The 132,498-nt window shown below is 42.4% G+C and overlaps 2 protein-coding genes and 2 long non-coding RNA genes across 5 annotated transcripts in view; 2 read left to right on the top strand and 2 right to left on the bottom strand.

The window, feature by feature from the left end:
• The window catches only part of LOC105924473 (prolyl 3-hydroxylase 1-like), a 25,008-nt gene extending 10,237 nt beyond the window's left edge, over window positions 1–14,771 (top strand). Inside the window, exons 3-8 of the mRNA XM_036129834.1 lie at window positions 5,394–5,546; window positions 5,626–5,815; window positions 5,939–6,070; window positions 7,213–7,352; window positions 13,934–14,023; window positions 14,122–14,771. Of these exons, the coding sequence (XP_035985727.1) occupies window positions 5,394–5,546; window positions 5,626–5,815; window positions 5,939–6,070; window positions 7,213–7,352; window positions 13,934–14,023; window positions 14,122–14,178 (762 nt within the window). The 3' untranslated portion in view covers window positions 14,179–14,771. The remainder of the gene's footprint in view (window positions 1–5,393; window positions 5,547–5,625; window positions 5,816–5,938; window positions 6,071–7,212; window positions 7,353–13,933; window positions 14,024–14,121) is intronic.
• Window positions 14,772–54,087: 39,316 nt separating this feature from the next.
• Window positions 54,088–60,972, top strand: LOC110366910. The gene is made up of 2 exons (XR_004928653.1): window positions 54,088–55,416; window positions 58,283–60,972. It is a non-coding gene; the product is annotated as an uncharacterized LOC110366910 (long non-coding RNA).
• A 13,754-nt stretch (window positions 60,973–74,726) lies between these two features.
• On the bottom strand, window positions 74,727–77,463 carry LOC118559113. 2 transcript variants are annotated; one of them, XR_004928651.1, is made up of 6 exons: window positions 76,973–77,463; window positions 76,834–76,888; window positions 76,646–76,743; window positions 76,432–76,550; window positions 76,190–76,323; window positions 74,727–74,746 (listed from the first exon to the last, which is right to left on the bottom strand). It is a non-coding gene; the product is annotated as an uncharacterized LOC118559113 (long non-coding RNA). The 2 variants fall into 2 exon arrangements; XR_004928652.1 differs by having other exon boundaries at window positions 74,729–74,743.
• Window positions 77,464–89,184: 11,721 nt separating this feature from the next.
• On the bottom strand, window positions 89,185–112,266 carry LOC105922687 (prolyl 3-hydroxylase 1). The gene is made up of 5 exons (XM_012858617.3): window positions 112,053–112,266; window positions 106,042–106,159; window positions 105,895–105,970; window positions 89,988–90,128; window positions 89,185–89,870 (listed from the first exon to the last, which is right to left on the bottom strand). The coding sequence occupies exons 1-5, from the start codon at window positions 112,249–112,251 to the stop codon at window positions 89,427–89,429; spliced, it is 978 nt and encodes a 325-aa protein (XP_012714071.3). The 5' UTR covers window positions 112,252–112,266; the 3' UTR covers window positions 89,185–89,426.
• Window positions 112,267–132,498: the final 20,232 nt, after the last annotated feature.

Genomic DNA, 132,498 nt, shown 5'->3' with positions numbered 1-132,498 from the left:
TCAGATGAAACGACAACAAAGTCGATCATTGAACTGCAGCCTAGGGTATCCTGGTGCCAAGGGCACATGTGGACACCTTTATGCTTGAACATGGTGTTTGTGATGGACAATCCACCCTTTTTGGCAACCCTCGAACATGCTGGGTGACACCAGCGGTGAGGGAAGCCGTCAAGCTGAAGAAGAAGTCCTATCGGGCTTTATTGACCTGTGGGACTCCGGCAGCAGCTGATGTGTACCGACAGTCGAAGCGGCAGGTGGCTCTGCTGGTCACCAAGGCAAAAACTCGGGCGTGGGAAGAGTTCGGAGAGGCCATGGAGAAAGACTTCCGTATGGCTTCGAAGCGATTCTGGTCCACTATCCCGCGTCTCAGGAGGGGGAAGCAGTGTGGTACCAACACTGTTTATAGTGGGGGTGGTGTGCTGCTGACCTCGACTCGGGACGTCGGGCGGTGGAATACTTCGAAGACCTCCTTAATCCCACCGACACGTCTTCCATTGCGGAAGCAGAGACTGGGGACTCTGGGTTGGGTTCTCCCATCTCTGGTGCTGATGTTGCCGAGGTTGTTAAAAAGCTCCTCGGTGGCAAGGTTCCGGGGTGGATGAGATTCGCCCTGAGTACCTTAAGGCTCTAGATGTTGTGGGGCTGTGTTGGTTCCCACGGCTCTGCAGCATTGCGTGGACATCGGGGCAGTTCCCCTGGATTGGCAGACTGGGGTGGTGGTCCCCCTATTTAAAAAGGGGGACTGGAGGGTGTGTTCCAACTATAAAGGAATCACACTCTTAAGCCTCCCTGGTAAGGTCTATTCAGGGGTTCTGGAAAGGAGGGTCCATCGGATAGTTGAATCTCGGATTCTGGAAGAGCAGTGTGATTTTCGTCCTGGCCGTGGAACACTGGACCAGCTCTACACCCTCAGCAGGATTCTGGAAGGGGCATGGGAGTTTGCCCAACCAGTCTACATGTGCTTTGTGGATCTGGAGAAGGCATTCGACCGTGTCCCCAGAGGGATCCTGTGGGGGGTACTCCGGGAGTATGGAGTACCGGGCCCTTTAATAGGGGCTGTCAGGTCTTTGTACGACCAGTGGCAGAGTCTGGTCCGCATTGCTGGCAGTAAGTCGGACTGGTTTCCGGTGAGAGTTGGACTCCGCCAAGGTTGCCCTCTGTCACCGATTCTGTTCATAACTTTTATGGACAGAATTTCTAGGCGCAGCCAAGGTGTTAAGGGGATCCGTTTTGGTGGCCTTAGGATTGCGTCTCTGCTATTTGCGGTCCTATTGGCTTCATAAGGGCATGATCTATAGCTGTAACTAGAGCGGTTTACAGCCGAGTGCGAAGCGGCCAGGAGGAAAATCAGTGCCTCCATATCCGAGACCATGGTCTTGAACCGGAAAAGGGTAGAGTGCCTCCTCTGGGTTGGGGAGGATGTGCTGCCCCTATTGGAGGAGTTCAAGTATCTTGGGATCTTGTTCACGAATAAGGGGAAGATGTAGTGGGAGATCGACAGGCGGATTGGTGCGGCGTCTGCTGTGATGCGGGCTCTGTACCGATCCGTTGTGGTGAAGAGAGAGCTATGCAAAAAGGCGAAGCTCTCGATTTACCGGTCGATCTATGTTCCTACCCTCATCTATGGCCACGAACTTTGGGTCGTGACCAAAAGAACGAGATCCCGGATACAAGCGGCTGAAATGAGTTTTCTCCATAGTGTGTCTGGGCTCTCCCTTAGAGATAGGGTGAGGAGCTCAGTCATCCGGGGAGGACTCAAGAGTAGAGCCGCTGCTCCTCCACGTCGAAAGGAGCCAGTTGAGGTGGCTCAAGCATCTGGTTAGGATGCCTCCTGGTCGCCTCCCTGGTGAGGTGTTACGGGCACGTCCCACCGGGAGGAGGCCCAGGGTAAGACCCAGGACACGCTGGAGGGACTATGTCTCCCGGCTGGCCTGGGAACGGCTTGGGACTCCCCTGGAGGAGCTGGCCCAAGTGGCTGGGGAGAGGGACGTCTGGGCCTCCCTACTGAAGCTGCTACCCCCGCGACCCGACCCCGGATAAGCTGAAGAAAACGGACGGACCGACGGATAGACAAGACAGAAGTTGTAATCTTTGGACCAGAGTCCTCAAAAAATAAACTTCTTATCCAATCACTTAATCTGGATGGCATTAACTTGGCCCCTGGTAATAAAGTAAAAAACCTTGGTGTTATTTTCGACCAAGACATGTAATTTCCCTTATTAAACAGGTTTCCAGTGTTTCCTTTTTTCACCTCACGAATATCGCCAAAATTAGAAACATCCTGTCCAGGGGTGATGCTGAAAAACTAGTCCATTGCATTTGTTACTTCAAGGTTGGACTATTGTAATTATTTACTATCAGGAAGTCTTCAGCTGATCCAAAATGCTGCAGCAAGAGTTCTGATGAAAATCAACAAGAGGGATCATATTTCTCCAGTTTTAGCTTACCTTCATTGGCTTCCTGTTAAATGAGGAATAGAATTTAAAATTCTTCTTCTAACATATATAAAGCCCTTAATCAAGCTTCATCATTTATCAGAGCTCTGATTACCCCGTATCTTCCTATCAGAGCACTTCGCTCTCTGGCTGCAGGTCTGTTGGTGGTTCCTAGAGTCTCTAAAAGTAGAATGGGAGGCAGATCCTTTAGCTATTAGGCTCCTCTCCTGTGGAACCAACTCCCATGTTTTGGTCCGTGAGGCAGACACCCTGTCTACGTTTAAGACTAATATTAAAACTTTAATTTTTGACAAAGCTTCTAGTTAGAATGGTTCATGTTACCCTGAGCTACCTCTATAGTTATGCTGTTATAGGCTTAGGCTATTGGAGGACATCAGGGCCTATTTTTCTCACTCTGTTGATTTCTAATGTTCTCCAGTCAGTTTTGCATTGCATTGCATTGAAATGTCTGTTGTCATTTCAACTTTTAACTTTTTGCTCTCTCTCTCTTTTTCTTCATAGTAGGTACACCTGGTCTGACGTTCTGTTAACTGTGACATCATCCAGGGAAGACAGATCACCCGCTATTACCATCTAATGTAGAACAGATTACTGGATCAATGTGTGCTTCTGTGCTTTTTTGTCTGTCTTGTTGTGTCTCTGCTCTGTCTTCTGTAACCCCCAGTCGGTCGAGGCAGATGACCGTTCATACTGAGCCTGGATCTGCTGGAGGTTTTCCTTCCCGTTAATGGGGAGTTTTTCTTTCTGCTGTCCCTCCATGCTTGCTCAGTATGAGGGATTGCTGTAAAGCTATGGACAATGCTGCAGGAGGGAATGCTGCTTGTAGAGACTTTGATGCAATCAACTGGTTCCCTTATATAGGAAATTTCTTTTGACCAATCTGTATAATTTGACCCAATCTGTATAATCTGATTGATTTTGACTTTGTAAAGTGCCCTGAGAGGATATGTTTTATGATTTGGCCCTATATAAATAAAATTTAATTGAATTGAATTTGAATGCACTGAACTATTTAGTTATTATAGCTATAATTTTAAAGTTTTCATTAAAAAATGTGAAAATTAGCACAATACTCAGCAAGTTATAGTTGAATAAAATTGATTCTGCACTTGGTCGACACATCAGAGCTGAGCTGTCGACCACCCCTAGATGGCGCTCCCAAATCTTCTGTGCGGTCGATGCGGGGTCTACTCTTTATATTATGTCTATGCTTCTTCTCCTTTCTGTTATGGTTTTCTGCAGTGCCTGAGCTGAACTATAGTTTACATTTTGGAACATCTTTTTGGTGAAAACATGCAACACCAGTTCGTGATCAGGTTCAGAAATGTGAAGGGGCTCTGAACCCTCATGGTGAAAAAGGGATAAAAGTTTAATTTTGAAAAGTATAACAATTTACATAAAAACCCTCTGTGTCAGGCATCTATGCAGCATCCTCTGTAGTAGTGATGGGTCGATGATGCGTCATGAAGCGTTTCGACACATTGCCAAACTGTATTGATACTGTGCCGATACTGTGTCACTGAATACTGACACCTGCTGGACCTTAAAAATCCCTACAGGCAACCTGGTTGACAGAGTTAACTGACACTGATTTGATGACCAAGTATACACAATACAATTTAAATCACTGTATGTTGCATTGTATTATTTTATATTTTCATTTGAATTAAACATATATATTTTTTTTAGATACAGTCAATAAATTATGTGAACGAGGATGCTTGTGGACTGGCTTTTTTTTACACATTTTTTGCTGCCATGTCGTTTCAATGACCCCCCCCCCCCACACACACACACACACACACACACACACACACACTCCCTCTTTTGTGTTGAATGAGTGACGTGTGAGAAAACAGCTTTAATTCTCCATCACATAACTTTCATATCGCGCATGCATTGACTTTTTCAACAATTCTCTCTTGCGGTTTTCAATAGCAACGGCATTGTTTCTTATGGTTTAATATTGTCCATATGCCTTCTCTAAAGATTTCTAATTCTACTCGTAGGACATGCGTACTTCCAACCTTATTTCCTGTCATTGCCATGGTGAATCACGTTATTTGCGTTCCAGTGACCGGGCTTGTTTTCATGCTCATGCTCATGCTCACGTTCAATGGTTGATCGGGCGCTGTGTTTAGTTACCTGACTGATATCATCTGTTCTGAAATCGGAAATGCTGAGTATGACAAAGAGAGGAAGAACTACTCAGAGTAGCAGCTTTCTACTAAGGGTAGATCAGCCGTTTTTTCTGAAAGACGCACAGCGCAACCCGCCCAACCATAAAGGCATCTGCCCAACTCGCTGGAGCTCACAAAGTGAGACTGTGGTACACCATCACACCAGAGTTGCAAAATGGTTAAAAAATTAACCATTAACCGTTATTTTGTTTACAGTTCAGCTTGGATTTTATTTACTGTGCAGCATAGCTTTGCTGTGCGCGCTGCTGTGCACGAATACACACGCGTGCAGCTTAGAGGGAACAGAAACAGTTTGGCGCGTCAGTCAGTTCGAAACAGTTACTGTATCGGTCACGTGACTTTCCCGTGTCAATACGCGCATCGACACAGGTTTTGCTCTATGAGCTTGACACATGTGCCGACGCATCGGTGTTGCCAGACCCATCACTACTCTGTAGCAATTCTGTCTGCTTGCCTTCACTCCCTATTTTAATTAATTCAGTGATACCAGCTGTGTGTTCTGTTGGTGATGTTTAAGATGATACTGTTCCTTGCAAACAGAATAATTTTCATTTCCATGTATGTCAGTATGTTGACATAAAAATTTTACTTTTACACAGACGAATGCTGGGATGGCTAGCAGTGCTTTATCTTCTTTGTAAACTGACTTAATTTCACAATTTCATGAAAAAGCTTGGTTCTTTTCAAAATCTCCTTATCCTGAAAAGATTTCTGAAAATGTTTAGTGTCTTTACAGATTGACAAACTGGACAAGGCAGTAGCAGCTGCCCACACTTTCTTCCAAGCCAATCCTGACCACATGGAGATGAAGCAGAACTTGGAGTACTATAGGATGATGGCAAACGTAGAGGAGGAGAACTTCAAAGATCTCGAAATAAAGCCACATATGGTGAGGACTAGTATCCTTTCTGCTGAACTTAGCAGTTTGAGCTGCTTTGTTAAATCACCCATTCATGTACTTTGCTCAGGCTGAGTTTCTGATGGGAAAGAGGTTCTATAGTGATGACACTTTCGGATTGGCAGCTAAACATTTCGAGAAGGCCTTGGATGAGTACTTTACTGCCAACAAGGAGTGCAGAGCTCTGTGTGAGGGAAGGTACCGCTTTGATGGATATACTTATATGGAGTACAGTGCAGACCTGTTCCAGGCCATGACAGGTGAGGCAGCACTGCCATTGTAAAAATTCATAGAAAGGGACACTCTGGGATCAAATGTATACACTACAGCAATGTATCATGTAGTTCATGTAAATGCAAGTTTTTATTGTTTATGTGTGTCAGATCACTACATGCAGCTACTGAACTGCAAGCAGCATTGCTCTGTGGAACTGGCCTCTGCTGCTGGCAGAGATAGTCCTCTTCAGGACTTCCTGCCATCTCACTTCAACTACCTGCAGTTCTCCTACTATAACAGTAAGTTTATAAACCTATTTCTGTTCATAACATGCTCCCAATGTGCCATTGTAAAATAAAGGGATGTCTTCCCTTTTACCTATCTGTACATGCATGTTCGCCATTGTTGTATGATTTCGCTTGATGTATGATTTTGTCAATAGGTGAATTAGTAGATGAAATCTGCTGATTTTCCCTGTCCATGTAAAGGCATTCACACAATCAGTATGGTGTGAATAAGTGTTTGTCCCTTCCTGATTTCTTATTTTTACAGCATGTTTCTCACTTGATGTTTCAGAATATCAAACAAATTTAAATATTAGTCAGATAGAACAAAAGTAAACACAAAATCCAGTTTTTAAATTAAGGTTTTTATTATTAGGGGAGGAAAAAAATCCCCAAAGCTACATGCTTATGTGTAATAAAGTGATTGCCCCCTACACCTAATAATTAGTTGGGCCGCCCTTACCTGTGCTCTTGGGGTAATTTTGTTTGGCCGGCCACTCCTGAGAATGTTCACCACTGTGCCATACTTTCGCCATTTGTGGATTATCACTCACTGTGGTTCACTGGAGTTTTTAAGCTTTAGAAATGGCTTTGTAACCCTTTGCAGACTAATGGATCTGAGTTACTTACTTTCTGATTTGTTCTTGATTTTCTTTGGGTCTCAGCATGATGTCTCGCTTTTAAAGATCTTTTAGTAGTCTTCACTTTGTCAGGCAGGTCTTGTTTAAGTGATTTCTTGATTGAGAACAGGTGTGGCAATAATCAGACCTGATTAATCGATGACACCACCTTAACCCTGTCCAACCAAATTCAAGCATCAGGTTTTTGTAATGGATGACTTCTCTTAGTAAACCGATTTATGAAAAAAGGTGAGTAAGTCTTCTGGAAGTGTTGATGTTTGTTGAAATGTTTCGTCTCTTCTCCAAGACACTACTTCAATCTTAGGAGTCTCTTGGAGAAGAGATATGACGTCCATATTTTTTTCGTTTTTTATCCGTATGCTAGAGATGCATCAGGACATAAAAAGCTTTATGTTTTACTAGCAACTGTTTAAGTCAAAATGTTTGAAATGCAAATTAAAAAAAACTTGAAGTACACTGACTTGGCAGTAAATAATGTTACTTCTCACCCTTTTCCTTTTGGCTCACCTTTTGCAGGTGAAAGGTATGAGCAGGCCATAGAATGTGCTAAGAGCTACCTGTTGTTCCACCCTAAGGATGAGATGATGACCCAGAATCTGAACTATTATGCTGCTGTAATGGGCAAGGATGAGGCAGCAACAATATCAGCCAGACAGGTAGTGCTACATTATTTTCAATATTGCCTTTTATTAGGAGTGTCTTGCTGCAAATGCAACAATTTTCAGCTGTATTACCAATGATGAACAGTAAAACAACTTTTGCAATATATGCTGAGCTTGATGGGGTTCTTTCCAAAAATCATGTGGTTTAAACACCATATGTAGGACTCCAAAATGAAGTAAAAAGACATAGTGGGCATGTCGAAGTCCAAAGGTGGTGATGTTTTTTTTTTTTCATGATCCCAAAAACAAAGTTCAGAGTAAGTTGGGGAAAAAAACTAAGCACAAAACAGTACAAATACAAAAATTACCCTATACACTATATACAACTGTTTCACAAAAGTGTTTGCTAGAGTTCTTAGCAGTCAAGCCTAAAACTAACGCAGGAGGAACTAAGGCTCTTCCTATAAACCCTTAGCTCCACCCTCTATTTAAGACATCTGAAACCAAATAATTAACAATCCATTTTATCCCATAGAAAAACACACAAGAATCTAAAATAAAAGGAATACATTTTTATCTCCAGCTTTCCTTTCCAAACACCTGTTTTCAACCAAAACATGTATATTTGAAAGGGTTACATTCTTCTGTTATGAATTAAAATATATTAAACTTTTTCACAATCTTTTTATTTCCCTAAAGGGACAGTGTGTCACTAACCTGGCTGTTCATTAGCAAAAATCAAGTATAAATACATATTCTGTCAAATTCTAATAACAATCGCTTCAAAAATGGAAGCATTCTCATAGCTTAGAATAAGTAATTTTATAAATACATTGGAAGACACCATTTTTGATTACTGTAGCCATAAGGGGACAAACTTGTCAGCCTTATGCGTTTTACCTATATGTCTTCTATATGAAGATGTGCTGTTAGTGGAAGAGTATAAAATAAGCAAATATGACCGTAGATCATTTTTTATTTTCCAGTTGCTGTTGAAATTGAGAACCATTCCTTCTCTTTGCCCAGCAAAAGGGGAACAGAAAGTGACCAAGAAAAAAAAAAATACAATAACCAGAAAATAACGAGAGAAAGAAGCCTGTATGCTCCCTCCCGTGGCTAGTTTTGCCTAGGAACCCCGCAACGTCCTTTGCCGGTACTAATAATAACCCTTAGGGTATCCCACAATTCTTTGCGTGACATAATGTATCAGCACAGCCCCTTTACAGAAATCAACAAAAATGTCTGGAAAGAAGAGATAGCACACTCTGTAGTTTTTTTTCGGAAGGCTGTATGCCCGGATTTGACTCGCATCATCCACGTGTGTTTCCATTACGTAATGATGTCGGACTTAAAGTTCAAATAGAAAGGAGTGCGTCTACAGCAGTTTTATCGTGTGTGATGGTAGATTATTGTTTTTTTCTCTATGTGGCTAGTCGAAAACGCGATAAAAATGCTCCAAGTAATAAAAATCACGAGAATTTTACAGTATGCTGGGCGCCTCCAGCGATGCGCGAGTCCAGCAAGAGCAGTCACGTGACGAAACCACAGCCATGACGTCATTGTAGTCAAACATCCTCGAGCGTGTCGAGAACCACTACTTCCCACATTGTTAAGCACTCTGAAAGGATCGTTAAAAAGTCATTACAATGGTCTATTGTACTGCTGCCAATTGTAAGAATGGCTTTGGATCGGGGAAAGGAATGTTTAATTGTCCGACGGACCCGGTCTTGCGTCAATTTTGGATCTGGAAAGTGAATAGAGTAGACAAAAATCAACCGGACAATCTGTGGCATCCAAGCCGGATCATTTCACGGAAGATTCTTTTATTGTCAATCGTGCTCACGCAGCATCAGTTGGATTCAATGTTCCAAAGTTGCAGCTTAAGCCAGATGTCATACCTACCCTGAATATGGGGCACCTTGAGCCCACGGGCACGGTGTAAAAACGTCGAACGTCAGCCTATGAAAAACGTCAGCGAGTTGAGGTAAGATAATCAGTTGCTTATTGATGTAAATTAAGAAATAACGCAGCATCAGACTCATTAATTTTTGTAATTTAATTTATATTTAATAAGACCTAGCTATGCCTATAATATAGCATACATGTAGGTCTCCTCATGCAGGCCCATGTTATTTTAAATATATAAAAATTAAAGCAGCCTTTGACTCGAAATCTTTAAGCTGAAAATTGACTGAATTAATAAAAAAATAAATAGCTAAACATCCCCTGCCCCTACCTACAACTTTGCCTTATTAATTGTATGAAGTCTAGTCTACATGCCCATAGGATTTATTATAGTATAGGCCTAGATATTTAGGGGAGGTAGACCTTCAAGGACAGCCTACAATATTTTTAGGATTTCTTTTTTTTTTTTTTTTTTTTTTTTCTTTTTTTTTTTCCCAGTGTCCTGTCTAGCAATGTGGCAATAAAAATTGATATCTTAATGCCAAATAGAGCTTGACAGATTTTACTTTCACAAGTGGAGCAAACAGCTTTCGCCATAATGCTCCGCTTGATTTGTGCGTGTAAATAGCTTTATTGTGATTCCTGCAGGGAGAATTTCAAATTATATGGACACTACAATGGGAAAGTAGGAGAGTAAAAGAAAAACAAGAAGAGAAAAAAAAGAGAAAGAAGAGGTGAAAGAAAGAAGAGATAAAAGGAAGAGAATGATAAAACTTCCTCTGTCTGCTCCATCACCTGGAAAGAGACACAAAAAGAACAGCACAACCAACAGACATAAAGCAACAGATACAATCGTGTAACACCTTGATACCATTGCTAAATCATATGTATTATTATTTAAGCTGACATGTGTAATGTGATACCTAAAAAAAAAAAGGTAAAAGAAAGTAAATAAATTATAGCCTTTCTGTATATAAGTGAACATTTAATACCTGGGACCCAGCACCTGTGGGAGATTGTGAGAGTGCACTAGTTTAGGTGAAAATTATCCAGAAGGAAATGGCTTGATAGTGATTGTGGAGAACCGAAGACCCACCTTCCCCGAGCACAGAGGCAGGGGTCAGGGGACCCATAACCCCGGACTCCCAAAGGGGCCCCCAAAGCAGTGCGTCCGAGAGGGGCCCTCACAGGAAATGTACAACCCCCCCCTGAGGAAAGAGGAGAGACGACCCCGAGGAAATCCCCCAGCCACCGCAATGCCGACGCCCCCAAGAGCCGCGGGGACGAGCCCGTGGGCTCCGCCGGCAGCCGGCCCCGCTGAAGTGGTCCTGGCCATGGGCCCTGGGGGCCAGAGGCCCCAGGGGTGCCCCGCCCCCGCGGCAGGGGCCCCGGCCGCCCCCCGGGGGGCCAGGCCCCGCGAAGCCACCGCCGGGAATGGGCCGGCGCCCACCCGGGAACCCGCCCCAAACCCGAGGACCGTCAACGCGCCAGAGGGTCAAGGCGCCCGCCAACGCAGCGGAGGAGGGCAGGACATGGGGGGATGGGCTCCGCACCTAGCGGAGACTTGAGATGATCTTGGGAGAGGGAGCGGACCGAACCCAAACCTGGAAAGAAAAAAAAAAAAAAAACACTTATTCACACCATCCCTCCCTTGTGCCCCACTCGCCACACACAGACACCAAAAAAATAAATAAATAAATAAATAAATAAAATAAAAAATAAATTTAAAAAAAGGACGCTTTACACACATTCTCACATAGCATTCACATCCAAAAAACCCAAGTGGGGGGGGTCACCACAATTCAACAATACGACTGCCTGTGCCCGACCCCCGGCCCCGCCCCCGGACCAGGCGCCCCCCGGACCAGGCCCCCCAAAGAGGGGGGGCCGACACGTACGGCCGACACGTACGGTCCATCCGACCAGAGCCCCCCATCACCCACTATATACCTAATAGACCCCCTCCCACCCCGACCTTACCCTAGCCACCCCTGCCCCCCATCCCTTCCTGGGGAGAGCAGAGGCGTCAGCCCCAGATCCGGTAAGCCGCCGGCCAGCCGTAACAGCCCCCCGCCAAGGATTTCTTGGATTTAGGATTTCTATTATACTGTATCACTATAGGCCTATAATATTTCAGGCTGGAGGGTAGGGCACATATTTTATTTATTTTTTTAATCCACTGTAATCTCTTCCATTACATATGTTTCAGACAGTTAGCTGTGCTCTACAAGTCGTCGGTTGACTAGCATCATCATCATCGCTACTACCCCCCTCTCCACTTCCCTCAGTGTTGTCCCGGAATTCACGCCTAACTATAAAACAGTGGGTCACGTGACTGAATGAGGAATTTAGCGTCGCCTGCTATCTTAGTGAATTATTTTATGCTATAAACAACGAACTGCTGGATTTTTTTAATGTTTTTCACTTGTGATGTATTTAATTTTGTACATACTATAAAAATGAGAAACTATAAGTATGTGGTTTTCTATTTGAACTTTAAAGACTGTCTGAATTTAGCACAGCAGTCATGAGCTCCTTTCCCCCACATGGTAGAATTCTTACTCTATCTATTGTTGACCCGATGAAAGTTCAAGGAACAGGAGCAGGAGCTAGAAGCTATTATTTAGGGTATTCGGATGGAGCCAAAGAATGGAGTCTAAAAGAAATATTCGTTACAGAGGGTGAAAGGGAGGAAATCAGGATTACAAATAAAGCATTGTTCTGATTTTTATAAAGTACAAAACCAATACGTGGAATATAGTAAGTGAAGGGTATAGATACATGTTCATGTACAGTAGGTGGTGATACACACCACTGTTTGCAATTTGAATAAGAACAATGATTTTGCTGTGTTTTTAGAAATGAAGATGTCAAAGAAATAGGCACATAACTGCCGCCTGAAAAGGATCAAGATGTGCCAGATGTGGTGCTGATCATAAATTCAAATAATGTTCAGATGATGTGCAGGAAATATGCTGTAACTGGTGGTAAGCACAGAGTGACATATGCAGAAGTCAAGAAAAGGGCGGTAGAAAGTCAGGAATAGGGTGATAGATATTCAATAAGTTAAAACAATCAATAACCTATCCGTAGGCAGTGAACAGGGTTGGAGATTAGAATGGAACATTTTATAAACCAGCATAAGTTTGGACAGGTATTCACAGGTAGGCCTGTGAATACCTGTATTACAATAGTTGTAATACAATATATTACAACTATTATATTGTAATATATAATAGTTGAAGTTTGGAGTGAAGATGTAAAAATGTATTTTCTAAACAGACCTGCAACTTTTTTTATGTTCCCTCTTCGAGATCTTATGAGAAATTTGACTGAGTGGAACTATGTGCATGTTGGCTCACTGCAGTTTATGCAGAGACCCATTTTTTAAAGAATGTTATGTTATGTTTTCCTCTTTTTTCGTGCACTGAATCTGACTTAATGGTCTAGGCCAGGGGTCGGCAACCTGCGGCTCTTTGCTGCATCTGATGCGGCTCAGCTGTTGAAAACAATTATGTCACAGAGCTGTGTACCTCATGCAGGCAGTCGTCGATGCTGGCTGACGAACACTCCTCACCAGTTGGTGGCAGTAATGTACACTGAAAAGATGTTTGCCAACTGCCAATAAACTCAAGAAGAAGAAATAATGCTTGCGAGTGGCTGCAGAGCGAAATAAGCGGAGAAGGCGGCATTTTCAGATGCTGTTTTTTTTGTAGTAAATTCTACAAATGACAAGGGGACCAGGGTGACACGGTACCTAAAATAACATGGAGTCATTGATGAGGGTAAAGAGAGCTAAACAGCAGGGTAAGAGTCGTTTCTATATATGACGTTTGTTAATTTTCAAAGTGAGGAAAAGCGAACTGCGCTTGGTTTGAGGCTGTGAGCGGAGTCCTGCGCGGCTGAAGTCGAGCTTCAGGTGCCGCCTGAACGTCTGATAGCTCGTCTAATGCAGCTGTTAGCTTGTTAATGACAGGAGCTCGTTTATGTGCGTAACTTTCCCGGATGTGATTAAAATGTGTTCAGATTAAGAGAAAAGTATTCCGAAAGTACCGTTTATATGGGATGAAAATCAAATAATCCAACCATGACGTGCGTTTACTCGCACCAAGCTTTATTCAAAATAAAAACTCTGACATTAGCAGAGTTGATGATTTCCATAAAACAATAGAAGTTTTGTACTTCTACAAAAAAAAGAGGCAAAGATGCGTTGGTTCTGCTCCCGGTCCATTGTGTCACAAAAAAATGTGTTATATGCAGTGTGATTTAATTTAAAATTTCAAAAGGGTTTTATGGCTCCTAGTGTTTTCTAACGGGTCCAAATGGCTCTTTGAGTGGTAAAGGTTGCCGACCCCTGGTCTAGGCTAAGGGATTTTTTTATTTTTTTTTGCCCTGACTACATTGAAAGAGGGGTATAGTTAAGAAATGATTTTAGCTGATGTAGAATTTTGTTTTAAAGGAGTATTTATGATGGTGAAGTTGGTGTTTTTCCTAATTGGATCTGGTTTGATAACATTTGCAGTTATAAAACCCAGGCATCCCTCTGTTAAGGTTCACACCCTTATAGAGGGGTGATAAGATGATTGTTTGAGAAACAAGCAATAACCGACCCCCCCACCCCGCAATCCCACCTGAGATAGCCTTGCTCCCCTGTTGCCCCCACAAATCAAAAAGCCTGGCTCCGCCACTGATCACAAGCTATCATTTTCTATGTCTGATCTGTAACACAGGTGGTGAAACAACACATCCAGCAGTCTATACTGGAGAAGGAGCTGCTGTACTTTGGATATGAAGCTTTTGGAATCGCCTTTGTAGACCCAGTGAGAAAAAAAGCAATTTTCATAAATTTTCTTATCATTTGTTGTTGGGATATACTTATGTGCCCTATAACATGCAAGCTTATTATTTTCACTGTAAGGACACTTGGACTCCAGAGGATGTCATGCCGAAGACGCTGAGAAACAAACACAAGTAACATTTATAGCACTTCTGCAAACGTACCTATACTGTGTACTGTTGTTTTTTAGATTTGAAACTAATAAGGTTATTGTCGAAACTAATAGGGTTGATATTTTTTAGTTTGCATGAGCTTGTCTGTCAGATGGTAGCATCTGAGCAATATGTTGTGTAGAGTGGCAGAGCAAAAATTCAGAAATGTATGGAAATCTCATGTACATATGCAATTCATTTAGACTTTAAATGTGGAGTTTTAAAAAACAAATATGTAAAATTATCAACACCAATATGCCTGTCGGGCTGCACATCAAGGACCCCCCCCCCAACCCCCACCTCACCCCCAAATGAGTGTAGTGTGAGAATACAGCTTTATAGCTCAGTCAAATAACAGTCACTTCACCACACATGCATTGACTTTTTCAGCTATTATCCGCTGCTAACTTGCTATTTTCAACAGCATTGTTTCCTTTTGTTAAATATGGTTTAATATTCTCTGTATGCCTTAATTAAAGATTTTTTATTCCACTTGCGGGAAATGCGCACCAAAAAAGGCTTCTTTTTCCTGCCATTGCCATGGTGAATTAGCCTCGTGAGACCATCCTGATCTCGCGAGCTTTCAAGGTTTCACTCGCAGATCAGTCTGGCTACTCTCCGTTAAAGAAAATTTGGAGCCGTTCACCAAACGAACGTCCAATCAGCGTTGGCTTTGAGGCGGGTTGAGGTGTGACGCAACGGGAAGCGCGTCAGTTCAGTCTAAAGAACATGGCGGCTTCAGCCGATGAAACTAGCGTTAGCGCGGCTATAGAGCAAGTTTTATCAGAATTACAGAGTATTTCTTTGCTGAGCTAACGAGCCTTTACCTGCAGCAGCAAGAGCAGCTTGGCTTGTGGTTGTGTTTTCGTCGTCGCTCGTAACAGAGTGACGACGAATCTAATTGGTTCATTTGGCCCGTCTATCACCAACATAGGCCAATCAGCTAACCAGTATTTTCGCCCCTTCCCAAAATTACTTCAACGGAAGGTTTCCAGATGGATATGCGGAGCAAATCTATCTGGTGGAGTCAGGTTAATGGTGAATCACGTTATCTGCATTCCATTAATGAGGGCTTCTTTCATGTTCATGCTTAACTTGGGGTTGATTTGACACTGAGGTTAGTTACCACATTGATATTACCTGTTCTGAGACTGAAAACTCTGAGTGTGACAGGGTGCTTTCTACTCAGGGTGGATTGGTGATTCTTTCTAAAAAGTGGCACAGGTGATTGTATCTTTGTTTAATTTGTTTTAATTTTCCCACCACAACTACAATTGAGTGAACACAAGTTCTCGGGTCTGTTGCTCTGCATGCACAACCCTTCCCTTGCATATGTGGCCTATGAAACATTTCTTGCAGGTTGTATCAAAATCTGGCTGTCAGATGGAGGTATAAGGCAGGATGGGGAGGGAAGGACAACGGCCTAAACCATTCACATTAAAACCTTCAGGTTGACCTAGGAGTTCCATGCTGCTCTCATCTCTGCTTCACTAAGCCATTGTAAGCTTGTTTTAGCTTGCTATTCTGGTTTTCATAAACAAAGTAACACACACCAACTGATTAGCAATTAATTTAATTTATATAGGGCCAACTCAAAACATGTCATCTCAACCACTTGAAGTCAATTAAATAAAGACAGATACAGATAAACTGATGAAAAACCTTTCTATCTAAGCAAACCCAGCAGATTACATTGAGTCATTGACTTGGAGAATTTGCTCCACCTGGTTAAGCATGTTGCAACAGTATAAATGTACTTGAATTGTGCATCGTTGACTTTACAGCAATCCGCCTTACCTACTATAGATATATTGACACTGGAACAGGCTCAATGTTAACGGCCACGCGCCACAGCTGACTGGGTGTTTGCTTTTAGCTATAGCCAGAAGCTCTGCACTAGTGGGGTGGAATTCTAAACAATAACTGGCTTCCTAGAGTTATTGAATAAGGAAACGGTGTAGTGATGAAGTTCCAACACTTTATTGAGAAACAAAGCAGAGGTCACATAGATGGAAAGTAATCGCACCCCACGGTTCCGCTGCAGTCTGCGTCTGCCTGTTTCTGCCCCTCCTCCCTTTTGGCTCTCCCTAATACTCGATTGTGGCCTTGGTATGAGACAAAACAAAGACAGTCTATCCTAGACAATTCTGGAAAACGTCAAAGCGGCTGGTCATTGATAAGAAGGTGTTTAATTGTTCAAACACAGCTTTTTCAATAATCCTACGGATAAAGGGGAGGTTTGAGATGGGCCTGTAGTTCTGGAGTAGTAGTTTGTCTAAATTGTTCTGTTTCAGTAGTGGTTTGATAATTGCTGTTTTTAGGGACTGGGGGAAAACACCTGACAGAAGGGACGCTATGACAGGCAAAACTTTCTTAAAGAAAACTGGGTAGAACATCAAGGCAGCCGGGGGAAATTAAGATAAAAAGAAACTAAGGGACTATGTACACACAAAGGAAGCAAAAGGACAAATAAAATTGTTCAAAACCATCATCAGAATGATTCAGTGAATCCTGGTTCACTGCAGATCTAAGTTAGAAAACCAAAGTTCATCTTAAAGAACATGGAATGAGGTTAAATTAGCTTAACTAATTCAGAACAATATTTGGTGTTTCAACCCATTCACAATGCAAATCTGAGTTACATAAAACATTAATTGTTCGAGGACATAACATTTAAAGAATGATTTGCTAAGAGGAAATCAGCAGCCTTTAAGAGACTTGATCTTACTAATGCAATTATTTCTCCGGAAAATGATTTAGGCTCTAATTGGTAATTTAGGATTAAACCATCGACCGGAAATGACGTGTTGGAGCACTTACTGTGGGCTGTAGCTTGGGTTTAATGCTAATGTTACACAAACACCATTAAATTGACATTAATGTTCCATATTAATGCTGTAATAACACTTATAGCACTATCGAACGATGGCAGAACAAAATGAAAACAAGCATTATGTTTAAAAATGAACCATAGTTGTTTTTACTGTAGCCGTAAGTTATCCGGAAGCTACTAGTGACTAATGCTAGTAGAGATTCGGTGCTAATTTAAAAGACTTAAGTTCTGTTTGGTAGCAATGAGCAGACCAGACAACACAAACATTAATATTTCATCGGTGTATAAAACCCTTATGGAAATAAAGGTTGTTATAACCGTAAAGAACTTACTCAAACACATCAGCAAAACTTGGTTTCCAGAATGCTAGCGGGGCTAGTGTGTTAGCTCGGTCAAGTTTTAAAAACATAGTGAAAACACATTAAGTAAGCCACTTTACTTGCCTTGCCTAACTCTGCCTAATCTTTGCTTCTATTTGAGTTTGGTTGATTTTGGGCATCCAGTTTGAAGATTTTGGGCCAGGGTGAAGGCTGGTTATCTGATGTTGTATGTTGTGTGTAACTTTATTGCAATTTAATTCAAATTAGGTTCTAATTTCCATGACCTTTGTTATGATGGTTGTGTTGTAACTGCAACAGATGTTTTTTTGTTTTGCGTCAACCCGGTTGGGTCACTGAAAGGGGTGCGCGGCTAAAAACGTTTGGGAACCGCTATTTTAAATATTAAAATATTTTAGATGTTACAAGAACATTTTGAAAATTAATGAACTAAAATAAAATACATTTTAATTAAATACTCATGAATTATTTTCAAAAAATGAGCCGCATTAGAGGGATCTAATGCGGAGCCGCAGGTTGCCAACCCCTGGTATAGACGGATTCTTTTCTCCGCCGTCTGGTTACATAGAAGATAGGCTGCAGACTTAGTTCCATTCTCAGTTCAGAACGTTTGTGGGTATTCAAACCCCATGTGGGCCCATGGCTTGTCTCCCCGGTGTGAGCCACTCGTCACGAGGGTTCACAGGCAAAGAGAGGAGAGTATTCTCCCAATACTGCTAAGCAGTTGGCAAAATAGAGCGATTGTAGTGTGGCCAGGGCAATTTATACAATGCCCCCCTGCTGTGAGAACAGTCACTTGGGAGGAGTGACTGCAACAGTCTCTTACATTTATTGTGGCCTTAGAATCTGATCTTAAATTATTTTCCTATTGGCACAACATCTCCCCTCAAATCTGATAATGGAGATCCAATTCTCCGTTTTTGGAACCAATGTTTTCTTCAGCCATGATCTGGACTGTAAAGAGTCACTGGGCTCATGTGGACGAGAAGACAGTTCATTCAAACTTCAATTCATTTAGAAGCTTGTCTCTGGGAGGGATTGAGGTATGTTTGGCAGAGAACTGACCCTAAGTACCGTTTTTTTCGGACTATAAGGAACACTTAAAATCCTTAAATTTTCTCAAAAATTTATGGTGCGCCTTATAATCTTGTGCGTCTTATATATGCTTAAAATTGTGCTTACTGACCCATTTTAGGTGGTACAATTTGCTCAAAAATCTTTAAAAATGTATAAGTACAACTTTGGTAAGCAAGAAAGCCGCTCCACTCAATGGACATTCGGAGCATTACGGTACACTGTCACTACCTGATCAGACCCCTCCGCGCCCGGAGCAGATGCTAGCAATAATAAACCTAGTAAGTTAATTCAATATGAAAGTTATGTTTATTTTGGCCTTATGTTAGAAACAGGGCAGTGCACTCATACTCCTCTGTCCTGACAGAGACGGATAGCTCTCCCTCTCAGGAGAGAGCGGTGTTAAGGAAGACACACAACAGACACTTTGCAAAGCGCTGCAAAGCAGCATACGTGCGTCCTACGCTCAGGTTAGCTTTTCATTTTAATCAGTCAACAAATGTACACCAGAAGCATAACGCTATGTTACGGCTAGATCAGATTCTTATTTCAGACGCGTATATGCTCCTGTATGGCAGGAAATGAACCGGAAAACTTCCTGTTCACTTCTGAAAGTGTCCCAAAACAAGAGTAAAAAACAAAGCGCCATGGATGATGTAATTGTGACAAGCTAACAAGCTAACAAACTGAATTATGCGATTTCTAATCAGATATGGTAAAGTCACAGACCTTTAGCAGATCAAAACATAGTATATATTACTGATAATTAATACCTTACCCATATATTACTGATAATTTGTCTTTCTTTAATTACTTACCCATGTGTAGTTGTTTGGGGGACTGATTTCCCTGGTGAGATGTAGACTCGCTAACATCAGGAGTTTTGAGCTCCTCGATCTCAGCTTCAGCTTCCTCCATCCTCACCACTATCTACAGAGGAACAATAGGGTAGTTCATTGTTATTGTTTTGATGCGGGTTTTTCGTGCATGCGCGCTGGACTGGTAGGCAAAAGGCGAACACAATGGCGGACGCAAACAGAGAAACCGACGAGTTCTCCACGTATTTTTCTTCTTTAGATAACATATCACAAGATCGTTTTAAGAGTAAGTTTATGGATGATGGTATCAGATTGCCAGATCCACACAGCAAAAGCCTGAAGGGACGGAGCGAGTCTGTGAAATGCTGGCCAAGTGTTCTGTACCACAACATATACAGCTGCCTTATAAACATGCAGGCCAGTACACACGAGAGAGCACGAAAGCCCCTGAAACCACTGGACGGCTACAATTATTTTTATATCTGGACATAGGCACCAGCAACCCCCGTGACGCCATGAGGGATTAAGCGGGTCAGAAAATGGATGGATGGATGGATGTTCAGACATGTTTGTGTAACAGCAGAAAGCAGCGTCGGACACAGACAGCGCCTCAGCAGAGACGAAGACCCGCCCGGTAGGTTAAAAAAACATTGTTCACTACGGATTATTTTGGTGTTTTTCTCTTGTTAAAATGGGTGGGGGTGTCGGCGACGTTGCAGCGTAAACACAGACGTACTAGCGCGCATGAACAGGGGCGTAATGCAGCCGCTGTCGGGTGAACATTATTGCACACTGATTGCACAAAGAAAACTAAAATGATGCAGCGGGCTGCTGCTGCAGCGCATCGACTCCGCTTCTCCCGGCCCCGTCTAGCAATCGCCACCTCCCCTCCCCAGCTATTTAAGTAGAACAATGACCAGTGCAAAATTAAGTTGTATTTACCGGAGATGAAGTGTAGACTGCAAATTCTGTCGTGGTATGATGGCTCCCACAGTCCATTGGGATTGTCTGCCTGTGCTCTTTTTATTGAAATTATCCATTTCTTTCTTCGTCCTTCAGTAAACGACAGAAACGTACATCGGACGATTTGGAATACCTCTGTGTGCAACCGGGAGCACAACGAGTCGTAGGCATTGTTTAGATTCCAAAAATAAACTAACTAAAAGTACGCTCTAAATCACCCATTTTGTCATGTAGTAGACGAGAACAGTACTGTTTTTTGCCTACCCGCGGGACCCGGATGTAGCGCTGACGTCACGCGTGAACTGGTCTATAAGTACTCATGTACTTATCTTCATTCAGACTGTTACAACACATTTTTTTATAAGATATGATGGACAGAAGGACACCTTGTATACAGCGTCCGCGCTGGATCCTCGCTTTAAGGCCTTTCCATTCCTGTCTGCAAAATTACACCTTCTCCAGGCTGCAGGCTGAGGCTGCCACTGCTGCACGTGATGTATTTAGAAATGTTTTTATTTAATAAGAATGTTTTCACTGATGATTAAAAGATTGGATTAGAAAGAACATTACTTAAGTTAAGAATTCAATTATGTTTAATCTTATTTTTTTCCTGTCCAATTCAACAGCAAGATAATGATGCCAATGATGCCGATAAAGAAGCTGAGGATACTTTGCCCAAGAAGCCCAATAAATCCAGCACCTTGGAGTCTCTCCTTGGCAGAGTCTATTCAACAACAGTAAAGGATCACCGGCTAAAAACTACAGCAATAATGGCTGAAGATGAAGTCAGAAGATACAAAGCTGAAAATCCTGCTGGGCTGAATGAGAACCCTTTGATCTGGTGGTAGTCAAATGAAAGGGAGTATCCACTGTTGGGTCGCCTTGCAAAGCATTATCTTTGTGTCCAATGCAGGAACCAGTATTGCATTGGAGAGGGTATTTTCAACAGCTGGTGACATCATCACTGCAAAAAGGAGCTGCCTAAACACAGATCATGTCAATGAACTCATTTTCATTCACAAGAATCTCACAATTAGTGAGAAGTGAAAAGAAACACGATAATTTGACTTGGCAGTTTAATTTACTTTGTGTTTATTTGCCAGTATTTTTTTGGCCCTTAAAAGAGATAATGCCTTTATGCAAATTGCAGAGATGGAATGTTGTAGTTAAAGTTTAGTTTCACTTGCAATACTTTTAATTATACAAATTTGCACTTCTGAGACTTGACAGTTTTATTTACATCCCAAGTTTAAACTGTCCGGTTTACAAGTGCGTACTTTGTGTTTAATGTGAAGGGGGGAAAAAATAAAATACATGTGTATTTTGCAATCACAGATGAGCCACTATTATTAATGTAAGAGCAGATGGAATCGAACTTAATCAAAATTAATTGATTCTGAGCTGTATGAATCAAAATCAAATAGATTCAGGACTTTGGCCAAAATACCCAGCCCTACTACTTTGTAGGATTCCAGAAATGTGTTCTAGTTTAATCAGAAATGTTCCTACATATTTTGATCTTATTTTGAAAAGCTAAGCTGAGAAAAAGGAAGTGTTTGCATGCCTAAGCACAGACATCATAATCGTAGACGCCCTGGGTGAGAGGCGTGCAGAGAGAGCGGCCATCTTAGGTCAGACCAAGCTGCAGTCAGACAGAATACAAGTAAATTCAGGAAAATGTACCTTTATGTTTTCAGACACTCTGAATCTGGTGAATTCTCCCCCGATTTCCAGATAAATCAACTGACTGAAAACGTCACCCTTTTAGGGGCTATATGGGACCAATTAATTGAATGAAATTACTGTCTAACTTAATAAATAATTTTGATTTTGTATTGACAGTTAGCAAACTTCCAGAGCTACATGCCAGGAAGCCCGACTTTTACTCCGCTTATGGGTGCGCAAATAAAAGGACACTACAAACCACATCCCGGGGAATTACCTTCCATAAGTAAGATTTTATGATAGATGATCCTCATGCTTTACAGTTACAATTTTTCCAGCATAAACACAATACGGGCTAATGGGTAGCAGGGATGGAAGTAGAGAAAAGTACATTAAACACCAAAATCAAACAAAATGGTCCTAAATTACTGGATAGACATGATTTATAGGTGGTTGGGGGGGGGGGGGGGGGGGGGTAAACTATATTCTGGTTTTGCTATGATTTTGTAATGTATTAGATTCTAAGATACGTTATTAGGTTTTTTGTTGATTTTTTTTCCCCCCAGATCGCGGTTTGTATTATATCATTTTTAAATGCTGTTATGAGCATTTTGCTCTCACTTGTCTGTATATAGTTTGGCTCCTATGTAGATAAGTGCTGTTGTCTGTAGATCGGTGTCTGTGTATATAGCCTATATATATAGCCTATAGCCTATATATATATAGCCTATAGCCTATATAGATATAGCCTATAGCATATATATATATATATATATATATATATATATATATATATATATATATATATATATATATATATATATTGTCAGGGTTCTCTGTGTTGTCCTGCTCTAACTCTACTCCTCAGGTGTGTCTAGTTGGCTGAGGGGGCGTGGCCCACACCTGCGGCTCGTTCCAGGCGACTTCCTCTGGCTTCTTAAGCAGAGCACTGACAGATGGAAGACGCCAGAGCCTTAACCAGTCGTGGTACGATGTGGCCTCCGACCCAACTCCTGGAGCCCTGCATTGGGACCTGGAGGACAGGATCAACCAGGCCCAACTATTAGACCCGGACCCAGGTACAGGCCCAGCGGGACTTAAGTACGTTCCCCAGTCTGTTCGCCCTGAGGTTCTAAGTTGGTGCCACGATGCTAAGTTTTCCGCCCATCCGGGTATTTATAGAACCCAGTCTCAGGTGCCCCGGCGCTTCTGGTGGCCATCATGGACCAAGGATGTGAGAGAATATGTCCCAGCCTGTCCCCCAAAATAAGCCCTCTACTCAGCCACCTTCCGGTTTGTTAAATCCTCTCCCCATCCCCAAACGTCCATGGTCCCACATAGCTATTGATTTCGTTACAGGCCTCCCTTTGTCCCAAGGCATGTCAACTATTTTGACAGTTGTGGACCGGTTCTCAAAGTCATGTCATCTCATCCCCATCCGAAAATTACCCAACGCCCTCCAGAAAGCCCAGCTCCTCATAACGCATGTTTTCAAACTCCACGGCATCCCAGTTGACATCCTCTCTGACCGGGGCCCTCAGTTCATCTCCCAGGTCTGGCGGCACTTTTGCTCTGCTCTGGGTGCCTGCTACACCCTCACCTCCAGATACCATCCTCAGACCAATGGCCAAACTGAACGAATGAACCAACAACTAGAGACCACCCTCCGCTGCCTCACTTCATCTTCACCTTCAGACTGGAATAAGTTTTTGCCCTGGGTAGAATATGCCCTAAACTCACACATCACTTCAGCCACTGGACGTTCGCCTTTTGAAGTAGCCTTAGGATATCAATCTCCACTCCTACCCACGGATGAACTCAGGATCCCCTTCACCTCCGTCTGGAGCAGCAGGAAGCGGCTGCTGCTCCAGACAGCAGCTGCTGCTGCTGCTTCTCGGCCCATGTAGCGATCGCCACCTCCCCTCCGCCGCTATTTAAGTAGAACAATGACTAGAGCAGAATTAAGTTGTATTTACCGGAGATGAAGTGTAGACTTCAAATTCTGTCGTAGTATGATGGCTCCCCCAGTCCATTGGGAGTATCTGCCTGCGCTCTTTTCATTGAAAATATCTATTTCTTTCATCGTCCTTCCTCCTTCGGTAAACGACAGAAAACGTACATCCCATGATTTGGAATGCCTCTCTGTGCAACCGGGAGCACAACAAGTCGTAGGCATTGTTTAGATTCCAAAAATATACGAACTAAAAGTACGCTCTAAATCACCCGTTTTGTCATGTAGCAGACGAGAACAGTACTGTTTTTTGCCTACCCGTGGGACCCGGATGTAGCACTGACGTCACGCGTGAACTACCCTATTGCAAGTACGGTATTTCCCCTACAGACCACCAGGGCGGCCGAGAAAACATTTGTTCGACCTGAAATGACTCATTTAATCATCCAAAACGGTATGGAACAAATTAATTAACTGAAAAATGTTGCATAGTATGCCTTTAAATCGGATGCTTCAAGCAGATCTAGAATAGATTTTTGACTAGGAACAGATGATATTCTCAAGCTAACATCAGACTGTAATATGTCTCCAACTCATCTTACTGATCACTGCAGAATTGAATTATTAGTTACTCCTCTTCCTGAAAGTCTTAGACACAGAGGGTACTGGAAATTCAATGCAAAAATATGAGTTGTATTGCAACAAAATCAAAAAACTAGTAAAAAAGATTCTGTTAGACAATTCAATAATAACCTACACCTACCAAAATGGGAATTCTTAAAATATAAGATAAGGGCTCACTCAATCTCTTTTAGCCAAAACCTAAAAAGAAACAATGACATGGAAGAAGTAAGGTTAGTTAAAGAGTTAAACCTACTATTTCTTAAACATACGTTGACTGATGCTGATAAAAAATAACCTCCTGACTCAAGAAGCTAAATTAGACAGCATCTACGAAACAAAGGCCCGAGGAGCTTTCGTCAGATCCAGAGCTACAATAAGTGAGGAAGGGGAAAAAAACAGTTAATACTTTTGCAGACTGGAAAAGAGGAGACAAGTTAAAAAATACATTCAATCACTTTATTATTAACAACAATGAATCTATGGACCAAACTCTTATTGCAAAAGAAATTAGTAACTTTTATCAAAACCTTTATTGCTCTTCTTTTTCACCCCAAGAATGCAACCTTCTGCTAAACCAAGTGAAAGACTTCAAGAAATGTTGCGATTTTTCAAGAAAAATTGCCACAAAGATATTATCGAGGAACTAGACAACACCATTTTATGCTTGAAACTTGATAAATCCCTCAGCCCTGATGGCCTTACCGCCAATTTCTATAGACATTTCTGGGATTATCTCAGAGAATTTATATTCCAGGTTTTTAAAGAGATCCTATGTAACGATTCACTTGCCACAGCATGAAGCAGGGCGTTATCACCCTTATACCCAAACCAGGGAGAGACAACAAGATTCTAGACAACTACCGTCCGATCACGCTTCTAAACTGTGATTATAAACTGTTAACGTATATCTATACAAATAGATTAAAGACTGGTCTTAAGGATGCTATTTCTGAAACACAGACTGGTTTTATGTCCAAAAGATCTATACATAATAACATCAGACAGGTGCAAGATTTACTTGAATATAGTGAACTGATTGAGGATAAAGGATTCATCCTTTTCCTAGACTTTTATAAAGCCTTTGATATGTTGGAGCATCAGTTTCTTTTCAGTTTGCACTTGTTCGGATTCCGGGCAAACTTCTGTATAATAATAAAAAGCTTTTACAATGGTACCACAAGTTCAGTTGCACTGCCACACGGTACGTTTCCACGTTTCACCATTAATAGGGGAGTAAAACAGGGCTGTAATATTTCCCTGTTTCTCTTCATCTTGGCTGTTGAAGTATTGAGTATTTTCATAACAAATTCAAATAATACCTAAATTGAAAGTTTTTGTTGACCAAATTATAATCAGTCAACTAGCTGACAACACTACAATTTCTTTGAAGAATCTAGACCAAACCCCTAAAGTACTTGAGTTAATTAATACTTTCTCCAAAGCATCTGGGTTAACCTTAAACCTGCAGAAGTGTGAACTGATGGCGATTCATGACTCTGATCTGATGGAAGCTTATAGTATCCCTATTAAATCTTCAGTTACATATCTGAAGATTTAAACCAAAGGATTTTTAAGAAAATTGGAGGCTTAGATTTTGTTCTTAGATGTGACTTTAATATTGACAGACTTCCTGTTATCTGCCTTTCATAAGCAGATTTTGTTGTGTTGGAAACTTGTGTACACACACAACTTTACTCCTCACCAAACGCCCATCTAGAACAACATATATGCGTTACACAGAAACAAGTCTTTGTATTTGGTTCACTGGATGGAAAAAGGTATTTGTTCCATAAAACATCTTCTTAATGACAATGGAGATTGGCTGTCTTATGACAAATTTTGCTTATTATATAATTTGGATTGCACTCGCACTCAGTTTAACACAGTAATGAACTCTATCCCAACTGCAGTCAAAAATCTGGTTCAAAATATAAACACTCAGTTAGCTAACCTTCAGTTACCCGCTCTTCAACTGTTTGGAGTTAACCTTTTGGACCAAAGTAACTCTAACAAACGAATGCATCAACGTCTAACTAATTCTATATTTCCTACCAGACCAAATAAAAACTCCATTTTAATTTTTTTTCTGAATCAGAGGGTAATAAGTAGAGAACTGCTTACCTTAAATACCCTCTATGTCCTAAACCTAAAGAAGTTAATTTAAAAATTCTTAATGACATTTTTACATCCAGAGAACTATTAACGCAAAGATTCAACTTTGATACCAACACCTGTACCTTTTGTGACAACGACTTTGAAACAACAGATCATCTCTTCTTCCATTGTGTGCATACTGGTACATTTTGGAGAAACTTTCAGGACTGGATCTCAACAAACTTTTCCTATATCATCCCTTTAAAAGAGAAAATTGAATATTTGGAACCACCTACAGAGACAGAAGAACCGACCTCATTCTTTTTTTTTTTTTTTTCTCTTCCCAGTGTCCTGTCTAGCAATGTGGCAATAAGAATTGATATCTTAATGCCAAATAGAGCTCGACAGATTTTACTTTCACAAGTGGAGCAAACAGCTTTCGCCATAATGCTCCGCTTGATTTGTGCGTGTAAATACCTTTATTGTGATTCCTGCAGGGAGAATTTCAAATTATATGGACACTACAATGGGAAAGTAGGAGAGTAAAAGAAAAACAAGAAGAGAAAAAAAAAAGAAAGAAGAGGTGAAAGAAAGAAGAGATAAAAGGAAGAGAATGATAAAACGTCCTCTGTCTGCTCCATCACCTGGAAAGAGACACAAAAAGAACAGCACAACCAACAGACATAAAGCAACAGATACAATCGTGTAACACCTTGATACCATTGCTAAATCATATGTATTATTATTTAAGCTGACATGTGTAATGTGATACCTAAAAAAGAAAGTAAAAGAAAGTAAATAAATAAATTATAGCCTTTATGTATATAAGTGAACATTTAATACCTGGGACCCAGCACCTGTGGGAGTTTGTGAGAGTGCACTAGTTTAGGTGAAAATTTATCCAGAAGGAAATAGTTCGATAGTGATTGTGGAGAACCGAAGACCCACCTTCCCCGAGCACAGAGGCAGGAGTCAGGGGACCCGTAACCCCGGACTCCCAAAGGGGCCCCCAAAGCAGTGCGCCCGAGAGGGGCCTTCACAGGAAATCTGCAACCCCCCCCCCCCCCGAGGAAAGAGGAGAGACGACCCCGAGGAAATCCCCCAGCCACAGCAATGCCGACGCCCCCAAGAGCCGCGGGGACGAGCCCGTGGGCTGCGCCGGCAGCCGGCCGCGCTGAAGTGGTCCTGGCCATGGGCCCCAGGGGCGCCCCGCCCCCGCGGCAGGGGCCCCGGCCGCCCCCCGGGGGGCCAGGCCCCGCGAAGCCACCACCGGGAATGGGCCGGCGCCCACCCGGGAATCCGCCCCAAACCCGAGGACCGTCAACGCGCCAGAGGGCCAAGGCGCCTGCCAATGCAGCGGAGGAGGGCAGGACGTGGGGGGATGGGCTCCGCACCTATCGGAGACTTGAGATGATCTTGGGAGAGGGAGCGGACCGGACCCGAACCTTGGAAAAAAAAAAAAAAAAAACTCATTCACACCATCCCTCCCTTGTGCCCCACTCGCCACACACAGACACACACAAAAAAAAAAAAGGGGACGCTGTACCCACATTCCCACATAGCATTCACATCCAAAAATCCCAAGTGGGGGGGTCACCACAATTCAACAATACGACTGCCTGTGCCCGACCCCCGGCCCCGCCCCCGGACCAGACCCCCCAAAGAGGGGGGGCCGACACGACTCGTACGGGCCACCCGACCAGAGCCCCCCCTCACCCACTATATACCTAATAAACCCCCTCCCACCCCGACCTTACCCTAGCCACCCCTGCCCCCAACCCCTTCCTGGGGAGAGCAGAGGCGTCAGCCCCAGACCCGGTAAGCCGCTGGCTAGCCGCAGCAGCCCCCCGCCAAGACCCCGGACCCAGTGGCCCGCACCTCCTCCAGGCCCCAGACTCCGTGCCGCGATCGGAGATCGGGAGTGTGCAAAAGAAGCGTTTGTTCTAAAAGAAGAACCGACCTCATTCTTAATAACCTGCTGATGAAATTCTTCATCAACTCCTGTAAATGGAGTAATAGAAAACCTGTCTTTTCAGCCTTTAAAAACCTTCTAGTGGACAACCTCTTCAAAACCCTAAAACTGATAAAAAAAACAAGCATGGAATACAGCTCCCGAACGCCTATATTGACCTAAATCTTTTTTTAGAACCAATGCCCCATTGTTGTTGTTTTTTTGTTTGTTATTTGTCTTTTCTGTTAGCTTTTATTGTTTCTGATTTATTGTTATCTTCTAATATGTGTGCCTTAAGATTGTAAGATTTCATTTCTTTATATTTGTACATGCCACGTGATATTGTACATTTGTTCAAATCTTGAATAAAAAATAAAAAAAATAAAAAACTGACACTGAAAATAAAAGCAGAAATTGATGCTATATAACAAAAAAACTGAACTGACTTAAAATATTTAAATGATACAATGAATAAACAAATACATTCAAAATCAGAAAAAAAAGACATATATACGTAGACGCCCCATTGGACGCACCCGGCCACTAGGCCGACGTGCCTATAGGGCAGCCATCTTGGATCAGACCACAGATCAGACAGCTGTTGTTAGAATGAATAGGAGGCAGCTCAGATCTCATTTTAATCATAGGTTCACAATGCTCGTGACCTTTCAGTTAGATTACACATTTATTCAGAAACAAAACAATTCAAACTGAAGTCAAGCTGGATAAAATTTCATAGACTATTCATCACAATCTCTTTTATCATAAATTGACTCCAACAGGATAGCTTCCTACTTCAGGTAAAGTTACAAATGGCACTTTCAACTGTACAAAAAACACATACTCATCAGTGACCATCTGCCACTTTTTAAGAGTATGTGATGACAACAGCACTGATCTACATAGGAGCAAAACTATAAACAGACAAGTGACAGCAGAGGTACCAATAAATTTATATCATTTAAAAATGATACATTTAATACAAACCGCAATGTGGAAAAAAAATCAACAAAATAATGCATCTTAGAATCAAAGAGATTACAAAATTATAGCAAAAAGAAAAATATTCTATATTATTTTCTTCCCATGAATCATGTCTGTCCAGTGATTTAAGACCATTTTGTTTGTGTTTTACACGTCTGAAAAACACAAACACAAAACACTTTGAACGTTTTAGACATGTCTGTCTAAATTATTTATTATTATTAAATAATTATTATTTATTCATCAACTCAATTGATGTATAAATAATCCAGTGTCATAAATAATTGGCTCCACCCACTTCCGGCCCCGCCCACGTTTAATTATTAATTTTATTATTATTATTTAATTATTATTTTAAATATTATTATTATAATCATTGTCAATAATTATTGTAATTTTAATTTATGTCTAATTAATTAATTCCTTTATACACATCCAACCTTGATGCTTGACTGTATTTTGTAAGGGTTTAGTTTTGACTTGGCTTTTGTTTACTATTAGTTTTCAGTTTTTCCTCTTTGTTAGGGTTTCAGTTATGATTTAACTTTATTTTCTGTTAGTTTTCAAGCAACACCAGAACCACAACACGGCAGAGGAGCTCCTCCTTCCCCTCACTTAGATTTCCCTTCACTTCCTCTGCAGTCAGTCACACCTGTTGATCATTAATCAGTCAGACTCATTTCACCTGCTAGCCTCGCTACTTAAGCCTCCCTCTGTTGTCACTCCTCCTTATCTTATAGACCTTTTAAAATTCCAGTCTGTGTTGAGAAGTCTACGTTCAAATAATCAACTACTACTGACAGTTCCTCGGACTCGACTTAAGAGGAAAGGAGATTGGGCTTTCTCTGTTGTTGCTCCAATTCTGTGGAACAATTTACCTCTTCAAATTAAATCTGCCCACAGCCTGGATCATTTTAAATCGCTTCTTAAAACTTATTTTTATTCTTTGGCTTTTATTTGAAGCAGTGTTTCCCATTTTGTTTTGTTGATTGTTGTTGTCTTTCTTGTAAAGCACTTTGGTGCAGTTTTATACCTGTGTTTAAAGTGCTATATAAATAAATTTGACATTGACTCCTCTGCCGGATCGTCATCAGACTACAGTCACTCCTCGCCTGTCTGCCTGGTTTGCTCATGCTAGCAGTTTGTTTCTTACCTCAGTTTAACCTTGTTAGTCTCTGCCTGTTGCTGGATCTAACCTGTCTCCCCTCTGAACCTCAGGAGGAGCTACTAATCCTGTTGTGACTCTAACCTGCAAGTATTCACCCTGCCTTGCTGCTAATTCTGCTGTGGTTCTGGCCTACAAGTACTCACCCTGCTGTTCTGCTAATTCTGCTGCAATTCTGGCCTGTTCAATTCAATTCAATTCAATTTTATTTATATAGCGCCAAATCATGAAACATGTCATCTCAAGGCACTTTACAAAATCAAGTTCAATCATATTATACAGATTGGGTCAGATTATACAGATTGGTCAAAAATGTCCTATATAAGGAAACCAGTTGATTGCATCAAAGTCCCGACAAGCAGCATTCACTCCTGGGGAACCGTAGAGCAACAGGGAGAGTTGTCTGCATTGTACATGGCTTTGCTGCAATCCCTTTTTCTAGAGCAAGCATGAAGCGACAGTGGGAAGAAAAACTCCCCATTAACGGGAAAGAAAACCTCCGGCAGAACCGGGCTCAGTATGAACGGTCATCTGCCTCGACCGACTGGGGTTACAGAAGACAGAGCAGAGACACAACAAGAGAGACAAAAAAGCACAGAAGCACACATTGATCCAGTAATCTGTTCTACATTAGATGGTAGTAGCGGGTGAGCCGTCTTCTCTGGATGATGTCACAGTTAACAGAACGCCAGACCAGGTGTACCTACTATGAAAATGAAAGAAAGAACAGAAAGTTAAAGCAGAAATGACAACACATAATGCATAATTGAAGAACAGTAGAACTCTATAGAGTGAGAAAATTAGGTCCTGATATCCTTCAGTAGCCTAAGCCTATAGCAGTAAAACTATAAAGGTAGCTCAGACTAACATGAGCCACTCTAGTTATAAGCTTTGTCAAAAAGGAAAGTTTTAAGATTAGTCTTAAAACTAGACAGGGTGTCTGCCTCACGGACCAAAACTGGGAGTTGGTTCCACAGGAGAGGAGCCTGATAGCTAAAGGATCTGCCTCCCATTCTACTTTTAGAGACTCTAGGAACCACCAGCAGACCTGCAGTCTGAGAGCGAAGTGCTCTGTTAGGAACATACGGGGTAATCAGAGCTCTGATATACAGTCAGGTCCATAAATATTGGGACATCAACACAATTCTAATCTTTTTGGCTGTATACACCACCACAATGGATTTGAAATGAAACAAACAAGATGTGCTTTATCTGCAGACTTTCAGCTTTAATTTGAGGGTTTTTACATCCAAATCAGATGAACGGTGTAGGAATTACAACTGTGTGTATATGTGACTGCCACTTTTTAAGGGACCAAAAGTAATGGGACAATCTGCTGCTCAGCTGTTCCATGGCCCTCATATTCCCTCATTATCCCATTTACAAGGAGCAGATAAAAGGTCCAGGGTTCATTTCAAGTCTGCTATTTGCATTTGGAATCTGTTGCTGTCAACTCTCAATATGAGATCTAAAGAGCTGTCGCTATCAGTGAAGCAAGCCATCATTAGGCTGAAAAATCAAAACAAACCCATCAGAGAGATAGCTAAAACATTAGGTGTGGCCAAATCAAGTGTTTGGAACATTCTTAAGAAGAAAAAACGCACTGGTGAACTCAGCAACACCAAAAGACCCGGAAGACCACGGAAAACCACTGTGGTGGATGACCGAAGAATTCTTTCCCTGGTGAAGAAAACACCCTTCACAACAGTTGGCCAGATCAAGAACACTCTCCAGGAGGTAGGTGTATGTGTGTCAAAGTCAACAATCACGAGAAGACTTCACCAGAGTGAATACAGAGGGTTTACCACAAGATGTAAACCATTGGTGAGCCTCAAAAACCAGAATGCCAGATTAGAGTTTGCCAAACAACATCTAAAAAAGCCTTCACAGTTCTGGAACAACATCCTTTGGGCGGATGAGACCAATATCAACTTGTACCAGAGTGATGGAAAGAGAAGAGTGTGGAGAAGGAAAGGAACTGCTCGTGATCCAAAGCATACCACTTCATCAGTGAAGCATGGTGGTGGTAGAGTCATGGCGTGGGCATGTATGGCTGCCAATGGAACTGGTTCTCTTGTATTTATTGATGATGCGACTGTTGACAAAAGCAGCAGGAGGAATTCTGAAGTGTTTCGGGCAATATTATCCGCTCATATTCAGCCAAATGCTTCAGAACTCATTGGACGGCGCTTCACAGTGCAGATGGACAATGACCCAAAGCATACTGCGAAAGCAACCAAAGAGTTTTGTAAGGGAAAGAAGTGGAATGTTATGCAATGGCCAAGTAAATCACCTGACCTGAATCCGATTGAGCATGCATTTCACTTGCTAAAGACAAAACTGAAGGGAAAATGCCCCAAGAACAAGCAGGAACTGAAGACCGTTGCAGTAGAGGCCTGGCAGAGCATCACCAGGGATGAAACCCAGCGTCTGGTGATGTCTATGCCTTCCAGACTTCAGGCTGTAATTGACTTCAAAGGATTTGCAACCATGTATTAAAAAGTGAAAGTTTGATTTATGATTATTAATCTGTCCCATTACTTTTGGTCCCTTAAAAAGTGGCAGTCACATATACACACTGTTGTAATTCCTACACCGTTCATCTGATTTGGATGTAAATACCCTTACCCTCAAATTAAAGCTGAAAGTCTGCAGATAAAGCACATCTTGTTTGTTTCATTTCAAATCCATTGTGGTGGTGTTTAGAGCCAAAAAGATTAGAATTGTGTTGATGTCCCAATATTTATGGACCTGACTGTATGTTGGAGCTTGATTATTAAGGGCTTTATACGTTAGAAGAAGAATTTTAAATTCTATTCTTGATTTAACAGGGAGCCAATGAAGGGAAGCTAAAATTGGAGAAATATGATCCCGCTTGTTGATTTTCATCAGAACTCTTGCTGCAGCATTTTGAATCAGCTGAAGGCTTTGAACTGCATTTTGTGGACTACAAGTATTCACTCTGCTGTTCTGCTAATCCTGCTGTGGTTCTGGCTTTCAAGTATTCACCTTGCCTTACAGCTAATTCTGCTGTTGCTCTGTCCAAGAACTCACTCTGCCGTGTTGATGGTCCCACTTGCAAGTCCCTGTCTCCGTTCAGCTCCAGCCAGAACTTTATCTCCGGGCTGTCAGCTCCTGCTCTCATCTACACTCATGTTCCAGTTCAGTCCTGCATCTCTGGTTTCTTCATCCACCATTTATTACCTTTCAATAAACTCTCAATTTTAGCTCTGTGTGTGTGGTTCTGGGTTCATTGAAGACCAATCATGACATATTTTAATTAATGTTAAGCATTTATTTATGTCTGTTCATTAACTTTATGCATGAAAGGTGATAGGTGCTTACTCTAACTTTTCATTGCTCAGCATCAATCCTACATTCACAAGGCTGGAAAGTTCTTGTTGTCCTTCCCGAGTATGGAGCAAGCACTTACTGGATTGCCAGTTCATCAAGAGCTCGTGACGCAGAGCCTATATTCACCGCTACTGTGAGTCTGAGTGAGGGTCTCAGATAGAACAAACACTAAACACGCAAAAAGCAAACTAATTAGCTTGCAAAAACATGGGGAGCAATTGGGGGTGAAGGGTCTTGCTCAGGGACCCAGAATGGAAGCTTGTGGGAGTTGAACTCAGAACCTCTGGGACTGAAGCTCTGTGCTCTAACCACTAGGCCACCACTCCCCTTTACACCACACACATATACATATATACACGCATATACACACACACATACAGCACAGTGTATTAAATAGATTATTGCACATTAGTTATTGCCTAAAGTTATAACAGTTGTGGTTATATAGAACAGATTGCTGGATCAATGTGTGCTTCTGTGCTTTTTTGCCTGTCTTGTTGTGTCTCTGCTCTGTCTTCTGTAACCCCAGTCGGTCGAGGCAGATGACCGTTCGAACTGAGCCCGGTTCTGCTGGAGGTTTTTCCTTCCTGTTAATGGGGAGGTTTTTTTCCACTGTTGCTTTATGCTTGCTCAGTATGAGGGATTGTTGCAAAGCCACGGACAATGCAGACGTATTACAGGTGCTTGTCAAGACTTTTATGCAATCAACTGGTTCCCTAATATAGGATTAAAGATTAAAAACTTCTTTCTTTTAAAGGCCAGCTAAAGATATTTTATGCTTCCAATTATGGATGACTGTGTATGAATGGTTTGGTAAAATGCTGCCATCTAGCGTTAAAAATTAGAACTGTTTTTATGACAAAATGACATCTGAATGATGAAACGTCTGATGAAAAATTAATGACTTTCTGTAGGCTGTACACACCATTGGTCCAAGAGGCTTTTTTGTAGGGCCTGAGAAGTTACATGTGCTTACCGAGTTTCATGATTCTCGGACAAAGCATGGCTTGGGGCTTACTGATTTAATGCATTTTTAATGGTTTTCCACAAACTTTATTTTTGCGGTGCGATAACGAAGGCAAATATTTCTTCAAACTTTTGATAACTTTTAACCCCCAATGTCTTAAGTCCACGCTGAAAAAATTTGAAAGTGATAGCTTAAAATCCCTAGGAGGAGAACGTAAAAGTAGGAGGCAAAAACCGGCAATAATAATATTAATATTATTATTAATTAATATTATTAATATTATTAATAATAATAATAATAATAATAATAATAATAATAAGAATAAGAATAATAATAATAATAATAATAATAATAATAAAATCTGCAGTTACAATAGGCCTTTGCAGCGCTTAACTGCTCGGGCTTAATAATTATAATAAAATCTTCTATAAAATTGAATTGAATTGAATTGTACAGTTACAATAGGCCTTCGCAACGCTTAGCTGCTCGGGCCTAATAATAATAATAATAATAATAATAAAACCTGCAGTTACAATAGGCCTTCGCAACGCTTAGCTGCTCGGGCCTAATAATAATAATAATAATAATAATAATAATAATAATAATAATAATAATAATAATAATAATAATAATAATAAAACCTGCAGTTACAATAGGCCTTCGGAGCGCTTAGCAGCTCGGGCCTAATAATAATAATAAAGCCGCAAGTGGCGTCTATCGGCCCTCACAGCCAAGCGCCGCTCTGGCCTATTGGCCACCGCGGGGGTTCGCGCAATGCCAGCCGCCAGCCAGCGCAGAAGCTGTCACGCATTTTTCCCGCCCGTCTACTGGGCGATTCACAAGAACGCGTTGGGCAGCGCTCCCCCACGACAATCTGGTGCAGATCGGTCGATGCAGCGAGGAGATACAGCCGTTGAATAATGATAATGCATTTGGCCACCGGACCGGACTAAAGCGGACCCGCGGGCCGTACGTTTGACACCCCTGGTCCTGCCTCACGGACCAAAACTGTTAGTTGGTTCCACAGGAGAGGAGCCTGATAGCTAAAGGATCTGCCTCCCATTCTGGTTTTAGAGACTTTAGGAACCACCAGCAGACCTGCAGTCTGAGAGTGAAGTGCTCTGTTAGGAATTACGAAAGTTGGTACACAACATACACATGTGGAATATTGCTAAAGTGTTACTTTAGCAATATTCCAATTGTTACTTTTACATTATTACTTTTGGGTGTGTATCCACCAATTTAACTGTCAAACTTTCATAAAAGCTGTCTTAATGCAAGAAATGAAACCCTTAAACACATGAAATAACAATTGACTTTAAATAACTAAAAAGGTTTTGTTAACTTTTCACATGACGCTGGATTAACAGCTAGTAAGATACCTTTGATTAAATTGGTATACGGATGTTTAAACCAGGGGTGTCAAATGTACGGCCAAACAATTTAGTCCGGCCCGGTGGCCCAATGCATTATCATTATTCAACGGCTGTATCTCCTCGCTGTATCGACCGATCAGCACCAGATATATTGTGAGTCGTGGGGGACCGCTGCCCAACGCGTTTGTGTGTATCGCCCAGTGGACGGGGGAGGAAAATACGTGACAGCTTCTGCGGTGGCTGGCGGCCGGTGGTGCGCGAACCCCCACGGTGGCCAATAGGCCGGAACGACGCTTGGCTGCGAGGGCCGATCGATGCTGCTTGCGGCTTTAATTTTATTTGTCCTTTTGTTGTTTTGTGTGTGCGTAGTTGTTTAGTTTCTTTAATCTTAATTTTTCTTAGCAGTTTTAGTTAAGTTTAACTGGCTTGGTAAAGAAGAGGTTTTGAATGACCTATATTCCTAATTCAAGTAAACACATTTTTTATGAGCTTCATTTATTTCTGGTAATAAATTATTATTATTAATTACGAAAGTTGGTACACAACATACACATGTGGAATATTGCTAAAGTGTTACTTTAGCAATATTCCAATTGTTACTTTTACATTATTACTTTTGGGTGTGTATCCACCAATTTAACTGTCAAACTTTCATAAAAGCTGTCTTAATGCAAGAAATGAAACCCTTAAACACATGAAATAACAATTGACTTTAAATAACTAAAAAGGTTTTGTTAACTTTTCACATGACGCTGGATTAACAGCTAGTAAGATACCTTTGATTAAATTGGTATACTGATGTTTAAACCAGGGGTGTCAAATGTACGGCCAAACAATTTAATATACAGCGCTGCTTGAAAGATTGTGAACAACCCGAATTTGGTCACTGTTTTCTAAAGAAAAATTATAATAATGATGTGAAATGAACATCCAAATCTCAAATTGTAAAGTAGACCTGCCAAATAAGTAAAATAAAAGTATTTTATCTGTTAGAAAAGTGCAAAAGTATGTGAACTCTTTCAGTTAATATCTTGTGGCACCCCCTTTTGCAGCCATTACTTCGACTAAACGTCTTCTGTAACCACAAACGAGTCTCTCGCATCGGTTTTTTTGGATTTTTGTCCACTCCTCCTTGCTCTGCCAGTGAGGTTGGAAGAACATCTGGCATGTACAGCCTGTTTCAGATCTTTCCACACCATTTCTAGGGGATTGATCCAGACTTTGACTGGGACAATCCAGAGTCCAAATCTTCTTTCTCTTAAGCCATTCTTTGGTACTTGTGCTGGTATGCTTTGTGTCGTTGTCTTGTTGCATAATCTATCCCTGACGGAGATTCTGGTCAAAAATTTGTTGATAGTCTTGGGAATTGATGGTTCCCTGTATTATATGGAGTCGTCCACGTCTGGAGGCAGAAAAGCAGGCCGAGACTTTTATATTTCCACCGCCATGCTTCACTGTTGGGAGGAGTTTCTTCTTTTTAAACATGGTACCTGTGATTGTGGCCAAATAATTAAACTTTGGACTCATCCGTCCAGAGAATGGACATCCAGAAAAACTCTTGTTTGTCCAAGTGCTCTCTGGCAAAGTTTAAACGGGCGGCTTTGTTCTTTCTTGAGAGCAGAGGCTTCCTTCTAACAACTCTCCCATGAATACCATGTCTATTGATATTTCGCCTGATTGTAGACGCATGTACATTTATCCCAGACGCTGACTGAGAGGTCTGCAATTCTTTGGAGGTAGTGCGTGGGTTATCTTTTGCCTGCATTATTATTTTTTTGGTGCTTCTTTGTGTAAGTTTTGATGGCCGTCCACTTCTGGGCAGAGTTGCGGTGATGTCTAGTGCCCTCCATTTGTAAATGATTTGTCTCACAGTGGATGGATGAAGCTGGAATCCTTTGGAGATGGTCCTATAGCTTTCCCTAGACTGATGGGCTGTCACCACCTTCTTCCTGATGTCCTCGCGTCTCCTTTCCTCTCGGCATTCTGGTCTTTATGCCTTGACACCACAGTGGCTTGGTTGGTTTCCTCTGCCTTTTAACCAGTGTGCCTCACAACTTTTCCCAAGGATGTCTCATTTAATTGGTCTGCTTAATTGATTATTACTCACATGTTTCACCTGGGTGTTAACCTAAACTCCTTTATAATGTTTCTATAATGAGATATCGGGGCTTCTTGTCGATCAAGAGCCCATCAGCGCTGATGTGTCTGTAACCGTTTCTCTGTCTTTAGTAGATAACATATAACTAAAAGCATACTTGTCTGTTTCATGGGTCCCACATTCAAGGTAATATTGAAGTGGGGGTCGTCTGACGGGTAAAAAGAGCTGGGTCCACTTAGGGTGTTTCAATGCCGACAGGCTGCGGTAGCATTTAACAAACTGGTGTTTCCGCCTTCGGACCCAAAGGGCGACGTTCCACATTCCATTTTCCGGCCAGAAGGTCATATCAGAAAAAAACACACAGTCTACGGCCGTGCAGAAGGTAAGGAGATCCCATTTTTATATCTCCAGTGTCTTTTTTCTTCCTGGAAGGGCCGACTTTTTGCATTGCTTGAGGCAGAGTATGTGTTTAGATGAACCGGTTGCAAAAGTGTTGATAATTACCATACGAGTACGGCGCGCGCAGGCTTCGGTTTAGAGTCCAATGACCCCATAAGGTTCATAAAAGCCACCAGCCATCTCGGAATTTGGGTTTAGAGTCCCTAGCAGTCTCATAGAGATAGCTTAAAAGCCACTTTTCCGGGTAGGCGCATGACCGCCTAAGGTGAAAGTCCGCGGGGTCAGGAACAGGCCCTGTAGCAAAATAGGTAGTCTAGGAGGTGGGTTTCGAGTCCTTTGCTGTGTGAAGATGAAAACACAATTTTTCTCACCTGCTACTACCATCTAATGTAGAACAGATTACTAGATCAATGTGTGCTTCTGTGCTTTTTTGTTTCTCTTGTTGTGTCTCTGTTCTGTCTTCTGTAACCCCAGTCGGTCGAGGCAGATGACCGTTCATACTGAGCCCGGTTCTGCCGGAGGTTTTTTTTCCCGTTAATGGGTGGTTTTTCTTCCCACTGTCGCTTCATGCTTGCTCAGTATGAGGGATTGCAGCAAAGCCATGTACAATGCAGATGACTCTTCCTGTGGCTCTACGGTTCCCCAGGAGTGAATGCTGCTTGTCGGGACTTTGATGCAATCAACTGGTTTCCTTATATAGGAAATTTTTGACCAATCTGTATAATCTGACCCAATCTGTATAATATGATTGAACTTGACTTTGTAAAGTGCCTTGAGATGACATGTTTCATGATTTGGCGCTATATAAATAAAATTGAATTGAATTGAATTGAATTCTCTATTCGTCTGCACACAGTCATAAAAGCCACACTCTGAAAATTTTGCGCATCGAGAGGTGAGTTGTAACTGACCAGTGTAAAGCAACCATACAAGATAGTGTGAGGAATAGGAAAAAAAGAAAAGAAAAAGAAAAGCGAAAATTAAATAAAATGAATAAAAAAGGAAACGGAAACGGAACTAAAAAGACGTTGCACCGGGGAAGCGTTTACGTGGGGACCGACTAGGACTTCCGTTGTGGATAAAATTGTTCGTAACTACTAATTGCGACGTATAACTTTCAAAAATGGATAAGCGTCCATGTGTTTGCGAGACAAAGAGTTGTATCCTTGCGGGGCTGAAGAGTAAAACCGTGTTTGGACAAAACATTCGGGGGTTGTAGCCAGCGCAAGCCCTCCACTTTTTAAACTAAGCAGGAACTTAACACGTTGAAAACATCTTTCGGCGTTGCCATAGACGTTTAAAAAATATGAAAAGCACAGTTCTTGGTAACATAGTGAAAAAACAGGCCTGCGAGGGGGGGGGGGGCATGTAAAATATACTAGCAAAAATAAAATAAAAAGCAAGCTTCTGAAGGGTTAAATTCCAATTCTAATCTCGGTTTGTTTTGGGCAGTCTTCTCAATGTGCTTACGGGGAAATCTCTTATCATTTATAGAAAAACACTACAAGTTCAAAAACTACAAGAGAGAATCATTGCTTTAAAGTTTCACCCTTGACTAACTGAAATTTAAAAGTTTATATATATATATATATATATATATATATATATATATATATATATATATATATATATATATATATATATATATATATATCCGTCCGTCCGTCTTCTTCCGCTTATCCGGGGTTGGGTCGCGGGGGTAGCAGCTTCAGTAGGGAGGCCCAGACGTCCCTCTCCCCAGCCACTTGGGCCAGCTCCTCAGGAGGAATCCCAAGGCGTTCCCAGGCCATCCGGGAGACATAGTCCCTCCAGCGTGTCCTGGGTCTTCCCCTGGGCCTCCTCCCGGTGGGAAGTGCCCGGAACACCTCTCCAGGAAGGCGTCCAGGAGGCATCCTGACCAGATGCCCGAGCCACCTCAACTGGCTCCTCTCGACATGGAGGAGCAGCGGCTCTACTCTGAGTCCTCCCCGGATGACTGAGCTCCTCCCCCTATCTCTAAGGGAGAGCCCAGAAACACTACGGAGAAAACTCATTTCAGCCGCTTGTATCCGGGATCTCGTTCTTTCGGTCACGACCCAAAGCTCGTGACCATAGATGAGGGTAGGAACGTAGATCGTCAGGTAAATCGAGAGCTTCGCCTTTTGGCTCAGCTCTCTCTTCACCACAACGGATCGGTACAGCGCCCGCTTCACAGCAGACGCTGCACCAATCCGCCTGTCGATCTCCAGCTCCATCTTCCCCTCATTCGTGAACAAGACCCCAAGATACTTGAACTCCTCCACTAGGGGCAGCACATCCTCCCCAACCCGGAGAAGGCACTCTACCCTTTTGTGGTTCAAGACCATGGTCTCGGATTTGGAGGCACTGATTTTCATCCCGGCCGCTTCGCACTCGGCTGCGAACCGCTCCAGTGAGAGCTGTAGATCACGCCTTGATGAAGCCAATAGGACCACGTCATCCGCGAATAGCAGAGACGCAATCCTAAGGCCACCAAAACGGATCCCCTCAACACCTTGGCTACGCCTAGAAATTCTGTCCATAAAAGTTATGAACAGAATCGGTGACAAAGGGCAACCTTGGTGGAGTCCAACTCTCACCGGAAACGAGTCCGACTTACTGCCGGCAATGCGGACCAGACTCTGACATATATATATATATATATATATATATATATATATATATATATATATATATATATATATATATATATATATATTAGTGCTGTCAAACGATTAAAAATTTTAATCGCGATTAATCGCATAATGTCGATAGTTAACTCGAGATTAATCGCTAATTAATCGCATATTTTATCCTTTTATTTCTGAAAGTGTAATAGCCTGTTTGGGCATTTTAATATGCAATTTTGCAATAAATTACACTAATAAAATACATGCTTGTACAAAAAATATTTTTATTTTGTTATTTTTCAAGCACTTTTCAGAATTGGAATGAAAACATCCTGGTGCCAAATGTTAAACTCTGGACTATAATGGCTAGATGACTAATCATGACGCCCTGATGTTTACACAGTGTGTAAACAAATGTGTAAATAAATACCTGTTTTCATGCCGATATATTTTTTTTGCCTCTTAAACAAAGATAGACATGGTATTCTGCACCAAGTAATCTACTTTCAGCAGTTATCACCGGTTATTGCACCGTAAACTGCAGAAAATATGGGCAGAGTTGCTCTGTCTGCCTTTACTACCGTCACCTCCTATGGCGGAGGGAGATTTCAGCTGGATACTCAAATGTAGTGCAGGCAGGTCTCATAATAACCCCTATTTTGTCACCTATTTTAGAGCCCAAATAAGCGATTTCACTTTCAGAAACCTGCCCAAAAAAAACGCAACCCGTGACTCATGAAATTTAGAAGCGCTTTTAGAAAAAAGCCCAAAGTCGCATGTGTCCGAGGGTAAAAGAAACTTTGCCCTCACGCGCAGCGCGGGTCTGTTTTGCTACCGTTTTCTAGCACTCTTGAAACTACGGAAAGCGCCGAGGGTAAAAGAAACACAGTCCGGAAAGCGCGGCGGGGGAAAAAAACATTAGGGAACGGTGTGTGTTTTGACGCGCGATTAACGGCGACAAAAAAATTGTCGGCGTTAAAATGGGTTTACGTTAATGCCGTTAATAACGCATTTAACTGACAGCACTAATATATGTATATATATATATAAGGGCTGGGCAACGATTAAAATATTTAATCGCGATTAATCGCATAATTTGCCTGATTAATCATGATTAATCGCATTGTATTTACAAACTCCAAGAATGAATTCAAAAGTAGTGTAAAGAGCACTTTTATTTTAATGTTCTGCTGCCATATGAACAAAAGTGTTGTAACATTTGTAGCACTTATCAGTAACACATATTTAGTGTAAAGCTCAACTTAGACATGTAAAACAAAAAATAGCAATAATAATAAATTAAAGCGTATTGCCACTGACAGGGAATTCTCTTTATGGGGAAAAATCTACCAAAAACAGGCAATTTCTGAGGTAACCGCAGGGAGCAGCATTACCATTTTATGTTCAATACCAAAGTTTAACTTGGCAGTGGTTACAACTAACTTGTTTCTGTCATATTCGTTGCTAGAAGAACTTTAAACTGAAATGCTTGCTAACTCGATATGCGTGCATGTTTATTTGACATTAACACATGTTTTTTTGTTGTTGCTTTCTCTCGTGCATATAGTGAATGGCAGGGAAAAACAGGCAAAAATACATGGATACTTTGAAACGAGAAGCGACTTCACCGACGGCGTCTAAGCAGACCCCCCCGCTCCGCTCCGCACAAAACTTGTTCCGTTCGCCAACTCACCGCCTCGCCTAAGCAAATTCCTGCGGGAAACACGGCCTTCCCCATGTCAGCTTTGTTTTTTTCCAGCCAGCACCTTTCTTCTTCTTTGAATCCGAGGCTGGGCTGACAGCAAGGTTATTGGCGCATTATCGCCTACTGTTCTGATTCAAACCCCTACACCGCAGCAACAGACCTTCACAAAATAAAAGCATGTGAGCAACATGCGTTAATGTGCGTTAAAGTAAATATTGCCATTAATAGTCTAATGGATTAACTCAAAATTAACGCGTTAACTTGCCCAGCCCTAATATATATATATATATATATATATATATATATATATATATATATATATATATATATATATATATATATATATATATATTTATATATTATATATATATATATATATATATATATATATATAATATATATATCTATATATATATATAGACACCCTATAATATATATATTATATATATATCCAACCAAACACCCCTATATATATATATTATATATATTATTCTCTCTCTGCTCTCTCATATCTCATCTCTATTCTCTCCTCTCTCTTGTGTCTCTCTCTCTCTCTCTCTTCTTCTCTACTCTCTCTCTCTATCTCTCTCTCGATATCTCTCCTCCGGTCCCTACCTCTATCTCTCTCTCCCCCCCTCTCTCTCTCACACATACATCTTCACATGTACACATATATATATATAATATATATATATATATATATATATATATATATATATATATATACACAAATATAAATATACAAATATAAATATACAAATATAAAAGTATTACTAACAGTAAATACACATGGTCGGAGGACCAGAGAGAAGTCAAAAGACTGTTATAAGACAATAATCGATATCATATTGGAACACACAGATTGCGCTCCTTGGGAGACACTTTCTTTGTTAAATGATTAATTTGCTTTAATGTTTGCATCTCCAGCGGCAAAAAAGTAACAACATTCAAGATAGTTCTGCAGATAATTTAAGAGAAGGAGACGTTTTAATACAAAATGCTGAAACAAAAGGAAAGAAAGATTCCTACCTCCCCTGGACCAACCACGAACTTAGAAACATCACATTAAGAACTATCACACTAAAAAGACCAGGTTTTCTTTTGTCTCCTAAAATACTAACAGAATTGTTTTTCTCTGAGTTACTTCTTTCAGATGATGGGAGATGAAGCTGTAAAGCCACCTTTGTTCCAACAGAAGACTCTGGAAAGTGAGCTCTTTCAGGTCGTATGGTAAAGACGTCATGATCTAAAATGGACATACAAAGATAAACAAATTTTACTAAATTATGCTAAGTTTGAACAAACTTAGGCCAGGTAACATTGAGACCTTCTAGCGGAGAAAGGTGGCTTCAGAAATTTTTAATGTTCCCCTTTCCACTGTTCACCTTCCCACTGATTCACATAAACATTTCTATCCTGGTTTCTGCCTTTTTCTTGCAAGGAAACCTGGTCATATATAAAACTGGAATGTGCTAACAGAGAGATTGTAGTCCTTTTTTTCTCAGGCATTCTCAGAGACAAGTTAGTACCAAACGGTGCCACAATGGTTCAGGGGACGGAGAAAAAAGGTGATGTACTTGACTCCTGTCTAATCCAGTTTTTTTTTTATTCAGATTTTGGACAAATATTAATAATTTTTACAGAAGCTGCATAGAGGTTTAATGGGGAATTGTAATGCTACAAGGTTAAGAGAAATCTGTTTGTTTTTGATTGGACTTATACAAAGAGGTTGAACTATCTGTAAAATATTTTGCTTGGTTAAATTTTTTAAGGGATCAAGATCTGGGGTAAAGGTGAAGAACTTTAAGAATATTTAGTTTTAGAGGGAACGCTGTGGTTGATTTTGGTTTTACCGTACTTTTTGTTTAAATTTTTTCTTTTTAACTTATGTACACTACACTACGGATGAAGATGGACAATTCTTGTATTAGATAATTTGATTTTGGGAAAAATCCATATTGGCAAAATGCTGGCAGAAATCCTTGTGGTTTCAGACACAACGATTGGCGAAAGAAGATTCATGGACAATGCTGATCCTGGAAGGATGTCGTGCTGCTGAACTCAGACATGAGGACTAATGAATGGACACCTAATGGCGGGGCAAAGACAGAGGCATCGGATAACCCTCAACGGACAGCAACACGAAACAAAGATGAGTTGGCAGACACCCCTTCTGCATTTCACTTCAGATTTTCCTGTACACAATTAAAAAACAAAACACACATTAGAAACAAACACATTTGCGGATGCGCTTGGGAGAAAAGTTTCAGATTAAAAGCAATCAAGATTATTATAAAACCCCTAGGATGTTAATTGTTTCAAGTCAGAGCTGTTATTAGCGAGCTATAAGAAGGTCAAACGCATTCGGAAGAGAGGTTCTGGCCGGAAAAAAAGATGAGATAAGAGCCGCTATACGAGGGTTTTTCTTTTACTTTTCTAACAAAGTTTTTATTTAAATCATCTAATACATATATAGATATATTTTGGAGTTTATTAACCCCATAAGGGGTTTGAATAAGATTCAAAGAGGCACCTTTAAGATACAATAAGCTTTGCTAAATACAACATGCATGAAAAGAAATAGGGGACACCGCTAAAATGAAAGCATAGAGCAGCTTAAAAAATTATGCTAAGCATAAACAGGTTAGACAATGTATGAATATTAGTAATTAAAGCAACAAGTGGGATACATAGATGGGGCGTTTAAGATGAGCGATAATTATGAACAAGAAAACTAATGGGCAGAAAAAAGTTGAAGTAGGCATTACAGCAACAGTTAATAGGATAAACGAATCAATGAATAAACGAGTGAGCAGATTCGTTTTTCAATATAAGCAGAATAAACTCTGAACCTTTAAAGCTACCTGTTGAAGCAAAGGAGAAATTGTGAGCACCACATTTACTGGGTATCTTGAAGTAAGCAGAGGCGCAAATAAGAACCAAATAAGTAGGATGCCTGCAAAATCTGCCACTCCGGCAGACATCAATAAAGCACCACAAAGGTTAAGGATTGAAATGGATAAAACGGCAAGATTAGAATAATGCCCTATTCTACTAAATAACATGGGTAAATTAGGTATTAAAGCACCAGTGCAAATAGTTTGGAGTTGTACGCAGTTACCTAAATGATCTAAGGAGACTTAACATCTCTCCGTTTGAATGTAAAATAGCACAATGGTTGTCCTTTAACTAGATGTTAAAACATCCAGAGGGGAAAAAACACATAAACAGAGTTTAGCCAACTATTAACCTAGAGGTCTTTTAGACCAGGATAATCTAACGATTGTCCTCTTGCGTACATACAGAAAAGAATTACATTAGTTGGACATTTGGAATCTGGTCAGGACAGCAGAAGCGACTCCTGGGCACAAGATGATGATAAGATGATTGAAAATGATATCAAATGCATGAAGGTTGGCTCTGAGGAACATCAGAGCTGCAATGGCACCCAACAGTGGAACTCCTGCTATGCTAAAAACATCTTAAACAGGACTATGTATGACTGCTTTGCTTCACAGGTGATGGATTTCAACTACAAGGTTTCACGAACATGACATGGACAGGTTGGCATTCAGGAAACACACCTAGAACACACTCTAGGACTTTTAAAGAAAGAACATTTGAAAATGGGGATTCAACAATATGCAACTTGGGGTAAATTGCTCTAAAGCAGGACACTCAACAGGAGACAAACTGAAAGCCTGGGCGTACGACGAGAGACATTTCACAGACAAGGGTTGTGGGACACCCAGGAATAGCTGTGATTTGAAAATGTCAAAGATTTGTCACCAGTGGTGGAGTGTTTCGATGGCCCAGGCACTTGGAACCAGGTTGGACCAAGGAGACAATGTCATGTTCCCACAAGGGTTACCTGTAACCTAACACTGGGGTTACCAAAAGGAGCATCGGAGATGACTTTCTCTATCCTGACCAGGTCCTCACATAAAACGCAAAGAACAAAATTACAGAGGCCTAAACAAATACGGACACAGTAGTGTTGATACAAAGAATTCCAATAATCCACAAATTAAGATGCAGATAATAAGGCTAAACAAAGAATTAGAAGAGGGGCAAACTTTAATGCTGATTATTTACCAATGGGTAGTCGATATTTAAGAGAGTTCAAAGGAACTGCACAATTTCTTCAATAATCACAACAGACAGTGATTGATGAAACAAAAAAGCAAATTCTAGAATGGGATTTTTTAATCTGCTGGGACAAGACAGTGCAAACATAATATAGGATTCGTGGATCACTGGGTGATATAAGTTAACATAACACAGATCCTGATTATGGAAAAACTGTAGAAAAAGCAACGGTAGCAATAATGGATAAATAAAAATGTAAGAAAATCACTCGGAATAATGTCTGCTTAAAGTTTTTCAAGGGTAAACTAAACACAGGAGAACCGAGAACAAAATATTTAATAAAATGTTGCATTAGATGGGGATAAGATTGTGCTTGGCTGTATTATCAATTAAACTGTTAGATGACTGAAACAGGTTTAAAAAGTTCTATCTAGAGCAGTTACATGATCAGGGGGCAATGTTTTTAAAAGAACAATGAATTACCGTTTTATAGGTTACTACAGTTTAAAGGTTTGTTTCAAAAACGATTCAAACAGGGGGACATAAAATGCAACCAGGGTTGCTTACAAAAGCTGTCTGTTAAAACAAGCAGAAATAGGAAAAAATAAAAAAACTTAATGGGGTTAGAATTGCTCTTCGCTTTAGGTGGAGGGCATATTCAACTAGAATCGTTCAACTTCTGAAGAAGTTGAAGAAGGCGCCCGCCTGTTGGTGCGCATAACCGTCAAAGGCAAAGCTTTCTTAGTTCCTTGGTCGTAGGCTCTCATCGCTTGGGGATTTTAAATCAAATCTTCTGAATGAAAAGGATTTGTCTTCATCAAAACCTGCCGATCGGGAAAACTTTGTGTCTGCAGAGATGTAAACTGCGTATATCGATCTGAGACGCAGCTAATGAGCTAATTGGCGACAGCCGACAGTCAACGTTTCCAATTCATTTGCTATGGTAGTCCTAAACCACTACTGACGTAATACACTTTTTGGCCACAAGCGTCATTTTGGGGGCGTTTAGAGCCGTTTCTAATAGAAAGAAGAAAAGGCAAAAACAGTCCAAACAAAAGGTTGTAACGTTTACATTTGTAACCTCTGCCTTACATAAACAGTAGAATTAAATCTTAATAAATAAAAGTATAGACAATTATTTCAGTAATTCAATTCAGTAAGTGAAATACACCATATACAGGGGTTGGACAATGAAACTGAAACACCTCTCATTTTAGTGTGGGAGGTTTCATGGCTAAATGCGGTACCGCGCACGTGACGTCACCGTCTCAAGAGCAACGCCCCTTTTGCCGCTTAGGTAGGGCATACAGGAGAGAAAGCACGGATAACCCAGCTATTACAAGCGCAACAGAACCAGCGATCTGACCGACTTTACAGCCGTTAAACTTTCCCAAGACGATGTCCCAGGCGCACGGATTACTGGCCGAACTGTCGAAGAACACACCAACCTTCAGCTCAAACGATGGCTTGAGGTTCGAGGGCTTAAAAAGACTGGAAAACTGGCCGAGATGATGAACGGTAAGCTTTGTTTTTTTTTTCCTGCGCGGCGGTCATGGCAGCGTCGGCCGTTTTTTTTGTTGTTGTTTGCAATCACCGTCCAGGAATGGGTATATGTTTAATGTTTGTCTCATTTGAAATGTTTTTGAGTAAGCTATCCTGGTAGCAGGCTATCATGTTAGCGCCTGCTACCATGATAGCCTATATGCTGTCATGGTAGCAGGCGCTACTTTATTAACATGTCGGCCACCAAAATACTCTTACCTTGACTTGATGTCGCTGGAATTGGGTCAGGATGTTCTTCGGTTGTGCCCTTTCCTCCGACAAAATGCTTGCTACATATGTACTTGAATTTGGTAACTTTTTCCGGGTTGAACTGTTGTGTAGGCCGACCGCCCCGGTCCCAGCGCACACATTTCTCCTTGGCAGTCTTGAAGAAAACATCCTTCATATGCGGCCGATCAGCGTACCTCGAGTCGCTGTTGCACGTTCCATAGCAACAATGTTTATAAACCATGGTCTTAGATTTGGAAAAAGCAGTCGTTTACCGAGTAAAACCTAGGCTAACGCATGTCTCTTTTAAAGCAAAGCAGCGGCGGGGTTCAGAAGTTTGCCCCACTGCGTACCACGTGATGTGACGTCATTGTGACGTTGTGTTTCTAAAAATAGCTCGCGCGCGGTACCGCATTGGACCAGCCTGGTGGCCAATCATCATTAATTGCACATTGAACCAATAAGAGCAGAGTGTGAAGGTCCAATTAGCAGGGTAAGAGCACAGTTTTGCTCAAAATATTGCAATGCACACAACATTATGGGTGATATGGGTGAGTTGAAAGGAGGACAAATTGTTGGTGCACATCTTGTGTGTCAAAACTTTCTTCAATTGAATAAAAACAAAACTGAAGTAATAATATTTGGATCAATAGAGGAGAGATCAAAAGTTAGCACACGGCTTCAGTCGCATCAGCTAGAAACCACTGATCTGGCCCGAAATCTGGGTGTAGTGATGGACTCAGACCTGAACCTCCAAAAGCATTTACAGACAGTGACAAGGTCAGCTGTCTATCACCTGAGGAACATTTCCAGGATTAAAGGACTAATGTCTCAGAAGGATCTGGAAAAACTAATCAATGCGTTTATATTTAGTAGAATTGATTACTGCAACGGTGTTTTCACAGGTCTGCCTAAAAAGTTGATCCAGAACGCTGCTGCCCGTGTCCTCACTAAGACCAAGAAAGTAGAGCACATCACCCCAGTTCTAAAGTCCCTTCACTGGCTCCCTGTATATCTGAGAATAGACTTTAAAATACTTCTGTTAGTCTATAAATCCCTAAATGGCTTAGCACCTAAATACATTACAGACTTGTTATCAGTGTATCAACTTTCCAGACCACTAAGGTCTTCTGGCTCCAGCCTACTCTGCATACCTAGAACCAGAACTAAACAAGGAGAAGCAGCATTTAGTTCCTATACTCCACTTATCTGGAACAAACTTCCAGAAAACTGTAAAAGTGCGGAAAGCCTGAGTTCTTTTAAATCAAGATTAAAAACACATTTGTTTAAAATTGCCTTTGACTGTTCTAGTTAAACTGTTTTACTGTTTTTAATGTTCTTCTTTGTTTCTACATTCTATCTCTACTTGCTTTTATTCTATTTTCTATCTACATTTTATTCCTACTTGCGTTTATTTTGCTATATTTTAATCATGTAAAGCACTTTGTATTGTCTCTGTACTGAATTGTGCTATATAAATAAATTCCCCTTGCATTGCCTTGCATCTGTGACCAAGACAGCAAGTGTTTGTGATGTATCAAGAGCCACGGTGTCCAGGGTAATGTCAACATACCACCAAGAAGGACGAACCACATCTAACAGGATTAACTGTGGACGCACAAGGAAGCTGTCTGAAAGGGATGTTTGGGTGCTAACCCGGATTGTATCCAAAAAACATAAAACCACATAACTGTACTTATAACTAACTATCTAAAATATAAACTAAAGGTCACCAATCAGTTCTAAAACATCTTTAGATGAATCCTTGTTGAGCCCTGGAGAACCAGCGTACCAGATTAGCGCCTTACAAAGAGTTTACAATCATTCTGTTACATTTTATCTGAGTGTCTTTTACTCAGGTGAGCAACAACTCGTGGTCTTGTCTTACTTTTTATTGATTATTTTTTTAACCTGGACACGAACATTTATCACAGGATCAGCCCGATCCAAATAAACTGAATCGTTTAACACACTTACCATAATACAGCAGCTCCCCATCACCGTTTATGACAACGACCTTCCACTTCTTCTTCTTCTGTTTTAAAAGTGGTGTGCCCTTCTTCTTCTTCGTGTTTTAATGGGTGCTGACCACATCCAAAAGGATCATTACGGCCTGTCTAGTGGTGCGCTCTGTTCCTCATCTTTATATTATCAGCAGCGCAACCAGCTAACGTAACACCTGTTTCTGCGCGCAACAGCTCTACCGTAATAACAGTCTACGCACAACATTTTCCCCTCGGTAAAAATCGGGGACATTTCCGGGGACAGCTTTAGCCGGGGACAGGTGGTCCAAAAACGGGGACAGTGCCCGGAAATAGGGGACGTCTGGTCACCCTAGTAAAGATAGCAGAGGTGAGGTCCCAAGATGGCGGAGTGAGAGGTGGTGTTTTTGCAGGCTCTAGCATACAGTCTTTTTTTAGCCAAAATTTAACCTTGTTTTGTGCTTTAGCCCCTGTCTTAGAGCGCCTTGGGGTTTTTGTCCTTAGTTTAACAACTTTTTGAAACGAATTCAGCCTTCCTGTTGCTTTTTTCACCGTCTGTGAATTTGTATACGGAGGCAAGCATGTCTGACCACGACTACAGCCGGTCGGCTCTTCAAGAGGCTTGCGATGATGATGTTATTGAAGAAATGGAGTTGGCCGGGGCCGCGACTGATCCTTCTTGTAAAGATCAAAAGGTAAACCGGGAGCATACACCTATTAAGAACAAAACTAAAAAGAAAATGAAGCTACAGGAGACTGAATGTAAGGAAGACACAGCGAACGCTATTCTTCGAGCGATAGGAGAGCTTAATACAAAGATGGATAATCAGACTGAAATTTTGAGAAGTATTGAAAAACGTATTGAAGCTAATACTGTCGCCATTGATGTAAATAAGAAAGCCATAGCAGAGCTTCAAGCTACGGTGAACCTTCTCAAAAAAGAAAACACAGCGCTGAGGATCTCCTGTGAGGACCATGCTCGTTACAAGAGACGCTGGAACCTGAGAGTGACTGGATTGCCTGAGAAAGATGATGAAAACATACGGAATTCCATCATCGGGATCCTCACGAGGATCATTCCTGTCTCCGTGGATCGGCTGCGGGATACGGTCGACACCGTTCACAGATTGGGGAAAAAAGCTGACGCCGCTTCGGCTAACAATCGTCCCAGAGCCGTCCTCATCCAGTTCGGGTTACGAACCATGCGAGATGAGGTCTGGAAAAAATCCAAAGATGCTAACGTTTGTAAAGAAATGCACATCAGCTTCAGAGAGGACTTTTCCAAGGAGGACAGGGTCGCCCGGGCTAAACTGTGGCCCCTGGTTCAGGAAGCCAGGAGCCGTGGCAAACGTGCCTATTTGAAGGAAGGTTTCGCTCTGATCGATAATCGAAGAGTGGACCCTGACTAAGTACTCCGCCGTGCCTCTTTACTGCCACTGGTATGGCATAATATGTTCGTATTTGTTTAAAGGGCTATTGCACTTTTCCTTATAATTGTTATTGGCTGTTATCTCATTCCTGCTCATCGTTCCTGAGCTTAGTTTTTGCACAACTACTGTGTTTATTTCATGTTGTCTTTACTTTCACTTAATGGGTTGAAAAATAATGTCAAACGTAAGGCTACTTTTCTTTATTGCAAAGAGCAAAAGGCAAATTGTTTTTTTCTGCAGGAAACTCATTCATCCAATGAGGAGGCTAAATTCTGGAAACTTCAATGGGGTGACCATATTTATTTCAGTCATGGTACTTCACATTCTGCTGGGGTTATGATTAGGTTTCATAAATTCCCAGGTTCTTTGTTGGAGCATATCAGTGATACAAATGGCCACTGGGTAACTGTAATAGTGGAGATTGATGGAAATAAGATAATTCTGGTGTGTGTATATGGATATAATATTAAAGCGACGAATAGTATATTTTTTGCTGACATCGGAGAAATGATAAAACAATGGAAAACAAAATATGCCACTGATCAGGTTGTTTTGGGTGGAGATTTCAATGTAACTCCAGATGGATCGATTGATCGTCTCCCCTCTCGGGGGCAGCACCATATATACGACGATATTTTTGTAAACTTGACCTCTAATACAAATTTGACAGACTGCTGGAGGATTAGAAATCCTGATACCAGACAATACTCCTGGTTCAATCCTTCTGGAAATGGCCAGAGCTCTAGGCTAGATTACTGGTTAATCCCTCATAATATGTTAAATAATATTACAAGCTGTGAAATCTCAGCCGCTCCTCTAACAGATCATTGTTCAGTCACCTTGTTTCTCTCCTTAAGTAAATCCAAACCACCTTCAAATTTAACTTGGAAATTTAATAGTGATCTACTGAATAATAAAACGTTTTGTGCAGAAGTTCTGAAACTTCTTCAGGATATCTCAATAATGGATCTGTCGCCCTTAAATAAGTGGGAATGGTTCAAATTTAATGTCAGGACTACAGCGATAAAGGCAGGCAAACTTGCTTCAAAACTGAGGAGACAGAAACAATCCCAACTTATTGGCAATATTAATTCTCTATGTTCAAAACCAGTTTTATCGTCTGAGGAGCTGAGTCAGCTCGATGTTTTCAAATCTCAACTAGATGATGTTTTTCTAGATAAAGCTAGGGGGGCTTTCATTCGCTCCAGGGCTCGGTGGATTGAAGACGGGGAAAAGAACTCTTCATATTTTTTCAATCTTGAGAAGCAGAGACAGTCCAAAAAGAAGATTCAGAAACTAAATTATTAATGGTAATATCACTGAAGACCTGGATTTAATACATGCCACAGTTAAACATTTTTATAGCAATCTTTATTGTTCTAAGTATTCGGAATCCAACTGCCAGTCTTTTTTCGATGAAATTCAGGATTCTGTTGAAAAAATTAATCTTGATTTTAAAAATGTTATGGAAGATGACTTAAGAATTGAAGAGCTTGACGTAGCAATACAAAAAATGGCAAAGGGTAAATCTCCAGGCCTAGACGGGTTAACTACGGAATTTTATACTTTCTTTTGGAAAGATTTACGAAAACTATTATTTTTTTTATTATTTTTTTTTGAACCTTTCAAAATAAGACAAAAAATAAATAGGGCTTCTTCTGATTAACATCACAACAATATTCTGGAAATATACATAGTGGAGCTTTCTTTTACAAACTAAAGGTTTTTTTTGTTTGGGTTTTTGGAAAAAGGTGAAGTATTTTTAAGACTGGTTCAGCAAGAAGTCTCTGAAAGGTTTAATACAATTACATGTTGTGACTAAGTGTGTTAATTGAACTGTGATGAACATTGATACAGTGGCCATGAAACTAATAAGATGATAAGTCTATGTTGCAGAGAACTTAGAACTGTCAGACATTGTAAGATGAGACACATGGGAGAAAATTGGTTAAGAATTAGAGAGAAAAATTGCTGCTGATAAAAAATAACTTTGAAGATTTTTCCTTTAATATAAGAGTAATGCAAGATCTAATGATTACAGCTAAGCTAAGAGTACAATAATTATGAATGGAAATATCTGGATGTGTGTTAGAAAAATGTAAATGTAATAATTTAAAATAAAGCTACAGGCATTTGGTTTGTTTTAAGAGTTTGCTTTCAGGAAGGTTCTGTTGTTTTTAACCTTAGGTAAGGGAGAGCAAATGGTTTTCTCAGATAAGGAATGTCTCCTTTATCCAACTTTGCATGAAGCTGGTGATTTAATTATCACCTCTATCCAACTTTGCATAAAGCTGGTGATTTGATTATCACCAGCAATGAAACTTGCTCCCTTCTTTGTTTTCCAACCCCACATGTTGTAAACTCAAGACTGTGATTAAATCCTTCCGACCCCATGTGATGTGTGACAATAAAGACAGGGACAGAGGCAGTCCGGGGCAGTCGAACTCAAGCTTGTGACAGAACAGGTCTCAATTCTCCTGGTTCGTCTGCCCTCTTCCTTGGTGAAGAGTAAAAAACTTGCGTTTGTGTTTGGTTTTCTTTCCAGGATAAAGAGGTTATTAAACTTAACCCTATCAATGTGAAAGTGTTTGAAGAAGGTAAATGACACAAGATTGGGAGTCTTTATTAGAACACTAATTACACCTTGTTTCTGTTCCTCAACAGTAAACAAGGCCAGGTGTCTGTCAACCATCTTCACAGAGCATTTTACTGGGAATAAAATGCTTATTGCCCGAGCCAGGACCGAACACTTATTACCATCCAACTAAATCGTTTTGTCTATGCTGATGAACAAGAAAAGGACTTGAGAAGTTTTGGGAGGAACACGACAGAGAACTGTGATTTCTTTCTTTTTCTTTTGCAACGAAGAAGCAGTTGCCTGAGAACCCTGAGCCGACCACTTATGCACAAATAGATTCATGTCTGCCACATGCTCAGAATGGCCTGACGGCTTTTTGCGTTATTGACGTACGGACTCTTCCTATTTAATGAATGTTTTTATTTTTCTCTTTTCCACTGACTTCCATCATCATGTTTGATTTTATGTGTTATGATGTTTATACTGTGATGTTGCATTAAGTTGATCGTTATGTTTTATGATTAAGAATGAAAACTTTCTGTTATAGACACACACACCAAGATCTACAGTTCTTGCAATCTTTTTGCTTTGTTATATAGAGAACCAGGATCTGATGGGTATCACAGATCCATAAATTACTCAGGAAAGGCTAATTTTTAGATTTAATACGGGGTGTCTTCTTGCTCAGATTGGCCCAGAGCGGGATTACCCTCGACTGGGCTGCATCAGTTTTTTACCATTTCTTAGACGAGGTGGCGTTTTTCTGCTGGATGCCCAGCCCGCCCTGTGATGCCCCCTACTGGTACTCTTGGATTTGTAAGGTTTGAAAGTGATGGATGTTTGTCCATGGGAATGGAGAGTGGGGGACCAAGTAGGAGGTTTCTTGGGGTGGGGGTAGAGAAGATGAATTTGACCTTGATTACTGAACAGTCTTAGCTTACCTAGTCTAAAGTAAATGTAAAATAATGTGCACATAGGAACCTAAAACAGGCCTAGCTAAAATAGTTAAATCCTAAATTATAGATAAAATACTTGGACTGTGGTCTTGAGTTGAATTACAAATGCTGAATTACAAATTATTCATGCTGATAGATGCTAAGATGTTTCCATTGAGGTTTGTCCGGCCCATTTCTTGGAACTGTTTTTGTTGTGATGTGCCTTTGGGGCCCACCAACAGGGGGGGGGGGGGGGGGAACGGACAAATGGATTGTTTTTACGATGTGCCTTTCGGGCACACCAGAAGAGATTGGGTGACCACAGAGACTGGGCTACACAATCGGTTGCCATGGAGATCACAGATAGACGTACTCTGGAAGCCGGAAGCTGACGTGCTTGGATTGGACAGAATCACCAGCTGTTCTTAGAGAGGGACAGCCTTAGAGCTGTCGTTCCACTGGTTGATCATCTTTGGTGATGTGCCATTTAGACACATCATCAGGGGGCATGGACTGCGGAACGCATTTCAAATTGGTCGGGCCCATAGTGAACTACCCTAAAGTCCCTTTTTATTAAAGGGACTTTAAACTACCCTATACTCCCAATACCACTACCCATCACATACGCACGCGCTCGCATACATAAAACACCAGCATCCGCTTGATCACGCAATTGCGTCACATGACACAAGACAAGCCAATCCATTTTTAGACACCAGAATTTATTGCTTTCTCATAGGCTGTGGTCCCTGAGCATGATAAATGTGTCTGCGATGTTATAAATAAAATCGGCACCGAATTTTTATTTAACATTTTTTCTGACGTTCCAGCACACACGCCCCGGATTTATTTCCACTTACAATCATTAAATTACAGCTAACACAATATTTACAGAATAAAAACACTTTAAAAACAAAAGTCAAACTCACCCCTGCTCTAAATATTCCCGAAAAGGTGTCTCCGTCTGTCATTATGCTGGATGAAGTCCCTGGCTATCTCAAAGCATCCACTGTGGTCAAAAGATCCCTGTGTGTGTGGGTGCACATCAAGCTATTTAGTCTTTTCTGGGTCATTGTTGATCTCAGATAGGTCTTGATACGACGGAGGGACGAGAAACACCTCTCAGCACTTGTAGTGGACACAGCCTTAAAGCTAACGAAGCAAACGAAGTAGCGGTCATTTTGTTTACATCACATGACACAATCAGCCAATAGGGTAGTTCATGCATGACGTCACGCGTGACGTCAGCGCTACATCCGGGTATGGCGTGTAGGCAAAAAACAGAGCTGTTCTCGTCTACTACATGACAAAACGGGTGTTTTTTTTTTTGATTATTCAACAAGATAACTTTATTGGGCAGGGTCCATCCAAACAGGTTTCCATTAAGATATTAAAGTGCAGAAAAAAATGATAAGAATGTGGCACAGTTAGGTTCCTTCTAAACCGTTTGTGTAACTTCGTCAGAATAGAACACAATACTTTTATTGTCACTGCACTGTGCAAGCGTACCTTGCTGAATACAACTAAATTTGTCTGAGCAACTCTGTAATTTAACAACAATTTAACAATAAAAAAAATTGTAGAGGCAGTTTTAGCAGCTATAAAGAAGCTTAGTAGCAGTGGGCTCTTGCATAACACCAACAAATACTTGAAATAAAACTGTTAAAGAAGAAAGGAAATTAATCATTTAAAACAGTCTGTGCATGATTGTTCAATATATTGTACAAAAATTAAATGAACAAAAGTGAACATATTTGTAATATAGACGTTATACGTGTGCATTGAGATGCAAATCTTTTTTTTATGTATCTTTTGAAAGCATTGCACGGAGGTAGTTCAGACCAGCTAGGCTCTGGGGAAAAACTATTTTTCCGCCTGTTCGTGTGTGAGTGTGGAGGGCTTTGCATCTCCTCCCAGATGGCAGCAGTTCAAATAAGAGGTGACGTGGATATGGAGGCTCCTTGCAGATGCTGTTAGCTTTCCAGAGGCATCGTGTGCCGCTGCTGTCCTCCAGCTTTGGGAATTGAGTTTCTACAACTCTGTGGGCTGGAGACGATGCGCTAAGGGTCTTTCTGTCGGCTGCAGAGCAGCTGCAACCGTATGGAGATGCAGTTATGTTAAAACACTCTGAATAGAGCAGCAGTAGGAAGTTATCCGCATCTCCTTTGTAAATCTGGTCTTTTTCAGCATCGTCTGGAAGAACAGTTACTGTTACGCCTTCTTCACCTGAGCAGTAGTGTTGAGGAACCGAATGTTGGACTCCTCTACACCCTTGGAGTTCCCTAAAGCTGATGATTAATTCCTCCCTCTTCTCTTCCAGGTTGTTCTGGAGGAGTGCCGATCAGCCCGATGGTGGAGGGTGTCGTCCACAAACCTCACTATATTTGAGTTGAAGGTGCCGATGCATTACTGAGTAAAGATGGAAATCAGGATGGGGCCAATCACACACCAGCCTATTCAGCCGTTACAGTGGCCTAGATCTCTATCTAACAGCGTTTTGGGGTGAACTTGAAAATAGATGTTAGATGCTCTCCTTCCAATCTGGCTGAGCTTGAACTATCTGGCAAAGAAGACATAGGAACGGTTTCAGAATTTGAGATGTGTGAAGCTAGCAGAGACATGCCACAGCATTCCTGCAGTTGTAATTGTGGGAAAAGATGGTTTTCACAAGCTATAGAATTTGTTAAATATGCATGCCATATCTTATTTGTAAAATACTTCTTTCTGTTTTGTCATGGCCGGCCAAAATCCCAAAGAAAACATTAAGGTTTTTGGTTGTCAGATGGCAAAAGTTTAAATAATATTAATATTTTGGGAAGGTACTATAGTTCATTATTTAATTGCTGATAATGCAGTTTTTTTCCCCACTTCTGTCAGATGTACTTATGTACTTTTTAACCTCCTGTAACTCATATTTCATAAGCAGACAACACAGCTACAGCAGCCAGCTTTTTTTCTTACACTTCATTTATGTTTACACGCTCTTGGTAAAATAAAGGCAAGTTCAATAAAAGAGTACATCAAGTGACTCTGCAGCTATTTAGGTATCTGGTCATGTTTTAAGTGGAAAAACCTAAAGCAAATAGTGCTTTTTGTTATTTTTGAAGCCCCATGTTTTGTGTGTGGTGTCATCTCTGTCAGTGTTATTGATAGAGGTTATTTTCATTGTGCCTTTCTCTATATCTGCTGCTCGCTGTTTCATTTTTCCTCTAAGTTTAAACCCGCCTGGGCTTAGAGATTTGTCAGAGCTGACCTGAGAAGACCAACATTTCCGCTGCCTTAGGGTTTATACATAACCCTCTGTCCTGTGGACAGCATCTCAATAGCAACAACATTAGACGCATTTATCAGCCATCCTGGCCAAATGGGTTTTGAATTTCACAGTAAGTGTTTGGCAGGTACTTCCAATTACCAAACACGCTGTGTTGACCCTCAAGGGTGGTGGTATGATGAGGAGCGATATAGACGTAAGAAGGTTTTATTCTGTTCAATCAATATGATTTTTTATAGACAATACGTTTCTGTCAGAAGAACAATAGCCTCTGCACAACACTAGCGGCTGAATCATGGAGTGCTATATGTGGATCAGAGCTCGGGATTTGTTTCTGTTTCTGTTCATACCTTCACAACACAAGTTTCCATTTCGGTTCCTCAAGGAATTCTTTGATCATTTTCAACAGTGTCCCATTTTGGTTTGAAATATATTTGTCTGTGGTAACCACTCAGCCCTAATGACCCTGGGTGCACAGGAAGGAAACTTTGGTGTGGGTAATATGTGTCGCTGTAATTAGGATCCCACCGGTTATTACGGATGCCTTTTGATTGGATTATGGAGTGTTGCCAGACTTATTGTCTGGGAGGCAGAGCTCTGAGCCTTTTGAGCAAAGCAAAGGACCCAAGTGTGTTCAGATTAAGACTTATGAGTGCGTATTTTTTGGAAGAAATGAAAATCAAGCCTTACGGGTTGTTACATCCATCCATCCGTCCATTGTCTATACCTGCTTATGTAGGCAGGGTTGCAGGGATGCTGGTGCCTATCTCCAGAGCCAAAAACATGGAATTCCACACTCTGTGATATACTTCAAGACTTTTTTCTAATATTTCGACATTATAGCTCACAGTTAATGAAAACAGAAAACTTGTTTCTCAAAATCTGGAAAAACATTTCACGAGATAAACACATCTCGTCACACAAATGTTGTATTTTAGCAGAGTCCGACACAATAATTGGGATATGTGATTTGGCCCGTATCCAGCGGAAAGCCAATCAATGAGACTCATCACAGGAAAAAGGCAAGCCTCTAAATATGGTTATTTCTAAAGAAGCAGCCTATTTAAAGAACTGTATCCAAACATATTGATAGAAGTTTTGGTAGTAAAAAAAAAAAAAAAAAAAAGCGTGGTGGGCAAGCATCTGTTGGTGACGGCTCACCATCTGGTAGGACAGCTCTCAGCCAATCACACTACGAGTCTCACAGTGCATTGCATCAGCTACTCACAGCTCTAGATATGGGTGCACACAAGCTGCACTTTTGGGAAAGTCCTATGCAGTAACAAAACGTGCTGCACTTTCCAAATTGCCAGAGCAATGAGCTTGCAGGTCATGTCACTGTTTATTAAGCAGAAAAATACCCTCCCCCAAAACATGCAATTGTTTTGTGATGTGGAGAGCCCCTGTAAACATCTTTATCAGCTCTTAGGACTGTTATCTAGCAGCACACTCAGGGTAAGGTAGGACTCTGTGGCCCCCGTCCAGATTTCTCTGAGATGTTGCTCTAACTCTGCCTCCAACCTGCTCGTTTGCTGTACATGTTTGGTTGCCAGATGTTCTCGATGATGAAGATGAACAAGATGGTACACATAATCCAACTTACTGATGCACACCTCCAGAGGATTTAAATTAAATTCTACAGCTGAAAACCAAACCCCAAACATTATTGTGTTCCTTACCAAGAAATGATGCCAAGCATGACAAAAAAACTCCAAAATAAAAACCAACAAAAAAAAAAATACTATTAGTTTCATTTTCAATTGCTGACGTGATTGTTAGATCCATCTGTTCTTGCAAAACTTTATTCGGTGGCATTTTCCCCTTCATGACATTGATATCTGACGCTGGACGAGCATCACACAGCAGCTGTACAGGATGTGAAAAAGCAGCCTGTTTTTCCTGAGGAGACTTTAATCCTTTAACATCTTTAAGAAACTCCTGTGGTATTTTACCAATGCCTGGTTGCCAGTGTCCTGTTTTACGTTGTGATGTACTGGGGTGGCACCACATCCGAGAAGCACTCGACCAAACAGGACAGTGGTTGTGGTTGGCTTGGAACTGGACTCCCCGGAGGCTGTTACTGAGCGGGGAGCACTTACTGAACGGTCGGCTGTTTTAGACAACGCCTGTCATCTTCTACATAATGTCCCCTACAGCCAGAGAAGCCCGTTCAGTAGCAGGTTGCTTTCCCCCTGATCAGGACTAACAGATTTTGGATTAAAATAACATACTTTGTCCACCATGCCATGAAACTTTCCAATTCACTCAGGGAGAGGAGGGGCAGTTGAGACAACAGAGGGGAAGAGGGAGGGGACATTAGAGAATTGGGCACTTATGCTGCCTTCCATTTACCTCGGAAATCAAAACTATAAAGTGGGGATGGCATACACCCAAGTAAACAGCATGGCCGTTAACACAGTCGGCGAAGTCGAGATTGCAAAATAAAAACAAAACAACTAAAGGTCAGGTTTCCAATACGGCGACGGCCAGGAAAGCTGTTGTTTTTTTCCTATTACCTCTCACTAACATCGTTTAAAGCTGTACTTCCCACATGCAAACATCCCTTTTAATTTGTTCGGTTCAGAGTTTCAGCCGCTACATGTAACATTGATTTTAGATGCGCTCTTACAGCTGTGTCTTGTAAAATAAACAGGTTTTCATCACTGCTTTTACTGTGAATATATTAAAGTTGATCTATGCTATCAAGAATAATAATAACAATGACATTTTTTTGTTTGTTTTTAGCATTGCACATTGGGTTTTAAGTTATAAGCATTATCTCATATTGGAATATTTCCACAGCAATTAGCATTAATGCGTTAACCATAAAAAACAGGCAAATCTTTCAATGTCAAAGTAAAAAAAATCTTTACATAGCACATTTAAAGACAACAAGATTTGACCAAAGAGCTTTACAGTTACCCCAACAAACATTAAATGGCAAATAGAATTAAACTGTAACAACAATAAAAATAAAGCAGACGATTTTAGATTTTTGAGTTGACACCACTGACACTTCCATGCTCCCCTGACCTAGATCCAACAGAATATCTCTGGGACATCATTAGGTCCCACCAATGCCACCAGGTTACCTCTCAGACTGTCCAGGTGCTGAGTGATGCCCTGGTCAGGATCTGGGAGGAGATACCCCAGGAAAAAACAACCATTATCTCACATGCACCAATGTTATCAGGCATGCATATACCCACATGGGGGCCATAAAAACCACTGAGGACTGTTTTGAGTTGCTGCACTGACAGCAAATTGGACTATCCTGCTGCATCAGTTTTTCTGTTTCTCAATGACTTTGGATTAAGTCCCCTGTGGGTAGAACACAGGGAACTTAATCATTTTCATCAAATTATGTGGCATCATTTTGTTCTTAACACAATACCCAATCTATATCAATATGGACATCCAGCATGATTTGTTTGTTTCCAAACTAGTACTACTAGATATCTTCTTTCTGTACAATTGCTTTCAAAATAAGACACTGTGTCCGTGTAACTGTGCTTTGATTTGTAATGCCTCCTTTTATCAAAAGACCTTATATGTTAAACGTGACATGAATATTGCAATTGGGGGTAGGTTCTTATAAGTTCTTGAACTTCTACCTACTTTTTTTTTTTTTTTTTTTTCCCAGTGTCCTGTCTAGCAATGTGGCAATAGGAATTGATGTCTCAATGCCAGATAGAGCTCGACAGATTTTGCTTTTACAAGTGGAGCGAACAGCTTTCGCCATAGTGCTCCACTTGATTTATGCTTGTAAATAGCTTTATTATGATTCCTGCAAGGAGAATTTCAAATTATATGGACATGACAATGGGAGAGTAAAGGAAGAACAAAAAGTGAAAGAGAAAGAAAAGAAAAAAAAAAAGAGTAGAGGTGAAAGAAAGAGGAGATAAAAGGGAGAGAATGATAAAACGTTCTCCGTCTGCTCCGTCACCTGGAAAGAGAGATGCAAAAAGAACAGCACAACCAACAGACATAAAGCAACAGATACAATCGAATAACACCTAGATGCCATTGCTAAATCATATATATTATGTAAGCTGACATGTGTAATGTGATACTTGAAAAAAGAAAGTGAAAGAACATAAGTAAATAAATAAATTATAAGATTACTGTATATAAGTGAACACTTAATACCTGGGACCCAGCACCTGTGGGAGTTTGTGAGAGTGCACTAGTTTAGGTGAAAATTATCCAAAAGGAAATAGCTTGATAGTGATTGTGGAGAACCGAAGACCCACCTTCCCCGAGCACAGAGGCAGGCGTCAGGGGGACCCGTAACCCCGAACTCCCAAAGGGGTCCCTAAAGCAGGTCGGCCAGGAGGGGCCAACACAGGATATCTGCAACCCCCCCCCCCCCCAAGGAAGGAGCAGAGAAGACCCCGAGGAAATCCCCCAGCCACCGCAATGCCGACGCCCTCAAGAGCCGCGGGGACGAGCCCGTGGGCTCCGCCGGCAGCTAGCCCCGCTGAAGTGGTCCCGGCCATGGGCCCTGAGGGCCAGAGGCCCCAGGGGCGCCCCGCCCCCGCGACGAGGGCCCCGGCCGCCCCCCGGGGGGCAAGGCCCCGCGAAGAGGCCGCCGGGAGTGGGCCGGCGCACGCCCGGGAACCCGCCCCAAACCCGAAGCCAACCAATGCGCCAGAGGGCCAAGGCGCCCGCCAACGAAGTGGAGGAGGGCAGGACGTGGGGGGGATGGGCTCCGCACCTAGCGGAGACTTGAGATGTTTTTGGGAGAGGGAGCGGACCACACCCATACCTGGGGAGAAAAAAAAAATGGAAAACTCATTCACACCATCCCTCCCTTGTGCCCCACTCACCACACACAGATTAAAAATAAAAAAAAAGAAAGACGCTGTACACACATTCCCACATAACACTCGCATCCAACACTGACCAGAGGGGGGGGTCACCCCAAATCGACTATACTTGTGCCCGACCCCCGGCCCCGGACCAGACGCCCCCCGGACCGACACGACCCGCACGAGCCACCCAGCCAGAGCCCCCCTCACCCCCTAAATACCTAATAAACCCCCTCCCTTCCCCACCTTACCCTTGCCATCCCTGCCCCCGCCCCTCCTGGGGGGAGCGGAGGCATCAGCCCCAGACCTGGCAAGCCGCTGACTACGCACCGCAGCCCCCCGCATAGACACAGTGGCCCGCACCTCCTCCAGGCCCCAGACTCCTTGCCGCCATCGGAGAACGGGGGTGTGCAGAAGACCCCGATCCTCCCTACGCCTGCTCAGATGTTGTGTTGTTGCATGTTGTTCTCAAGTGCGTTTAAAAACTGGGATGCACGGCACAGCCCACCCCCCTTCCGGAAGGAAGCTGTTGCCAGCGCACCCCCTCCGGGCGACAGCCCAGAACCCTCAATGTCTAAGTGGGAGAGGAGGTGAAGGGAGCCGTCCGAGGTGAGGCTCACACAACATAAGCCGCCCCCCCAGACGTATCCCCCCCCCCCCCCACCATGGCCTACATGAGTGTGCGATGTGAAAATGTTTGAAGTGAAAGTGTCTAAGATGCATGATAAAATTGGGGAGAGGGGCGTCACCAAAAAGTGGCAACCTCCAGTAACGCCCCCTCCCCCAGGACCTACATGTGTGGCGGCGTGATGGAGCAGGTGGAGGGAGGAGTCCGGGGATGGGGAGCAAATGACTGGGAAGCTATCCCAGGGAGCCAGCTCCCCTACTGACTCCAATAGGCACCCCCGCTCCCCGAAAGCCCCACCCAGAGAAGGGGGCCTCGCCAGCGGCACCACCGTAGCCCGGGGGCCAGGGAGAGGCCGCAGGGCCCGCCAGCCAACCACCCACCAGGACCAACACCTCAACCCCCCCCAGCCCACCCACCAAGCCTACTGGCTTTCCCCCCCCCCCCAAAAAAAAACTAACTAAATAAATAAATAAGAGGGGGGGACCCTGGCCAGCCGGCCCGCACGAGCCATCCCAAACCCCACCCCCCAAGTGAAACCCGCACCGGAAGACGACACGGACCAGGACCGGACACAAGCCCACCAGAACGGCCACCCCCCGTAGATTTAATCCCTCCCCAACACTAACATTCAAACAACTCAACATACATTCGACAGTAGACATCCAGGCTGGGTAGGTCCCTACTCCCCCTCCTTCCCCCTCCCCCCACTGGCAGAGTGCCTATCCAATGAAGGAGAAGAGCATCTGCCCAGAGATGTTAATGACCATGCCCCCCTACCAGGTCAACGGGCCCCGAGGCCCCCCAGCGCACCCGAGGCCCCGTGCAGGGGCGGACACCTGGGTGCGCGCCGGCCCACACCAAAAGCGGCCCACCCCCCGGAACCGGAACCCCCGAGGCCCCGCTGGGGCCCCAGCCCGAGGGCGGCGCGCCCCAGGGACCCCAGACCCCCAGACCCACCCCGGCCCCACCCAGCGGCAGCACAGCTACCAGGTCAGTAACCCACGTCCGTCAACACGCAGCTCCCAAAGAGCGCCGCAAGCGGCTGCTGTAGGCCACCCGTAGGCCTCCCAAGCTCCTCCCAGATGGGGGCAACAGACCCCGGAGCCGGATCCACCAGGCGCCCTACTCCAAGTGCCCCCAGGGCCCCAGGAACCCCTCCATCCAGCCACTGCGCCCTGCAGGAAGCAACCCACCACCCCCCCCATTCCACTAAGTGATGGTGTTGATCAGAGGAGCCCAAAGAGACCAATCAGATGTGGAAGCAGATGCTGTCTCTGGATTAATATGATCCAACAAAAGATCTCTATACTGATTGATACTGAGATTTTGTTTACTTTTCCAATTCATGAGGATAGTTTTCTTTGCGATACATAAAGCAGTGAAAACCATGTAAACTATTTCTTTTTTCAGAGGACTTTCCTCAAAATTACCGAGCAAGCAAACTGATGGGGAAGGTGTAATTTTACAGCTCAAGCACTTTGATAAGTCCTTACATATCTGTGTCCAGAACCTCTGGACTGGTGTGCATAACCATAACGCATGAAAATAATTATCAGGATGATTGCCTATGCAGTGTGGGCAGATATTAGATTGTGCCAACCCCATCTTGAATAATCTTTGTCCTGTGTAGTGTACTCTGTGAAGGATTTTGTATTGTATTAGTTGTAAGTTGGTGTTTCTAGTCAATTTGGAAGTTCTTAGACATGTCTGAGCCCAGAAATTTTGTTCAAAGGTGCCTGATAAATCCTTTTCCCACTTCATTATAGGAAGAGATATCGAATCATCTATTTTAGTCAGTGTCCTGTATGATTTAGACAGTAGTTTGGGGGGGGGGGGGTTAAATCTAGGAACTCTAATATATTAGTTGGGACTTGTAAACCACCATTAATATGCTTATATTTATTTTTAATTATAGATTTAAGTTGTTCATATTCCAAGAATTTATTTTTACTAATGCCATATTGCATATTTAGTTTAGCAAAATTGATGAACTCGGTTCCGTCAAGTAGATGTTCCAGATATTTAATACCTTTATTCTTCCAGTATGTAAAGTTTATCATTTTACTATTTTGTAGGATATCAGGGTTATTCCAGATAGGTGTACGACTGCATGGGATAAGGGATGACTTTGTCATTTTAAGGAACTCCCACCATGCTGTCAGAGTAGAACTAATGTTGATATTTTTGAAGCATGTATGCCGTTTTATATTTGAGCTAATAAACGGCAGATCTGAAATCATGATATTATTGCACATTTCCTGTTCTATATCTAACCAAGGCTCATCTAAAAGACTATTTTTATCCATTTAGAGATGTATTGTAGCATATTTGCTAAGTAATAGTTATGGAAGTTAGGCAGATCTAATCCTCCCGTCTTTAGTCTTCTGTATTGTCTTTAAGCTAATACGTGGGGGTTTATCTTTCCAAAGAAATTTAGAAATGGCAGAGTCTAGAGATTTAAACCAGTCAGATGATGGTTTATTGGGGACCATTGAAAATAAATAATTAATTCTAGGTAGGACCATCATTTTTATTGAAGCTACCCTACCCATAAGTGTGATTGGAAGCGATTTCCATCTTTAAAGGTCCTCTTCTATCCTGTTTAAAAGTGGGGCATGGTTAAGTTTAAGTAAATCCGTTAATTTATTCGACACAGTAATACCTAAATATTTAATATTTCCTGATTGCATTTGTAAATCTAGGGAGTTTTCGAGAGAGCAATTAATTGACAGTACCGTAGATTTAGACCAGTTTAACGAGTAATCTGATACTTTAGAGAAAGATTCTAGTATTCTAATTACTTGTAAAAGAGAATTATTTGAATGCTGGAGATAAAGTAATACATCATCCGCGTAAAGACTAATCTTGTGCTCTATTTTCATGCATTTTATACCTTTTACAGCTTTTGTTTGTCTGATTGTTGCTGCTAGAGGTTCTATAAAGATGGCAAAAAGTGATGGAGAAAGAGGGCATCCTTGCCTGGTGCCCCTCTGTAGACAAAAACTGGAAGATATTTGATTATTTGTCCTGACACAGGCTGTTGGAGAATTGTATAGAATTTTTAACCAATTTATGAATAAATCGCCAAAACCGAATTTATGAAGAGTAGCGAATAAAAATTTCCAATTTACTCTATCAAATGCTTTTTCTGCGTCTAAAGACAATATATTGGTTTTAATGTTTTTACTGTAGGAATAATCAATTAAATTAAGTAATCGGCGTGTATTTGTGGATGACTGCCTTCCTCTGATGAAACCAGTTTGATCCGGATGTATTATGAGAGGAGTTACTTTGTCTAATCTTTTTGCAAAAGCTTTACAGATTATCTTAATATCCACATTAATTAAGGATATGGGACAATAACTAGTGGGCAACACAGGATCTTTGTCTGGCTTGAGCAGAAGGCTGATGGTGGCAGAATTCATATTAACTGGAAATCTACCTTTTTCCTGTATTTCACTGCATGAAAAGTGAGATTTTCGTCCCCGTAAACTACCGCAGATCTCCCTAATTTTCGGCAGTTAACGACAATTTGCAACCCGCGCTTGTTGCCGTTTTCAGTGCCACAAATTGTCGGAACCGGACTCTGACGTATGTGGAGAGCGATCAGCTGTACTAATGGTCCTAATTAGCATATGAATGCAGCGAACCCGCGCGGCTGGCCAGGTCTGGCTTGAATAACCTACTCAGTATTGGCTGAAACCACTATTTTTAAATAAGTAAAATCACTCCTGATTGGCAGCAAAACCACACGTGGCCAGGGCAGGCCAGAATGTTCTTACTCAGTATTGGCTGAAACCATTATTTTCAAACTAGTAAAATCACTCGTGATTGGTTGGTTGGTTGAGATATATATATATATATATATATATATATATATATATATATATATATATATATTATGCTGTATATTCATGTTATCTTATGTAGGCTACTACACTATCATTAGGCTACCTTCAAGGACATGAATGAATTTATACAGGAAATTAACATTTGCCAGGAAGATGTTTATGCAAAGAAAGAGCTTTATTAAAAACACACACACACACAACTATATACAACGCGAGGATCTTCCCACACATGCGTATCCAAAAAACTACAAATCCGTGAACTGTCCGTGCGCCTCCTCGGGGTTGTAGGCAACTGCTGGCGGCGTTCTTTCCGAGGCAGGTCCGATGTGCAGACGCCTGCTGTGCATGGCTTTGTACTTCGGCGTCGCCTCTAACCGGGACTGCAGCTTCACACAGAGTTCAGAGAGATCCGGCCTACAAAATGACGGCGGTACAATCCATCCAGAGACCCCGCCAACGACGCCATCTTCCTCGTCAGACATGAGGGCCCTTTCTCAATATGCGTTCTTGAGCGTTCTCGTGTGCTCGTGACACGTCATCAGCCTCAGACCGAGCACTGTTCCAATGCTGAGAACGCCAAATCGAGAACGCGCCGAATTCCCCGGATGTTGTTCTCGCCCACCCTCTTTATCGAGCATGCATCAGAGCAGACTTGTGCGTTCTTCAGACTGACCGCTTGCCCAGAATGCACCGCGGCCGCAGCTTGATTTGAGACAGCGCAAACAGAGCTCACAGCGGTAAATTAAAAATTCCCTTTTCTGCTGCTGTTGTTGTTCAAAAGTACGTTTTAAGATCGTTTGAGGCGAGAACATTATACTTTTAAGCTTCCCTATGTGGCCCGTTTACAGAGTTAGTACGTAATTTAAAAAAGTAGTGTGCATAATACCTCTGGTTATGATTTATTTGTTTAGTGTTTATCTGACTGACGTGTGTTGCTTTATTAACTCAATACTTGCTGGAATAAATTGTAAATGTTTGCCTAGGATGGCAGCAGCATATAAAATAAATAAATAAATAAATACATTCTATAAATGTTTTTCCTATCTAAGTGAGTTTCTTCTGAGTCAGGACACGAATAATTGAGAGGAGAAAGAGGGAAAGAAAATAATAGTAATAATAGTATATGAAAAAACAGACATTTATTTTATACAAATGTTTTATCTTTGGAACAGAATGAAGGTGTAATATATTCAACAAATTATTAACAGTTACTAACATGGTTTAAAACAACAAAATAACTCATTAAGATCTTATACAAACAGACAATGCCTATAAACTTACAAATAAAAATAGTTGGAATGGAAATTAATTTACGCATTATTTTATGTATTTTTCCAGGTGGTTAAAAATGAAATGAAGCAGCATGTGAACATGACTAGAACTGATCTACATTAGGTCAGGTGTAGTCATGTTCACTTAAACATGCAGCCAGCTGGAGCAGCATTCTGTCTTCAGCCGTTGGCCGTCCTCCTCTGGGTCAACCTCCTCGTCCTCCTCTGGGTCAACCTCCTCATCCTCCACGTCTAGCTGGTCACCTGCCTCTATACTAATATTGTGAAGGATGCAGCAGGCGGCGATTACTTTTGGGGCAAACGTCGGGCGGACCTCCAGCGCCCTTAAGAAGATGGAACGCCACCGTGTCTTCAGACCACCAAAGACACGCTCAATGATGTTAATCAGCCTTGGCGTGGTGTCTGTTGTAGCGTGCCTCCACTTGACCTGTACCAAATATAAAATTAACTTGTAATTTAGGTAATATGCTGATCTGTCTTAATCTTCTATCCAATTGATATAATCTGTGTATCAATTGTGTGTCATTGTTGGCTCTATTTAAGGACAAGAAGGTAAGAGATCTTACTGGCAAGCTGTTTCCCTATAGGATGCTCCACAGGCCAGCCAGTAGAGGGTCAGCAGCACCTCTATCTCCTGTGGCCATCCATGGACCTTCTGGATGGGCAGCAGCTGAAGGAGGAGGACGATGGTGGCCCTGTTTAGCCTGAAGGCTGGTTTCAGGTCCCCTTCATTAAAAAATATTTGGAGGAATGGCACAGAGGTGTTTATCCTCACATATTTTGTTTCTGTTTCTTCCTGTAAATAAAAAATGCCAAATGTTACCATAATTGTTTTTTGTCACGTTTTCTATGCATAAAACTATACCTGCTTAACATGCAGATTATTATAGTTCTCAAGAAAGAAAAGGTAAAATGTATAGTGTTGTCAAGTATAGTAAATGTAACAAATGGCTTCCCTTCTCTGGTATTTTTACCATTTCACTGAAAAAATGGGCTGAACTAACTGCACATAATTTATAGATTAATCACTGTAAAGGTGGACAGACATAAAAAAATTTTTTTTTCCTTTCTTAATGATCAATGCTGTGAAGGTAAGTGGTGCAATAAAGTAGCTTAACCCTACTGTTATTAATGTTAAAACTGGGTCTTCATTTTTATTAATATAGGAAAAATAGTCACAATTTCAACCTGATCACGTTTTTAATATCATCGTCAATGGTTTTTTTTTTAAGATGAAAGTAGGAAATAGGCTGTCAATCTTAAAATGCCTACCAGTTGGCAATAGATGGGCGAGCAAAGCCTGCCTTCTGAGCCTCCTCTGCTGCATCAATCTTCTCCTTGCTCGGATTTTCCTCCTCAACTGCATCACCTCCTCTTCAGCCTGCTGGTAAAGCTGACCAACGACCGAAGCAACAGCAATATTGCTCGTATCGCTCATTTTGCTTCTACAAAGTGCTGATTTTTAAAGAAGATTCAATCGCCTCTGCAACTACAACAATTACAACTCCCCACAAAGAAATTCACCCTATTGCTGGTTTTATACTCACAGTTCTGTAATTATTTTAGATATTTTTTATACTTATACTCAGAAATTAATTTAAATAAAAAACGTTTTCAATAAGATATGATGGTGTAGTGTATAAATAGTTTTGAACGTTAAAGGAATGCTCAAGCGCTGTGGGTGTGATGACGTCACGAGTATACTTCTGTTCCAATAGACCAGTTCATTGTTATTGTTTTGAGGCGGGTTTTCGCGCATGCGTGCCGGACCGGTAGGCAAAAGACGAACACAATGGCGGACGCAAACAGAGAAACTGACGAGTTCTCCGCGTATTTTTCTTCTTTAGATAACGTACTACAAGATCGTTTTAAGAGTAAGTTGATGGTTGATGGTATCAGATTGCCAGATCCACACAGCAAAAGCCTTAAGGGACGGAGCGAATCTGTGAAATGCTGGCCAAGCGCTCCGTACCATGACATATACAGCTGCCTTATAAACACGGCAGGCCAGTACAGACAGAGAGCACGAAAGCCCCTTAAACCACTGGACGGCTACAATTATTTTAAATCGGGAAAAAGGCTCCAGCAACGCCCGCGACGCCATGAGGGATTAAGCGGTCAGAAAATGGATGGATGGATGTTGTTCACACATGTTTGTGCAACAGCACAAAGCGGCGTCGGACACAGGCCGCGTCTCAGCAGAGGCCCGGTAGGTTAAAAAAAAAAAATTTCACTACGGATTATTTAGGTGTTTTTGTCTTGTTAAAATGGGTGGCGGTGTCGGCGACATTGCAGCGTAAACACAAGTACTAGCGCCCGTGAACCGGGGCGTAATGGCAGCAGCAGCTGCTGTAGCCCCTGCTGCTAGCTGCTGCTAGCCGCCCCGGCCCGGCCCGTGTAGCCGGCGGCGCCGGCCCGTGTAGTGTTTACGCAGCAGCCGCTGGCTGCTGCCGCAGCCCGTGAACTGGCAGAGCAGCCGCTGCCTGCTCCGCCGCTGCTGCTTGGCTGCTGCTGCTACCGCTTCTCCGGCCCGTGTAGTGTTTACGCAGCAGCCGTTGTCTGAAGCAGCAGCAGCCGTTGCTGCTTCAGACAATGGCTGCTGCTGCTACCGCTTCTCCGGCCCGTGTAGCGATATGTGTACCCTCCGCCGCTATTTAAGTAGAACAATGACTAGAGCAGAATTAAGTTGTATTTACCGGAGATGAAGTGTAGACTGCAAATTCTGTCGTAGTATGATCGCTCCCCCAGTCCATTGGGATTATCTGCCTGCGCTCTTTTCATTGAAAATATCCATTTCTTTCTTCGTCCTTTCTCCTTCGGTAAACGACAGAAACGTACATCCAGCGATTTGAAATGCCTCTCTGTGCAACCGGGAGCACAACAAGTCGTAGGCATTGCTTAGATTCCATAAATAAACGAAGTAAAAGTACGCTCTAAATCACCCGTTTTGTCATGTAGTAGACGAGAACAGTACTGTTTTCTGCCTACCAGCGGGACCCGGATGTAGCGCTGACGTCACGCGGGACGTCACGCGTGAACTACCCTATAGACCCTTTTCACAGTGACGTCATGCAACTTCCGTTCTGCGGTGAAGCAGGGTATCTTTACTTCCGCTTTCTCCGCAAGCAGTGTTTTTACATAGGGAATTCACACAGTCCCTCACCAATCTACCCAAATTTCGTTTGGGAGACGTGCACAGACTGGTACAAAAGCTTTCGGCCACACCAGCCTCCAAAGTCGACAAAGATGACAAGTTCTTTGTGGAACAGTACCTTTTCGATTATGAAGGTAAGAGCTTTGTCTTTTTAGCTCTGTTGTTAGCATAGATGCTAGGATAATGGTAGCTATGCTACCAACAGGACTTTTGTCATTTATTAGTTTTCTATTTCTCCATTATATTGCTACGCTAGCTTTATTGCTATATGAGCTATTCTGTTTCACAGCTTTTAGCCAATGAGTCACAGCAGGGATATAGTTGATGTATAATGTTGAGCCTTTTCATACTTTGTTTTGGAACAGTGTCAATGCTTTTGGCCACTTGGTCACAGCTCTATGAATAAAAATGAGGAGCCTCATTCCCTCCCGTTTTTTTTTTTTTTTTTTGTGTAGTATTTTACTGAGGTTGCAGACTTTTGCAGTATCCCTCAAAATTCCTCTGTGGGTTCAGTGTGTTTCTCAGTCTCGTCAGTAGATCTGGAGCCTCAATTAATAAAATAATTCTGCCCATTCCTGTTAAAACTGTGATAGTTTAGGACATCATAGACTGAGAAAGACGCTGTCAATAATGTTGAATGCACACTGCATGCACACTAATAATCAGTTCATTATAGTATTTATGGATTATGCTGCTGTCGGGGCAAACCCCTTGTGTCCTATACTGTTATTTTTCAGGAACTGACCAAAAAAACCTGGATTTTAAAAAACTTCAGACATCACACTTCATATATTTTAGTTATTTATTACATAGATACTTCATAGCAGCTCTGTCCATTTTACCTTTTACCTGTCCTGTTTATCCTGCTGCCTTGCTCCGGTTCCCCTCTGCCTTACAGAAGAGCCTGCTGCCGAGCTCTGGTGGGTTCTCCCCTGAACTGTCAATTCTCTGCCGAGGTGTGGACCCTGCTGCCTGATCCTGGTTCCAAGAAGTCTCTCTCCGGGCCGTCAGCTCCTGCCAACACCATCACCCTGTTCCCATGCAGTTCTACCTCGCTGGTTACATCACCCTCCATCCCATCAAACCTTCAATAAAAACTTTCATTTTAAGTCCCGTGTGTGTGGTTCTGGGTTCATCCATAGACAAATCGTGACAATTAGACTTAGACAACTTTATTTGTCATTTTGTATGCACAGAGTGCGTACAGAACGAAATTCCGTTTGCATACAGCTTGAGAATTACAGTAAATTACAGCAGTGATTTAACAGTAAACAATTGAAATGTAAACAATGCAGGAGAAAGAGACAGTGTGCGATCACCGTGTACAGGTGAGTATTTTTAAAAACCATTTGTATGTGCAGAAATTAATTAATTTTTCAGATTAATTTCCTTTCATTAACAAATTGTTTTTGACAGCTGTAATAAAAATTTACGTGGTGAGCCACTGAAATTATCTTGGGAATAGCTAAATAAACTTATAACTCAATTATCTTTAAGAAAGAAAGATGGAGTTTAATTTGTTAAAGACCACTTGCAGAAACATAGGTGTCCTCGGAAGAGAAGTGCTGACTGCAGACGTAAGTGCTGCTGCGAAGGATGTTAAAATTTGGCCCCTCGTCTCTTCTTATTGCAGTCACCCAACGGGCTCCAGTCTCAGCATCAGCCGGGAAGTCGTGAACACTGAGATATGGAAAGTTTTTTTTGTTGTTCGAACACGGTGGGACACTGCAGTAGCGGTTTCTCTGTGATTGTGCCATCCTTGGTGGATATGATGCTGCTGAGAGATGGACACAAGGGGAGAAAAAATAGATTAATTATAATACTTTTTAAAACCTTTATTTAACAAGATAAACTCCCATTGAGACTAAGATCTCTTTTTTTAAAGATTGATCTGACTAAGAGGTCAGCAGCACGTCATTACTAATACAGTATAATAAAACAATTTCAGGCTTCTACTTAAAATATACAGTATTTTGCACAAAAAAACTAAAAAAAAAGTGCATTAATATAAGTGCAAATAATATGAAGAAAATTCATTATAATACACAGAAAATTCAGAAACAGAAGTACTGTCCAATAGACCCACGGTAATTTTTTTTGGGAATGAACAAAAAGATTCAAATGGAATAAGATCTTTTTAATTCAGTGACTGCAAATATATGTAACACGTCACCATAATCAAGTAAGGGGAACAATGTAGCAGATAAATGCCTCTTTTTTTCACTCAGTGAACAAGATTTATTTCTATAATAGCAAAGCTACAGTAATAATTTTATAACATCTACATCAGATTAATGACAGGTAAAGTAAGCCAACAAGCTGCTGCATGTTAGCTTTGATCTTCATGTTACTGTCCCAATCAAAGCATCTATATAACAGCAACGATCGCTACAAATACTAAGGAAAATAAAGATAGTCAATAAGACACGTTTAATATTGTGCTCTCAGTCTTACCTAATGAAATCACGCTGATTTCTGATAGGTAAAAGTTTGGTAAGGTAAGCTAACAAGCTGCTGCATGTTAGCTTTGATCTACATGTTACTGTCCCAATCAAAGCATCTATATAACAGCAACGATCGCTACAAATACTAAGGAAAATAAAGATAGTCAATAAGACACGTTTAATATTGTGCTCTCAGTCTTACCTAATGAAATCACGCTGATTTCTGATAGGTAAAAGTTTGGTAAGGTAAGCTAACAAGCTGCTGCATGTTAGCTTTGATCTACATGTTACTGTCCCAATCAAAGCATCTATATAACAGCAACGATCGCTACAAATACTAAGGAAAATAAAGATAGTCAATAAGACACGTTTAATATTGTGCTCTCAGTCTTACCTAATGAAATCACGCTGATTTCTGATAGGTAAAAGTTTGGTAAGGTAAGCTAACAAGCTGCTGCATGTTAGCTTTGATCTATATGTTACTGTCCCGATCAAAGCATCTATATAACAGCAATGATCGCTACCAATACTAAGGAAAATAAAGATAGTCAATGCGACACATTGTGGTCTCAGTCTTACCTTATGAAATCGCGCTGATTATCAGTGAAACACCTCTTCACCTCCCGAATTTTCTATGTAAAAGCATGTAGCCGGAAGTAAAGATACCCTGCTCCGCTTCAAAACGGAAGTTGAGTGACGTCATGTGAAAAGGGTCTATGCACAATACATGCTGCGTGCTCGCGTTCTCGTCAAGTCCGATCTTCCTGTGTTCTTACCGAGAACAGACTTGACGAGAACGCGAGTACGGACTCGCGTTCTCGTGAATTGAGAAACGGCCGAGGTCGACGGTGGCGGACATCCAGAGTTCCACTTCCTCATCAGCTAGCACGCTCTGCCTCGATTCCTGCAGCTGTAAAAAACAAAACAATGAATCAGTATTATGCGATGGGATGCACTGCGTATGGACACAACACATCTATCAATGCACCTGAAAAATAGTCACCAAATAAAGTCTTACCCTCTTTCTTCTCGCTCGACTCCGAGCTGAATTCTTGGCAGCTTCCGCCCGCATTGAGTTCTCTGGCTGCGTATATCTGAAGCTCCTGCGTACCGTCTCGTAATAAGTCTTACAGGCGGCTGGAAAACATAAATGAGAGTGGTATGAATAAAAACCAAACGCAAGTCACAGTAACATTAAAAACAAGGGAGAAACAGTAAAACAAGTCCCTTACACACAATGTCGTCTTTATCAATATAGTGTAAATCGAGGCTTGCAGTTATTGCTCCGAGCAGATAGGAGGTAACTGCCTCATTATGAGGCGTGCTTAGTCTGTGAAAACAAAATGTACAGTTATGATCGGTATCTATCCGTATCTATTTCCTTTTATCGCAGAATGAAAGCATATTCTTTGAATCTTACCCTTGCGCCGGTTCATAGCGCCTGCAATTTGTCTCCGAGTTGTGAAGACGGCGTACTGTAAATCACAAAAAATACACCCTTAGCTTTGGGTTATGGCTAGGCTACTTTTAGCTTAGCTAGCAGTCAAATATATTCTTACCGCAAGCTTTTGTGCATCCGTCTTCTCTTGATGGAGTTAGTCTCTCCAGCACAGTTCTTCGACTGCAGAGCCGCCATCTTGTCCTCTATGGACAGCAACCTGGAGTTTACCGAATTCTGCAGTTGAGTGAACCTCTCATTCATGTCGGCAGTATGTTGAGTAAGCTGACGAGACAGTCCACTGATAGCAATCAGCAGTTTCTTCTCGTCAGTATGTGGACTGGCTGAAAGTTGTGGATCGCGTCCTAGAGGAGTTGAACGCGAGACGTTGTCCGGCATACCAGTAAAATCCAAACACAGTAAAGTCGTCGTCGTCTTCTTCTTCTTCTTCTTCTTCTTTTTCTTCTTCTTTAGGAATGAACGACAGCTTGCATCCATAGTTGTTGCATTACTGCCATCTATTGGATCCTAATATATATCCTTCAAATCCTTATGATCCCAGAATAAAAAAAAAAACGAAAAATCTTTGTACATCCCTTTTCTATACTTAATAATGCAGATAATGAATCACTACAAATTATTATTTTATTTATATTTGTATCCTCCACCCATTCTAAAGCTAATAATATAGCACATAATTCTACCACATATATACTAAAATAATTAGATGTTCTTTTTGAAATATTAATTTTTAATTCAGGAATCACTACAGCTACACTAGTTGCTTCATTTTTTGGATTTTTCGAACCATCAGTATAAATTTGCAAATAATCATTATATTTAATCTGTATTTGATTGTAAAATTCTTGGCAGATATCTATTATATTTCTTGTCTTAATATTTAATAATGATCTATCTATATTAATATATTTCCATATCCATGTAGGTCTCAAAGCCCACAATACTGTTGGACTGAATTCTTTGTTATATACATTAAATGTTTTTGCTCTATCATCCCCAATCCATCCAAAACTATTAAATTGACCCTTTCGTCTTTCCCAACAACTTTCTAATACTTTCATAACTGGATGATCTTCATTATGTCCTTTTAAATTTATCCAGTAATTAACCATTATCTGTTGCCTTCTGATACATAATGGCATTTCTCCTGATTCTATTTGTAAAGCACATACTGGAGTTGATTTAACTGCCCCTAAACAAATTCTCAATGCTCTAGCTTGAATAACGTAAAAATTTTTTAACCTACTCAGCCGCTGAACCATATACCACACTCCCATAATCTATTCTTGACCTAATTAGTGACACATACACATTTTTATGCGATTCAAAACTTGCACCCCATGTTAACCCTGCTTTCATTTGAGCGTTTTAATGGAATACTGGGAAAGTTTAATCACAACAATAGGACAATTGAAGTCCAGATTATGAGGCAATTTCAGCAGAGCCAACAGCTTCATATGCCATGGACATGTGAATATGGTGCAGAATTTGCCAGTATTTTAGGAAGACAAATGGTTGGGACTTTGTCATGCAATGACACAGCTGATATGCTTTATGTGAAGCACAGTGTTTTGGTGTCAGCAGAACGAAAGCCAATAGAAGTTTGGGGCTTGCAGGGAACAGACACGTCATACCCAGCATAATTTCTGCCAGTTGAGCGCATTGCTGGGAGATGTGTAGTTAATACATCCTCTGTGCATTTAAGTAAGACCAAAAAAAAGGTCACTGTAGTCATGCCACTATGCACAGTAGTTGAGCTCTAGGAGACTGTGATCTCTGCAGACCTCTCATTCTGATTCTAATGTTTGCATGGAATGCACATTTTACCTTGCTGATTCTGATTCACATTTTACCAACTGATTCTGATTAAAACAAATTTTTGAAATAAATTATTTTGTGTATTTTTTTTACATAACATTTGCCATTGCTAATGGCATACACAGTAATCTAGCATACTTTAATTAAATAAATCAATTCAAGGTAAAATGTAAGAGTCTATATTTAGGTTATATAGAGCCTGATCTATTTGTACCAGAGATTTTCTTACCTTTTAGAGAAATGTCACTTGGGGTAAAACTCCCCCTGCAACCCTGATTTACATTTGTTTAGCTCACAGCATTTTCATTTGCATGTCCTCCCCATTCATTTTCATTTCCTCCCCTAGAATTAGGAGGAGGGGGGTCATGGGGGGACAACTCCCAAGGTAGGCCCACGTCAATTTCTGACAATTCACGGCAGTTTTCGGTGTTGCCTGCAAATTGCCGTGAACAGCCGTTAACCTGAACTTCCACGACAATCTACAGTGCCGCATAGTGACGAAAATCTCACTTTTCATGCAGTGTTTCCTGCAACATTCTGTGGAACGTTGGGGCTAGAATATTCCAGAACTCTTTATAAAACTCACTGGGGAATCCATCTGGACCTGGAGCCTTTTTATTAGGCATGCTTTTAAGAGCTTCCTGGGTTTCAGCTGTTGTCAGCGGGGAATCCAGTGTCATTCTTTGGTTATCTGATAATTTAGGAAGTGTAATTTTATCCAGAAATTGCTTAATATCCTTCTCTGATGGATTTATCTGTGGTGTGTATAAAGATTTGTAGAAATCGCGGAAGGTATTATTTATACACTCCGGTTCACTTACTGTATTACCAGTTGAATCTGTAACTGCAAATATAGTAGTTTTCTCCTTGATTATTTTAAGCTGATTCGCTAGAAAGCTTCCTGACTTATTGCCATGTTCAAAATTTTCTATTCGGAGTCTTTGTATTAGAAATCTATTTTGGTTTTCAATATAGTGCTTTAGTTCTAATTTTACTTCACGGATTTTACCTAACTTTCCTTCTTCTTAAGAGGATTCTAGTAACTTAAGTTTTTCTTCTAATTCCTGAATCTTTTTGTTTTCTTTTTTCTTTTTATGAGATGAGAAAGAAATTATTTTACCTCTCATCACTGCTTTTCCAGCTTCCCACAATATCGATGCCGATGTACCTGGTTGATCATTGTATTCTAAGTATGAGGCCCACTGTTCTTTAATGAATTTTATAAATTCTTCATCTTTAAGCAGTGATGTATTAAATCTCCAGCTTTTGTTTTGTGTGGTTATTTTTTTATTAATTAAGGTGAGAGTAACAGGAGCGTGATCACTGATAGCAATAGAATGAATTACCGTCTCTGAAACAACCGACAGCAGTGAGCTACTTATTAGAAAGTAGTCCAGACGAGAGTACGAATGGTGAACATTTGAGAAAAAAGTGTATTCTTTACTATTAGGATGAAGAGAACGCCATGCATCGCAAAGACCAAAATCACTCATGTAATGTTTGACTACACTTACTGACTGCCAACTACGCTGAGCCCCTGTTTTATTCAGCCTGTCTATATCGTTATTTAAACCAAAGTTGAAGTCACCTCCTATAATTAGTGAACAATCCCCGTGTTTTGAAAGTGCAAGGAAGAATTGGTGGAAAAAAGAGGGGTCATCAACATTTGGACCATATATACTGACAATACATAGCTTCTGGTTATGGATAGCTATTTTAATTATTATGTATCTACCTTCAGGATCTATAGTTTTATCTAATATTTTAAAACTAACGTTTTTGTGGATTAAGATTGCTACACCTCTCTGTCTAGAGTTATAGCAGGCCGCAAACACATTAGGGAACTCAGGTGAATTAAGCTCACTTGCATTTGTAGCTGATTTGTGGGTTTCTTGCAATAAGACAACATCTGCCTTAAATCTAGTAAGCTGGTTAATGATCTTAATTTTTTTCTCTCTGGTGCCAGCCCCATGCACATTCCATGTCACAAACTTTACATTCGCCATAGATGTGAGTGAAAAGTTAGAAGGTGCATGCCCTTGAGAAAATAGTCATACATAGACCCAGGTAGCATCATATGATGTGCTTGTGACTGACTGATGATCAGGAAAGAAGCAAATAAGATAGAAATACGCAAAAAAATAAAAAAGTGCAAAGAGTAAGAGAGTGTGAAAAGGGATAAACCATAGCCCGTGCCTTGTGTACCCAACCGTGAACAACAACCATACCAACGTGCTCTTGAGCTGTGCGTGTATTTAATTTATCACCGTGTACCGATCTGTGCGTCTTTTTTATTTATTTATTTATTTTAAGTCATTGAAACATGCTTTAAGTCCACCTGTGGTGTAACTAATAAAGCCAAGGGGTGATCTTCTGATCCCTGAACAACTGTCCATTAATATAAAGTCTGTCAACCGATATGGTGGCTTTAACGCCCTCCATCATGTATTTCTTCCTGATTGGGAACAGCACTCGCCTGCGATCTAGGATTTCCTTAGGAAACTGATCATTAACACTAAAGTCTGTCCCTCTCAGTTCCCTGCCGCAACTTCTAACAAATTCTTTTTGTTTATAATGCTCAAATTTAGCTATGATCGGGCGAGGACGTTTTGTCGGGTTTCTTACCTCCGAGCCGGTGGACTCAATGAAAAGTGATGTTTTTTACCTGATCCGCCGGGATTTTTAGCTTCTGCTGGAGAAAGTTCCGGACCGTTTCTTCTGCTATCTCTCCCTGCTGCTCCTGGATGCCTGCAAAGACGAGATTATCTCTCATACTTCGCAACTGTATGTCCAGTATGGATTCCTTCATTTTCTTATTTTCGCCGGAAAGCTGGATAATCCCTTCGGTCAGCTCCGTAACCTTCCCCCTCAGCGCGTCATTCTCGGCGGCCATAGCTGTTAGCTGGGGTTGAATAAACTCCACAGATTCTCTCAGAGAATGAAACTCCTAATGTAGAACCTCTACCAAGGCGAGATGCGCGTCAAGGCTGGTAAGCTTCTTGTCAATGGATTCCAAGATGTCACTGAAGTTCCTGTCGGGAGACAGAGTGGATGAAGATGACGCACTGGTGGAATTAGAACGAGTGCGCTTAAGTGACGGTGTGCTAGCAGCCGTAGGCTTCTGGGCCTTCCCCATCGCGATGCTATCAAAACACTCGTCCAGGTAGCACTCCAGGCTCGTCACTGTCTCTTCGTCCAGTTTGTTGCCTCGTAAAAAATAAGACAGTTGTAAATGTTTGGGCTTTAACTTTGTATTATTTTCAGTTATTGGTTCGTTCTTACCTTAGCTTGTTTGATTTGAATTACATGAACGCCTCCATTTTACTTACGCACAGCTCTCGCGAGATCTCAGCTGCTCATCTCCGTCTCAGCCGACACCTCCCCTCAGCCGACACCTCTCCTCAAAACGGGTGATTTAGAGCGTACTTTTAGTTAGTTTATTTTTGGAATCTAAGCAATGCCTACGACTTGTTGTGCTCCCGGTTGCACAGAGAGGCATTCCAAATCGTTGGATGTACGTCTCTGTCGTTTACCGAAGGAGGAAGGACGAAGAAAGAAATGGATATTTTCAATGAAAAGAGCGCAGGCAGACACTCCCAATGGACTGGGGGAGCCATCATATTACGACAGAATTTGCAGTCTACACTTCATCTCCGGTAAATACAACTTAATTCTGCTCTAGTCATTGTTCTACTTAAATAGCGGCGGAGGGGAGGTGGTGATCGCTACACGGGCCGGAGAAGCGGCTGCTGCTCCAGACAGCGGCTCCATTACGCCCCCGGCGCTAGTACTACTGTGTTTACGCTGCAATATTGCCGACACCTCCACCCATTTTAACAAGACAAAAACACCAAAATAATCCGTAGTAAACAATGTTTTTTTAACCTACCGGGCGGGTCTTCCTCTGCTGAGACGCGGTCTGTGTCCGACGCCGCTTTGTGCTGTTGCACAAACGTGTGAACAACATCCATCCATCCATTTTCTAACCCGCTTAATCCCTCATGGCGTTGCGGGCGTTGCTGGAGCCTTTTTCCCGATATAAAATAATTGTAGCCGTCCAGTGGCTTCAGGGGCTTTCGTGCTCCCTCGTGTGTACTGGCTTGCCGTGTTTTTAAGGCACCTGTATATGTCGCGGTACGGAACACTTGGCCAGCAGCAACCGGTAGGGCCAGCACACCGGCCCTACCGGTTCCGCGGTCCTTGTCAGGGGGTCTGTTACGATATCAACGTGGTCAAGTGGAACGAACTGTTTATCCCAGAACTGCCTGCCACACTTGGATAACACCGGACAACAAGAAAATGACTCATCTGTCTGATAGCCTCCCGGAGTTGACACAGTTTATCTGCTGATGACGCAGTTTGGATGTGTACGGCCTTTTACGGGTGCTAACTTAAACTCCTTTATAATTGTTTCTGTAATGAGCAATCGGGGCTTCTTGATGATCAAGAGCCCATCAGTGCTGATGTGTCTGAAACTGTTTCTCTGTCTTTAGTAGATAAAATATAACTAAAAGCATGCTTGTCTGTTTTATGGGTCCTACATTCAAGGTAATATTGAAGTGGGGGTCGCTTAACGGGTAAAAAGAGCTGGGTCCACTTAGGGTGTTTCACCAGCGACAGGCTGCGGTAGCATTTAACACCTGATTGTCTTTACCAGAGCATCTGTGGTTCATTTACTTTTGCAGATGCTCTGATTCCATGTTTGATTTAGTCTGCTTGCAATTTACACATTTCCCTCAAAACAAGCAAATGGAATCAATGAACATAAACCTGACATTTCATATACAAAAACTGGTAATGAGAAATGGTTAAAAAAAGAAAAATCTAAACTACTCAACTAGTTCACAAACTTTCAAACAGCACTGTGCATGAAAAGACATTGTCACCATGCGTGCAGGGTTTTCTGTTAGAGATTGCTAGTGGTCAAATCACTTTCACTTATTGTCCAAGTATCAATGCCAATTTGGGCTGATATTCACTGGACAATACCTAACAGACAGAGGGTTGTTTGACTAAACATTAAATAACTTAAAAGCAGATAATTGCACAATAAACAGTTCTGTGTCTTTCTAAAAAACAGAAATAAAGGAAATATATAGTAGAAATCTTTTCATGGCTTTGTACGTGTAGGCTGCAGGTGAACTCAGACCAGTAACCAAACTTCAACAGAGCCGCCTTCAAGTGTCAGACACCGTCACTCCTCACCACTTATCTATTCAAATTAAATTCCGGTTTATTTATATAGCACCAATTCACAGCATGTCATCTCAAGGCACTTTATTGGTTCAATCAAACCATATGGATAAATTGCTTTAAAGGATTTCTATTTAGGAAAAACCAGCAGATTGCTTTGAACCACTTATTTGCAGTATTCACACCTTTGGATGAGCATGTAGCCACAGTAGACAGCTGCCTGCATTGTGTTGTTAACTTTGCAGCAATCCCTCATACCAAGGATGCATGTAGCGACAGTGGAGAGGAAAACTCAGATTATACATCCCAGTGAATTTATGTTTAAGAGTTTCATCCAGGTCATGATCAATTCAAAAAAGGTTTAAAAATAAAACAACTGGACTTCTGTTCTGAAGCTGAAGATGTTTCGCTTCCCATCCAGGAAGCTTTCTCAATTCAAAATGTCTTGATAGAGATTATGAGACTACAGAGACTGGACTGCAATATCAGTTACAATGGACGTTACAGATAAACAGAATCTGGAGGCCAGAGCCTGGCATACTTAGATTGGACAGAATGACTGATTAGGGGAAAGGTGTCAGCAAGGAAACGTCTGCATTATAGTATCCTTGCCATCCTCTCCACCAATGTGATGTATGGAACACTGATATTATACCGTGCACACCCCTGAATGTGTGTACACAATGGGTCCTACTTAATGTCTGTGTGAGGAATGAACTTGGCTCTGTCTGACGTTCGGAAATCCGCCAGTCGCGTTGTTTATGAGAGTCCAGTACTGAAGCTGTAAACATCCCTCTGCCTTTTAGATTAAATATAGTAAATATATAGTTTTGGTTTCAAGAGTCTTTTATTACTACAGAAGTCTACAATAGAAACACCACATTATTCAGTAAAAGAACCTGGGGTGACCGCAACCAGGTCAATAGAGTAACAGTCTGGAGAAAAAACAACTTTAAACAGAGGAGGACTCAGGTTTCAACTTTTGACCACTTACAACACTGCTATAGTTTTGATTCCTGCCAAGTTTCACCCCAATTCACACCTTCATGCATGTGACCAGAACATTGCTCCTGAGAGCCAGGCAAACAATGAGCCTAAGGACTCTCCATTGTGAGTGGCAATCAGTTCCAGGTGAATTTACATGTGCAGGGTTTATACAGGAATGAGTAACCCTAATTTAATGCTTTTTAATGCCTGTAGAAATATTTTTAATGCCATCAACAAGTACCCATATATATATATATATATATATATATATATATATATATATATATATATATATATATATATATATATATATATATATATATATATATATATATAACTTGTTGATGGCTGTGTTCAGACAACAGAACACCTCCGCATGCAGTGTGGCATTGGCTCCAAATGTTGTTCGCAGACCCTCTGATTTCCTGATGTTAGTGGCGGTAGAGCTTGCTCCAGCTGCTGCTGTGCTGTTTGCGGTAGCTAATGCGGACGTGACTGCGTTGGTTACAGAACAGTAACTGATCTGTGGCTGTCCGCAGTGGTGTAGTGGTCCCTGGAGAAGTGGATATACTCTGAATGTTTGCCCTTTTAGACGCAGCTCAGAAAAATGCCGTTTTAGAAACAATGACATGTAACACAGCTCTATTTAGTTTACCCAAAAATCCATCACTAGGGTTTACTCATTTTAGCCAAAAATATTTAGCCTAAAACATTTAGATTAAATATTTCCTTGAGCTACTACGTGAGGCGTGAAAGTACTATTGTCTATTTTTTTTAAAAGATTTTATCCAGCTTCTGGCTGGTAATGTAAAATGTTTTCTTTGGTTTATATTGAAGGAATTCCTACACTACATCCAGAATCAACATTTCATTACTTTACTGTAGGTTTTTTAATATAGACCTAGATGATAAGGCATAAGTCCTAAATTGAATGAAAATCTATAGAGATAAAGTTAATGATGAGGAGAACATCCAAACTCAAATCACTTTGTCTTTGCAAATCATGAATTGTCAAATATACCAGCTGAAACACCCAAATAACTGTTGATCCTGTTGATTTAGACACCCTGACAATGAATGTTTAGCCCCTCGATTTTAAAATGGGCGGTGATTTTAAACTTGACAGTCAAAAAGGGACCTCAGTTAAATCACTTTTATCATGCAAGGAACAAAGCAAAGGTAAAACCTATTCTTTCAAGGCAAAAACATGGAAACACTACTCCAAGCCTTCATTTCATCATGGCTGGATTAGTTTAATTCTCTTTACCTCTGAATCGGTCAGTCCTCACTCAAATGTCTGCAGCTGGTTCAAATGCTGCTGCACACCTTTTAATGCAAAAACATAAAATAAAGCATATTACCCGATCCTGGCCTCCCTTCACTGGTTGCCTGTTTATCTTAGAGTTCAGTTTAAATAACTTCTGTTTGTTTTTAAGGATTTGAACAGCTCACTATTATTATTGTTGTTGTTTTAAACTGTTGAGTCTTTAGCCAAGTCATTTTATTAGATGTTATTTTGTTTTACCTCCTGATAAAGTGCTCTTTAAATAATGATGACAATGATGATGATTATGATCACAAGAAACTTTTGCATCATCACCCAGAAGCTGGAAAGAAAAGAGACAAAAAGATTTTTTTTAACCTCACTTAGTAACTCAAGGAATTATTTTAAACTAAATATTTTAGGCAAAAATATTAAAACTGTTTATTGGTTGTTGTTTTTTTTCTTCAATCCCACCATTATGTTTAGTAATTTCTGCCAAAAGCTGCAGCATTTTCATTTAATCCATCTGAATGTAGTATTTGCAGGCCCTACTCTGATTGGATGGAAAGAACCCTGTCTGTGATTGGCTGGTGAGGTGGACAGTTTTTGAAGTCGCCAGTGCACAGAGTCGAGCGACCGGAGAAACCACAGACATTATATATTGTGTCTATGAGAAAAATAGCCGAGCGAGCGCACAGCTGGTATTGACCGTGGAAGTAGCAGGTCACGGCAAATAAAAAACCGAGCACGAGCGAGCATAGTGGATTGAGAAGAGTTTATCAGAGTTGAGCGCGCGCGTGATGTTTAAACGCTGAATACCTGTCTCACTGCGCGCTCAAACAAAAGACACAAATATCGCTCTAGAAGTGGGTATACGCAATGCTGACTGGAAAATAAACGGGTATACGCCGCATACCCGCGTACACCCTGGACTAGACTGTCCGACTTCATGTGAGACCGTGAAGCATTGACACCCTTTGTACAGCTTTTTTTTTTTTTTTTTTAAAACACGGCAAAATCCTTCCTCATCCTTACCGTTGACAGACTGCAGCCATGTCCCGAATTCCTCGTTTTCCATCCACTTTTGTTGAAATTTGCATTTTCCCAAATCTTTCTCCGCCTCGAGCTTCTTTTCCGAACATAACGGCTTTACGATAAACCGGAAGCAGTTCCGCACAAACACGCGGAATCAGTTATATCTGATAATATATCTGACGAAACTGTTTTTATGGCTGTATTTTTTTTAGAAAAAAAATAATGCCACCAATGATCACATTTAATGACTTTTAATGCTAATAAAGGCCTTAATTTTAAAAAATTTCATTTAATGACTTAATGACTTTTAATGCCCCGCGGAAACCCTGATGTGAATCTAAGATCTAAAAAGGCCTGCCAGCAGGTCTATTAATCTTGGAACTCCATACTACTCCATACATTTTAGGCCCGTTTACACTACACTTCTTTAACCGAGCCAAGCCGAGACCAGTCTGAGCTTGGATCAGTTACCCAAGACAAGCCGACCCGTTTACACACCAAGCTTATCTTGGTTCCTTGGTTGCTCCTCGCCTCCTAGTGGCGATCTGCGGTACTACAGCTCTCTGAGATTGAAGGCGGAAGCAGCAAAACAAAACGGCGGCGCCCGTAACATTCAGGAAGTTATGCTTGATATTGTGATATTTCGGTGTTTGCGCAGAGTCAGGGGAAGAAGGCAACCATTGGTGAATTTGCTTGAGAAAGTTGGCTTTTTGGGAAGTGGATGAGACAAACGAACGTCTAATAAGGATTTACAGACGCCGGAAACAATGACAGACGCTGAGGTTCATTGCGCTGCTAAGCAGAATCATCTCTGGAAACCGTGTGGCATGGTAAGGAAGCTGTATGACTGTAAGGGAATGACGCGGTCTGCTTATGCGCTCTTTATCAGATAACCGGGCCAGGAAAAAAAAACAGGCCGAGACCTGCTCAGGAACTGGTCTGCAGTTAGCACGGTCCGGTTATGTTTAGCGCGGTCCGGTTCAGTCTGCTGACCGTTTACACACAAGAGTTATCTCGGTTACCGAGCTCGGACTGGTCTCGGCTCGGTTAAAAAAGTGTAGTGTAAACGGGCCTTTATACACAAGAGTTATCTCGGTTACCGAGCTCGGACTGGTCTCGGCTCGGTTAAAAAAGTGTAGTGTAAACGGGCCTATAGAATTGATAAAGCTTCCTTGATGGGAAGCGAAACGTCTTCAGCTTCAGAACAGAAGTCCAGTTCTTTTATTTTTTAACCTTTTTTTGGATCCCAGTGACTGTTTTGTGACAAAATTTAGCTGTAAGGTTTTTAAATTGGCTTATAAATCAATATACAACTATCACAGCAAAAAGGAAATAACTAAAATTACAGAGTTTTAAACTTGGGATCACCAGCTACAAAGGAGGAAACTCTTAGCGTGGTAGTCCACCAATTTCATACTGCATATACATCAGCAGGACTATGTTTACAGTTTATTTTGTCCATTGATGTCTCATGGGCCGTAGGAGTAAATGTTCGTATACTTATTGTACATATAAATCAGACAGCAGAGTATTGTATTCCTGTTGACATGATTTTATTTCAGGTGCCGGTGGAGGTCTTCACTATCAGACACAGACCATCACAGTTTCTTAGAGGCACTTTACTTGCTTAATATTTGAAATAGAAAGACATGTAAGAGATAATGAGATTACAGAGACTGGACTGCAAAATTGGTTGCCATGAAAATGACAGATAAACAGACTCTGGGGGTACAGAGTCTGACATACTTGGATTGGACAGAATGACTGCTTAGGGAAAAATGTGTTAGCAACGACACATCTGCATTACAGCTTGATCTTCGCCATCAATGTGATGAACAGAAGACTGATATACTGTTACACTCCCCTGAATGGGTGGACGCAATGTTTCCTATTTAATGTCTGTGTGAGAGAACAAACTGGGTTCTCAGGTACCGGTTGCGCTGTTGTTATGAGAACCCAGTACTGAAGCTGTAAACATCCCTCTGCCTTTTAGATTAAATATGGTAAAAATACAGTTACGGTTTGAAGAGTCTTTTTATTACTACAGAAGTCTACAATAGAAACACCACATTACCAGATAAAACAACCTGGGACGACCGCAAATAGGTCAATTATTTAACAGACACCAAGTAAAGTTGAAAGCAAATGCAAATTTTGTAGCACACCACTTCTTGTTCTCTATCCACTGACAGAGAGGACCTTGTAAAAAATAAGTACAAATTTTAGATACCACACAGATATCAAACATGCACACATATCACAGCTCATCTTTTCCACCATCAAAGTCTGACGCTGATGTTGAGTTTTTCTTAGAGACATCTCTTATTGTTTTGTTAACAGCAGGAATTGCACCTTTTCTGTCATCCTGCTTCACTTTCTGCTTCACTGTTGCATCTTTAGTAGCAGGCGTTTCCTTGGTTTGTTCTCCACCTTCGGTTTTTGGCTTGGGTGGAGCTTTGGCCTTACCGGGTGATTTGGTGGTCCCTATTTTCTTTGCCATGCCTTTTAGCTGATCAGTAGATTTTCCAGCATTTGTGTCAGAAAGTATATCCAGGATCTCTTCCTGTTTATCTGTTGACACCACATCAGCATGTAAAGGAGCTGGCCCAGACTCAAAAGAGTCCCTTGTTTTTTTATGACTGAATTCTGAATCTACTCGTGTAGAAAACATGGTCAGCATATCCAGAGCCTGTATTCTTTCCTATTAGGGTAAAAAATAAAATTGAGGGTACTTCAACACAATCCAAAAATAATTAAGCTTCAGTTTTATTTCTTTTGTTCGTATTGAACAAGGTCAGATGATTCAACAAAGCATTACCTTTTCTTCATGAGTGGGATCCAAGGTGAACCACAGTGCCATAGCACATCTCTGACCTTTAGTGATGGCTCGGACACCATGAGGGTTTTCTTTTCCTGCTCCAAACCCAACAACACGACCACAGCGGGGATGCACCTCAGCCTGCAGATGTCACAAATGTAGCATTTTGTTAACAGTCTCTTATGCTGTGAAACACTTTTTTACATGGGGACAGTGCCTTGCAATTTATCACTTTTCTTCAAAAAGAATGCATGTCAAACATCACAAGTTGCACATTACAATGAAAAGTAAGGCAAAGTACATGTTTCAAGCCTTTCTACAAATCTAAACTTTGGATAGTGTGTCCCTCAGTCAATACTTTGTGAACATTGGTTCCAGAGAGCTGTAGAAGATAAATTATGTTAATAAATGCTTTGTTAGGTTTACTCCAGATGTAAGGGGATACATGTCTTCCAAAAAGATCCACATTTGTCTCAGTCCACATATTTTCTCAAAGTGTAGGGGACAATCAAAATATTTGTTTAGGGATACATCAAATAGGCATTAGTGTTCTTTTTGGCCAGCAATGCTTTTCACCTTGGAACTTCCCAGTGGATACAATTTATGCTCAGTCTCTTTCTTACTACCTGATTATGATCATTAGACCTGTTTGTATGTGAGATCTTATCCTTTCGGTGACCCTAATTTCATGACCATAGGTATAAGGGTAGGAACGTAGAGCAAGAGCCTTTTGGCTCGGTTCTCTTTTGACCACAACAGATTGGTACAGCGTACGCATTATGCAGCGGCCAGTTTGCCAATCTCTTGCTCCATTCTCCCCCAACACATGAACAAGACCCTAAGATACTGAAACTCCTCTCCCTCTCAACAGAGAGGACAAGGACTAGGCAGAGCTAGGTGGAGAGGGAGGGGGAGATTCAGGAGCTGTGGAAGACAATAACGAGGCAGACAACAGGCTCAGTCTATGGCGTACCGCGAGCGAGCTATTTTTAGAACGTGACGTCACGAGACGTCATATCACGTGGTACGCGGTAGGGCAAGCTTGCTGTGTCCTCCGCTGTTTCGCTGCAAAAGAGCTGTGCGTTACCCTTGGTTTTACACGGTAAAACGATTGCTTTTTACAAGTCTAAGACCATGGTTTTTAAACATTGTTGCTATGGTACGTGCAACAGCGACTCGAAGTACACTGATCGATCGCATATGAAGGATGTTTTCTTTATTAATTTCCCGAAATTCAAGACTACCAAGGAGAAATGTGTGCGCTGGGTACACTGGTGCGGTCGGCCTACACAACAGTTCAACCCGGAAAAAGTTACCAAATTCACGTACATATGTAGCAAGCATTTTGTTGGAGGAAAGGGCCCAACCGAAGAACATCCTGACCCAATTCCAGCAACATCAAGTAGTGAACAGGTAAGAGTTTTTTGGTGTTCTATTGAAGCTTAAATCTGATCATACGTCGAACAGCTCACGACGAAACGAGCCATCCTTTGTTACACTTTTGTCATGTCTGCGTGTCTATCCTGTCTCGCGATATTGGCTTAGGTCCCTAAGTTGACCATGATTGTTTGTTTTGTCATCATTTCAACTGCATGATAGGAGGCCGACAAGTTAATAATGAAGCGCCTGCTACCATGATAGCCTACTCAAAAACATTTCAAATAAGACAAACATTAAACAAACAATTCTCCATGAATTTCTTAAGGGAAAGATTCTGAGATGTAAACAGTTGTTTTGTAGCTACCTATTGGCAACATATACCGATTCCTGGACGGTGATTACAAACAGAAAAAAAAAACGGCCGATAACGCAATGAACGCCGAGCAGGAAAAAAACAACAACGACTTACCGTTCATTCAACTCGGCCCGTTTTCCGGTCTTTTTAAGCCCTCGACACTCAAGCCATTGTTTGAGCTGAAGGTTGGTGTGTTCTTTGACAGTTCGACCAGTAAACCGTGCACCTGGGACATCGTCTTGCGAAACTTTAACGGCTGCAAAGTCGGCCATATCGCTGTTTCTGTTGCGCGTGTAATGGCTGGTGGCTACGGGCGCTCTCTACCCGTTTGTCCTACCAAAGCGGCAAGGGGCGTTGCTCTTGAGATGGTGACGTCACGTGCGCGGTACGCCATTGATTATGAAAGGCTGCAGGAACTTCAACAAAGAGGTGACATGCAGGTTTGTGAACTATATTTACTGTATTTCACAATAACCATGGCCATGATAAACTGACTTGAGGATGAGAGAAGTAGAAGCATTTAAGGTTAGCTCTCGTGTTTAAGGTGAGCTCAGACTGCCATAAATTGGTGCTCTAGTTCACATGACCTATTCAGAGCTGGATCTGCACCTCTCAAGTTACATAGGCAAGTTTCTGAAAAGGGCAGCCTGCACTGAGAATCCATATGCGGCAAGTGCTGTATATTGACCTGAAAAATATTTTATCTCATCTCAAATCAAGTTAATCTTGAGTCAGAATGTACACGGTGCTGCTTTAAGGTTGTGGAAAACAGACACTGTGCCTCCATTCAAGACATGGCTCTCACAACACAAGATGTATTTAGAGGGAGCCAAAGCTAACGCACCGGATTATAAGGCGCAACGGGAATGAACTTGTCTATCTGTGTCTTTGTCCATAAATTAGGCGCACCGGATTATAAGGCGCATTACATATTCTTCCCAAGTGTGTAATATCACTCCGTCCCTCGGGTAGGGTGACCAGACGTCCCCAATTTCCGGGGACATTCCCCGTTTTGGATGACCTATCCCCAGCAAAACCTGTCCCTGGAAATGTCCCCGATTTCAGTGTATCAAGATGGAGTAAAGAAGTTTAGCGCAACAACAGGTACTTACCCGGTCCTGCTGCTGTCCCGACATAGAAGAGCTTTGCCGAATGCACCTTCCCTGTCCTGTCGGCGTTGCAGTTCAGACAAAACAAACCTACCCCCAGGCAGAGATTCTGCACTTAACAAAAATCAGAGACGTCCCCGGTTTTCATTAGCGAAATCAAATCTGGTCACCTTACACCGCTCACTCCTGACAGGGAGAGCTATCCATTTCTGCCAGAGGACAGAGTAGTTGGAAAACACTCCCCTGTTTCTAACAAAAGGCCAAACTAAACTTTTATTTTGAATTAACTTACTTGGTTTATTGTTGCTAATGCGCAATCCGGGCACGGGCTGCCTTACATGAAAACATTTGATAATGCTATGAGGGTTATTACAGAATTAATATGGAACATTAATGTCAATTAAATGGTGTTGTGTATAACTTTAGGATTAAACCATCAAGCGACCGATCTCTACAGTGCTACCTAGCTTTCTGGAGGAATAATTGCATTAATAAAATCAAGCATCAAGCATAGAGTAACGGATTTGAATGAGCAAGTAATTCTTTAAAATTTTTTGTTTAACTCAGAATTTGCATTGTGAATGTACTGAAACATATCAAATGTTGTTCCAAATGAGTTAAGATAATTTAACCTCATTGCACATTCTTAGATTCTTTTTAAGATGGTCTGCAGTGAACCAGAATTCACTGAATCATTCTGATGATTGGTTTCAACTTACTTTATTTGTCTTTTTGTTTCTTTTTTGTGTACATAGTTCCTTGGATTATTTTATCTTAATTTGGTTTAGTAGTTTAGTGAAGCTTCACCCTAACCCTAGTAGAGGATTTGTTGATTGAAATATAGTGTTAATTCAGATAAACATAATTGTATAGTGGTGTTCTCTGGATGTTAATTTTATTTCTGTTAAATTCTTGAACTTGAGGAGCAGTTGTCTACTCAAATTATTCCTTTGAACAATTGTCCTGATATGAGCTGTTTGGGCTGATATTCAAGAGTTGTTTATCTGTTTTAAGTAACTTAAAACAGTGCATAATAGCAGAGCAGAAGTGTATCTATAAACACCTGGATCCAAGCACTTGTGGGTGTTTGAGAGTGTGCTTGTATATGTGCGCATGTAATGTAAGGTTTGTCCACAATAGAAATGCTTAAAGTCTAACTCTTGGACTGAAGGTATTTTTTGCCAGATGCATTCAAATAGTCACCAGAGTAAAGAAATGTATATTATATTTGAATTATGTGCGCCGTTTGGAAGTAATTTCGATAAAACTTGCTGTATAAGCGAAAAAAAAGCGTGGACATCGGGGGCAGTTCCCCTGGATTGGCAGACTGGGGTGGTGGTTCCCCTATTTAAAAAGGGGGACCGGAGGATGTGTTCCAACTACAGAGGAATCACACTCTTAAGCCTCCCTGGTAAGGTCTATTCAGGGGTTCTGGAAAGGAGGGTCCGTCGGATAGTCGAATCTCGGATTCAGGAAGAGCAGTGTGGTTTTCGTCCTGACCGTGGACCAGCTCTATACCCTCAGCAGGATTCTGGAGGGGGCATGGGAGTTTGCCCAACCAGTCTACATGTGCTTTATGGATCTGGAGAAGGCATTCGACCGTGTCCCCCGAGGGATCCTGTGGGGGGTACTCCGGGAGTATGGAGTACCGGACCCTTTAATAAGGGCTGTCAAGTCTCTGTACGACCGGTGTCAGAGTCTGGTCCGCATTGCCGGCTGTAAGTCGGACTCGTTTCCGTTGAGAGTTGGACTCCGCCAAGGTTGCCCCTTGTCACCGATTCTGTTCATAACTTTTATGGACAGAATTTCTAGGCGCAGCCAAGGTGTTGAAGGGATCTGTTTTGGTGGCCTTAGGATTGCGTCTCTGCTATTCGCGGATGACATGGTACTATTGGCTTTATCAGGGCGTGATCTACAGCTCTCACTGGAGCGGTTCGCAGCCGAGTGCAAAGCAACCGGGATGAAAATCAGTGCCTCCAAATCTGAGACCATGGTCTTGAACCGGAAAAGGGTAGAGTGCCTTCTCCGGGTTGGGGAGGATGTGCTGCCCCTGGGGGAGGAGTTCAAGTATCTTGGGGTCTTGTTCACGAATGAGGGGAAGATGGAGCGGGAGATCGACAGGCGGATTGGTGCAGCGTCTGCTGTGAAGCGGGCGCTGTACCGATCCATTGTGGTGAAGAGAGAGCTGAGCCAAAAGGCGAAGCTCTCGATTTACCGGTAGATCTACGTTCCTACCCTCATCTATGGTCACGAGCTTTGGGTCGTGACCGAAAGAACGAGATCCCGGATACAAGCGGCTGAAATGAGTTTTCTCCGTAGTGTGTCTGGGCTCTCCCTTAGAGGGTGAGGAGCTTAGTCATCCGGGGAGGACTCAGAGTAGAGCCGCTGCTCCTCCACGTCGAGAGGAGCCAGTTGAGGTGGCTCGGGCATCTGGTCAGGATGCCTCCTGGACGCCTCCCTGGTGAGGTGTTCCGGGCACGTCCCACCGGGAGGAGGCACAGGGGAAGACCCAGGACACGCTGGAGGGACTATGTCTCCCGGCTGGCCTGGGAACGCCTTGGGATTCCTCCTGAGGAGCTGGCCCAAGTGGCCAGGGAGAGGGACGTCTGGGCCTCCCTACTGAAGCTGCTACCCCCGCGACCCGACCCCGGATAAGCGTAAGAAGACGGACGGACGGACGGACGGTATAAGCGAAAAAGCCCGAACATTCTTCAATCGGGCTATTTCGGAATGTGACGTCACAAACAGAACTAGTACCGTGCATCCGGCTCCAAACACTATGACTTTCGCTACCGATTTATTAAATTTAATTAATAACTCTTACTCTACATACAAAAAAATTATTAAAAAAATGTCTGATACATCTACAAACTGCACCTCAAGCATCGGCGACTCGGATACCGAATATATATACGAAGAAACGGAGTTTGAACAAGGTGAACCTGAGGAGACTATATCTAACGCTGCCCAAGACATAGAGCCCATGCTCCATTGTAAGTACTCCTCAAAATCCTCGCTCGTGAAGTGTGAATTGCATAAAACACTTTTGTGACTGCCGGCAATCCAGTCCTTTCGAGTTTCTTTTATGAATTTATCCCATTTCTTTCGGACCTTTTGATCCACCGGCCAAGTATGTAGCGCTACTTTCTGGCCTGCTCTAGACCGCGGTGAAGTTGGTTTGACATTGGACATTCAAGCTCCGCGGAGTCAGCGGAGCACTCTTGAGAAACAAAAATCTAATCAGATTTGTTGACGGTCCCACCGCGTATGGGAGAAGGGAGCAGCTGAGAGACGCTGGCCGAAATCGGAGTGCTTCAACCGGATCAACCGTGAGCTAGATCCCGCGGAGCTTGAATGACCAATGTAAAGCCAACTTCACCGCGGTCTGCACTACAGCCACTAACTACGGCGATTTTTTTATATACGTACATGTACAATGTATGCAAACCCTGTGGCATGAGTCTGTGAAAAGGATTAATAGGAAAAAAACACAGAAATAATCCTTAGTGAACAATGTTTGTTTAAACCTACCGGGCGGTCGTCCTCTCTGCTGAAGCGCTGTGTGTCCACTGTGTCTCCGCTTTCTGATGTTAAACAAACATGTCTGAACGTCCATCCATCCATTTTCTGACCCGCTTAATCCCTCATGGGGTCGCAGGGTTGTCCCGATATAAAAGAATTGTAGCCGTCCAGTGGTTTCATGCTTCCATGCTCTCTCATGTGTATTGCCTGCCGTGTTTATAAGGCAGCTATACTACTACTATGTCGCCGTACGGCGACACCCTTGGCCAGCATTTCACAGACTCGCTCCGTCCCTTCAGGCTTTTGCTGTATAAATCTGGCAATATGATACCATCAACCATCAGCTTACTCTTAAAACGATCTTGTGATACGTTATCTAAAGAAGAAAAATACGCCGAGAACTCGTCAGTTTCCTTCCAGTCCGGCGCGCATGCGCCGGACTGGAAGAAAAGTAGAAAGTAGAAAGTGATAGAAACATCTATCATGGACAGTATTTACAATTTAATTTGTCTGCTGGTGTTTGCCAGCCCTCTCTCCTGGTTTTAGCAGACTTTGAGGTGTTCACTGTCGTTTTAATTGACTCAAATTCGGCATAACCTTCTTTTAAAAGCTCTTGTTCTGCTGGGAGAAAAACTGTGGGCGTTCTTTGGCCATGCTCAACAGCCAATAGCAGCGCTGCTGATCATTGTTTCTACTATCGATACATTTCCCCTTTTAAACAAACGCATGAACGCGCAGTTGTCTCAGATAACTCAATCCAGCCATAGTAATCATAAACAACAGGTGTGTTTGAACAACCCAGTTAGCCGGATCATGATTAGCCGGATGAAATCATCTTGGATGTCTCATTTGATCTTGGATGTTTTAAGCAACGTACGAAGAACGGACCCCTGGTCTATAAGCGACACTAGAAGGCATATTATTGTGGACTTAGTTCGGCGATTTTTTTAAAAAGCGCTTGCTCAAAGTAGACGTGGATCAGCAGATTTGGTGTGTGAAAGAAGATATTGGAAAACATCCATATATCCTTGTTCGCCGTACCGGTTGTACAACCTAAACGCCTGTGTGTTTCTATGCAAGTTCGCTGCGCGCATTCTCTGTGTTCTTGAACTGACGTTACACGTCGGAAATGGCCGATCGTAAACGAAGATAGCACCAAATTCGGGAATACCAAAATCGGTGTATAAAATGCGCAATATTTCATATTTAAACTTAATTTGAACACTTTTGACACCTGAATATTCAAAGTTTACCTTGTTCTGGAAGTTATTCAACGGTTTTCAGGATTTTTTTTCAGTCCAAGAGTTAGACTTTAATAGTGGTTGTGAGGAGCCAAAGACCCAGGACGCCGAGGCAAACGCCAGGGAGATCAAAACCCCAGATGTCCGAAAGGCCCCCGAGAGCACAAGAGCCCAAGAAGGACCATCACAGGGATAACTGCATCCCCTCTCCCAGAGGAAACCAAAGGAGAGCCCCATAAAAAAATCCCAGCAGCTACAGTGCAAAAGCCCCTAGGGGGATGGCCTTGAGAGAGAGGGCAGCACAAAACTCAACCTCACAAAAAGGCAAGCACAGAAACACAAGCATGAAGGCTCTCTCCTGCTCTTGATGGAGGCAGATGCTTCCCCCCCTCCCTTACGGTGCTGCTGGTTACAGGGTGTATTGAGAAATTTTGAAAAGTTGCCAGCTTTTTCTGGCCATTGTAAGGCTGCCCGGAGGTGAGTAGATATGCCATGCTTCAACAATCAGACTCAGATGCTGTGTGAGCAGAATAGCAAACTGGATGAACTGGATACTTGCACAGAATCGCAGGCCAGTTGAGGCTGCTGAACTTGCTGGTGAGAGGGAATACATAAAGATGAACCAATGACACAGTAGGGTGCCCACTGTATAAAGCCTAGCTACGAGAAGAATCATTCTCTTTTGCCCACTGTTCATCAGTAGCATCAAAGAGGAACACTCTTTTCTTTGGACGCTCGTGAAGAGAACGTCTACACTGGATAGACCCACAACCATGTGAAAGCTGGACCTAGCTAAGTATAGCCTTTCTTCTTCAACATCGAAACCTAAGCAGCCGATTCCCACAAAATAGGCTGTTTATAATCTTTCCTCAGCTTTTGCAGGAGAAAGGCTGATCTGAAAGTTGCTCCCGTTGCAAACTGTGCAGAGGCCCTCACAGGAAGCCTAAGGAAACCCTTCAGATCCCCATGCTCCACAGGCCGATCACAGCCCACCAGAGAGTCATGTAAAGCTCGCCCAGGACTGGTTTCAAAACGAGGGCTTTCCCCCTGAGCTAGTCACTTGCTCCCTCCCCGCCGGCTCCAACTTCTTCCAACCGGATTGCCCAAAGTCAACCGAATAGACACCGAGATAGACGTTTGGCAGAATGAGCTGAAATTACTGTGTTTAACTGTATTTTGACTAAGCTACCCTTTAGAGACCTTTAAAACAATGTTATGCTTCGGTGTTATGGTTGTGTTTTACGACTTATGACAAACCAATGGGACACTGACGTCAGTGCCCCATCAGTGAAATTACAAAATGACATTACAAAACATAGGCTAAAAGTATTTTAAAGTGAGCAGCGAATGTCTGCTAGTATTAGCCACTAATAGCCTCCATTAATGACCTGCTGCTGACCCTAGTAAATATAACTATGGTTTTAATTTCGCTCTGCCATCGTCCGATAGTGCTAGGAGCGTTACTACAGCATTACTTGGGTGATTTGTGTAACTTTAAGATTAACCCATCAAGCTAATGGCAACATGACCGATCATCAGCTACAGCACTCTATAGGTACCTAAGTTACCAATTTAAGTCTTAATTACTTCCAGGAGAAATAATTACATTACTAAAAATCAGGTGAACACATACCAAAGGTTGTCCTAAATGGGTTAAGATAATTTAACCTCATTCCATATTCTTTAAGATGAACTTCGGTTCTCTTAGATCTGCAGTGTCAGTCACTGAATCACCTAATGATGATTGTTTTCAACTATTGCTTTTGATCTTTTACGAGTACATAGTTCCTTCCTTTCTCAATTTTGCTTAGTAGTTTTTGGTTAAGTTTCACTAGCCAAGTAGAGAGGATTTGTTGATTGACATATAGTGAATTCAGATAAAGAAGATTCTATGATGGTGTTCCCTGGATGTGCATTTGCTTCTGTTAATTTATTGTACTTAAAAAGAAGTTGTCACTCATTTATTCTATATGTGTGCAGTGTGCTGTTAGAAGAATGGTAGTGCTCGAATCATCTCTTCAACTATTGACCTAATATCAGCTGATTGAGCTAATATTCAGTGAACAATACCAAACAGACCGAAAGTTATTTGATCAACATCAAATAACTTAACACACATATATGGCTGGGTCCCTGGGACTGCTGTAGGCTCCCCAGTTCTTTTCTCCCCATCCCCGGACTCCTCCCTCTGCCTGCTCCATCACGCTGCCACACATGTAGGACCTTGGGGAGGGGGCGTCTGGTCCGGGTGCGGGATCGGTGGTCGGGAACTGGCAGTCGGATAGTTGGATTGTGTGGAATGTATTAACTTTGATTCATTTTTTAGTACACATTTATGTAGGTATAACATGCTTTTATTGTGCAATATATTTGCTTTGAGGCCTGTGTGTTTATCAGATGAAGAGAATGTGAATAGGTTCTGTGTATGAGTATCAGGAGAACTTTCAAGGCCAGTCCGAGGCAGTGGAAAAGAACAGAAACTCCGGTTCACATGCAGCTGGAGAAAATAATGAGGGAAGATAGTTATTAGGGAGTAAGATAGCGATAGGATGTGTGCGTCATTCATTGTGTGACTTTGTATAATCTATGTTCTAACTTTAATAAAAACCAACCTGAGCGGGAGAGAGACGAGAGTTGTTGCCCGCAGTCGGCAGGTGTCTCATCTCTCCCTTTTGCACAGGTGAAATGGAATTCTGCGTCCATGGCTGAGTTATTATTATAAAGTCCTGCACAATGAATTAACGAACCCGGGGAAGCATGACGACTTCAACAATTGTGATGCCCCCCACTTGGGATTGTTGGGTGTGAGTATTATGTGAAAATGTGTGTACAGCGTCGTCCCTTTTTTTTTTTTTGAAAGTCTGTGTGTGGTGAGTGGGGCACTAGGGTGGGATGGTGTGAATGAGATTTATTTTTTTTTTTTTTTGCCAGGTTCGGGTCCGAACCGCTCCCTCTCCCAAGAACATCTCAAGTCTCCGCTAGGTGCGGAGCCCATAACCCCCGGGCTCGCCCTCGCGGCTCCTGGGGGCTTTGGCATTGCGGTGGCTGGGGGATTTCCTTGGGGTAATCTCTCCTCTTTCCTTGGAGGGGGGGGGGGGGCAGATTTCCTGTGTTGGCCCTCTTGGGCGCCCTGCTTTGGGGACCCCTTTGGGGGTCTGGGGTTATGGGTCCCCTGGGCGTGCCTCGGTGCTTGGGGAAGGCGGTGCTTTGGTTCTTCACAACCACTATTGAGCATTTTTCTTCTGGATAAATTTCACATACACAAGTGCACTCTCACAAACACCCACAGGTGCTGGGTTCCAGGTACTAAGTGTTCACTTCTATACAGAAAGCCCGTAATTTTTTTTTACTTTCTTTTCTCAGGTATCACATTATACATGTCAATTTAAATAATAATACATATGATTTAGCAATGGTATCAAGGTGTTACTCTATTGCATCTGTTACACTATGTCCGTTGGTTGTGCTGTTCTTTTTACATCTCTCTTTCCAGGTGATGAAGCAGACGGAAGACGTTTTATAATTTTTTCCCTTTTATCTCTTCTTTCTTTCACCTCTTCTCTTTCTTTTTTTCCTCTTCTTGTTCATTTACTGTCCTACTTTCCCATTGTAGTGTCCACATAATTTGAAATTATCCCCGCAGGAATCACAATAAAACTATTTACATGCATAAATCAAGCGGAGCACTATGGCGAAAGCTGATTGGTCCTCCTGTGAAAGTAAAATCTGTCGAGCTCTGTTTGGCATTAAGACATCAATCAAGCCTGGTCAGGGTGCTGCCGCCTTCCTCACCCTCTTCTTACAGGTGGCTGCTGATGAGTGGGGAGGCGCAGCTCCGCAGGTGTTCTATATTACACGGCCCTCGTGGTAAGCATAAAAGCGGACGGCTGTCAGCACTACACTGCCAGAGTGTTAACCTATGTAGTAATGAGTCAGTCGGCCTCCGTCCCATGCTCCTTTGTCTTAACCTGTGTCCCTTGTGCTCCAGGCAGAATCTTGTGACCTCAAGCTGGCAGCCAGCCGACTACGCTTCCCTGAGCCTCGCTCGTTGGACCCTGCTCACCCGCCATCGCTTAGTCTCCCTGCCTTGCCGCCACCTTCTCCGCCACAGCCCTGACGTGCCGCCTCCGACTGTCCGCACTGCAGAATCCCCTCACCTCCTCCCCTCTGGCGGATTCCAGATGTACCCGCGGTAAGCCTTTCGCCTCGTAGTTCTCTCTAGGTTGTTGTCCCTGTGGTAGCCTCTCGTTTTCTGCTATCACAGTTGTGTCCTTGTTCCCATGCCTCCAAAAGTTCCCGTCGACTCCCTTCGCCATTGTTCACCTGGTTGTTCAATAAACATTTTACGCCCGTATCTTTGGTCTCCTGAGTGTGCCCTGCATGTGGGCCAAACACCTAAAAACCATGACACAGTTAAGCTTTGAGTATGCTTTGAGCTTCTTGGAGTATGAAGAGAAACAATTAAGCTTTGAATGTTAGTGTTGAAGCTTGTTACAGTGAAACTAATGAAGTTTAGTGTTGGAGTTCGTTAATGTTTGCTTTTATGTTCTATTCCTATGTAATGTCTTTCCGTTCATGTCCAGCTCTTTGAATGGGTTTGTTACCAAAAAGTGCTATATAAATAAACTTGCCTTGCATGTAATCACAATCACACATTCCAACCCGAGCCCACCTGCAAATCTTCCAGAAGACTCCCTGGTTCACAAGTCCCAGCTGGCAGCCCCTAGGCTTTTTCAGTCCTCTTGCGATCATGCCCTGCACACCCTCCACCGTGCTAACCTTCTCAAGATCCAGATCCATTTGAAGACTCACCTGCCTCCTGGAACAGACCCCCGTCCATTCCTTCCTGGGGAATCTCCACCTCCACCCCAGAAAGCTTTAATCATTCTTCTCTGCAATATTCCTCTTCATCCAGTCCCTAACTGTCCATTCCTCTCTAGAGCCCCCGGTCCGAGCTCCTATTTCCGGATTCCTGACAACTTGCATGATTTGCCTCAATAAACCTTTAAAAACTGTGTTAATATCCTGTGTGTATTCTGCATGTTGGTTAGATCATTGGCAAAAACCACGGCAGAACACTCTGGCCAAGCTGATCCAGCAGACCTGCTCAGGAGAGCCCTTTCAGATCAACAACAACTTCAATCCAATGAAGCAACTGTCCGAGCTCTACTGGATCAACGGGTTAACACACACAGTAGCAACTCGAACAGGTGTCAATGCTCCTGCTGAAAACATCTGTGCATCAGTCCACCTCCCCTCCAGTGGCACTACTGGTTCTCTGGTCTCAAGCAGATGGCTCATACTCGTGAAATAACCTCACTTAACCCTGAAGTTTCACCAACTTCTGGTTATCATCTTCAGTCTAATGGTCAGACTGAATGCCTGACACAGGGATTCTTAAGTATGCCCATAATTCACTTGTTTCCTCAGCCACTGGTCTGTCTCCCTTCGAGGTCTCTCTGGGCTATCGACCTCCACTATTCCCGTCCGAAGAGAAGAATATCTCTGTCACTTCAGTCTGTCATCATATCTGCTGCTGTAAGAACATCTGGTCTAAGACCATCTCTGCACTTCATCACACAGGTGATAAAAACCGCAAGTATGCTGACAGGAGACGCACTCCCGCTCTATAGTACTGCCCTGGACAGAAGGTCTGGCTCTCCTCCGCTGTGCAAAACTCCGCTGTGCAGTGCTCCGTTGCAGGAAAAATTTTGAACAGAACGCTGAAGCAGCTTCTGATTCTATATATTAACATTGACACTGATTTCTCCTGAAATCAGTGTTAATATTAACATCACCGAACAGAGAGTATTGTTTCCAATTGACATTAATCAAAGACGATTTAGAAAACCTTGGACTCACGGCAGGGGAGCGATAACTGCTCCGCTGTGGGAGTACAGTCATGGCCAAAAGTATTGAGAACGACACAAATATTATATTTTCACATGATCTGCTGCCCTCTGGTTTTCATATGTGTATGTAAGATGTTGTCATACATACGTGCAGAAATACAATTGCAATCATTATGAGTAACAAAAGCTTTTAATGACAGAATGAGTTAATGCAGCAAGTCAATATTTGCTCTCTTCTTCAGGACCTCTGCAATTCTCCCTGGCTTGCTCTCAATCAACTTCTGGACCAAATCCTGACTGATGGCAGTCCATTCTTGCACAATCAATGCTTGCATTTTGTCAGAATTCCTAGGTTTTCGTTTTTCCACCCGTCTCTTGATGATTGACCACAAGTTTTCAATGGGATTAAGACCAGGGGAGTTTCCAGGCCATGGACCCAAAATCTCTATGTTTTGTTCCCTGAGCCAGTTAGATATCACCTTTGCTTTATGGCAAGGTGCTCCATCATGCTGGAAAAGGCATAGTTCATCACCAAACTGCTCTTGGACGGTTGGGAGATGTTGCTCTCGGAGGACATTTTGGTACCATTCTTTATTCATGGCTGTGTTTTTAGGTAAGACTGTGAGAGAGCCGACTCCCTTGGCTGAGAAGCAACCCCACACACAAATGGTTGCTGGATGCTTTACAGGTGGCATGAGACAAGACTGGTGGTAGTGCTCACATCGTCTTCTCCGAACAAGCTGTTTTCCAGATGTCCCAAACAATCGGAAAGGGGATTCATCAGAGAAAATGACTTTACCCCAGTCCTCAGCAGTCCACTCCCTGTACCTTTTGCAGAATATCAGTCTGTCCCTGATGTTTTTCCTGGAGAGAAGTGGCTTCTTTGCTGCCCTCCTTGAGACCAGGCCTTGCTCCAAGAGTCTCGCCTCACAGTGCGTGCAGATGCACTCACACCTGCCTGCTGCCATTCCTGAGCAAGCTCTGCACTGCTGGTAGCCCGATCCCGCAGCTGAAACACTTTTAAGAGACGGTCCTGGCGCTTGCTGATCTTTCTTGGGCGCCCTGGAGCCTTTTTGGCAACAATGGAACCTCTCTCCTTGAAGTTCTTGATGATGTGATAGATTGTTGACTGAGGTTCAATCTTTCTAGCTGCGATTCTCTTTCCTGTTAGGCTATTTTTGTGCAGTGCAATGATGACTGCACATGTTTCTTTAGAGATAACCATGGTTCACAGAAGAGAAACAATGATGCCAAGCACCAGCCTCTTTTTAAAGTGTCCAGTGGTGTCATTCTTACTTAATCATGACAGATTGATCTCCAGCCCTGTCCTCATCACCACCCACATCTGTGTTAATGGAGCAATCACTGAAACGATGTTAGCTTGTCCTTTTAAGGCAGGGCTGCAATGACGTTGAAATGTGTTTTGGGGGATAAAGTTCATTTTCTAGGCAAATATTGACTTTGCAATTAATTGCTGTTACATTGATCACTCTTTATAACATTCTGGAGTATATGCAAATTGCCGTTATAAAAACTGAAGCAGTAGACTTTGTAAATATTAACATTTGAATCATTCTCAATACTTTTGGCCATGACTGTACATGTTCACCACAATGCTTAGAGTAGCTTCAGATTCTGTATCAGGATAGTTCAGCGGAAATAATAGCATCTAGGGATCGAGAGCATTCCTAGTTTCCAGCTGATGTTAACTGAAGATAAGGAAGGTGAAGAAAGATTTGGGCACACAGTGCATTTGTGCGCTTAAGACACAGCTCTGAACCGCAAACCTTCTCTTGAGAATGGATGCATTATTTAGCCAAAGAAAGAGAGCGGCAGTACATGAGACTCATCGGACATGGGGTCTGCATCTGTGATGCGTATAAAGCTTTGTAGAAATCCTGAAAAGTGCTGTTAATAATCTCAGGATCATGTACTGTATGATCAGTCTGTGTCCGCACAAATAGTTGTTTTTTTCTTTCTTTATTTTTAGCTGACTAGGTTCCTGATTTACTGCCATGTTCAAAGATTTTAAATCTAAGCCTTTGTACACATTTTCTTTTTCAATAAATTAATTTATTCTAATTTTGCTTTACATATTTTACCCAGCTGTTCCTTTCCTGGGAGGCTTCTAAAAACTTGATAGTTTCTCCTAATTCTTGAGTCTGTTTTCCATTTTCTTTTTATGTGGTAAGAATGAAACGATTTTCCTGCTCATAATCGCTTTCCCTGCCTGCAAAAGGATAGATGCCAATGTCCCTGATAGGTCACTGTACTCCATATATGATGCCCACGATTCTTTAAAATATTTGACAAATTCTTCATCTTTAAGCAGTGATGTATTAACTCTTCCAACAGCTATCAAACCATGGTGTGTAGAAGGACTTATGGCTTTCTTTAAAGAACACCTTTTTGCCCAACTCTGCAAAGACTGTAAAAAATATTACTTACGGTAACTGTTTTGGCATCCAGCTCAGTAAAAATGAACTCTCCTCCCTCAAAGTCATCATTTAGATACAGGATGGCACTGCAGAAATCAAACTCCAATGTTAGGGATCAGAAACAAACAAAGGCCTTAACAGGGTGTTTTCACCTCACCTGTAGTCTCTGTGAGTGTATGCAGGAGGTTCTTTTTTACACTCTTTGAGCTCAGAAACCAGCACACAGTTGTCCACATGAACAGGATGGCTTAGGTCCTTCCGGTTCTCCTGCTTTTCTAAATGAGCAGCACCACAAAATAAGTTAACAACCCCACTTTCACATAAACTCAGAACTATAATGTACAAGGCAGACAAAATCATATGGAGTTTTTAGCAACTACAGTGCAATGAAAATTAACCTTTGTTGAAGATTTCTTCCAATTTTGCTTTTTTGTCATATGGTGTCTGAGATCTCAAGGAGTACAACACAGCATTACATCAAACTATGAAGAACCTCTTCATTCACATTGGAGGAATGAATGATCTTGCTAAGTCAGAAATATTGAAGAAGGATCTGATTCATCTGCTAAATAAAGCTGAAGATCTACATATAAAGGTGTCTCTCAGTGGTCCTCTTTGAGCTGCTCCACCCAACCCGGAAGTACATTTCCTAGAATTTACTAGTAACATGGAAAACCTCTTTAAAATTGGAGCAGAACTAACTCCCCATATAAATCCTGCATCATTTCCATACATCCCCCCATCCCGGTCCAGCTCCTTGCACTAACCCCCCTACAAATTGTCTCCTCCACATGTCAAGAAAGCTGACAAGGTTTGTGCTTACAACCTTCAAATCACTTCTCTGTGATATACTTTGGGCCCCAGTGGTAACCGGTAGTAAAGAATCAAACTTAAAAGTTATACAATGTCTACCTCAACCAGCTATACAGACAATATCAGCCACAAAGTGATTTAAACTGGCTTCTCTGAACATAAGATCTTTGTCAGGAAAATTATTTTTTTTCCACTTGTATCTTATTGTTTTTAAAGATACACATTTTAACAAAAAAAAAAAACAATGTTCACAGAAGAGGTGGTCAGTTACCATTAATATACATTGTCCATTTTTAACCAAAAATCTTCATATTGTGCTTGTTGCAGTCCAATAAAAGTAAGTCTTTCCATGCTGTGAATTTCTTCGACAATATCCATCCAGTTCTTAACTGTAGGGGGTTCTTGTTTGTACCATTTGCATGTGATGGCTTTTTTTGCTGCTGCCAACAAAATTTTAAATAGGTAAATATCTTTTTTGCTGAATCCCTGCTCCCATTATATAACCAAAATACAATGTCAGTATTGTTCTTGCCATGCTGTACTTCTCAATTTCATCCCCAACACCTTCCCAAAGTTGGGACAAGTTGTGACACTGCCATAAGATAGTGCATGACCCACATCCTGCTCTCCACACAGCAGGGTTGGTGCAAGGACAGCGATGCCATTTTTTTTTTTTATCTGGAATAATAAAAACATTTGACTACATTTTTCCAACAGTAAGTTTTCCAATTCCTAGAGCTAGTAGTGGTTAATTAAGAATTATAAATACTGTACCACATGTCATTACTTATGTCCTGTTGTAGTGTCTTCACCCATTTGTCCCTGATATACAGCATGGAGGTTTTCCTATTAACTATCAATACAGTTTTGATAACACTTTACTACTTTTGCTTTTACATGCATCACTTAGTATTTGTGTAATTGCATTAATTTCACCTGGGAGGTCTAGCCTTATCTCTTTTAAATTGTAGTCCCGTAAATAAAGATGCATGTAGAAATCTTGATTTTTTTTTTTGTTTTTTATCAAACTCACTCTGCATAGTATGGAAACTTGCAATTTGGCTTTTCTTGAGAAGTTTATTTAGAATGTTTAAGCCTTTGATTGCCTATTACTTACATTTAGAATTCATATTACCTGGCTTAAAATTTGTTTCATAGGCCAACCAGCTATAGTTTAATTTCTTTCTCTAACTTACATTTTCTTACAATTTTAAACCACACCTTCAATGTGAATTTAGTAATAGAGTCTAGTTTATTTTCCCTTTTCTTACACATCTTATTTGTAATCATAGTTTGTACATTATCTACGTTAACCATTTCTATTTGTTTCCACTTTGTCGTGTAGTCAGAATCACACCAATCAATTATAGGCTTGAACTGTGCTGCATAGAAATAACCTTCTAAATTGGACAATGCCAACCCGCTCTCATTTTTAGGTATTTGAAGTGTTGAGAATTAAATTCTAGGTTCAGAATCAGAAATACTTTAATAATCCCAGAGGGAAATTATTTTCGTTATACACTCCAGATATACAAACAACATAATTATATACAGTATATGCAACATTCTCACATAAGAAAGAATAAACCAAGGATTTACGTGGATAGCGTGGATAGCGAAAAGTCTGTGATTTTAAAGAGAATATGATAAAAAAAATTAGGAAATTAGATTAAAACAAAGAACTTTTATTACAAATGACAGTGAATCACAATTTATATTATGTTATCATTATTATACATTTTCTTTTTTTCCATGATGACAAGTGAGGCTCGATCTGTGTGTATATATATATATATATATATATATATATATATATATATATATATATATATATATATATATATATATATATATATATATATACACACACAGATCTAAAATAAAGTGACCCATTCCAAATATTGTCCCACTCTATGAATTGATTACTTGGTATCGGCACTGGCAAAGACTGAAATAAAGTATAGGATTCTAGGCAACAAATTTGATCTTGATAGTTTAAATTCTAGATTGTAAATCCAGCAAAATAACATTCCGTCTCTCCATGTCTTGTTGTATTTGTGTACTTAAATATCTATAGTTCATTTCAAACAATTTAATGAGTCTGTCGGTCCGTCCGTCTTCTTCCGCTTATCCGGGGTCGGGTCGCGGGGGTAGCAGCTTCAGTAGGGAGGCCCAGACGTCCCTCTCCCCGGCCACTTGGGCCAGCTCCTCCGGAGGAATCCCAAGGCGTTCCCAGGCCAGCCGGGAGACATAGTCCCTCCAGCGTGTCCTGGGTCTTCCCCTGGGCCTCCTCCCGGTGGGACATGCTCGGAACACCTCACAGGGGAGTCGTCCAGGAGGCATCCTGACCAGATGCCCGAGCCACCTCAGCTGGCTCCTCTCGACGTGGAGGAGCAGTGGCTCTACTCTGAGTCCTCCCCGGATGACTGAGCTCCTCACCCTATCTCTAAGGGAGAGCCCAGACACACTACGGAGAAAACTCATTTCAGCCGCTTGTATCCGGGATCTCGTTCTTTCGGTCACGACCCAAAGCTCGTGACCATAAATGAGGGTAGGAACGTAGATCGACCGGTAAATCGAGAGCTTCGCCTTTTGGCTCAGCTCTCTCTTCACCACAACGGATCGGTACAGCGCCCGCTTCACAGCAGACGCTGCACAAATCCGCCTGTCGATCTCCCGCTCCATCTTCCCCTCATTCGTGAACAAGACCCCAAGATACTTGAACTCCTCCACTAGGGGCAGCACATCCTCCCCAACCCGGAGAAGGCACTCTACCCTTTTCCGGTTCAAGACCATGGTCTCGGATTTGGAGGCAATGATTTTCATCCCGGCCACTTCGCACTCGGCTGCGAACTGCTCCAGTGAGAGCTGTAGATCATGCCCTGATGAAGCCAATAGGACCACATCATCCGCGAATAGCAGAGACGCAATCCTAAGGCCACCAAAACGGATCCCCTCAACACCTTGGCCGCGCCTAGAAATTCTGTCCATAAAAGTTATGAACAGAATCGGTGACAGAGGGCAACCTTGGCGGAGTCCAACTCTCACCGGAAACGAGTCCGACTTACTGCCGGCAATGCGGACCAGACTCTGACACCGGTCGTACAGAGACCTGACAGCCCTTATTAAAGGGTCCGGTACTCCATACTCCCAGAGTACCCCCCACAGGATCCCACGGGGGACACGGTCGAATGCCTTCTCCAGATCCACAAAGCACATGTAGACTGGTTGGGCAAACTCCCATGCCCCCTCCAGAATCCTGCTGAAGGTATAGAGCTGGTCCAGTGTTCCACGGCCAGGACGAAAACCACACTGCTCTTCCTTAATCCGAGATTCAACTATCCGACGGACCCTCCTTTCCAGAACCCCTGAATAGACCTTACCAGGGAGGCTTAAGAGTGTGATTCCTCTGTAGTTGGAACACACCCTCCAGTCCCCCTTTTTAAATAGGGGGACAACCACCCCAGTCTGCCAATCCAGGGGAACTGCCCCCGATGTCCACGCAATGCTGCAGAGCCGCGTTAACCAACACAGCCCCACAACATCCAGAGCCTTAAGGTACTTAGGGCGAATCTCATCCACCCCCGGGGCCTTGCCACTGAGGAGCTTTTTAACAACCTCGGCTACCTCAGCACCAGAGATGGGAGAACCCGACCCAGAGTCCTCAGGCTCTGCTTCCGCAATGGAAGACGTGTTGGTGGGATTAAGGAGGTCTTCGAAGTATTCTGCCCACAGAAACACGACGTCCCGAGTCGAGGTCAGCAGCACACCACCCCCACTGTAAACAGTGTTGGTGCTGCACTGCTCCCTCCTGAGACGCCGGATAGTGGACCAGAATCGCTTCGAAGCCGTACGGAAGTCTTTCTCCATGGCCTCTCCGAACTCTTCCCACACCAGAGCTTTTGCCTCGGCGACCAGCCAAGCCGCCCGCCACTTCGACCGCCAGTACACATCAGCTGCTTCCGGAGTCCCACAGGCCAAAAAAGCCCGGTAGGACTTCTTCAGCTTGACAGCTTCCCTCACCGCTGGTGTCCACCAGCGGGTTCGAGGGTTGCCGCCGCGACATGCACCGACAACCTTGCGGCCACAGCTCCGACTAGCCGCCTCAACAATAGAGGCGCGGAACATGGTCCATTCAGACTCAATTTCCCCCGCCTCCCTCGGGACGTGTTTAAAGTTTTCCCGGAGGTGGGAGTTAAAGCTCCGTCTCACAGTGGACTCTGCCAGACGTTCCCAGCAAACCCTCACAGTACGTTTGGGCCCGCCCGGTCGGACCGGCTTCCTCCCCCGCCATCGGAGCCAACTAACCACCAGGTAGTGGTCGGTGGAGAGCTCCGCCCCTCTCTTCACCCGAGTGTCCAAGACATGCGGTCGCAGATCAGATGAAACGACAACAAAGTCGATCATTGAACTGCGACCGAGGGTGTCCTGGTGCCAAGAGCACATATGGACACCCTTATGCTTGAACATGGTGTTTGTGATGGACAATCCATGACGAGCACAGAAGACCAACAACAAAACACCACTCAAGTTCAGATCAGGTGGGCCATTCCTCCCAACCACGCCCCTCCAGGTCCCACTGTCATTGCCCACGTGAGCGTTGAAGTCCCCCAGAAGAACGAGGGAGTCCCCAGGAGGGGCACTCTCCAGTACCCCTTCCAAGGACTCCAAAAAGGGTAGGTAATCTGAACTGCTGTTTGGCGCATAAGCGCAAACAACAGTCAGAACCCGTTGGTGGCCCGGCCACCAGATGCTCGCCAACGTGCCCCACCTCCAGGCCTGGCTCCAGAGTGGGGCCCCGGTGACCCGCGACCGGGCGAGGGAACACGAGATCCAATAATTGTACTCATCATAAGGGGCTTTTTGGGCTGCGCTTTGTCTGGTCTCTCACCTAGGACCTGTCTGCCTTGGGTGACCCTACTAGGGGCTTAAAGCCCCTGACAGCATAGCTCCTAGGATCATTGGGACACTCAAACCCCTCCACCACAGTAAGGTGGCAGCCCAGGGAGGGGCCACTCCATCCTGCGTTGGGAAAACTGCAATGCCAAATTTTTCCATTAAATCCCGTCCTAACAGATTAATGGGGCAAGTTGGTGACATTACTATTTAATTACAATTTAAATACAATTTAATGAGGTTATTTGTAATTTCATTAACATGAACATTCTTGGATTCCAGCTGAATCTCTTAACTGTATATGTAAGAAGTAAAAATAACACAGTAAACCCCAAAATTACTTACATTTGCATTTCTGTTTTAAGCTAAAACTAATTATCTAACTTTAGAATCTCATTCATACATGCTTGAATCTCTAACAGACAGACAACATGTTTACTCCCTCAGGGCTTAGCTTACCATGGATGGCAGAGCGACACACCAGGTGGGAGTAGGAGAAGTACAGAGATGTGTCCAATTGGAAGTAGGACTCTAACACCTTCCTCACTTTATCGCTGAGATCTAAGAATAAACGAGCGCTCTTCAGAGGAACCTTTCCCTCCTGTACAAGCTGTGGAACATAAAAACACAATTTAACAAGCAACGCCGTGTGGGTCATGTCTTTGACAAATATACAGAAGTGTTTGTTTAGAATTTTGTTGTTACTGTAACACCAAAAGTCCACTACATGCTCTAATGTGGTTTAATTTTGAAGATACTTAGAAAAAAGCACAATCAGTACAAAGGAATGTAATGTTTTAACTAAAATATTCCATTTTCAAATGCTGCCGGTAAAATTCTCAACAAAATTATATTCTGGAAGTCATTCTATTTACATATGTTGTACACCTTTACACTATGGAGTGGATCACTCTTAAGGCCCGGTTCCATCAGCTCGTCTTAGCGCCGCACAGCTCCGCTCACGAGTGTTTCAGGAAAAGTTTTTTTAGGGTCAGAATGACAGAAAAACCCCAGGCGAGGTAGCAATTTCCCTCGGCATCGGTAGCCGATGAAGGGAAGCTTGAACTGTGCAAAGGTCTGAAGCTTACGCCCCTAAGCAAGCATGGAATCAGCCCCAAAATCAAGCCTATAAAAATAATTTCACTGTGGTTAAAAATCTTTTAAGATGTTAATGTGTTCTCCTCGCTCCTGCCATGGCTGAGGCAAAAGATCTAATATAAAGACAGCAAAGAAGCTGTGCCATATCAATCTTGCATATACAGCTGTAGAAACATTATTTGTATTGTTTATATTTTTTATATTTTATTTATAATGGTGTATTTTTTTAGCTTTTATAATTTTTCGCAGATTTCTTTAATGTGTCCATGTTGCAAATTGGACATGGGGTAGGGTGAGGGGGCACAGATAAACCAAATAGGGAACAAAGTCATGCGAGCCAAAACGAGTAGGCTCGGTGGAACTACACCTTTAGAGCCTACACACTGACAACAATAAGCATTTGAATAAGTTCCCTTGTTAAACTATAAACTGATTTATTCTGTGTGAACATTTGATTTTTCGTTTGCCATTTTCTCAATTCATACTGTGCTTTCTTGGGATTAGTTGAAGGCTTTAACTGCATTTTGTGGATTTACGGATAGTTGAGAATTACAACAGTCCATCCTCAAGGAAATAAATACATGGACTAGTCTTTTCTGCTTAGCTCAACTCATTGAGCATAGTAGCTAAACAAGTTGATTGGGAAAATCAACTTGTTGAGCCACAATACAAAGATACTGCAAAGACTGAGTTATTCAGCAACTCTTAAGACTGAAGAAGTCTCTTGGAGAAGAGAAGAAACATTTCAACTAAGTAGTAGAGCCCACCCAGAGAACCTACTCTATTTTCTTTTATTTTTTTACCTGGACTATTGAGATGCATTAGGACATTTCACAAAGAAAGGTTATGTCAGGTAAGCAAGGCAAGTTTATTGGTAAAGAAAATGTCAGTAACAATGCAATTTAAAGTGCTCCTGGTCAACTTTGTAATTGTCTTCAGATGCCTTTAAAGGTTTAGCTCTGAGTCAATCACTACACCCAGATTTTGGGCCTGATCAAGCTGTTTGCTAACTCTTGATCACTCTTCCATTGCTCCAAAAATTATTACTTACAGCTGCCAAAATTTTCAGCTGTAGAAAATATTGGCACATCCATGCATAGATTTCTTCTAAGCGTGTTTCCTAGTTTTCCACAACTAACTCCTCTCTTCCTCTCTGAGGTTCTCAGATGTAGAGGTGAGTTGTTGGATGTTGTCTTTAGTAGGCGGTTTGATTGGTTGAATTGTATGATTGACAAATTGAGAGAGGAATAATAGAAAGCTGGCCACGTTGATTTAAAAAAAAAAAACTTAAGAGTCCAGGGCGGGCACGGCCCCCCAACTGCCTGCCAATGCCGCCGGGTCTGTCTGTAATTCAGCCGCTGCAGCATGATTGAGTCAACCTGTCAGTTGTTGGTGCTCATGTCTTTCCTTTCACTCCCCCACAGTGCACGACCAGACCCTTCCCTGTTGGCCAAGAACACAGAACCACTTACTCATTCTCCATCTTCCCTACGATCAATAAACCATTTACATTACACTGCTGTCTCTGTGTCTGTTGCTTCCAGGTCCATCATGGAAAGTATAGATGACAGAATGCACTGACCAACCTGACCTGAGAGCACAAATATGGACTGCAGTTTCCCTCCAGGGTGCGTTCCTCGGGCAACATGAGGCTTACGTTCATTCCATGCGTAATCAACAGGAATTGATCATGCAAACATTTGCCAGCCTCTCAGCTCAGCTAGCAGAGGTCCATTCCCCACTTCCTGGTACAGATGTTATCTTGCGCTTGGCGACCTCTAATAAATCCTGTTTGGTCCTCATCTATGATATCTCCAATGAATTGATCAAACTGATTTGCTAATATTGAGGTATAAATTTTATAGTCCATGTTAAGAATAGATATAGGTCTGTAATCAGAGCATGTCTCACTCGTCCTCTTTTTTTGGAATAACTGTTATAATTGCTTCTCTCCAAGATGGAGGAAGCACTGCATGTTCCAAAGTATAAATAAATCATTTTTCTAGTAATGGTAGGAGATCCTCACTAAAGGATTTGTACCACTCAGATGGCAATCCATCACTACCTGGTGTTTTATCGTTTTTTTAATTTATGAATTGCTTTTTGTATTACTATTCTTGTTATGTGAGAAGTGAGAAGTTTGTTTTGGGTTTCTCCAATTAAGGGCAAGTCCAGTGAGTCCAAGAAGGTTTCTATATGTCCATCTTCAACTGAAGGAGGTTGACTGTTTAATCTCTGATAGTATGTCCTAAACATGTCCTCGATAGTTACAGGGTCAGGGCAGTCAAAAGTAGCCGGTCAATGGCGGCAAATCGCCGTCTATAGCAGCTCTTGCCGCCGCATACATTTCCCCGATTATACATCCCAAAAATCACCTTTGCATCTGTCTCCACTGAAAGCAACATTAACGAGTGATTGGGTTCCTTGTTCCAACCGAGATGCTACTTTTCCGATCAAAACACAGACCGGTGTTATGCCCAAAAGTGCATGCCTGCCGAGATATGCAGGCATGCACTTTTGTCGCAGGAGCGCGCCTCGCTCTGTACAACTGAATATTGACAAAGAAAACGGATTAAAATTTGACCAACGCAGTTACTTGTTCTTAAATTAATGATATCAAAACGTTTTATTAAACCTCTTGTGGGAAAAAAAAATGTTATTTGGCAGATTCGCTTACGAAAGTACGGGTGTTATGAACAACATTAAATCCAAAGTTTTTATCCAAGGTACGGCTGATTTATTTGTTGTGGTCTCTTCTCATTCACACACAACAATAAACCGTGAGAGCCGACATGAGTTTTGAAACTGCAAAGCTTTGATCAAACGTGCATCCACACAGCACCGCGTTGATAGACCAGTGTGATGCATTCGCAAGCGTCAGAAAACTATGGTGCATTCAGGAGCATGGGACATTTGAAATTTACAAAGAAAGAGGCCTTAAACGGAATGGAACTTAACTCATATATAACGTATTTATCCAGAAACAGTGTGGGGTTTCTTACAATACTGAATGCTCCATAATTGTATTTCTGATATTTTTTGATTATGCACATCTGTTAGCTTTTTATTCTGAAAATCTATAATATTACATATAATATAATATTACAGCAGCAAATTATCAAAGTTTTTTAGGGGATTTGTGTTCGTCTCTAGAATCCTCACCAATGATATGATATCGTGTGTGTGATGAGTGCAAGTGAAATTAAACTGAGATAAGAGATTTCGAAAGAGCGATATGACTGAAATAAATTCAACATGTAAATTCAATTTCAAATTCCAACCCTGTATTTTTATCATAAAAAATTTGACTTTGTTCATGAAGAAATGTTACGATCGTTTTTAGAACAGAACTGTGAATAATAATAATAATAAGAAGAAGAAGAAGAAGATAAATAGACCTCACCTAATCTGATCTGTTTTATGTGGTGCTAGTAATTCAAATTAAACAAATTTTATGCAAATAGAGATTACCTTACCTTGTTAAAACATGATGATAACATTATGTGAAAAAATAATCGGGCACCGGCAAAAGTGCACCCTCCTACCTGATAGTGTGTGGCCTGCTACTGTAAAAAAGTTTGACTGCCCTGCAGGGTCAAATGTCATTTGATTTGTTTCACCATCCTTTAATTTGTAGATATTTCTATCTGACTGTTTTTTCTGTTTCTTTGCCAACAGTTATTTCCTTTGGATCCGACTTCGTGATATGATTGTCTAATAAAATTTGATTTCTTTTCAATTTCATATGTAAGTATTTTATCAATGTTGTTTCCTAATTATTTTATTATTATAAAACAGGTTGGGATTTTGAGTTAATTTATGTTGTTTTTCTAGTTCTATTAATTTAGCTCTTTCTTTTTCATAGGCTTCCACTCTGGATTTTTTAAAGGCCACGGTTTTTGTTATCGATTTTCCTCTTAGTACCGCCTCAAGCGCGTCCCAAAGTATTACCGAGTTAACCTGTCCATCGTCATTCTCTTCTATATAAGATTTTATATCATGGGAAACTTCAGCTTTGATTGTTTTGTAGTTCAATAAGCCTACATTTAATCGCCATGCTGTTTTCTGGAAGGTAAATTTAGTTTTAATATTAGGGAAGAATGGTCAGATATACTTGTTTCTTCTATTTTACATTCCTTTACTTTATATGAGTCAGATTTATTCATAAAAAGGTAGTCAATTCTGGAGTAACTTTTATTGGGCGCAGAGTAGTGGGTATAATTCTTTATATAAGGGTTCAATTCCCTCCAGACATCAAATCCAAATTCTTCAAGTGCCAATTTAAATTTTTTTGTAGTTGAATTTTTTTTTTTTATCGTTAGTTGTATCAAGCTTCGTGTTCAATACCATATTGAAATCCCCTCCCCAGACCAGTATTCCCTTTTTCTGTAATTATTTTATTGAGGAGGCTATTAAGGAATTGTATGTTAATGTTTGGGGGATTGTAAACATTGACAAGAATCTCCTTCACTATCACATATCTCCCTTCTTTATCTGACAGATCATGGCTGCAGTCAGATTTTACTGAATCATGAATTAGAATTGAAACTCCTCTTTTGTTTCCATGTCTGAATGAACTATAATGAGTAGCCAAAGCCCCTAAGCTTTTTATGTTCCAGTTTAGACAGGTGTGTTTCCTGTAAATAAATTATCTGTGCTTTCTCTTTACGCATTTTAGTTAAAAAATCTTTTGCGTTTTATAGGATTGTTCATACCGTTCACATTCAACGAGACAATCTTAATATTATCAACCATTATTTAGATTAGTAAGGTCACCATGTGACATCAGAAAAAGAACCCCCAACAAGTAACTGAACAAGCTATTAAAACATAAATAAACAAATAGAACAGAAACTTCCAAATATAGAGATGTATGAGGATATCCCTCGGGATCCCTGCTGGTGGTGGGGGGCGGGGGGAGGCAAAACACCACACTAAGGTGGGGGCCCTCTCTAGTAGTAGCCTGTTGTGATAGCATTAGCGTCATCTTCGCAAGCATCTCCCAACTGTTCGCCATTACCTTGTGTTTTAGAGGTTTTCTTTTTGGTGTTGTTAGTTTTCGGCATCTTCCCCCTCTAAGTGGTTAAGCCTAGGGTTTTGATATTTATCTGAGTTAAGCGAGGGGGAAATTTTAATTACTGACACGGAGGGGCCTGTTTTTATGTGGCCATCTTGTTGCAGTGTTGACCCAGATGTCCGGGGTTTGTGAACTTCTATCAAGGACTTAGGTATATTCAATCAACCTCTCGTGGCTCTCACATCTTCCAAAACCACATCCTCACTCATCCGGATCCTAAGCAGACAGAATCTTAGAGATAAACTGAGTTTTAGTCATTTTAAAAGCAGCCTGATATTCAGCTACAGAGCTTCTTTTTTTTTCAATATAAATTTTTTATCAAGGGTCTGCAGAAATTACAGTAGAAAAAGTAACAATTGCCATTTTATTGGCAGTATGCAGTGAGAAATGACAAAAAATAATTTAAAAAAGAAAGAAAAAAGGGAAAACAGAAACAACAAAAACTGTGAACAATAAGAACATGGCGTAGCAGTCTATTAATTAGTTTGCTTAGTAATAGTGTGCAATATGGAGAGCATGGGCTTAAGAGAAACTGGATCTAGAACCAGTCAATACAGAGCTTTGTAGATTTGCAGGAAAAACAAAAGAGGTGGTTAGTGGAGTTTAGCAGGTGCAGACCCACCTTATTGACACAGGTTAATATCTAGGGAACTGATGTTGAGATAGTGGACTCTTATAATTTCCTGGGTGTTCACCTACACTGGACTGGATTCACAACACTGATGCTCTTCAAGAGGGGCAATTCTTGAGACCTTCCTGCCATTTAGCGCCGTAGGATGCCACCTGGACCCCATGCAGGTAGTGGGAGAACAAAAGGACTAAGAAATATAACATCACTGATGGATAATGTCTCCCACCCCATGCATGGAGCTGTTGCAGAGCTGGAGAGCTTTCAGTGATGGACTGCAACAACCTGGATGCTCAAAAGACCACATCCACAAGTCCTTGATCCCAGCTGCTTCTAAACTTTATAATCTCTGATGTTCACAAAAGACTGAATAAGTGTTTACAAACACGCTACTGGTTCCATTGATTTTTGATATGATGAAGAATTATTTACACCATCTCTTTCAGGGTTCTATGTGCATCCGTGCCCTAACGTACGTTTCCAAGATGGCGCTGCGCAGGCAGCAGCCAGTCACATCGGCGGTATCCCTTCTTTTCCTACTTTCTCCTTTTTTTTGTGTTTTCTGGATTGCTTGTACATTATTGAATACCGGATTGGGTATTCTGAGCCTAGATGCCCTGAAGAAACCAACTTTTGGGACTCTAGTGATTATATTTTTGTTACTTTCGGCACATTTCGATGCCGCAAGTGGAGATCCCTTTGTCCGCAACTCCGAGCGTCCCTTGATCTACACGAGGAACCAGCTTCTCGGACTACGTGACTCCTCGCGCTGCTGCCCCGCTCATCACCACGCTGAGAAACTATACATCCCCGCAGAAATACGGAGGAGGCGGAGAGGATGTCGGGGCGGGAGGATGAAGCGGAGGAAAGGTCATTTACCATCGGTTGTCACTGGAAACGTTAGATCTTTACGGAACAAGACCGAGGAACTCACAGCACTAACCCGTTTCCAAAGTAAGTACAGAGACGCTAGTTTTATGTGATTCACGGAGACGTGGTTAGATGGATCTGTCCCGGACTCAGTGATCTCCCTGGACGGCTTTAAACTTATCCGCGCGGACAGAACTTTTGCGGGGAGCGGAAAAAGAGAGGGGGAAGGCTGGCGGTGTTTGTGAATGAGAGGTGGTGTAACGCGGCTCATGTTCACGCGTGAAGCAGCAGATATGCTGTGCGGATGTTGAACTTCTCGCAGTGAGTTTGAGACCTTATTACTTGCCGAGAGAGTTCGGACACGTGATCATGCTCTGTGTTTACATCCCTCCCTCCGCGGACGCCGCCGCCGCGTGTGAGCGGATCCACGCCGCTGTAAACAATCTGCAAACACAGCACCCCCACGCTCTCCTGCTGATCACAAGGGATTTCAACCATGCCTCCCTCCGTTCCACCCTCCCCACGCTCACCCAGTACGTCACGTGTAAAACAAGGGACAATAAAACGCTGGACCTTTTTTATGCTAACGTTAAGGACGCCTACACCTCCGCCCCACTCCCCCCTCTGGGACGCTCAGACCACAACCTCGTCTACTTGCCCCCCATTACATTCCACTGGTGAGGAGACAAAAGGCACAGAAGAAGTCAGTGAAAGTTTGGTCAGACGAAGCCAGTGAGAAGCTGAGGGACTGTTTCAGAACCACAGACTGGAGCATGTTCCAAAGCTCGCATGGAGAGGACATCAACAGCCTGACTGAATGCATCACTGACTACATGAACTTCTGTGTGGAGAGCATCTTGCCATCACGACGGCTACGATGGTTTCCAAACAACCCCCGCTGGGTGAACCCTGAGCTGAAAGTCCTCCTGAACCAGAAGAAGAGGGCTTTCTACTGAGGGGACAGAGAGGAGCAGCGTAGAGTCCAGCGGGAGCTCCAGTGGAAGATCAGGGCAGCAAAGAAGGATTATGGGAAGAAGATGGAGGAGCAGCTGGCGCAGAACAACGTCAGGGATGTGTGGAGAGGTCTGAAGAACATCTCCGGCTTCAGGCAGAGGACCAGCAGGGCTGCAGACGGAGACACCAAGTCTGCAGATGAGTTGAACACATTCTTCACTCGGTTCGACTCCCCCCACACTGGCCCCCTCCCTGCCGTCAACTCTCCACACGTCTCCAACCACCAGCCCTCCAGAGACCTACCACCCCCCCCCCCACCGCCACTCCTATCAACGACTGACCCATCCACACCTCCGGTCCTACCTTCCTCCCCCCTCACAGTCACACCAATGCAGGTGAGAGGTCAGCTGATGAAGCTGAAACAGAGGAAAGCCTCAGGACCGGACGGCATCCCCCCCAGGCTGCTGAGGACCTGTGCAGACGAGCTCTGTGAGGTCCTCAGCTACATCTACAACCTGAGCCTCAGCCTAGGGGTGGTGCCCACCCTGTGGAAGACCTCCTGTGTGGTACCGGTTCCCAAAACGCCGCACGCCAGGGAACCGGTCCACTTCAGACCAGTTACTCTGACATCATCGGAGTTGAGGATGCCATCATCTACCTGCTGCAGCGGGCGCTCACCCACGTGGAGACCACTGGGAGCGCTGTGAGAGTCATGTTCTTTGACTTCTCCAGCGCTTTCAACACCATCAGACCGGTGCTGCTGAGGGAGGACGCTGGGGTGGACAAACATCTGGCTGACTGGACCATGGACTACCTCACTAACCGCCCTCAGTACGTGCGGCTGCACGGCTGTCAGTCAGAGGTGGCACTCTGCAGTACCGGGGCCCCCCAGGGCACTGTTCTGTCTCTGTTTCTCTTCACCCTTTACACCTCTGACTTCACCTACAACACGGACAGCTGCCACCTTTAGAAGTTCTCTGATGACTCGACCATTGTGGGCTGTGTCTGAAGGGAACAAGCTGGAGTACCGGTCGGTCATCATGGACTTTGTGGACTGGTGTGAGAAAAACCATCTGTGCTTAAACACCAGTAAGACCAAGGAGATGGTGATCGACTTCAGGAGAAGACCCCCACCTCACTCACCTGTGAACATCCAGGGGCAGGTCATAGAAAATGTGGAGAGTTTCAAATACCTGGGTGTTCACGTCAACAATAAGCTGGACTGGACTCACAAGACCGACGCCCTGTATAAGAAGGGCAGAGCCGGCTCCACCTCCTCTGGAGGCTGAGGTCCTTTGGAGTGAGCCGGCCTCTGCTAAAAACTTTCTATGACTCTGTGGTGGCCTCAGCCCTCCTCTACGCTGTCGTCTGCTGGGCTCCTGGCAGCACAGAGCGGGACAGAAAGAGGCTGAACAAGCTGGTGAGGAAGGCCACTTCTATCCTGGGTTGCTCTCTGGACTCTGTGGAGGAAGTAGCTGAGAGGAGGGTGTTGTCCAAGTTCACATCCATCATGGACAACACCTCAGACCCCTTGCACCAGAGTGTAGAGGAACTGAGCAGACTTAGACACCCTGTCTGTAAAAAGGAGCGCTACCGCAGGTCATTCGTTCCTGCTGCTATTAGATTTTACAATGCTGCACTGTAACTGTGACCATAACTGTAATAATTAATGTGCAATAATAAAGGTGCAATAATCTATTTAATACACTGTCCTACAACCCGTGCAATAATCCTGATGTAGTGACTTCTGCTGCTATCAACACCTGAACATAAATCAGCACACATGTATGTATGTATGTACAAATGTATACAATGTATATGCACATATATACGCGTAGGTACGTACATATGTAGGCGCATAGATATAGGTATATATTTAAGTATATAGATATGTTTATATATATATAGACCACTAAGAATGTAAATAAGATATCATATGCCCATTCCTATTTCCTTTTTTGTATTTTTTGGTATTCCTTTTGATCCATTGTAAATATGAAGATTCACTGTATATAACTGAATGCACCTTTCCTACTCTGCACCTTCTTGTATGAGCCGATGTGACGAGTGAATTTCTCCAAGTGAGATCAATAAAGACTATCTTATCTTATCTTATCTTATTCTGTTGGCTGGGGAGCGTGGCTCACACCTGCGACTCGTTCGAAGCGGCTTCCTCTGGCTTTTTAAGCGGAGCTCTGACAGAAGACGCCAGAGTGTTAAACCAGTTGTGGTATGACTTGGCCCCTGACCAGATCCTGAAACCTGTATCTGTGAGTCCCTTCGCTCTCTGATTTTTGACTCTCTTTCGCTCCCTTTGGATCTCCTGTTTTTTGTCTTAGTTTTGTGTGCTTGGATGCACTCACCTGCCTTGAAATCTCGCTCGAAGAACCAGATCTCCAGAATCCCCGATGCTCAGATTTTGCTCTGGCTTTCCCCTCATACCCCCTTGGCGTTACCAAGACGGGCCTGAGACCCCTCCTCCTGGATTCTGCTGGTTCCCCTGCACTCTGGTTAATCGATCAGTCATTCTCGCCTGTTGTAGTGCGCTCCGGATCCCTCGCCAGCAATCATCTGCGAGCCCTCCAGCCGCTAGCCGCCTATAACAACTGGGGTAGGATCATAGAGTCCCCTCAGCATTATTTCCCCCCAGATAGGTCTGCCCAGCTAAATGGCAAGCAGCACAGTGCCTGGAAATTTCCCTGGTTCATTCTCCGTAATCATAACTCCCTCTCTTTCCACAGTCACTCCAGCCCCGACGTTCAGACCTCGCTCGAGCAACACGTTGTTGTTTTCCCTGCCGATTGCTCTTCCAATAAACATCTTAAACTTGTGCCTGGCCTCTCATTTGTATCTGCATGTGGGCAAAACATTTGAAAACCACGACAGAAGACCACTCTGGCCAGCAAAGCCCAGCAGATACGTTCGGTCGGCAGCTTGCTGCAAAACAGGAACAACTGCAGACACTAGGCTTAGCCGTAAATTCGACACAGGAACAACATCAGATAGTCACCGCTCAGCTTAGCCAGCTGACAGCCTCCATTACTTCCGCGGTTACTCAGCCTGTCATTCAAGCTCCAGACTCCCCGTCTCCCGCAGCTCAGAGTGCGGAAGACAGCAGTCAGACTCCACCCCCAGAGAACGCGTCACCGAGTCCGGAGAAATTCTCAGGTGACAGTGGGGACTGTGGAGGATTTCTGTTTCAATGTAAGCTCGTTTTTAACCATTCCCCCCGGACATTTTCTACTGAAGTTAATTGGCAGAGCCCTCAGATGGGATGAAGCCTGTTTCCCCGATTGCCAATCGTTTGGCTGTTCCTTTCAGGATTTTATCACAGAGTTTAAGACGGTCTTTTCGGCTGAGTTGGATTCAGAACAACAATCTCGTAACCTTCTCGCCTTAAAACAGCGCGGTCGACGCATGTCCGACTTTTCTGTTGAGTTTTGAACCTTGGCCGCAGCCACGGGTTGGGAGGCCAAGCCGTTAAAGGCAGTGTTTTTTTAGGCCCTAGACGAAATCTTAAAGGATGAGTTAGCCCAGGTAGAAAAACCCAGCACATTCGAAGATTTAGTGGCGTTGGCGATTTGTTTGGATTCCCAGGTACGTAATCAAAACTGGATAAACCGTTACGGTCTTTTGGACCACCGGCGGCAAATAATGGCTCACAGCGGCCGGTAGTAACACCACCGTCGCCCCCTGAGCCTATGCAGTTAGGTTGGGTTGGTCTGACTAGCAAGGACCGTCAGCAACGCTTCTCCGGAAACCTCTGTCTCTATTGTGGCGGCGAAGGACACTTCGTTAGAGACTGTCCGGTGCGGCCAAAAAACAGAATCCGACGCCTGTAGTGGTGAGGACGGCAGACCGTTGTTTTACTTCCCCTCCCAAGACTAGTGGTAATCAGTCTTCTTCGCGTTTTTGCTTGCCGGTTACGTTAGTTTTTGACCAGGATAGTTTTGATGTTTCAGCCCTAGTGGATTCTGGTTCTGAATTCAACTTAATCGACCAGGAAGTGGTCATTCAGCTCCAGGTTCAGACAGAACCCTTATCAGAACCCCTCCAGGTCTCTGCCTTAGATGGACTGAGGCTGACCCTAATCACTCATCGGACCCGACCCACCGGAAACAACTTTCACTTTTTGTTTTCCCCGTTCACCCGTGGTTTTGGGTTTAGCGTTGTTAACCATCCACAACCCTCAGTTAAATTGGGCCGAATCCCGGCTCGAGTCATGGTCCCCTGCCTGTCATTCTCGGTGCTTGCAGTCAGCTCGTCCTGTCTCTCATCCCTCGAGCTCCTCCCCTGACCCGACGATGCTATCGATCTCTAACGCGTCCCGGAACAGTACCACGATCTGCGGTTGGTGTTTAGCAGGAGTCGGGCTTGTTCTCTCCCTCCGCATCGCCCATACGACTGCGCCATTGATCTGCTTCCTGGGGCCCCGTTGCCGACCAGTCGCCTTTACAACATCTCGAGGTCTGAACGTCAGGCGCTCGAGAAATACATAGGTGAGTCACTTTCGGCCAGATTGATCCGCCCATCTTCCTCTCCTGTGGGCGCTGGCTTCTTTTTTGTTGGAAAGAAAGATGGGTCCCTTCGACCCTGTATTGATTACCGAGGGCTAAGCCAAATAACCGTCGAGAATAAGTATCCGCTTCCTTTGTTATCCTCTGCTCTTGAACCAGTCCAGAATGCGGTCGTCTTTACCAAGCTCGACATGCGCAATGCTTATCATTTGGTTCGGGTTAGGCATGGAGATGACTGGAAGACAGCCTTTAAAACCCCGTTAGGTCACTTTGAGTACCTTGTAATGCCTTTTGGCTTATGTAATGCCCGGGCTGTGTTCCAAGCCTTAGTTAACGATGTCCTTCGGGACTTTTTGAATGTTTTTGTCTTCGTCGATCTTGACGACATCCTGATTTATTCTAGCAGCCTCGAACAACACAAACAACATGTCCGCTTAGTCCTACAACACCTTTTAGAGAACCGCTTGTTCGTTAAGGCAGAAAAATGCGAGTTTCACCAAGCCTCAGTTTCCTTCCTCGGTTTGATTTTAGAAGGCGGACAAGTCAGGTCGGACCCCGAGAAAATAAAGGCGGTAGTGGAGTGGCCAACCCCAGGATCCCGAAAACAGCTCCAGCGATTCTTGGGTTTTGCCAATTTTTATCGGCGCTTTATGAGGAACTACAGTCAAATAGCTTCTCCCTTGCACGCGTTAACCTCCACCAAGGTCCCATACGTTTGGAGTCCTGTGGCTAAAGCTGCCTTTGTTGAACTTAAAACCCAGTTTTCTTAGGCTTCCATACTCAGTCACCACGACCCCGCTAAACAGTTCGGTTGGTGCGGTTTTATCTCAACAATCTGAGTCAGACAATAAGCTCCACCCGTGCGCCTTTTTTTCTTGCCAGCTGTCCCAAGCCGAGCAAAACTATGACGTGGGCGACCGAGAACTGCTTGCTATTAAGTTAGCGTTGGAGGAGTGGCGTCACTGGCTAGAGGGATCCGAGCAGCCCATAATCATCTGGACAGACCACAAAAACCTCTCTTAGCTGCAGTCAGCCCGACGCCTCAATCCCCACTGGTCCTTGTTCTTCTCTAGATTTAACTTTGTCATAACCTACAGGCCCGGCTCCAGAAACATCAAGCCAGACACCCTCTCCCGCCAATTTGTCCCCCCAGAACAGGAGAAGGTGATTTGCGAAAAATCTATAAATGCCACACCAATGAGGGTTACATTTCCCGAATCCTGACAAAAATACCTACGTTTTGATGTATAATTTGTCTACATAGAGGGAAAATTGAGCGAGTAGGCTCAAGTTGTTCGGAGTTTTGAAATCTTTAAAAAAGCTAGAGTGGCCCACTCTAGCGGTTGGAGAATTCCGTCATTGACTTTCATTGTAAACGATGATTTCGCTGATTTTTGGACATGAGCTTTGAGGAGTAACTGTGAAGAGGCGATAAAAGATATCCAGATCCCGTTTTCACTTCTGAGTAGGTCACAGATATATCTACAAACTGGAAGTTAAACGGTGTTTGTAGGTGAAAGCATGACGACACAGTACAGCGTTGAAAATGGTCATTTGGAGGCTTTTTTGAGGCTTTCTTTCTACCCGACTCCATTCATTCCTACGGGGTTTTTTGGGGGTGGTTTTTCGCTAATTTTGTTGCCATGGTAACTCGAAACCCCAATAAACGTAGTAGCACACATCTCGAGACCGAGCCGGACGTTTTGATGTATATATTGTGGGGGTGCACGCTACGGTTCGGGCCGCATTAATCGTGAAGGAAGAAAAATAAAGAATACTAGAAAATTTCTGAAGAAATTTAGCAAGGCGCCTGCCACTTGGTGCGTACCGTACCGTCAGAAATAGCAACAGGAAGCCACACTGCGAATTTCAGCTTCCTACGGTCTTCACAGCCCCCGCAACGGCCGTTGAAAGGTGCCATGTTAAGTCAATGGACCTCCTAGGAGCCTCTTGCTAGCAGCGTTGTCATGTAGACTCACTGACAGCTGCAGCCCTCTCTCTGTCTGTAAAGGCAGAAGAACTCTGGCTAAGCAGCAGTTGGTAGGACCTTCCTAAAGCTATTTCCGTTAGCAACATGCTAACGGTTAGCCGCTAGCATGGCTGTGTTCAGTATCACCGGGTGATGTTACTCTGTTAGTTTGGTTGAAATCCTGTACTGAGAAGTGCCTAAAAAGGGAGAAAATGCTAAAATTCACCAAATCTGTCAAGCAGAAGTTTGTACAGGCTTCCTAGAGCTACTTCCGTTTAGCAACATGCTAACCGTTAGCCGCTAACATGGTTGTATTTGGTATCACTGGGTGAGTGTACTCTGTTAGTTTGGTCCAAATCCTGTACTGGGATGAGCCTTAAATAGGGAGAAAAAACGTCGTTTATAACGTTGCCATGGTAACTGAAAATGGCGGGTGGTACAAAAAAATACTTCATGGGATCAGCACATATGTTTTAATAAACACACTGTGGGGATTATAATACAAAAATCTTAGTCTGCCACGCCAGGTTTCGATCCCACGACCTCTTGCATGCAAAGCCTGCACTTTCCATCTGAGCTATACTGTAGCGCCATATATGGGCATGCAGTATTGGGACCATAAGGGGTTTGGTCCCCCATTGAAAAGCATTGGATGTTTGACACCTGATAGCTTGGAGATGCTTTATGCCACGTAGCCCAAATTTTTTGTGGAGCTTTCTCTCTAAAGTAAGAACAGACTCTGTGAAGCAGAAGATGGTGAGACCTTTCTAGAGCTACTTCCGGTTAGCAACATGCTAACAGTTAGCCGCTAACATGGTTGTGTTCAGTATCACTGGGTGATTGTACTCTGTCAGTTTGGTCCAAATCCTGTACTGGGAAGTGCCTCAAATAGGGGTGCCAATACTTAATGTCACCAAACGTGACCAAAGTTCATTGGTCAGATTGGCCTCCTTTAGCAACTCAGCCTCACCACATCTGGGCCTAGAACTCAACATTTGACCAAAATGGTGTGTAGTGCCATTTCCCACATGTGGGTGGTGCTGTATTGGCCAAGTGGGTCGTGTCTAGGCATCATGCCAGGTCCTGTTGGAAGCAAAGACCCAATAGGAAAGCATGTGAAATCCCAAATGGGACAGTAAACTGACACATGGCTGAAAGTCACATGAAAATTTTAAAATGTTAAGAGGAAGTGACTGTGCGAATTTCAGATTTCTACATTAATCACAGCCGCTGCAGCTGGCGTCGAAAGTTGCCATTCTATCTCAATGGAACGTCTCCCACTGGCCCTCAGAGTTCCGTCGTCATGGAAACTCACTGACACAGCTGCAGCGGCCGTCTACACAAGTGCAGAGACTTTGCTCACAATAAGTCCCATTGGATTATAATGGAGAACTTTGCCCCGAACAACGCTTCATATCTCTTGATCCATAAATAGTAGAGACGTAATTTTTTCTGTGTTTAGTTCGTAACGGATAGGGGAAGAAGAAAAGCTATAGTTTTTTGCTGGAAAACGTTTAATAAAGGCGTATAAAATTATGATATAAAGGCGATTTTTATGGATTTTCAGAAATCCTCTAAACACGGTCCCGAACAAATCGCTGTAGCTCAAAAAGTATAAGAGATATCAAAATAATTCTTTCACCATGAGTATCAGCAGGCTTTTGAGGACCAGGAAGCTCATTTTTATGTTTGTACAAAAATCGGTGTAGACACAGCGACGATGTAAAAAAGTGGTTGATGTGGGAAAATGCAGCTCCAAAGCGTTTTTAGGATTTTGCACATTCGCTACTCCCGAACAAATTGTTCCTGCGGAAAAACCGTAACTGTTATCCACAAAATTCCTTTTTTATGAGTGCCAGAAGGGTTGGGACATTCATGTGTGAAAGTCTCATGTCTGTACATAAAACGGTTTAGGAGTAGCGACGATGCGAAAACATGTGATGTTTTGGATTTTCAGACGTCATTTTTCAAAACCGCTCCATAGGAAATGAATGGGGGAGGTTTCGGGTTTGTGTCGCTCTGAGGTGATTTGCGAAAAATCTATAAATGCCACACCAATGAGGGTTACATTTCCCGAATCCTGACAAAAATACCTACGTTTTGATGTATAATTTGTCTACGTAGAGGGAAAATTGAGCGAGTAAGGTCAAGTTGTTCGGAGTTTTGAAATCTTTAAAAAAGCTAGAGTGGGCCACTCTAGCGGTTGGAGAATTCCGTCATTGACTTTCATTGTAAACAATGATTTCGCTGATTTTTGGACATGAGCTTTAAGGAGTAACTGTGAAGAGACGATAAAAGATATCCACATCCCGTTTTCACTTCTGAGTAGGTCACAGATATATCTACAAACTGGAAGTTAAACGGTGTTCGTAGGTGACAGCATGACGACACAGTACAGCGTTGAAATTGGTCATTTGGAGGCTTTTTTGAGGCTTTCTTTCTACCCGACTCCATTCATTCCTATGGGTTTTTTGGGGGTTGTTTTTCGCTAATTTTGTTGCCATGGTAACTCGAAATCCCAATCAAAGTAGTAGCACACTATTGCCGACCGAACCGCACGTTTTGATACCTATATTGTGGGGGTGCACGCTACGGTTCGGGCCACATTAACGCACAAATAATTAAGAATATTAATAACTAGAAAAATTTCTGAAGAAATTTAGCAAGGCGCCTGCCACTTGGTGCGTACCGTACCGTCAGAAATAGCAACAGGAAGCCACACTGCGAATTTCAGCTTCCTACGGTCTTCACAGCAACCGCAACGGCCGTTGAAAGGTGCCATGTTAAGTCAATGGACCTCCTAGGAGCCTCTTGCTAGCAGCGTTGTCATGGAGACTCACTGACAGCTGCAGCCCTCTCTCTGTCTGTAAAGGCAGAACAACTCTGGCTAAGCAGCAGTTGGTAGGACCTTCCTAAAGCTATTTCCGTTAGCAACATGCTAACGGTTAGCCGCTAGCATGGCTGTGTTCAGTATCACCGGGTGATGTTACTCTGTTAGTTTGGTTGAAATCCTGTACTGAGAAGTGCCTAAAAAGGGAGAAAATGCTAAAATTCACCAAATCTGTCAAGCAGAAGTTTGTACAGGCTTCCTAGAGCTACTTCCGCTTGGCAACATGCTAACCGTTAGCCGCTAACATGGTTGTGTTTGGTATCACTGGGTGAGTGTACTCTGTTAGTTTGGTCCAAATCCTGTACTGGGATGAGCCTTAAATAGGGAGAAAAAACGTCGTTTATAACGTTGCCATGGTAACTGAAAATGGCGGGTGGTACAAAAAAATACTTCATGGGATCAGCACATATGTTTTAATATACACACTGTGGGGATTATAATACAAAAATCTTAGTCTGCCACGCTGGGTTTCGATCCCACGACCTCTTGCATGCAAAGCCTGCACTTTCCATCTGAGCTATACTGTAGCGCCATATATGGGCATGCAGTATTGGGACCATAAGGGGTTTGGTCCCCCATTGAAAAGCATTGGATGTTTGACACCTGATAGCTTGGAGATGCTTTATGCCACGTAGCCCAAATTTGTTGTGGAGCTTTCTCTCTAAAGTAAGAACAGACTCTGTGAAGCAAAAGTTGGTGAGACCTTTCTAGAGCTACTTCCGGTTAGCAACATGCTAACAGTTAGCCGCTAACATGGTTGTGTTCAGTATCACCAGGTGATTGTACTCTGTCAGTTTGGTCCATATCCTGTACTGGGAAGTGCCTCAAATAGGGGTGCCAATACTTAATGTCACCAAACGTGACCAAAGTTCATTGGTCAGATTGGCCTCCTTTAGCAACTCAGCCTCACCACATCTGGGCCTAGAACTCAACATTTGACCAAAATGGTGTGTAGTGCCATTTCCCACATGTGGGTGGTGCTGTATTGGCCAAGTGGGTCGTGTCTAGGCATCATGCCAGGTCCTGTTGGAAGCAAAGACCCAATAGGAAAGCATGTGAAATCCCAAATGGGACAGTAAACTGACACATGGCTGAAAGTCACATGAAAATTTTAAAATGTTAAGAGGAAGTGACTGTGCGAATTTCAGATTTCTACATTAATCACAGCCGCTGCAGCTGGCGTCGAAAGTTGCCATTCTATCTCAATGGAACGTCTCCCACTGGCCCTCAGAGTTCCGTCGTCATGGAAACTCACTGACACAGCTGCAGCGGCCGTCTACACAAGTGCAGAGACTTTGCTCACAATAAGTCCCATTGGATTATAATGGAGAACTTTGCCCCGAACAACGCTTCATATCTCTTGATCCATAAATAGTAGAGACGTAATTTTTTCTGTGTTTAGTTCGTAACGGATAGGGGAAGAAGAAAAGCTATAGTTTTTTGCTGGAAAACGTTTAATAAAGGCGTAAAAAATTATGATATAAAGGCGATTTTTATGGATTTTCAGAAATCCTCTAAACACGGTCCCGAACAAATCGCTGTAGCTCAAAAAGTATAAGAGATATCAAAATAATTCTTTCACCATGAGTATCAGCAGGCTTTTGAGGACCAGGAAGCTCATTTTTATGTTTGTACAAAAATCGGTGTAGACACAGCGACGATGTAAAAAAGTGGTTGATGTGGGAAAATGCAGCTCCAAAGCGTTTTTAGGATTTTGCACATTCGCTACTCCCGAACAAATTGTTCCTGCGGAAAAACCGTAACTGTTATCCACAAAATTCCTTTTTTATGAGTGCCAGAAGGGTTGGGACATTCATGTGTGAAAGTCTCATGTCTGTACATAAAACGGTTTAGGAGTAGCGACGATGCGAAAACATGTGATGTTTTGGATTTTCAGACGTCATTTTTCAAAACCGCTCCATAGGAAATGAATGGGGGAGGTTTCGGGTTTGTGTCGCTCTGAGGTGATTTGCGAAAAATCTATAAATGCCACACCAATGAGGGTTACATTTCCCGAATCCTGACAAAAATACCTACGTTTTGATGTATAATTTGTCTACGTAGAGGGAAAATTGAGCGAGTAAGGTCAAGTTGTTCGGAGTTTTGAAATCTTTAAAAAAGCTAGAGTGGGCCACTCTAGCGGTTGGAGAATTCCGTCATTGACTTTCATTGTAAACAATGATTTCGCTGATTTTTGGACATGAGCTTTAAGGAGTAACTGTGAAGAGACGATAAAAGATATCCACATCCCGTTTTCACTTCTGAGTAGGTCACAGATATATCTACAAACTGGAAGTTAAACGGTGTTCGTAGGTGACAGCATGACGACACAGTACAGCGTTGAAATTGGTCATTTGGAGGCTTTTTTGAGGCTTTCTTTCTACCCGACTCCATTCATTCCTATGGGTTTTTTGGGGGTTGTTTTTCGCTAATTTTGTTGCCATGGTAACTCGAAATCCCAATCAAAGTAGTAGCACACTATTGCCGACCGAACCGCACGTTTTGATACCTATATTGTGGGGGTGCACGCTACGGTTCGGGCCACATTAACGCACAAATAATTAAGAATATTAATAACTAGAAAAATTTCTGAAGAAATTTAGCAAGGCGCCTGCCACTTGGTGCGTACCGTACCGTCAGAAATAGCAACAGGAAAAACACTGCGAATTTCAGCTTCCTACGGTCTTCACGGCCCTCGCAGTGGCCGTTGAAAGGTGCCATGTTAAGTCAATGGACCTCCTAGGAGCCTCTTGCTAGCAGCGTTGTCATGGAGACTCACTGACAGCTGCAGCCCTCTCTGTCTGTAAAGGCAGACGAACTCTGGCTAAGCAGAAGTTGATAGGACCTTCCTAAAGCTATTTCCGGTTAGCAACATGCTAACGGTTAGCCGCTAGCATGGCTT

This window comes from Fundulus heteroclitus, unplaced genomic scaffold (assembly GCF_011125445.2).
Source record: "Fundulus heteroclitus isolate FHET01 unplaced genomic scaffold, MU-UCD_Fhet_4.1 scaffold_227, whole genome shotgun sequence".
NCBI classification, from domain to species: Eukaryota; Metazoa; Chordata; class Actinopteri; order Cyprinodontiformes; family Fundulidae; genus Fundulus; species Fundulus heteroclitus.
Note: the sequence above shows the minus strand (reverse complement) of the source record. Positions and strands in the feature narration are given on the sequence as shown.

Excerpts from the sequence above, each read along its gene's own strand:
- LOC105922687 (XM_012858617.3), bottom strand. The coding sequence starts at position 112,251 with ATGACCCACACGGCGTTGCTTGTTAAATTGTGTTTTTATGTTCCACAG. Across the intron at positions 106,160-112,052 it reads GTGTCGCTCTGCCATCCATG|AAAAGCAGGAGAACCGGAAG; the intron begins GTAAGCTAAGCC and ends CTGCTCATTTAG. Across the intron at positions 90,129-105,894 it reads TGGATGCCAAAACAGTTACC|GCTGAGGTGCATCCCCGCTG; the intron begins GTAAGTAATATT and ends TGACATCTGCAG.